Raw genomic sequence first — 103,611 nt, 5'->3', positions numbered from 1 at the left:
TTATTGTATGCTCTGAATATTCGATCTATGTTAACATGGCTACCAATCATGTGAATTATTAAACCATTTCTTTACTATATTGTACAATAACATTATCTTGATAAAATGTACCAAATCCCCAAAAATGTCAATTGAAAAAAAAGGTCATAAACCAAAATGATTTTACAGTATAATTTGCCCCTTTCTATATAGGCTTACTTTCCAAGAAACATGGAAATTCAGCAAACTATTCTCAAAATTAATAACAAAACACCTCGTCTCCTTCAGACTGGTCTTCACCCACCCCCTCTCATACACACTTAAAAAGGGGGTAGGCCTATACATACATCATACATTTTCCTTTCGAAGATTCACTTTGGACCTCGAAGATAAGACATTTCGGAGGCGCAGAGGTCATAAAGATGATCCGATTAGACCGTTGGTCAAAACATTTCTTTGTATGGCTATGGAATATAAGAATGAAGACACACCGGTGAAAGGAAAGAGACGCCGCAGCATAAAAGACACACAAGTAAATGGAAGAATAGAAGCGATAAAAGAAAGTCACTGAAGGGGGACTAAGATCGGGAATGTGTTGAGCTAGAATCGAGATGAAAGCCCTATTTAGACGTCCATAGAAGGCTTCTATTTGGGTTTAAGGGATGAGTGCCTTTTTTCCAACCATCATCCTATTGTGAAAGGGCCTACAACAGATCAATAAAGGATGAGCGGGAAAGAGAAAGATATTTTGACCGTTCGACACCGCCCCGTTCATAACTTAAAACAGGCCTAGATCATCGGGTGTGATCGGGTTTAAACCGAGATAAACCGTGTTTCCGGCGTGTTTTTAAAATCGTGTACAAAAACGTAAAAATGATCATCTGATATTGTAATTTTTTCACTGGGTCAGCCCCCGCCCAACTTTACATAATATTATGTAGTCCTTATTTTGGGGTTAACATGATGAAAGTAATTATAATGAGCACCTGCAAAAAAGTGTTTATATATCAATATCTTGGTAAGAAGACCTTTTCATAGAAAATTAGTTGAGTCTTGATATTAAGTGGGATGGCGGCAACATTTTAGATCCTGTATATTATATTTATTCCAACAATGAAGATGGCATGTTTATACCTTCTTGTGCTGAGATTATAGCAAAATAATGTGTGACTTATTTTCGCCAGAAGGATTCAATACCGGGTTGTCATTCCAATTGTCTTATAAAGAAGTGAAAGAAAATGCAACGCAATGATTTGGCTATGGGGGGGGGGGGTGGACCCATGGATTTCCTGCAAGAAGACACTTTGGGGAATGTTTACATTTATTATTATTATATTATGCCTTTTTTATTTCGTTGCTACGTGGGTTTTATCTGAAATTTCAAATCAATTGTTGCATCATTGGATAGCCTACGATGTATTTTTTCAATATTTGAAAATTATAAAAAAAATAAATAATAGTAAATGTTTATACCTCTCGCTGGAAGTCGACTGGTTGATTTTTTACATCTGATCGGGGCAATGACTACTGGACATTCTGCTTTTAATATACGAGGAAAACCAAACTAAGTAGAGATGCGGCACAGACAATAGATATCTATTATTGTGGTGCTTTATTGTCATCGATGTCCACACACGCAATGGATATGCTTTTCAACAGGTTTGCGTTGCAAATCCATAAAATGCGTCCCAACCGCCCCAGGCTGTATTATGATGAATTCAAACAGGTCGAAATCGAAACTTCTCATGTTCCGGCCAACATGTGGCCGACATAACTTCCGCAAATGATGGCTAGAAGACGTGGAAGAGAAAGAGCGCAAGTAACTTTAAAACCTAATTTCCCATTCGATGAATCTGTCTTCATGTTAATATCAACTTTACTCCGATATAAGGTAGGCAAAATTATAATCATTGACAGTGAAAAAAGTTAAGCTCATGGTAACTTAGGGCGCGCTAAAACTAAAGCATGCAATATGCCTACAGTAACATGCTACTGGATGATTTGTTGGCAGATTTTTTAAAACTTATTTTTATTCATTATGAAATGGTGGTCGAAATGTATTTGAAATACATTGGATCCCGGCATTGGATATTCAAAAGATGATTGAAAATTAGGAAAACGTGATGGGGCGAGGGGGGCTCTCTCTCTCTCTCTTTGATTCATTCAGTCAACATGGTCAAGTGAAGATGGACCACTGAGTTGTGCATTTAGAAACGAAACTTTGTTGAACAAAGTGATGATACCAGTGAAATGTTACTCTTTTCATGTGAAAGACTTTATGAAATAAAAAGCACTTCTTGAACAAGACAGTATATAATCAAGTGGTGTGAGCATCATTCGCAAAGTAAGTGTTGACGAGATGTCACTTCCCACATGCTTGTGATAAATAGATTGTGCTGCACTCAACCCAGGTGAGGTGAATGGGTACCTGGCATAAATTTATTCCTTGAAATGCACTGAGCGCTGGAAGGCTGCTTGATGAGCTACAGCCGGGGTAATAATATCCAAGGCTTTTGGAAGCGCATATAGACGTTATAACGTGATATGCGCTATACAAGAACTGTCTACTATTATTATAGATATTTCGTTGATACAATAGGTGGAAAATAAATATAATTCATCTAAACCCTGTATTCGTGTTATGTAGATAAATATTATATTGTACATGGATCTCGTTTATCCGTGTTGTTTCATAGTAATATGCAGTTAAAACGAATAATGTCGTTCCTCTACATTCATATAATTTTTTTTTTCATGGTAAGTTCAACCAGGATCAATCGGTCAGTTGAAACTCTAAATAGATAGTAAATTATAAATATCAAATCAAATATATGATTTAATCAAAATTACATAAACATGATTAATGAATTAATTAATTTATGGATGAAGAAACAAATGAATAAGTGATTCAGCTAATAAATATTTTTTTAATTTATTACAATTATTAATGCATTGCTGGCTGCATAAATGTTATTTTAAGATTTTATTAATATTATCAATAAAAAATCTGATGACTGGCAATATGCAGCGAAAAAACAGTTTGCTTTATAAATTGGCAAACTTTGTAATCTATCATATTAGAGTGTATGAGCCGATACCAGTCATATGAATATTACACAAAGAAATTTAGGTATAAGTCATAATCCACATAAAAAAATATCGAATATAAGAACCAAAAAGCATAGTCATGATTAAATAACATCTTGAATAATCTAGAGTGCCGTTCTAATGAAAGCAACAACTTGAGATGCAAAAAAAAAGATGCAGTATAAAAAAACAATTCTTAAAATCTGACCTGAAAGGAGTTGGGGAGGTCTGGAGTCAGCGACGTGCGGGTTATGGTTATTGAGTTAGCTTTATCCATTATTATACTCAGGCAGCCTCTCCAACTCTCGTCCAAGTCTTATCAATTTGACTGTAATTGTTAATGTTATTATAAATACTAATAACATTTCATTTCATGGCACTTCAGTTAAGTAAAGTAGTAGTAGTAGTAGTAGTAGTAGTAGTAGTAGTAGTAGTAGTAGTAGTACTAGTAGTAGTAGTAGTAGTAGTAGTAGTACTATTACTACTACTACTACTACTACTACTACTACTACTACTACTACTACTGCTACTACTACTACTAGTACTACTACTACTACTACTACTACTACTACTACTACTACTACTACTACTACTACTACTACTACTACTACTAGTACTACTACTACTACTACTACTACTATATATTACTACAACTATACTACTACTCCTATTACTTCTAGTACTACTAATGATACTGATGATGATGATAATAATGATAATAACAATAATAATAATAATAGTGATAATAACAATAATGATAACAATAACAATAATAACAATAATAATACTAATATTAATACTTAAATGTTGAATTTAATCTTCCCGAACTTAGTCCCATTTCAAGTAGCTACACAAATTTTTCTAAAAAAACATAATTTTGACGCTTAATCATGTCAATATCTGAAACAAACATATTCTCATGTTTGTCAGGTCCCGGATGTCTAACATAACCACCTCTTCTTTAAGATATTTATAACTCTGTAAATGAACCTTAAAAATCATTTCAACTAGAAATATATACGACAATAGTACAATACCAATTCGCTATCCGAATACTTTCATGGTTTATGCGGCAAGATACGACATGTACGAGTTCTTTATAATCAAGCTTTTTAGTAACAGTCTTTCCGATATTCATCAATATTATCTAAGCAAGAGACGATCTACTTCTCTTAATCCAATTTTAAGTCAAAACATTCACTTCAGATCAGACCACGCAAGTAATTTAAGTAAAAGTGATAAAAACAATGGATAATCTTAATTCCAAATTGAGTGAAGAGCCACGCCCATCTATATGCGACTGGGTCACGTCGCCGTATACGCTTATACATGTATAGCAGCATTAATGGTTGGTCTGTATACTTGGCGCCGCTCGGCATTATTGACCCATTTCACTTGTCCTTATCCGCATCCTGCACGAGACTCGCTAAATTGATCTGTGCATCCCGATTCATTCCTTTAAAACAAGTTTAAAGTATTATTGAATAAAGAACATGAGATGTTAACCAGATCGTAACAGGTTTGAAATAATGGATGAATGAGATATTAATATCGATATTGGTTCATGTCTCCAATCTGCAGTCGGGAAAGAAAGTCGAATTCTTGTCATGCGTATTTATTTGGATTTACATACTTGAGGTCACATTGAAATAATGATTAAAAGCAGATGCTCACATTTACAACTATGAATACTCTTGAAACAAAAATCGTTCACCTTTCTTCTCAGAAAACCCATGCAGAGGTCAGTACCTATAAATACATATACACTCTAAAAATATTGGGTAAACGTGCTCCATGAGGGTAATTATGTGCCAAACCAACATTGGGTATTTCTTTTGGGCATTTTCATTTATCCAGTGTGATGAAAATTCTGCCCATTCTAAAGTAATTACTGCTTATTTTTTAACCTGACCGGGCAATATGCTTCCCGCACTGGGTAAAATACTGCCCAAAATTGGTTGGATACATAATTACTCTCGTGGTCATGGTGGTGGTACAATTTTTACCCAATATTTTTACAGTGTATATTCGCTATTGATAATTTAATCTTACGAGTGATATTCATTCATATTACCTATCAGCATATCGAATGTCACTGTATGAGAAATAAATGGAAACAACAAAACAAACATGACAGATAAAAACATTAACAACAGACAGCAGAATTAGTATAGATTCAGATGTATATAAGCATATGCCACATGGGCAAAATCACAGAGCTCATACATGTAATTGCGTCTGTATTCATTCAACTCTGTTCAGATTATTTTAGATTAAAAAAGCCCGGTGCTTCCTAAAATTTTAACATATTCTATCGGAAGAATGCATTTTATCATAATTCGATAATCGTTTATAAGATAAACGGTTTTTTATCAGTCGTACCTATTTCCAGATAAATAACTTTATCTTATTTGTTTTGATTATAGAGAATTATGAAATATTTTCTCTCGCGGTCACGAAGATCATCATCGGATTTCCAAAACAAATAGTCATCTTATTCTCAGTACACTGTAAAAAATGAAGTGCTAAGTTAATTAGCACTTACAGTGCTTGTATAGTGACTGCACTACGAGACGAGTTCTGAATTTTTAGTTCAAATTTAAACTAAAAAATAAGCACTCGTATAGTGCAGTCACTATACAAGCACTTAAGCGCTAAATTAGCACTTAATTTTTTACAGTGTATAGAAGCATTTAAGAACTGCACGAAAACTTATGTCTAATAAAATCATTTAAGGGAATTATTTGATTTGATTTGACTTGATTTAATGTTCTCTTCTGCACACATTAATAATTCGTATTAAACATAACAAACATAAATTTATTTACTCTTTCTGGCATGAATCATAGAATAAATGTAGGTCCTACTAAAAATATTATTGAATACACACAAAAATGATCCACTACCAACAAACAACAACTATTAACAGGAGAAATATTGTCATTGTCATCATACGCAGACTGCCAGAAAAAAAATGACAACACCAGATTCAAACTCATTATTATGATTATGGAAGCTGGATAAAAAAAGATATGTGACCCACAATGATAAATATTTACTGTATACATATCCTGAACCATGATTATGTAATATTGGAAGGGGATAATTCATTTATGACAAGCCAGGTAATCCATATTTTTAATTATAGATCCACCTTTTAAAGAATGTTATTAATTCAATAAAGAATGATAATAAATGTATTTTAAATGATGCAAGTCAAGATGAAGAAAGAAACATCGAATTGCGATGAACAAATAAACCTCAATCGTTAAACCGAAAACTGACCCATAGCACCAACTTGTTTTTCTATATCATTGCATCAAAACATATACTTAACTATACCATCAAGCGCCACAATCCAAACAAAACAGATTTAAAGAGATATATCACCAAATCCTATAGAAATAAATTGCTCTATAATCCACGCCGGCGCAGAAAACACTTTTCTTTGGTTTTCTAAGAGTAAAAGGGGGTGTCTCCCTTTAAAGAAAGAGAAACAAAGAAGAAATGGAGAAGCCAGAAGTTTATTACCCGTTTTAGTTGGTTAATTAGCCCCTAAATGTTTTCAATGGGGACCAAGAAGGCCCGCCCGCACTGATTCTCCCCTAAGCCATACCGAATTAGATAGTTTTATAAAAGACACGCAACGCGCTGATGGGCAAAGAACGATCAGCGACGCCTTCTTTTCATAGGCTTCTGATTTAGGCTTTAAGGAGGGCGACATAAAAGGATTAGTGAATTTGTTTTCCCCCTGTATTTTTCGAAACCACCGCCCATCACATTTGGGGAAGGGGAAGATTTCTTTAAATGGGCGGGTTGGTCGGAGAGGAATTCATTTACCCTTTGGGATTCCAGGAGGGATGCAACTAAGATGCAGAGACGCCATCGGAAGGGGCACCGATTATAAAATGTTCTAGCATGATTGTGTACCATGTGGCCTGAACATAACAATCATGCGGCAATTGTGGGATGTTTTTACCTTTTTATTTCAAAGTTGAATCGTTTATCATCGAGAGATGAGCTCCTGTCAACAGAAGCGAGCTACAACAGATGAACTTGCAGTGCCAAAGGTAAGACATTTCTATTTTTCTTTTTTAGATTTTCTGCTACCTCTTTTTTTATAATTCTTATAACATATTTTATTTTAAATTCATCAACGATCACTGTTGGGCCTTGAAAAAAAAAAGATATACTGGAGCATCCATAACCGTCAACATTTTATTTAAATATTTATTTCATATTATTTGTTTTTTTTATCATTATCATTATTATCTTTTTTTTTTTTTTTTTTTTTTGGGGGGGGAGAATACGATGACTATTTTACAAATGATAATATGTTTCTTTGCATTTTAAAGTTAAATAAAAAGGAAATGAGTCCCGTTTCATAAAACCTGTTATAATAACAAGTTAGCCATAACAGTTTTAAGCTACTGAAATCATACGATTTGATTGGCTGATAGTAAACGTTTTGTCATTATAATAAGTTTTTATGAAACGGGGCCCTGGACTTTACACATTCAGTGAAAATTTGCAATAAACATTATACAACTGTTTTTGTAATTTGTTTCGCACAAAATATTGTGTCTAATCCGGCTGGGTCCGCGCCTAATATCATATGCAAATCATTAAGTTCTTAAAATTTGTATTCGAAAGGGGCAAATACCATTTATACTTTGAATATGTTGCATGGATAGGATATGGCAACAGAAATAGAGACAGAATGTTGAATATCAAATTAAAGAAAATATGCAAACTCTCATTCAATAATTAGGCCTATACAAATCACCTAGAAGTGAAGTGAAACAATTTTCATTGAATTCATGGCTCCTGAAATGGTAATTGTTCAACCTGGATAGATCCGCAACTGATATGCACTTTATTAAATATTTTTTTTTAGAATTCTTTTTTATAAAGAATTCATGTATATATTTCAGAATGGCATTCACTGATATGGAATTCGATTTTCTTCAACGACATATATTAATATTAAATACCATACTCAAGAAAAGCTAATTCACTTTTTTTTAAGTGATCTACATTTCAAAATAATATTCCTCATGAAACATGATCTATACTATCTTATCAGATAGTAATCTTATCTACTAAGGCAAGCATATTGACGATGATGCATAATAACAATAAACACGCGTAATAACGATAAAAGTAATAACTATTGTGTAAAAAAAAATCAGTAATTCGCTTGATCACATTTTTACTTGTTACACGATTTATCTATTTTGACTGCAGAATATAAGAATTTATTATAAGATTAATCGCAATCGAGATCTTTGCTATGATATGTTATTCTATTCTCTATTCTATCTTGTATCTTGTTCTATGCTATATGTCCTGCATCGGCAGTAATAATCCAGGATCTGGACTACGTTTACTTTCTCTGTTAATTATGTTTGTAAATTACTATGTAGATGTTTATTATATATGTCCTCTGATCTTTTATGAATATTTGAATAAAGTGATACAAAATCAAAATATTCAAATCAAGATTCCTGCTAGAAACATGCCTATTCTAGGGGTTAATGGGACCGTAAATTATCATTCATTCCTATAGAGGTATAGAGACAAAATATTTGAAGGGATTGGTACTTAATCGAATTCCAATGTCTTTGAATTGAAGAAGGGCGGTCATTAATCCACTCGAGTAGTTTTTATATCTCTCATCGTCCTTTAAGGAGAAAACAAACAAATAAAAAAGTGTCCAATGCTCGAGTAATTACCCACAAATCCATTTGTATGAGTGTATTCCTCCAAGTCGGGTGATTGTCACGATGTGGATTATTTCTATTTTGCTGGAGGCTTATATAAATCCTGCCTGAGACATACTGAGAAAAATCATTGCTGAGTAAAAGAGTTAAATATTTTATTTTTGTTATTTCAACCCTTTCACTCCGCGTATCTGTTTGTAGATCTGCCCACTATAATTTTCTTGAAACGTCTCTTCGTCTTTTCTTTTTTTAATCCCCACCTCCTTCCCGTTTCCTCTTTTTATTCCGTTCACCCATCCCAGAATATTTTCTAGAAAATGAAATGGTCGGTTGCATCCCAATGGCTTGCTAGGAAAAACTGATTGACCTATTGAGCCGTCCATTTTATATTATATAAGCATTGTATGTAATTATGCCTATACATTTTTCTTATCCCCATGCTTCTATTGGTACCTAGCCACGCCCCTTCTTGATGCTGTTAAGTACAAACTATACCCATTGAACTAAGTGGTATTCGTGGGAAGATGTTATCGGGTAGGTTAATTAATAATCTGCCAAATTTTAAAAGGCCCTATTCCAATTAACTCAATCTATTTTTAAATGTGATTAACTATATTTTTTCGTGGGAACTATACCTGGCAAGATATTCCAACAACTCTCGTGTATTAAGACTCTTATACTTGGCAGCAAAATTGCAACAACAACAACAAAGATAGTTGCTATGTCGGTCAAGTAAAACAGGCTCTGCAGCTGTCAAGGACATCTTATGTTACAATGCATTCATTAAATTTGAATGTTAGTATAAAGGTTCTAATGTTCCCTCTTTAATGCACCAAAATACCGAAATACACAAACTCCATAGAATTTAAAGATTTTTTTTTGTCTTTGGGATCGTAGGTGACAAGGTAATTTATCCTTGTTAAAAAAAACCCTTCAATGGCTGTATCTGAACAGGCTACTGCCTGCATTCCTTAGGTTGTGCTATTGTACTCAATTCTCATTGTGCTATATATAAGAGCTCAAATACTTTGAAACGAAAGTTGATTTCAGTCATGGATGGCTTAACATCTCTAAAGCTTTCATGTTGACAAGAACAACTTTTGTTCGAAATATGCATGAAATTTGAATACTAAAGTTAGAACAAAGTTCTTTGAAATTGTATCAGTCCAAAGCTTTTGTGACACCCATAATAATAAGCCTGTGCGCAAACTTAAGCAAGCTTCGTGAAATAGCCTACATGTCTAATAACAGCTAATTTAGTGGTGTCTTGTTGGGTCTGCCAACATTAACAAATAACTGTAAATGAAATGAGTTATGTAAACTGTTGCCTCGACGTCGGGACACTCGCCGCGCCGGGGTCAATAAGCGTCATGGAAAACACACTGCAATCGTCGATTTTGCGGCGCCACCACCACCACCACCGCCAACTCAACTCGCCACCACCACGACATCGCTCTTTATTTGCGAGTGTTATCCGTTGATTGTCCGAACGCAATTCTTGTTGACTTTTCATTCACAATCAAGAACTGTGTGCGGACATCAGTGGTTGATACCGCTTACACCATGAGTAGCAGGTCCAAGGTTCGATTCCGTTGCTGGAATGTGTTGCGTCATGCTGAGCCACTGGAAGCCAAGGTGACATCAGCGTTACAGTAAGGAGATTAAAAGGTCAGTATAGTTGGTGCACAGTACACTGCAAGTACCCGTCCCCTCCTATAGTTAGATTTTCTTTGAAGATTTACTTTAAATAGCTCGACCACATCCTATATTACCTAGACCATTCAAATCATTGAACAATAGGCTAACTTAACTCTGTATTACATGGAATTTCTCTAGATTGAATAATTTTGCTACTAATCATAAACATATTTTCTTCCTAGACTTCCGAATATTTTAAGCACATAGGCCTTCCCATGGATAATGATAAATTTCTTCAATTTTCTCAGGAAATTCATTTTCTTGCAAGATTTTTGCTTACAAAATACAGTGTAATTCATACTTTTGAGGCAATTTTTCATTTCCTCCAAAGAGTTTTGGAATAATTTACATTTAATATTTCATCAAACCCATCCATATTATTAACATAATATACCATACTTTTCTTAATTTTATTTTGTTATTTTTAAATGTCAAATATGTAAATACTGTAATTGCAGATACAATGTACATTTAATTCCAATTCCAATTCTAACTACCAATGTATAAAACACTACAGAAAAGTGGAATTGATTATTTTTGTCTTCAAATTGTGCATATTTAGTTTACCTTTCTTGTTTAATTAGAAGTTTTACTTCAAAATCGTCTGCAAAAAGCAGACATGGATGACTTGTCCAAATCCAGAATTATTTACTAGAATTTTTAGAGATGAAAGTAATTCAGTTGTCAATTGGAAGGACAAACATGCATTGTCCAACCTATCAACACATGTCTGCAAATTATTGAAAAACAGGTTTTGAAATATAAGCTATGATAATGCTACTTATAAATTTGCTAATTTTGAACTGAATGATGATTCTAAGCACTGTTTGAAGACATTGAAATTTGTGAGACATTTCCTATTTCTGAGCAAGTGTCATTAGCGCCCAGCTGAGGCGGATACCGGTGCTATATAAGAACCCATCATTATGGTCATAATGTATAAATCTATATTAAAACCTTTCTAAAGCCCAAGAGGTGATCTTAAAGACCCAGGGCAAATTAAAAGTTGAATAAAATATGACTTCAAATGTAATTTTTTGATAAATTGAAATGTTGTTTTTTAGATCAATCAAATTAGATTATGTTGAGACAAGAATAAACATACAACACAATTTAAATGATGTTTATAGTACAGTACATGTACCACATGTCTTTGTAGCTTTTAATAAAATCAACAATAAATAATTCCATCTATACAAATAATTTGGAATAATGGATAAATAACATTTAGATTTCATAGACGAAAATCAGGATCACAATTTCATATTCCAAAAGTTAAAACAATTTTTGTAAAATACCAAACTCGTTATCATAGATAAATTGGAGCATTTGCTGAACTTTGAAACAAATTGGCCTACATTGGAATAAGTAGAAGAAAAAATGTAAAAAGCTATTAAAAGAAATACATAAATAGAAATAAATTTGAAAGTGACAAAACATTTTCACAAATCGGAAACAAAATATTGGTAAAGCTAAAATGAGAATAGCTCTTCCAAAGTAACACAGCTGCAGACCATAATTTGATGAGTGGCAATGGCCAGTTGACATAACTAAATCTATAAGAAATCATTATGGATCGGAAAGGGTAAAAAATGTGAGAGAGAAAGAGACAGAGGGGTGGGGGGGAGGAAGGGAGTGTTGGGGCAGGGAACTCGGAAATTAATTTCTAAAAATGACCCGCCTTCTATAACATACTTTACATATGGATTGCTTGATAATTGTGAGAAGAAACAAATATATACTTCATGAAATTAAAACTAAAAGTAGCATTTATCACACTTTTGTTCACACTGTACATATCGGCAGTCCTAAAGAGTGCAGAGTGACACATACATTATGCAAAACATTAAATATGGCACATTAATTGAATGGTAAGACACACAGAGGCCTCACAACTTAAATCAAGAAATCATCGATGTGCTATCATTGTCACATTCATGAAAGAACATAGCCCCTTTCACACTTGGTTTTTAGAGCTTTTTGTGACTTTTCTGTTATGTTACTAACTCACAGTACACACTACAGAACATAGTCGAATGACCATATGTGGATGACCCACACCCATAAACTTTGAGAATGTGTACAGGTCAATGTACAGCTAACAAGGTATAAGTCACAAATATATATATACACTTTTGTTACAAAATAACAAATGTTTGATAAACAAGTATATCAACAAATCACATATAGGAACTAAGTTGCAAGCAACTAAATAAATTTCTTTTCAAAGCTTTGAAGGGTGCTTTGAGTTTTTATTCATAAAAAATCTTTTAAAATCTAGACTAGCTCTAAGAATATATATATAAATTTCATCAGAGTATTATATGTTTGAATACAAGATTATGGATTCTCATATTCTGGGAGTGTTTCATGAAAAGTTTAGTCAGTGATTTTCACTGACTAATTTGCTCTCAGCCAATCAGATGCAAGGATTTCAGTAGCTTATAAAAATAGTCAGCAAAAATCACTGACCATTTGTTTCATGAACTTTCCCCTGAATTCACTTGTGATAAATTCATATAAAGCAAAAATTATTCAAGTACATGTAGGATGGGGTGGGGTGTCTGGACACTTTAAAATTTTGAAGCCTTCTATTTGTCTTTGGAATACACAAAAAAAAAATGAATTCAATAGTTGTAATCTTCTTCAATTTTATTCTCTATAATAGTGCCTAACGTTTTGCACAAAAAAATGATGAGACTTTGCTTGTTAACTTTTCCAAATGGCTGTTTAAAACAATTGTCTGGTCACACAGCAAATGAGAATACTATATTATATATTCTTGTATCATTACAAACTCATTTACTTAACACAGCATACACCATGCTCTGGATAGATTTCTCTCTTTGACATAAATAATCAAAATGCATGAAATTGAGTCTAGAATGAAACAGAATGATGGAAAAAAGTCCATTATTGACAAAATAATCATCTTAAATGATATTATATTAGAATTGTTTACTTACATATTTCATGCATACATGTACTTTAATTAGCCTGCCAGAGGCTTGTCAGAGTCAGACATAGCAATAACTGATGCATGCACACTGGACTCCAGGTATATGAAATGAATTATACCTCATCACTAGCTTACCAGGATAGAAACTTGCATAAATTCGAATCACTTAATAAATAGGCCAATTGCCATACGATCAGAAACAGGGTTTACCACCGAGTCTGCAAACTTTTGATTTGCATGTTGGTCTACATGTATGTAAACAATTTGCACATCCTGTTTCATTTATCACAAGTACCTGTTTGAAATCTTTAACAGTAATACTAATGGAAAAAAATAAAAAGATCTCATCAACAACAACAATCAATTGCTACAATCAATGTGAAAAGTCAATGGCCAATGATAGTCACAACTGACCAATAACCAATAAGAATTATTCTCTCCAAACTTACAATTTACTAGTATTCCAAACCTTTATGATAGAGGGCCCCGAAGAGGAATATAAGGCAAGAATATTTTTATTATAACCTTCATCATTGCATTAAAGAAGCAGATTCAATCAGTGAGGACATTGTTCAGAGAGTGATGATCTTTTGTGCGATTCCCCCACTAGAATAGCGCGATGTTCAGGTATCTACTTTACCGGCAAAAACACATCTATTATGCTTTAGCAATCTCTGCAGCTTGACGACCACTATTAGCACTGCTTGAATGAAAGCATACATATAGTTCACAGGTATTATATAAAAAATAATCTTGTAAAGAATTCAGCTGGTTTACACAAATGTTGCTCTTTACATTTAGCACGTTGTGGTCTAGTGGTTCTGACTCGCACCTTTCAAACAGAGGGTCATGGGTTCGAATCCTAGCCATGGCGTGTTTTCCGTCAGCAAGAAATTTATCCTCACTGTGCGGCACTAGACCCAGGTGAGGTGAATGGGTACCCGACAGGATTAATTCCTTGAATGCACTGAGCGCTGGCAATGGTAGCTCAAGCTAAAGCCGGGGTAATAATGGCAGTGCTTTGTATCCTCAGGCAAAAAGTGCTATACAAATTACAGCAATTATTATTATTTATTAGCAATCTAGCAAAATGATTTAGGACACTTCTTAGCGGCCAATGTTACCAGTAAGTAACCATCTTCCAAAGTATAGAGAGATATCCAGGAATGATTGCCATTTTCCACTAAAAAGACAAGAGATGAATGTTTCTCTCAACGTTGGCAGTCGATCCTGGGTGGTCCTTCTCAGGGGTCACTGCTACCAGTACATATAGCCCATTCCCACGTGTTTATCCAAGAACTATTGACACCTTTAATTCAAAATGAAGTCATTGAGCAAAGATTAAAACAAAATGTAGCTCACTAAATCAAACGTCAGACAGTCAAGCGTGGTGCTTCAGGACATTTCTTCTCTGGGGCTGCTGCTACCTGTAGCTGCCCCTTCCTCACCCCTACCCCCGACTCCCGTAGAGGGGTGTTCTGCGATTGCAGGAGGGTTGGGTCTTAGGACCACCTCGGGGCCACCATCATAGATTCCATGAAGATATTCCCACATGGCCTCCGAAATCTGACCTGAATCAGCTCCTGTGAAAAAAAAAGTCAAACTGAAGATTTGATATTAAGTCCCTAGTTTCCTACCTTTCATCATGCAGACTTTGTGTTATTTGGTGTTCTTCTGTGGCATACATTATAAAATATGAAAATGCAAGTGTAAATAGTGAAAATATAATTAAAAAAAACCCCATAAGTTTCCATTATATATACCAACTGTAAAAGCAAATGAAGCTTGATGAACACAGTGCAAATACATGTAGGTACGACTAGCAGATTTTCCTTTAGTGCGAATTTTATTAACCAGGTTTTTAATATTCATGATTTTTATAGCCTATCATATAAATTTAATTTTGGGGGCCTGAAATCTTCTTTTCTATGAATTTCCATTTCTTCTCAAATTCTGTGAATTTTTTTCATATCAAGGAAAACTTACTCTGACTCTAGGCTAACTGCCCAGAGTTGAGTAAAATATATGAAACTCCACTCAAAAAGAACTATCAGCAAGATTTTTTTTTTCTTTGATGAAGCGATTTGACAATGGCTTGTGTCATATATATGTCAGATTATCTAATTGTATTGCATGGCGTTTCGACAGACTTAAAATCAGACAAAATGGGCATACCCTAATTGGATAATTTACAAATTTGGGAATGAGCTCAGAGGCAATAAATGAAGCATATTAAAAAAGAAAAATACCCAAAACAGTGCAATCCCTCTGTATTGCAAATATCTCAATGACATTATATTCTCTGGATGTACAAACAACTTTACTTTAACTTACACCAACATTCATGAAAACTGAAATTACACTCATTTGAATATGACCACATTAGATGAGACCATTCGAGTGTGATTAAAACACCCGGGCCCTGTCATACAAAAACAGTTAAGATTGATCCCATCAACCTCAGCTATTTGGAAATCCATCAACATCATAATTTATACTACAGGAAATTTGCACAATGTCCTTTGTAAGTAAAGAGAAGCACACTGAATCTTCAAGAAAAAAATGTATAAATATACATCATATCAAAAATATTTTGAACAAACATGCATTTTAGATATTGACATTGCTGATTTTCCATAGTGGTTGATTGAATCAATCAATCGCAACTCTTTGTAAGACAGGGCCCTGGACATGGAGTCTGTTTATATTCCAGCAGACGTGTGATTAACCTACCTTGTTTGAGAGTTGTGTAGCCACCCTTTGTCACTGCGATAAGTTTATTGTCGATCGGGCCAGGAGGTTCTAAATGAAATGAGACAAATATGATTGGAATTAAGACTATGGTTGTAGAAAGTAAGAGACAGTGGGTCAAAATAAAATGGTTAGGCAAAATAATCCCCCCAACACAATGAAATGGCCATTGTTTACATAAATTTATCATTTTTATGTCCTGGAAATAACTGCAGGACATGATTTCTGGTTTTGTGACTAATAATTGGCATTCCTAGAGACATTTTTCAATGTCCTTGAGAATAACTTTGAGAATGACATTGAGAAAGTCATCCTGAATATAACAGTGTGCCTACAAACAAAGATGCCAAACCAGCATTATGCATGAAACTTTTGGAAAAGCCCTTGAGAATGATATTGAAGATAACCTTGAGAATAACATTGAAGATGACCTTGAGAATGTCATGCTAAATTTTATTGTGTTTGACCGTGAGGACTCACCAGCTTGCTTGGCTTTGACGAATGCTTCCCATTGCTTGAACCAGGCCAGGCTGATGCAGTAGACGGAGGTGTTGGTGGACTCATCCTGTTGAAACTCTTCATTCATCTGAGGTTGGATGGGTAGAGAAATGGATATTTACAGGCTGAATCAACCTCAAATGGGCAATTTCATAATATATGAAGTTTCACTCCCTACATTTGGGAACCTCCTGAAATGATTAATGGTTTTCTTATTCATAAAACATATGAAGTGCTTTCAATTATCATGGCATGAGTGTTTGTGAATGACATCCAAAATGTTTGAGTATTGCAAGGCATTGCGGTAAGACAACTTGTCCAATGTCTGCACCCATCCTTTAGAAGAAATCCACGATAAAGATACTTTGCCTCTTTTCATAGCTGCTTTCTTGTATTCTCAATGATATTGTCTCTGATGAAGTGTGAGGACTGGTAATAAATGGCCACTTGCCGGAAACCTCAGGGAATGATGCGGCTTTGACTTTTGAAAAGGTGCCTAACGTTCCATTTCATCTACATCGTGGTCTAGTGGTTCTGACACTTGCCTTTCAAACAGAGGGTCATGGCTTCGAGTCCTAGCCATGGCGAGTTTTCCTTCAGCAAGAAATTTATCCACACTGTGCTGCACTCGACCCAGGTGAGGTGAATGGGTACCCAGCAAGATTCATTCCTTGTATGCACTAAGCGCCGGGGATGGTAGCTCAAGCTAAGGCCGGGGCAATATTATAGCAGCGCTTTGTATCCTCAGGCAAAAAGCACTTTATAAATCCAGCTATTATTATTATTATTATTACATAACACTCACACCTTATGAAAAGTGTGAGTGGAACTACAATTTCTACTTGGTAACTTGGCAACATATTTTAAATAAATTATCTCACTCTTAAGTAGCGTCAATCAATTTCTACTTGGTAATTGTATGAAGATTTCAATACTTATCTTCATTCACATGTTGACTATTTAATGGCAATTCTTTGTAGAGTCAGGGATGTTACTTACAACTGATAAAAAGGTAGGACAAGCATCTAAATTTGCCTTTTCTTAAATAAAAGATTTTAAAAACAGTCCATTGCCTGTTTTAGTTGACATACTCAACAAAATATGAGTATGTCGACTAAGAAAGGCAATGGACAATGGTCACCCCCCCCCACCATACAGTCACATTTGTCATTGAAATAAAGTGCCAGTCTCCTCTCTTTTTAAGTCAGCCATTATCATTCATTCATTGCCTTCTTTCATTCATTATGCTTTACCTGAGATTGCATTAGCTTTTTAAATGTTTAGCCTTTCTTAATGCACTTTGCTATGTTTTTTTACTATTGTGCCAACACAAACTTGTAAACATGAATTTTCCAGCTCCGACTGTTTTTTTTTTCATGTGCGATTGTTATTAACATGTTTGATCATCAATAGAGACCTGGGGAGCGTTTCATGAAAGGACTTGTCGGACGTTTTATCCGACAAGTCCCATTTTATCCGACAGTTACCATAGTAACAGTACCTCTCAGCCAATCAACATCAGAGAAAGATGTCAGATCTGACAACTTGTCGGATGAAAACGTTGATGAAACACTCCCCGTTCTAATAGAATTGTATTGAATTTCTATGCCTAAGGCAAAAAATTTGTTCAAATGTAGGAATTCCTGTTATTGTCTGATAAGTGGTATCCTTGAATGGTAGACTTACTGTGATGAATGTATCCATTTCTTCCTTCCGCCTTCTCTCTAATAGCTCCATCTCAGTTTGGCAGACAGAGCATGGAGACAAACGATTGACAGCCGGCCCTCCACCAAACCTGCAACATCATACCACAGAAAATTACAAACTTGAAAAGAACATCTTGAGAGCATTCTCATAAAAAACAAAATAATACAAGATAATTATGCTATGAAATATTCATATGGACACTTGAAATAAATGTTTCTAAGCACTGGGGATATGATTATCCATGCTTTCGCATTTCTACCATTATAAAGAAAAAATTATTGAAATAATTTCAAGTCACTCAATCAATCAAAGTGGAAACATTTTCATTTATTCTTTGCATTTCAGTTTTTAGGATACTATATCTTGATAGGGGATGATGAAAAACATCCACTGCCCATCTTTGGTACAATAATAATATTAAATCATAAATTGGAATTATTAAATCATTATTAAACACTATTTGAAAGACTACAACCATCACCACCACTACTACTGCCACCACCACCACTACTACTGACACCACCACCACCACCACTACTTCTGCCACCACCACCACCATTACTACTACCACCACCACCACCATCACCACTACTACCACCACCACTACTACCATCACCACCACCACCACCACTACTTCTGTCACCACCATTACTACTACCACCACCACCACTACTACCACCACCACCATCACCACTACTACCACCACCACTACCACCATCAACACCACTAATACCACCACCACTTCAGCCACCACCGCCACCACCACTACCACCACCACCACTACCACCACTACTACTACCACCACCACCAATACTTCTGCCACCACCACCACCACTAGCACCACCACCACAACTACTACTACCACCACCATCACCACTACTTCTGTCACCACCATTACTACTACCACCTCCACCATCACCACTACTACCACCACCACTACCACCATCACCACCACCACCACTAGCACCACCACCACCACTACTACCACCACCACCACTACTACTACCACCACCACCACCAATACTTCTGCCACCACCACCATTACTACTACCACCACCATTACTACTACCACCACCACCACCACTACTACTACCACCACCACCACCATCACCACTACTACCACCATCACCACCACCACCACCACTACCACCATCACCACCACTACTACTACTATCTCAATCACCACTACCAAGATGCCACCCTGTGCTTACGTTCGATAGAGATGATCCCACACTGGCTGTGGTATCTTCAGAACTAATTTGTCCACGTAGCTTGCCTTGGTGGGTTGTACTCCTGTAAAATACAAACCAAAATTCATTGTCAAATGGAACAGGATGGTGCCTACACAAAGCATATAGGAATAGGTGTTTGTAGTAATCAACAGGTTAATACCTGCCAAACAATGTTTCTCAAGAATCTGCATTACAATAAAGAACCATTTCATCTTTTATAATAATTCATAGGGGAGGGTTAAAGACCCTCATCAAGTTTATTTTGAAAAGCTTATTCCTTTTAATGTCAGTAACATGTACAGTAAGTCTTGTTTAGCTTAAGTTTGACATACTTTATGTTTGTTCATTTCAGGAAAATGGGGGCTTTAAAGTGTAAAGTAGAAATATAATTTATTTTCTTCAATTCTATAATTCTGTCTTCAGATAGCACTTCATACATCAGACAAGAACTCAAATGGCTTCACATATCTTATGGATCAATATGAATACCAAAGATAAACTTGCCAATTTACCTGGAGAATCTTGAGTTAGGGATTAATAATGAAATGTCCATTGATTGATATTTGTGCTTATTCCCAAATTAACACAAGATGTGTAGAGTATCCACTACTCCTTCTACACTTGAATCACTTATGATTTTCTTTTAGAGCTTTTTATCAAAACACATAGGACCAAATCACAGAATGTTCCCAATCTGCCCCAAAAAGGGTTAGGAATCAGATTTAAAATCAAATGTGGTAAGATTACCTCCATGTTTACATAGGAAGTCGTGATTGGTGATCGGCCCAGGTTCAGCAAAATTGTTCAGTTTGTTCAGCCATTGGAGAGATACATAGAAGTGAAGAAAGCTTGGCTTTATGAAAGAAGAAAATAAAACAAGCATGATAAAATGTTTAATTCAGAGTACATGAAAATGAAAATATTCATATCTTTATCATATCTATCAGTATTTTATAAGGAACCATAAGTCACACATGATCAAAAAAATAACTTTTTTCTCTCTTTTTCATTTCATTTTTTTTTTTTTTAGTCTGATAATATGCAAACAACATTAGGGAATAGCATACTTCAAACTAAAAATTTAAAGTGCTTTTTGTAGCTAAACTGACAGAGAAAATTAAATCAGGGTTTCTTGGTAAGAAAAAGCAAACAATATAGGGAATACAGACTATTTCAAAAACATATGCACAAAAAGTGTCTCAAAGGCTTCCTGCTTGAACATACAAAGGAACTTTATGGGTATAATTCAAAATATTAAATTAACACAAAATATAAAAAAGTAAAAAAAAAAAAAAAACCTAACACTGAAAGAGAATGCAACCTGACCACTGGAAGGATCGATTACTGGTATCATTGGATATCATTTATAAACAAGTGGAATGCCTCTGGCGGTCTCACCTGCATCACGCAATTCAATATAGCAGCAGTGCTGACTTTGAAAACTACTATAACTCGCACAAGATGTTCAGTGATACTTGGTTACTCTTATTTCCACGTTTTATGAACTAGACCAATACACTTACAGCTAGATATGATGGTAATTCAACAAATACCCCCAACGTGGCCAAAGTTCTTTGACCTTACATGACCTTTGACCTAGGTAATGTGACCTGAAACTCGCACAGGATGTTCAGTGATACATGATTACTCTTATGTCCAAGATTCATGAGTGATCCAAAAACTTTCAAAGTTATGATGGTAATTCAACAGATACCCCCATTATGGCCAAAGTTCATTGACCTTTGACCTTGGTCATGTGACCTAAAATGCGCACAGGATGTTCAGTGATACTTGATTACTCTTATGTCCAAGTTTTATGAACTAGACCAACATACTTTCAAAGTTATGATGGTAATTCAACAAATACCCCAATTTGGCCAAAGTTCATTGACCCTAAATGACCTTTGACCTTGATCATGTGACCTGAAACTTGCACAGGATGTTCAGTAATACTTGATTACTATTATGTCCAAGTTTCATGAATCAGATCCATAAACTTTTAAAGTTATGATGGTAATTCAACAAATACCCCCAATTTGGCCAAAGTTCATTGACCCTAAATGACCTTTGACCTTGGTCATGTGACGTGAAACTCATGCAGGATGTTCAGTGATACTTGATTGATTAACCTTATGTCCAAGTTTCATTAACTAGGTCCATATATTTTCTAAGTTATGACATTTCAAAAACTTAACCTTAGGTTAAGATTTTGATGTTGATTCCCCCAACATGGTCTAAGTTCATTGACCCTAAATGACCTTTGACCTTGGTCATGTGACATGAAACTCAGGCAGGATATTCAATAATACTTGATTAACCTTATAGCCAAGTTTTGTGAACTAGGTCCATATACTTTCTAAGTTATGCCGTCATTTCAAAAACTTAACCTTAGGTTAAGATTTGGTGTTGACGCCGCCGCCGCCGTCGGAAAAGCGGCGCCTATAGTCTCACTCTGCTATGCAGGTGAGACAAAAACGATTCATGCGTAGTGCCTATCATTTTCAAAATACCATTCATTTGTTCACACCGTTTTCATGCATCAGAATAAAAATTTCTTTTTTTTAAATCTAAAAATATCACTCAATATTAAACTGTGCTGTAAATGTTTAGTACTTGGCTATAAATAGATGTAAGAATGTAGAAAATGGGGGAAAACCAACCTCTTCTTGTTCGAATAAGTCAATTACTTTCTGTCTTTCTCTTATGGCTTCCTCAGATGTCTTTCTGGAATGATAAACAACAAAAAATTGATGTCAAAAGATGGACAGAATGGTGGATAGATTGATGATCAAATGGATAATTGGATTGCTAGATACTAGATGAAGAGAAAGATACTAAACTAAGTGACATGTACTGCATAAAATCCAATGTTCAACATGACAAACTGATCCTACTGGAATTTAGAAAGAAATCAATATTGATGATGATCACTTGATGGTCACAATATATTTTTAACAGAACATAACAAAATGACCATTGAAGTGTTTGTATGTACAAATAGACATTATTGTATATTGATTATCAAGCCGAGGTTTAACCCTAGTCTAAACTAGTATTCCAACCCACACTTCTATGGAATGCTTGGCTTCATAATATTTCTTCCATATTGATGGCAATTGAAATGTATCAATTTATTTGTCAAAATTCATAGTAATTTTGTTATTTTCCTATTCTTCCTATTTCATGACTCAATGTTTTTGACAACTTTTTGCAGCAGGATAAGAATAACTTGAAATTGGTGAATAAGTTGACAAGTGGCACTTTATAAAAGTGTGGTCTAAGTTGACCAAGGTTTAACTAAACCATGGCTATTAGAATACCATCCTTTGTGTTAAAAACAAGTATTTTCTCAATGAATACGTAAATAAGCATGGCATTCTGCCAGTAGATGGGTCTTCTTCTGAGATATAATCAACAGGGCTTAACTCTTTGAAGGCTGTGGTCTTGAAAGCCCTCTTGAATGGCCTCAAACCCCTCTCACAAGCATTGAATATGTTATGTGCCATTTTTAGTATTTCTATTTGTGCTCTAATAGAGAAATGGGCCCTACACATAAACAGCCTTGCCCTTAAATATCAAACTTTAACAGCTGAATAAATAAATCAATGGAGATACAGTCTTACTTGTAGAAAAGTACATAGGCTTCACAGTTAGCGACCTGGAGCGGGCTGACCTCGGTGACGTAAATATCATCATACTCGTACCACTGACCATTGAGCCAATTGACAGCGTAGCTTGTATAGTGACCACCTAAACAATAAACAAATAAGCAGGCCAAACACCAATGATCTCAACAAATTTATACAGGTGATATTGCATTAATAATGAAATCAAAGAGAGACAATGGGGGATCCAGTGGGTAATTTGAAATTCAGTGTTAACAATTTGGTGTTAGTGTTGGGCTAATGTTTTTACGTAAGCACAGCACCAAACTTAAAATGAAGCTGGTGCTGGGATGAATCTCAAGAGTGAGATGTGAATTATCCTTTGAAAACTCACTTTAGGTGTTAGAGCTAGAGAATACAATGTGATATTTGCTTTGAACACCAATTCATACACTGAGCCCTAAATCACCTCGTGAATGAATGAAAGCAACAAGACGGTTCCACTTCAATTCTGGATATGATACTATACCCTATCCTAAACCCAACCCTAAAACTAACATGAAACCCTATTGCAACCCTAACCCTATATCTTAGATGAAATAAAGCCTGGAGTAATTGTCACAGGAGCAAATGTTTTGTCACCAACAAGGCAGATGGAGAGGAAAAGACAGACGGCGGGGAGAAAGAAAGAAATAACAATAACACACACAAGATGACCTCTACAAGATGGATAGGACATCACATGGGAAAATATCATATACAAGCAGAATACTATCACAATTATTTCTAAAAGCCATGAACTAATTCTTAGCAAGGAAGTACAAAATAGACTGTCATTGCTTGGTACATGTATGTATAACTTAAAAAAAATTATTTGAAGATTTAATCACGTGGAATGTATTCATAACATAAGAAATGCATAATCATGAATCACTTTTGTGATTTTGGGGCTGAAAAATCAATTGAACATACCCTACTAGATTCAAAAGGAAAAAAATAAATAAATCTCCTACCTCCCGCTGTACCATGATGGCATATAACAGCACTCAGATCATAGGTAGCGCACTTATTCTTGCAATCTGTGATAAATAAAACAGAAGAGTCTCTATTTATTCATGAAGTTTTTTAAATACAAATATAACTGTTTCCGCTCTCCTATAATGAAAAATATCAAAAGCTATTGGAAGTATTTTCACACTTTGATTACTGGTTGGTATTTCATAACGTGACATGGCTGATAAAACCCTGTAACTCAAAATTTAAATATTTTGCTGACAGCTCAGAATAAGCAAGATTTTAGAGTTATAACATGGGCAGCAACTTTCTTTTGCCTCAAAAGAGTTCTTCACAGGTATCAGGAGACTGTTTTCAGACAATATGAGATTGCCACCATTGCTATATTTTTTCAAATACAGCATTTCTACGCTGCCCTCAAAATTTTTAAACTTTGCGATACAAGGTTTTATCAGCCACGATATTAAAGCTCTTGTACAGTAAAGCATAACTTGACTGGAAGTGTTCTTAGGATCAAGGTCAGTTACATGTACGGTACATCACGATATACAGTGGTGCTAAAAAGTTAGTAAACACCACCAGAAAATGAACATATTCAAAAGCGTTCATGTTCTGCCATGTTATAGATATTCAATTGTGAAAACAGGTGATGAATATTACATTCAATAAAGTTTGTTTCTCCTTCAAAATGATTAGTAGATAATAGATACCTGCATTGCAGAGCTAACTTGTTCCTTTGCATAGTCTACATGGCTTTCAGTATTCACTTGTCAATTGGTTCAAATGGTATATCTGTGATCTCATGAAGCAATGTGCTGGCAGGATCAAACTTGGATTTCAAGTAACGACCTCATACCCCCACCATCGTTCTTCTTTGTGAAGAGAGTTTTTTTTTTATAGTCAAAGAAAAGCACATAACTTCAAGTTTATGCAGGAATTCCATTTGATTTTCAATATGGGTGGATAGAAGGAAAAATATGCTAAGCAGAATTCTTAGGGCTACTGACAGACTCCACTTTTCCTCCTAGGAAGTAAGGTACTATCAGTCACAAACACAGCAATAAATCAATAGGAGAACAATATCTGGGTCTAATCTTCCACAGAGATGTGATTGTTCCGATCAATCTCAACTATATGGAAATCCATCACTGTCATAATTTTTCCTACCAGAAATTTGCACAATATCCTTTGTGACCAAAGGGAGCACACTGAATTGTAAAGACAATGTTTATTGTATGAGTATACATGTACATCTAGAAAACATCTTGAAAAAACATATATATGCATTTTAGATGTTAGCATTGCTGGCTTTCCATAGTTATGCTTGATCTGTTCAATCGCAACTCTTACCTTTTGCAAGGTATGGCGTCATATCCAGGCTGTCCAGCGGGAAGGAGACATAGCTGTTTATCTTGGAGGAGTAGGAAGTAAAGGATTCATGACGGAACCGCTTCAGATGGACGCATAGGACTTCCGGGAGTTCCAGGACTTGCACATACTTTACCCCATTTCTTAATCTAAGCAGGAGTGAGAGTAGAAATAATACTTCATAATCCACTTCATCTACTTTTAGGAAACTTGGAATAAGACCTAGTATTCTTCAAATTGACTTATTGATAATTAGAAATTGGATAATTCTCTGCCAATAAGCTTGTTCACGGTTGTAAACTGCGCACAAGCAGAAAAAGGTCATTGGAGACAACCATGAAGGTGGCTTTCAAATTCACTGACATAGGCTTTTGTGATTTGATGATTATTCATGTATTCCTTTCAAAATACTTATCACATCCAAGCTGAAGAGTAATAAATAGAGCCTTCATAATCACTGGTATTTGACAGTAGCCTAAACAATAGTCAAATGTGCCAAAGGCAGACAATAACACAGATTTCCAAACTTTATCCCTGATGTACTATTCTAGTCACCTGGTCTATACAATGCCTTTTGTTCTTAGAATTTGAATACTCTATTGGTAAAGCTTACGCAACATCTACATTTGAAAATGATAGTGCTTATCCTAATGAAAAATCACAATGGTCATTTGAGAAAAGTTGATCATGAGCTAATCGTGAACTGGCTTATTTAAGTCATTATCAAGTAAGAATGTAAACCGTACAGAAGGCTTTATCATAATCCCTTTTCTCCTGAATAATCACTGCTTTCTTCCAGATTTATTTATTCAAAATTTTGGTTTCGTGAAATTTTCTCAAGATCTCAAATTTAAGTGAGTTTTTTTTTTAAGCTTACTTTTTACATTTTTCACAGCTGTACATGTTGTCACCTGTGCACAAAACAAATAGAAGAAATAAGGTTAAAGAACGTTAAAATCATTAAAAAATATCAACTCACTTCAGGTACATAAACTCGATACTGATGTTTTTTGTATAAAATTTCTCGATGGAATAATTCTGGATAAAAGTAGAACAAAAACTGCTTCTTCGTGAATGAGAGGTATAATGTATCTTCTTCAAGAGTATAACCATTAATCAACAATATCTTTTAAAAGGCAATTCGTTGATTATCTAAAAAGAAAAAATTTAGGTAAGAGATTTGCCATACACCAAGCATGAGAAGGCAAGCAAACAACATATGGAGACTATGCATTTACCGGGGGGGGGGGGGGGGGGGCGGGGAAGGGGGGATGGACGAAACTGCTCTGCTGAACTTTCTCACAATCTTTACACTACACAGTATTTCACAACTTTTTCACAGTTTCTGATAACAAATTGAAACCTCCCGGCACCATTGCCAAGGTAGCAACATAAACTTGGATATTGGACCAATGTCACCCCCTCCATTAGTTCAAATAATCTGATTCTATTTGGGTTGAGATTTTAATTTTTTTTTCTCTTGTAATGTAAAACATTTGAGTGCTCCAAACACATATGGAATCCCAAATAGTGAATACCATTATAAATTTTGAATCATTTCAGAGACCTTTTTTTATCAAATGTTATAAATCTGAAGTATTTGATATTTAATATAATAAAATTCAAAATAAATAATGATTGTTAAACGCCATCTCCCTTAAATGTATATCATACATGATGAGCATATTACTGCTATGTGAAATTTAGCTAAACTACAAAATCTGACAACTTCCGTATTTTACATCCAATTTCTGATGAAATGTTCAGTGTCATGCTTGTTGAGTTTTCTCTATTGATTAAAATCTTCTTTCATTCTAGAGTTGACATAAAGACAAATGAAAGCAGTTACAGTAAACAATGATTTCAATAGAAAGTCTGTAAAAAATCCCATGGTCAATTGCAACTATATCATTGAGGATCTAGATCTACTACAATACATAAACTGAAATCTGTTAAATTCTGAAATCTATGCTGAAAAACGGTCACACTGTAAATCGCAGACACAGAAAAGCAAAAGTGGGACTGTGTATTTTTTTGCTTAATACAAAAACAAACACAATTCGCTTTAATCCCATGCTTCTTCTGCTGATTTCTCAGTAATCACACTATTTCTTCCAGAATCCTTTGGCACATATCTTATTCATACAAACAGACACGCTTTGGTGATAATTTTTTGGGGATTCTGTATGAACTCATTTTGAAATAAACACCACAAATGCCATTTGTAAAAGAAGTCATTACCTTTGAGTTCATCTGCAGAGAAGAATGCAGCCAAACAATTATCAAGGGTGATATTAGGACCCCATAACCAGCTCCTGAAAAAACAACAGTAAGAACAACAATATCAACGTTTATAAATCCACAATGCTAGTATTTAAAACACCAAAATGCCATCACTAGAAACTTGCAATAAATTGCAAGGCTGATTGTAGGTCCTAAACTCAATCATAAGTCTTCTAAATTAAAAGACTAAAGACTACAATTCCAGCATTCAAATCTTACAATAGGGTACTAATAGTATTATCCGCTGATTCTTTGATAAATATGATTTTGACAGTTTGGTACTGTTTCTGTATGATGGTATTTGAGCAGATCGTACAGATTTAATTATGGTACATGCATGTTCATAAATGATATACAAAGATCGTATCCTGAATATCTGTACAATCCAATGCTTGAGAAGTGGTTTGATATAAAAATAAATCTGATCCAAAAGCAAATGATTGGCGACATCACTTTTGACATGGAAATTTTAAAAGTTAAATAATATCATCGTGAGAACTGAGGATTTCTCCTTCTTTCAACATTTTCCCTGGATTTCCTAGCCCTCCTCTGTTCTCCTCCCTCCCTCCATCTCTACTCACACTGGTAAGAAGCTATAGAACCATGCCATCCATCCTGCATTCCGATGAGTGTCAGCACACGACACCGTTGACTTGTTAGGCATCCCCTGGATCCGGGCCAGGTCCTCCTTCCCTGGGATGGGCAGGGACAGATCCTGGAACGTCTCCTTCTGACAAGACACCTAAAATCATCATAATAACAATGGAAAGCAACATCAGTCTAATGATTACCATAATCACAGCAATAAATTTAACATAAAATATACTTCTTCAGGCCATCAGACATCACAATAGAAAGTATCATTAATGAGTCTTAGGAGGCAACATAGCTCAGTTGGTAGAGCTGAGGTCTTGCAGTCCGGTGACCTGAATTTAAAACCAAGTCGATGCGCTGATGCCTATTGGTATAAAGGTATTCATCCTTATCACTGATCTCCTGGATCTCTAGTTGCTAGAAGCACACATTACATGCCTTCATGTGAATATCTCATGAAGAAACATGTTTCTGGCTCAAACGCCTTTCGGGATTGGACAGTTTCGCGACTGAAAATTCAATTTCAATTCAATTCAGCATTTATTTCCAATTCATTAAAAATACAAGTTGATATCATGATCATGTACAAACAAACAGACAATAAAAATTAAAACATATCATTGAAACATAAATAAATACAGACGAAAGTGATAATCGAAATTGCCAAAAAATAGTTCTTAAACCCCATAACCAAAATATGTTTGCATTTATCACCTGCCAGACATTTGCAACCTTAATTCTACCCAAGAAAAGGATGATTCATGTACATACATGTACATGACTTGTGATACGAAACAAGGTCATAATCAAAACTTACATTTTCACAAGTGAGACATTGCACTGAGCTTAAGATCTTGCCGTCAAAGACATCAGATATGATGCTCCGATATTTCGGGGACTGTTTCTTCTTCTTAACTGCAGATATGAAGTTTAAAAAATGAAGGATTTAGGAAGTCAATTTAAATGGAGACAATATGTCACTCTACATTATGGCATTGCAATAGCTTCACAAACATGCTAAACAAATGTGTTAAACACAGCAAAACATTGTTTTTATCAAGAATTTTTATTGATGCACAACTGTGTAAAATTACATTTTGCATTTTTTATAAAACAATTTTTGCTGCATTTCAAAACCATGGACCACCTTAACTGCAATACAACTTAAGTCTTTACTTTTCGGTACGAGTACAGTATGGGCATGATTTGCTTTGGAAAAAGAAAAAAAGTAACCTTGTAAAAACAAGAGGTAGGCGTCAAGAAATGAAAGATATATCAGCATGAATAAAAATATCAAGGAATAGAGACCGGGATATTCAAAACAAACAAGCGGAACGCCTCTGGCAGTCTCGCCTGCATTACGCAATTTAATATAGCAGCAGTGCTAACTTTGAAAACTACTATAAAATAATCATTCACAAAAACATCATTCATATAATGACATAATACCACGTTCATTGACCATAAATGACATTTGAACGGAGACTTAACCCTAAATAGACTGGGCTATTTCGATGCCTAAGAAGACTGGGGGGGGGGCTGATTCAGCCCCCCCCCCCCTATGATCTCGGCCGTCGACCGCGCGATCGCGACGAAAATTGGCACGTGCATTACCCATGGCATAATCTCCAAGACTGTAGGATCAAATTTTCCGAAAAATCTCATAATTCATTAATTATGCTAATTTATGCGTAAAATCAAAGATTTGCTCTAATTAACTAAATAAGGCCTCTAAACTGCTAATTTTTTATTCACAGACTCTTTGAAGGATTCTGATCAAATGTACTTTTAAAAAATTCAATATCACAATTCTTTTCTTATGTATTTTATTGTTTTTAAAATTTCTTATGTATTTCTTTGTTTTTCGACTTTTTGTTTTTTATTGTTTTTTCAATGGAAATCGTCCGCTACTTTATTTTGACCCTAAACAAGATGAAATTAATTGAGTTTGATTAGTAAAATTGAAAATAATGATACATTTAGGAATTTTGGCTAAAAACACAATTTGCATTGGATTTGTACACAAATTCACGCTTTTGAGCAATTTCGGGTCGACATGCACTTACAAATTGTTGCGTAATTTCGGAACCACGTACCCGCGCGTCGCAAATTTGGTCTCAAAAGTTGCGCAAGACTTGAAAGAAAAAAGTCATAGAACGGCGCGGCGCCAGCTTTTCGCGTTAAAGATTTATCGCGAAAAATGTTGAGGGGGGGGCTGAATCAGCCCCCCCAGTCTTTTTAGGGTTAAGACTGTCAACTACACCCATGTCCACATTTCATTCACTCTATCCATAAACTTTCAAAGTTATGATGGCACTTCAACAATTACCCCAACATGGCCTAAGTTTATTGACCTTAACTGACCTTTGACTTGGTTTTGTGACCTGAAACTCACAGTGGATGTTCAGTGATGCTTGATTACTCTTATATCCCAAGTCTTATGAACTAGATCCATAAACTTTCAGAGTTAGGATGGTAATTCAACAAATAACCCCAACACGTCCAAAGTTAATTGACCTTTAATGACCTTTGACCATGGTCATGTGACCTGAAACTCGTACAGGATGTTCAGTGATACTTGATTACTCTTATGTCCAAGTTTTATGAACTAGATCCATAAACTTTCAGAGTTAGGATGGTAATTTAACATATACCCCCAACACGGCCAAAGTTCATTGACCTTAAATGACCATTGACCATGGTCATGTGACCTGAAACTCGCACAGGATATTCAGTGGTACTTGATTAACCTAATGTCCAAGTTTCATGAACTAAATCCATAAATTTTCAAAGTTATGATGGTAATTCAACAAATACCCCCAACTTGGCCAAAGTTCATTGACCCTAAATGACCTTTGACCTTGGTCATGTGACCTGAAAATCAGGCAGGATGTTAACTAATACTTGATTAACCTTATGTCCAAGTTTCATGGACTAGATCCATAAATTTTCAAAGTTATGATAGTAATTCAACAAATACCCCCAACTTGACCAAAGTTCATTGACCCTAAATGACCTTTGACTTTGGTCACGTGACCTGAAACTCAAGCAGGATGTTCACTAATACTTGATTAACCATATGCCCATGTTTCATGAACTAGGTCCATATACTTTCTAAGTTATGATGTCATTTCAAAAACTTAACCTTCGGTTAAGATTTTGAAAATAATTTTCCCAACATGGTCTAAGTTCATTGACCCTAAATGACCTTTGTCATGTGACCTGAAACTCAGGCAGGATGTTCAGTAATACTTGATTAACCTTATGTCCAAGTTTCATGAACTAGGTCCATATACTTTCTAAGTTATGATGTCATTTCAAAAACTTAACCTTAGGTTAAGATTTGATGTTGACGCCGCCGCCGCCGCCGCCGTCGGAAAAGCGGCGCCTATAGTCTCGCTCTGCTATGCAGGCGAGACAAAAACCACTCAGTCAGACCGCAGCTCGCGCGATAATGAGCATATTCACGGAAATTTATTCAGCGGCCCTCTAGCGGTCTCCGAAGGAAAACGTGCGATCAAGTTGGCTTGATTTTCCCACTGAATTGGAGGGGCTGAAGTTATAGCTCTGTACTGGTCGCTAACTTCAGTTTACGTCGAAACGAATTGTGGTAAGTTATTCTCAAGACCTTCATCTACAGTTTGGTATATAATTTTCCATATTTCGACATTTTCAACCTACCATTTTTACCTCTTTAATTGATGCTCATTTTAGTAATATTTTAACTGTGATTTTGTAGTCGGAATTTCACTTTTGGTTCCTGACTTTGCTACATAACCAAATTGTTTCGATCAGGATTTTTTAGAAAGAAGAAAAGTCACTGTTCAAAATATGTCAGAACCAACTTGACGCAAACTCACCTTATATTTTTATTTTAGAGAAAATGATACCCTAAAAATCGAGAAATTTACGTTTTACCCGGAAGTAACCTTCTCGTTCACTCCTCGATGGCGCGAAATAATGCCAAAATTACGTTCGTCGCGGGTTGGTAGAATTTCGCCTTTGGTCCCATACGTTGAAACTTCTGTAATGATGGCAGATGGCTTGCATTATATGTGTCTGTGGACGGTGGACTTGTTTTTTTTTAATTAAGACTTAATATAAACGAAGCTTAATAAGTAGATCCCTTCTAAAGTTTTATTCAATGATTATCAGGTTTCCGAATTCCATCAAGTTTTTATTATAGATTGAGATATTTCTTGATTTATGTTGAAAATTGTTAACCTTTTTTCTTAATTAGTCGAAGTTGAGCCCCATGATGATTTTTGCCCCAGCCCAGCCCAGGCTGCGGTTAAGAATTAAATGATGATTAGCTCAGACAGTCTACTCTAGAGACTATAAACAGTTTAAAGTCAAACTAAAAAGTCTGGTACTACCGTATTTATAAACCATTTTGTTCAAATAAAAAAATTGTGGCTGTCACAGACAGTACTTAGACTTAACTTAGTTAGTCTCTTAATTGATGTACATGTAACATAATTCATACTTTGAATGGTTATTTAGTAATTTAGACTATTTCTCTCTTTTTTGTCTCTTCTACACACAGATCTGCATACTTGCTGACTCTGGTCTCTGCTTGCTACTTCATTCTGGGAGAGTCCATCATGTACTATAATGGTCAGACCATGATTTCGACAAAGCCCTTATTTCGTTTGCAAATTTTGGACTGATACAACAGAAAATTTATCTTTATCGATATTGGAAACAAAAAAATTAGAGCACAGTTTTGGGGAGGACTAAGAATACTGACTTGGACAGGAATACAGCTTGACAAAAATAAAAATTCACAATTCAAAACCAAAGAACATTTTTAATGTTACTAATAGTGCATTGCAAGAAACTTTCTACTCAATCACACATTCCAAAATTAAGGGTAAGTCCTTTGATCAAACACAAACATGTAGTTGATTTGCAATTGAAATTGAACATAAGTTTCTTGCAATGCCCCATAATCATATTTTGTTCTCAAGCAACTCTGTTAAATGTTATCTAATGTGCTGAAGGTTAAGTGCCATGTATGTTCACAATTTTTTTTTTCGAAGGTATAATATATTTGTCCTTTTAACGGTATTTGAATGTGGTTACGCCTTGTTTTTGTTTTCCACAGTAATTATTGCATATATGAACAGAAGTGAAATATTTGTTGTGAAGCACTGTATGAATGTTGTGTGATCATGGAGCTATGGTGTGATGGTATTATAATTAATTCATCATTTTTGTTATAAGACTGTAAACCTGGTGGATGTGAGGGAGTGGCCTGGATGAAAGGAAAGTGAGCATGTGTCCAATTACGGATTTGCATATGTTTAGACAATTTTGTTCGTGGATGAATATTAATGTGCATTCCCTATTCCAAGCAAAGAGTAAAGGAGAAGTCCACCCCACCAAAAAATTAATTTGAATTTAAAGAAAAATAAAGTATTGCAGAAAATTTCATAAAAACTATGATTCAAAATTTAAAAAATTACTATTTTGACATTGAGAAATTTGCCTAATTTTATAAAACAATTATATGCTCATCTTGGTCAATGTGCAAATTACAGAACCGATTATGTCACAAGCACTCTAATTTCTTGTGTATTTTTTTGTTTGATACATGTACATGACATGTATATTTTATTTTAATTTTCATTAACAAATTTTGAGAGGGATTTTAATTCCTCCATTAACATTTGTAGTTTCCATAAATGTAACCTATTGTGATTCGAGGAAGATTTTTTAGATCAAATTTGCTAAAATTTATGTAATAAAAATGCAACAAAAATTTAAAAAGTAATGTGATGTAAGTGACATAATCAACTCTATTTGCATACCATTGTTTTGTGTATATAACTGTTTTGTGTTAAAAAAGGGAAATTTCTGGATTTATTCAAATAATTTTTTGTTGATGTGCACTTGACCTTTAACTCACTTCCCTTCCCACCCCTGCCCAAATAAGTGTAATCAAGAACTTGAAAATCAAAAGCGGTGATTAAGAAGAAGTAAGAATTAATCATAGAGCTATTAATAGCTCCATGATTTAATAAATACAGGCCTAAATAGAACTTCACATGAAAGTAAAGAGAGAATAAAGCTGGGTAGGAACGATGAAGGAATATGATTTAAAGAAAAAGCATAAACATATCCCCATCACCCCCCCCCCCCAAAAAAAAAAAAAAAAAAAACAGTCCGGCGGGTTCGAACCAGGGTCCTTGCACACGCCAAAACAACGCGCTTACGCAATTCGCCATCGATCTCTTCCATAATACTTCCGGGTTTTTTAAGCTATATGAAATGTTGCAAGTCTGTGCGCCGCTGTTGACCAATCAGAACGCGTCGGCAATTCTACTGCAATTCCAATCATTTTGCGATGGACATTGCCGTGGTTTTTTGTGGTTCCTGACTTTGCTACATCATGAAATTTTATAATTCTTTTTCAGTCGTAAAGAAGAATGTCTACGCTTTATATTGATTATAATATCAATTTGACGCAAGTGTAATTTCGGTGCAAAAATGCGCTCTGTTTATTCACATATATTTCTTGAAAAAAATCATTTTTTCTAAGCTAAATATCGGTCTTCAAAATACATTAAATGTGCATTTTATTCAGCTGATCAGAAATTTCAAAGTTTTATCTATAAAATAAGACCAATTTTGTGAGGAATAAACGATTCTAAGAGCAAAAAACACCGATCGGAAAGTTCGTCTTCACAGCTCATTACGTATGCATAACCACGGACGGCTATGCATACCGCTGAATAAAATAGAGCACTTTTGGACGGGCTGCGGACTGACTGCACTTCCTGTCTCAAAGCAGAGGTGAAATGAAAAATGTGCCATTCGAAACAAGAGGGGAAACCATTTTTAAAAGTGAGACAAAATTCAAATAAAAAGACGCCAAATTTTACCATGCTCTCTGCTTGTGTTCATTCCTTGGTCCCCTGAGGCCATCTCATCAATATCCTTCTCGCTATCGTACATCTCACGATCATACTTGACGCTCGATGATGACGTGGTGCGTGTTCGGCTATTAACTGTCAAAATGAGAAGGGAAAAAATCAAACATGTAGGTAGTCTGTCATCACGAATCCTGCAGATGAGACTAGATCCAAAGCGAGCCATGTCAAAGATAAAGGTTCAATAAGAGGCAACTCTATGTTAAACCTTATAAGGACTGTGCTATTTGGGAAATATCGTGCAAAACATTGAGGGGGCCATCATGCCCCCCCCCAGTCTTTTGAGGGTTAAATTACCTGGGCCCCCATTGCATTAAAGTTACTAAAATAGTAACTTTGCTATCCAATGGTATACAAATAGCGAATAGGCATGAGTGCGATGGTGCGAGATTTTGCATGAGGTGAAAGAAAGATGCTCTTTTTCAACAAGGCGTTAGCCGAGTTGAATAGAGCGTCTCTTTCTTTCACCAAATGCAAAATCTTGCGCCATTGCACGAATAAGAATATTCGCTATTTGTGTTGCACAACGCCTCGGAGTTTAGCAAAAATATGAAAAAACAAGAGTTTTTCCCTGCACTAATCAATGAAAAGGGAGCAAAAAATTGAAAGCGAAAACAAAATCCCACAAGCGCACATGACCTTGGGCAGCATTGCGCATTTAGCCAGCAGGCTTACACGGGTATTACCATTATTTTTCTGAGCGCAATGAATTCAATCGTATTGTGACGTCACCTCCTAAAGCTGTGCAAGGGTACATTTTGGATGGTACGTCTTGTGTGCAACAGTACGAATTTTTGACATTCAGCCTCCCATTTGCTTGCGTACAACAAGCTAAGTAGGCGTTGTACAATAACTACCATGGTAACAATGCACAGCAGCCAATCATAATCAAGGATTTCATGAAAGATACGACTGGAAGGCAAAGTTACTATAATAGTAACTTTTATGCAACAGGGCTGTGGAATGTACTTTTCACAGAAAGCATATTTACTTATGACAAGTGATGACTGGAACAGTTATTTTGTCTCAGTTTTAGTAAAATCACCCACATGGAGTATAATCTAAAGAGCTCGGTGTTCAAATTGTTACCTTGCACTGGTAATGTTACTAAGTACATCTCTCATGTGAATTTATTTACCTCTTGGTACAGGGTTAGGATGAAGTGGCTCTGTCTCCGAGAAGGAATCCGTTGTCCTCTTCCTATGCGGATGGTTCTTATCAACCCCATGGATCCTGGGTTCCTCGCCTCCTGCCAAAGCACCATGATGGAGCGATGTCCTCTCATCCGCATCCTCCTGCATCTGGGCATTGTACTGGTCATTATCTGGCAAGCTCCCAGTCTCCATCTCCTCTGAGATGCTCAAGGATTCATTGGAACGGGTGCGGTGGTAGGGGGTGTCCAGGGATGGGGAACCGGCGCGGTTGCGGCGTCTCGCCGACTGCTGTTCCTTCTCTATGCTGTCCTGGACGTCTTCATCGGTGTCGTCCTCCGGTTCCGGGTACATCGGCTCCTTCAGCTCCTCATGGAGACGATCCATGATGCATCGAAGGAACTCTTGTGAATCCTGCCATGCATGAAATCAATAAATCTTCTATCATTTCATTTAGGATAAATACTTTATGCCTTATCTGATTAGTGTTTATCTTTCAATTGGCATTATTAACAGTGTCATATTTTCATATGCATTATTTTCATTAGCTAGATTCATGTTCAAGCTATGCACATATGGTAAATGTAAAGGGAAAAAGAAAGAGTGACAGAGACAAAACGAGACAGATAGACAGACTGATAAACAGAGTGACAGACAGATGGAAAGTAATTTTTATTATTCTAATCTATACTTTTTGAAAAATGGTGGCAATTAGAATGACAAAGTACAAGATATGAAAATAGAATGAGAGAGAAGGGGGAGGGAAAGAATAAGTGAATGAAGGATACAGGTAGTTTAGGAAATAATTCCTGTTTTAGGGTCTATTTTTCAACACATCGGGGCAATTGCTGAATGGGGGGGGGGGGGGCTATTTCTGTCATTTCTGCTCATTTTGTGCAATGAGAAATTATGAAGTAAGTACGAATATAATTATTATGAAGTCAGAGATGCCAACCTAAAGGGATGGTTGTCAGGAATATTTACCATATTTGTCAGGAACAAATGGGAGTTTCTCAGGAACATCCCGCGAAGTAGCATCGTTTATACGCTCAACCACCCAATCGCCGTTGACATTGTGCATGCATGAACCGCGGCTTGCACTCCGCACTTCGCTGTGTATTCAGCAGCAGCGCGCGGAGGCGCTTGCAATAGAAATCTCAGTAGAGAAACTCCCGTTGGTTTACCGTTGGCCACACACACGCTGCATGCACGATACATGTATACACAATACACGCATATACATGCACAATACACAATACACGCATATATACACATGCACAGCAAAGCAATACACAATACACATGTATTGTAGTTGTTTTTTCCGTAACCTTTTTATTGTTGCCGTAACACCGTAATTGGAGGAATAAAATCGGAACAAATACGGCGAATCCGTAACGGTTGGCATCTCTGTGAAGTATGTAGAATAACGATTTTATACATATTCTTGAATATTGTTTCTGGCAGATCTTGGGGCAATACTTAAAAAGAGGGTAGCCCCAAAGCATCCAATTTGGTAAATTTTTAAGGGGGCTATTTGGGCTATCATGAGGGTGAAATCACCAGTGGCCCTCATTTATTTCCTACGCTGGATACAGGAATGAACAAAGGGGGGGGATGATCAAAGAGAATAGAATGCTTACCTGCTGTGTAAATCCCTTGAACATAGGGAAGACTGCCTTCACACTGTTGACTAAACTCGATGGGGTTAGGTAACTAGGTCTGGATAGGAAAACAATCATGGCTTATTATATCAAGTTTGGGAAACAATTATTAGACCACTTTCCTTCCCAAGCTATCATTATATTGAAATAACCACGGGGAGTTAATGGGAAACATTCTAATTCATCTTCAAATGGTCCTTTCCCCAATGACTTTTCTGAGTGCATTGAAGGTCAAGCTTTTAAGCATGCCCAGTACAACAAGAAAATTAATCTTGTTGAAATCTAGTAATAATCAAACTTCCCCTTTTCAGTTCTAATCAATTTGCTCATTTAATATTCAAGCAAATATTTCTTATTAGAATATGCTATAAAATCATTTACATAAATTGCAATGACAACTATTCATCATCATTTTTCTCTAAACAAAATATGAACGATAATTGAGAATTGGAAATTGCAAATTTCAAGATAATGAAGATATTCAGAAAAGTTTCAACATACTGTATTAGGACAGTATATCTTAAAAATAATAGTGACTTTGGCCACACTTTGCTGCTTCTGTGTCATATTGCTGGCATTCAAGATAAAAATAAACTGGAAAAGTGCTACTAAAATAAAGGGGAATGCTAGGAGCATTTCATGAAAACAAATAGTAATTTCCATTGTCTATGTGTTATAAGCCACTGAAATCCTTGGACGTGATTGGCAGAGAGCAAATTTATCAGTGAAAATCATTGACAAGATGTTTCGTGAAACACTCCCACCCTCTATTGTTGGAAAGCTTTCGGTAAGTAGCATCACATCTAGACTAACCTTCGGCGTCCCCATATGTCTTCCATGAGCCTCTGGTACGCAGCTGCAAGGTATGGCTTCTTCTCCGTCTTCACAAAGCCACCACACTCCAAGAAGAAGTGGGCAAACGCCGGGCTAGAAGGTTCATGAAAAACAATAAATGCATACGTAATATCAGTTCTTGCCTTAAAACCCAACATTAAAGGAGAATGAAACTCTTGGAGCAAGTTAGCTTTTGTGAAAGCAGAAAAATCAAAGAATAAGATCAACAAAACTTTGAGTAAAATAGGACTAGCAATAAAAGAGTTATGAGCATTTGAATGTCGAGATCACTAATGCTATGGAGATCCTCCCATTGGTAATGCGACCAAGATCTGTGATGTCACACACGTACAACTCTCCCATTTGGACACTGAAAATATACCCCAAAACATCTCTTTTTGCTCATTCTAATCATATGACAAACGATTCATCAATGATATAATGTTGTGAAACCTCTGTACTTGTCATCTCATAAAGAGAACACCTCACCTTGTGATAGACTCTATAAAAGTGAGAATATAAGTGAAATAAGTACTAAAGTAATGAGGGAGTTGTACGTGTGTGATATCACAGATCTTGGTCGCATTGCCATTGGGAGGATCTACATGGCACTAGTGATCTCAATATTCGAATGCTCATAACTTTCTTATTATTAATTCAATCTTCCTCAAACTTTCAACAATATGTTTCTTTGATTTTTCTCTTTGATATGGATTCAGCTGGTTTCAAGGGTTTCATTCTCCTTTAAGCTTTTCTTGAAATACATCTTGAAAATGCTTCATAATCAGAGAATATTTGTTAAAGTTGAATTAAGAAGACGATTCCAAATATTGAGATATTTACATTAATAGCAACCTTACAACCCCCCAAACACTAATAGGTGATTCGACCCCCCATTTTCTTTTTTCAAAATAGTGAATTTGAACGATTTATCCGTACCCATTTTCCCTGAGTTCGCTCCTGCAATGCCTACCGAGACGGGTGTTCTTTGAGTGTGACGTCACCGGGGGGTATTCGGTCCCGGTTTAGTAAACAAGGCAGTGCCGTTTTGTGTACTATGCACGTACTCCTTCATATGGAATAACTGCAGTTGAAGTTGTATCTGCGATAATCTGCGAGCCATAGAACTTGCAAAGAGGAAATGATTAAAATATTTGTGGCCGTACTATTATTCCAAATATGTGAATTCCCTCAGAATGATACCATAGACCCTAAAGGAATAATTTCAAGGTGAATAATATGAAATTTGATCGAGATCTTCTCACCAGTCGATAACGTAGCAGACGTGTTATTATGACATATTTATCCGCGTGTGACGCGGCTCTTGCAAAAAAACACAGTTGGTTGCGGAATTGCTTTGTGCCGACCGGCCGCCCGCTCCGGCGCAGCTAGCTGTCGAGCTACCGTACCGTTCTTGTTGTCTTCAACCATAGAGATGTATACTAATTACTATATATCTTTCTGTCTTCAACTCACTTCCGAATTGCGTTTGTATGTGTGACGGTGACCCCTAGCGTAATTAAATATAGAAAACAACTCAGAAGGCCGAGAAAGAATACTATACGTTTGGTTCAAGATTGTTCTGTGGAATGTGCTATGAGTGGAAATGATCCAGAGGATATAAAAGTGGAGTCAAAGACAAAAGAAAAGAAGAAAAAAACGCCAGGGGATCGCTGCACGGCCATGAACTAAGTCGACATACCAGACCATAACAGTACACTCAATGCCTGGGTGTTGTGTGTACTTATTATGCGTTCAGCGCGCGCTGAGCTAGCCGCCGGAATTACTTTCCAGCTACTCACTTGATTGAACATCGTGATAAAATAAATGAGAAATAGTGAAAATATCATTCAATAACTCACTGTTTGCTATCTTACATCATGATTGAAGAGTTCATGGTGGTTATTCATACTGTTTTTTATACAGGGAAAGTAAAGATTTGTACATATCAGTCCTATTTGTTTGATTTGAGTTGCTTTGAAAAAAAATTGTAAAATATCTTTCTCTCTCTGCATAGCATTTCTGTATGACATTCAAGCACCTCTTATACTAAATTCCCCCCGGTGACGTCACACTCCGAGTGACTTTTCTGTACACTCGTCTCTCGGGCTCTGACAGGTGGCTAATTTCATAGACTTTCAAAGCAAAATATCGAGAAGGCAGAGGATTATTGTGACATGCTATGTGTTTGAACAACTTATATATACTATATATTGTATGTAGAACCTATATTTATGGAAACTCACCCCCTTCTTAATTCAACTTTAAGCATTGAAATGGAATCACTAATGACATACTAACATAATAATACTTTTTTTACCCAGCTTCTGTACCCATCTCGATCCAAATGAAAATGCAACATCTAACAAGGGGACAAGCTAGCAGGGCATGAGGTACATCCTTCCCCCTACGACTCACAATATATTTGGCAAATTTAAAGAAAAGGAGACAGGAAAGACATGGACACATACAAATGGTGAAACCTGGCTGAGTATAGCTGCCTTGCTCGCTGTGCATTATCAGATATCTAAATCAATGCTGGCTAAAATTGTTGGTTTAATGTAAGATTTCATTTGTACTCATGCAAAGTAGGCTGTAACGAATAAAAAAAGCCAGATGACTTTAACAAAATGATTTTTGATAATTTTGAGTCCGAGATGCATTTACGTGAACATAGTGTTTCATAATTTTGTAACGCTTCTACCTGGGCGTCACCTTTTTGGCCTCAAAAGTTACCCCCCCTTTGTACTCATGCAAAGTACGCTGCAAGGAATAAAAAAAGCCAGATGACTTTTACAAAATAATTTTTCCTAATTTTGGGTCCGAGATACATTTACATGAACACAATGAACAAGTGTTTCATAATTTTGTAGCCCTTGTACCCAGGCATCGCCTTTTTGGCCTCATAAGTTCTGAGACTTAAAAGAATAAAGCCATAAAACGATGCAGCACATTCTTCAAATATTGCAGATATTTACCCCCAAAAATGTGAAGGGGGGCATTATACCCCCCTCCAGTATTAGAATTATGGGACCCAGACTTAACAGTTTGAACAGAGCCAATATTCAGGTGGTTAAACTCCCAATGGCCAATCAGATCTATTCAAATCATTGTGTCATGTGATCCAGACTTACCAATTTGAAAGAGCCTGTATACCGGCGTTCAAGTAGCAAGTGTTTCCAAGATTTCTCAGTCCAGTCAAGCCTAGATAATAAAGACAAAATATGTCACATAACTTACTGATTACTTACTATAAACATGCAACTTACTCGATAACTGTAACTTAAAACTTAATTTATGAGTTACTTATTACTCTACATTATATAAAACAGGAATATGCATGCATAACCCACCTCTTTCATTATCTATTCTGTAACTAACTATACAGTGCGTATCAAAAAAAAGTTTACACTTTGAAAAAGCCCTGGGAATTAAAAAATATACAACATGTGGGTAATCTTTTCACATATAATCTTGGGTTTGGGTCTCATCTATCCATTGAAAGTAAAAGTTTTGACAGAATGTTACACTTGAGTGAGCACTGTCCATTTTTGTAAAGCTCGCAGAAATCTGTTTGTGCAGAAATGCTCGTTTTCACGCTGTGTCAAGGGGAAAGGGCGAAAACAAACTTACCTTCGAAACATTTCTCATACATTTCCCTTGCACTTTTAGTCAATTGAAATAAAACGGATACATTCAAGCCATTTTGCAAGGATTTTGCCACCCAAATTGAAATTTCAACACTTAGTAAGCACAACCTTTACCCTTTTTGTGCCAGCTTGATCTGAGGACAACTGAATCTGAACAAAAGTTTATATCAGACATCTCCAGCATTTTTTCACTAAGTTTTTATCATTTAAAGTGGGTTTACATTTCATTTTTCATTTAATACTTGTTTCTCCACACTTTTTCCAAGCTTGACAATGATTAACAAAATGAAAATCAAGCCTAAGCCATTTCATGTAAATCACAGCTCAGTGTAAAGCAAATAACGTCACGATGGCCTCAGTGTGTGGGGGAGTGGGGGGTGGGGCATAATGCACTCTTCGAAGTGTTTTGGGCAAGGAAACAAGTTAAAAAAGGTAAAATATATCTTCAAATAAATTTTACTAGCTAAATTCCATGTGTTCTTCATGATTAAGATCTACTTTTATTCGCATAACTATTTCAAAGTTCTGCGCAAATCATTTTTCACAAACTTTTCAAAAGTAAATGGTGCTCACTCAAGCGGAAATATTTTTCGACAGTTATATCGCCATTTGCTTAAATGGATCTGTACCAATATTAAAATGTGGAAAAATCTTCAGGATATTACAAATGTATAATTTTACAGGATTTTTTCTAAGTGTAAACTTTTTTTGATACGCACTGTATAACCTAATTTATATTTATTACTTACTCTATAATTTACTCATTAGGTCTATTCATAAACAGGCAAATAACTACACTGCAACACATCATTTTTTCTAGAACTTTCTCTAGAACTTACTCTTTAACTACACTTTACTCATATAACTTATTCCATAATACACCATTAATAACTCAAACTAGAGATTACAGGCAAAACTGTATCAATTAACTTACTCATGAGGTACTGAAACAAGCAAATGTCATGTAATTTTCCAAAGGTTGATGGAATTAAAAATATGCATGAAGCATGGGGATCATGAATACCATGATGAAGAAAAAAACTTATCTGAAAGGGGTATCATGAAGCAGGGAGCTGTTTTAAATCACATTAAATACTAGGCAAATGCATGTTATCATCTCATGTCCCACAGAATTTGCCTTGAGAAAGGGAACCGTTGTAATGGTTGTTTGTCGGAAAAGTTCTTAACAAGCTTTAGTTCAAATTAACTTGTTGCCAGCAGGAATCTGGTAGTTCCTGAACAAAGTTATGAGAATTACGTATTTCAGTTGTCAATGGGTTAACACTCCATGAAGAAAACATCATCCTACCTCTTGGTTTGGTTTCATCTCGTGCTATTTCATCCAGGGCCTGTGTGACTGGAGTATTCACTGTACGGAAACTGGGGATTCTGGCAAGCAAAATGGAAAATGATCATCCAGAATTTGAATCATTTTCATTCTGGTTTGCGAGGCTACACCAGAGAAGAGCTGCCTTTAGTCTAAAGTGGGCAATATAGTGCTTAATCATGGATGTTTTTCATAACAAATTAAATGATTTCATTTTTCAAAATGTGTCTTAGTTGATAACACCCCCATTACATTCTGCCATAAGAGTACACCTACTGTTTCAAGGGCACATCATAAATTTTTCAAATATTATACTAAATTAACAATTGATCACCATTAACAAGTTTATGTAGAATATTACATTTCAAATCTTTTCCCCAATGATTTTAAACATATTTTGATTTTTTAATCTTCCGCTGATCTGAAAATTGATTTTGAAATCAATTTTAGTTGACCAAACGACCCCATTTTTATTCTTCTTACTGAGGGTAGTATTCTGGTGCTGCAGCTGCTCCTGAATGCTCCATCTCCTCCTCCTCCTCAGTGTTGCCATGGTGATGATGATGCTGGTGAGGATGGGTGATGCGTTCCGGTCCCGGGATGCTGATCTGCTTCCTCCTTGGATGATCTGCACCCATGCTGGCCTTCGTCTTGATGAGGACATCGGGAAAGACCTCGCAATCGCAGTCGTAGCACCAGGTACGTTGAGATTGAAGATTTATGGTCAGTTTGTGGTCAGCACTCTGCATGCACAAAACAATGTTCAAGGGAGTTTTTCAAGAAGCAAACAGTCAGTGACTTTCTCAGATTCCTTCGATGTGAACATATTGTTTAAAAGGTTCTTACAAAAATTCATGTCTCTGTATAATACAAATGTACCAGTTGTAAAGCAAAGTAGAAGAAATCGTAAAAATGTTCCTATTATGCCATGGGTTAGTGCTTCTTTGTTGAGATCCATTAACAAGAAAAACAAGCTGTATTATTCGTATAAAGTGCGTGGTACCGAATCTTCACGTGAACGTTATGTAAATTATAAAAATACGCTTACTTCAGTCCTTCGTACTGCAAAGAAATCATATTATCGCACCCAATTTCAAGCAACAAGAAACGATATCAAGGGAACTTGGAAAGTGTTTAAGAAAGTATTCAAGTCAAAGGAAAAGATATATCATGTAAAGAGTATTGAAATTAACGGTCATGTGGTGGAAGAAAGGAATATTATAGCAGACAACTTTAACGATTACTTTTGCAGCATTGGTCCAAAACTTTCACGGGCAGTGCCACTTTCTCAGCAGACTTACAGAGATTTTATGAAAAAGCAAAATAGTAAAAGTTTATTTTTCTTACCAGTAGTTCGGGAAGAACTGCTTACCATTGTGAAATCTCTTAAAAACGGGAAAAGTCCTGGTTATGATGGGGTTACTAACAACTTAATTAAAGAAATTATCTTAGGAATTATTCAACCTCTACTTCATGTCTTCAATCTATCAATGTCATGTGGGAAAGTTCCTACTGACATGAAAATTGCGAAGGTCGTACCCATTTTTAAGAAAGGAGACCCGCAATGCCTGAATAATTACAGACCTATTTCTCTATTGACTGCATTCTCAAAGATTCTTGAGAAAGTGATCTATGTTAGAACTTTGAAATTTTTCAACAAGAGTAATATATTTTCTAAATTTCAGTTTGGCTTTCGCGAGAAACATACCACCACCCATGCCTTGCTACATTTTATTGATAAAGTATCACAATCCATAGACAAAAAGATGCATACAATTGGTATATTTCTTGATTATTCGAAAGCTTTTGACACAGTAGATCATGATATTTTGATTGGCAAGTTATCACATTATGGTATCAGGGGTACAGCATTGGACTGGTTCAAGAGTTACTTAGCTGACAGGAAACAATTTGTCTCGATAAAGGATGCTGAGTCAGGTTTACAGAATGTCCCTTGTGGTGTTCCCCAGGGATCCCTCCTTGGTCCGTTATTATTTATTGTGTATATTAATGATTTTCACTATTCCTCTGATATTTTATCGTTCATTTTATTTGCAGATGATTCAAGTTTGTATTATTCCCACAGAAATCCTGAGACCCTTTTAAAAACAGTTAATAGTGAACTGAGGAAAGTCACTTTGTGGATTCAAGCAAATAAATTATCTCTAAATTTGCAGAAAACAAATGATATGCTCTTTAGCAACACCATTAGAGAAGTTCCAGGTGATGTTATATTTAATGATGTGTTAATAGATAGAGTAAAGACGACCAAATTTCTGGGGTTGCATATAGATGAAAAACTGATTTGGAAAACCCATATAAATCATCTTTGTAAGACGTTATCAAAAAATAGTGGTGTAATATACAAATTGAAATCCTTTTTCTCTAATGATATTCTTTGTATCATGTATTCAACACTAATTCTCCCGTATCTCAATTACAGTGTTCTTGCATGGGGTAATTCTCTTAAAACCAATCTAGAAAGGGTGTACTTGATTCAGAAAAGAGTTTTAAGAATTGTTTGTAATGTTAACTAATGCTCGCATACTACCCCACTTTTTTATGAGCATAGAATTCTAAAATTACAAGATATCTATGATTTTCAACTTGGTACTCTAATGTATGCATACAATGCAGGCATCATGCCACCAGCTCTGGTCACAATGTTAATGAAAAATAGTGACATACATAACTATTATACACGAAATGCTTCTGCTTTCCACTTACCCAAGTTACATACAAGTTTTGCTTTTAGGACAGTTGTAAATACAGGACCCAGGTTCTGGAACTCTCTCAATTCACAAAAAATCGGTAAGCATTTATACTTTTCAGCATGTACTTAAAGGTTATCTTCTTAATTGTTATTTGTGAGTTGCTCTAGGTTAAGATATGCCTTTATATACTATGTTATTTTTTAATTTTGGAGCCTATAAAAAACTGTATATAAGACTGGAGAATGTTATGATATATCAATATATATTTATCTTGTATCTTGTCTAACTGATTTCTTCTGCAGAGCGTCAGCCCATGTTTTTTTTTTTTCCTTTTGTATTCTTTTCTTGTGTTTCTTTTACCTTTGTCATGTTTTGTTTTTTTACTTTACTATTATTATTATACATACGATCTTCCCCTTTTTTCATGCCATGTTATCCATACTTATTTCTTCTTCCATCATATATCACTTAATTATATCATATTGTTGTTAGTTTATTAGACTTCATAATTGTACATTCAAGCAATGTATTCTATTCTTTTTAGTGTGTGCTTTTTGTCATTGATTAGATTTAGTTTGTCTTTTTTGTTTTATTGTTGTTGCATTTTTTAAGTTGTTTTGTTTCTTTTGTATTTCTAAAGATATTACATGTACACACTGGAAAACTATTCAGTCATGTACTTGAAACAAAGGAGACCCTAGCCTTACAAGCCTTGCTTTTTCAGGGGTTCTCCTTGTCTTTCTCTCAATACGTAATTAGTTATTTGCTGTGTTTCTTTTTTTCTACTGTAAGAACGATTTATGGTTAATTGATTTTCATTGGTAGAATGTGAAATCACACTTGTAAGATCAAGTGTATGTGCAGAAAGAAAGACGAATAAATATCTTATCTTATCTTATCTTTCTTCTCAGCCAATCAGATGCAAGGATTTCAGTAGAAAGTCACTGACAATTTGTTTCATGAAATGCTGCTCTCACAGTAAACTTTATTCTTTTTAGACATGATAACACTGAGTGATCAATCAATGATACAAACTTGAATATGCTCATCTTACACGACAACAAACACAATAAAAATATATACAAAAACAATTATTTAATCTTTAATACTCCAAAGATTGTTATCTTGGAATCTGTTTGTGATTGTGTTTTGCTTTGCATTCACTGGTAATGATAGGGGTCTCAAATAATTTCACTTTGTGAATTTTCACAACATATACCACAGTATATTATCAAAATATAAGTACATGTATAACTTGTCCATAATTACTCCTAATGAAATTTTTGGTGGCTCCTTTAAGCAGAGTACTTTCAAGGTGGTTCAAGATGAAACAAATAAACAAGTGGAATGCCTCTGGCGGTCTCACCTGCATCACGCGATTCAATATAGCAGCAGTGCTGACTTTGAAAACTACTATAACTTGCACAAGATGTTCAGTGATACTTGGTTACTCTTATTTCCACGTTTTATGAACTAGACCAATACACTTACAGAGATATGATGGTAATTCAACAAATACCCCCAACATGGCCAAAGTTCATTGACCTTACATGACCTTTGACCTTGATCATGTGACCTGAAACTCACACAGGATGTTCAGTGATACTTGATTACTCTTATGTCCAAGTTTCACGAGTCAGATCCATAAACTTTCAAAGTTATGATGGTAATTCAACAGATACCCCCCATTTTGACCAAAGTTCATTGACCTTTGACCTTGGTCATGTGACCTTAAATGCGCACAGGATGTTCAGTGATACTTGATTACTTTTATGTCCAAGTTTTATGAACTAGACCAACATACTTTCAAAGTTATGATGGTAATTCAACAAATACCCCCAATTTGGCCAAAGTTCATTGACCTTAAATGATCTTTGACCTTGATCATGTGACCTGAAACTTGCACAGGATGTTCAGTAATACTTGATTACTATTATGTCCAAGTTTCATGAATCAGATCCATAAACTTTTAAAGTTATGATGGTAATTCAACAGATACCCCCAATTCGGCCAAAGTTCATTGACCCTAAATGACCTTTGACCTTGGTCATGTGACGTGAAACCCATGCAGGATGTTCAGTGATACTTGATTAACCTTATGTCCAAGTTTCATGAACTAGGTCCATATATTTTCTAAGTTATGATGACATTTCAAAAACTTAACCTTAGGTCAAGATTTTGATGTTGATTCCCCCAACATGGTCTAAGTTCACTGACCCTAAATGACCTTTGACCTTGGTCATGTGACCTGAAACTCAGGCAAGATGTTTAGTCATACTTGATTAACCATATGGCCAAGTTTTATGAACTAGGTCCATATACTTTCTAAGTTATGCTGTCATTTCAAAAACTTAACCTTAGGTTAAGATTTGGTGTTGACGCCGCCGCCGCCGTCGTCGACAAAGCGGCGCCTATTGTCTCACTCTGCTATGCAGGTGAGACAAAAATCAACAACTCATATTTCAACTTGATAAGTCATGAAAGTTAAAATGCTAATGTAAAGTCACTTCTCACAACTCATTCCACATATTTCAAGACTTTTCAACATGATAAAGGACTTACTTTTGAGTGCTCAGAACTGTGATCTTTGGCTGATTCTCCACACCCAACATAACGACATCCAACCTGATCAACCCAGATGAGAGAAAATAAATGGTCATCAACCATGCAAATTTTGATATTCTGTAAACATCTAACATAGTTAAGTCTCTCCCGAGACAATACATATTTCAAAAGGACAAAGAATACCGTTTCTGTGACCACGATTACAGAGATTTAAAAAAATAATTGCATTCATATCTGGCAGTACATAAAGAAAGATGAAGAATTATTGAAAAGTTAGTATTCTATAATTCATAATACCCTGAACTGACAATTCCTCTTCTTTTTTCACTATCTTGCTGCTGCCTTCTTCTGATGTAACATATTTCATTAAATTAATCTCTTTGCAATGAATGTCTGATATTATGTCCACCAGGAAACACACATTATATGACAATTTCCTGGAATTATTACCATAATACTAACCTCTAAGCACAACCACAGGTTAGGTCCTTTGGCACTGCAGTCTCGGCAACGTCCCTTAATAAAATGAAATAAAAATACTTGATTACTTGCATTGTCAGAAGAACAACTTAAACTTATGATTAAAATAGAGTAAAGGCACAAGAATCATGCAACACACTTGCCAGTCAATAATACTAGGTCCCCAAATTAATGCTTAGTTTTAAGACTCAAGTTTTTGATTTTATATTCATTACTGGTCTGCTTCCTGCATATAGATCCATCAATTGAAAATGGGCAATTGGTATACAGGTTTCCTTAAAAAATGTCTAAAGATAAAAGTCAGTTGGAAAAAACAAATATGTGTAACCCTCATTAAACACTCTCCCACAGGCTACACACATAGATGTTAATTGGTTTGGGGATACTTCGAAAGCTATCTGTACAAGGAGAAATTTGGTGTCAGAAGATACTCCATGACTGTTTTAAATTTGGTTTCGATAACACTTTCAGTGACACATGCATGTTTGATTTTCTCCATGAATTCAAATCATATCATTTCTCCTTCCTGGAGTGCCCTTATAAGGGGATAAAGGAAAAGAGACAGGAATCATAGTACTAACCTGTTTAAAGCCCTGAAGATGCTCTTGCGAGAATCTCTCTACGGTGGTAGAATGAGGGCACTGCTTTCCTGGCTTACCCATGATTCAGTAGATCCCTCTAATTCTGAAATACAAATTCTACATTGAATTAGTAGATCATTCAGGGTAAAAAACCACATATCAATAAAAATTCACTTTAAACTATCTATGCAATCCTGTCGACTATCTATATGCTTATAGATCTACAGGAGTGAAAAATATGGTCATGTATCATGACAAAGCAACAACAAAAAAAAGGAAAGGAAAGAGAGAAAGGTGAAATATGATATAAATTTTCCAAGGAAAGGCCCATGTACATGTACATCAATTCAGTGGCTACTAGGCACAGAAATGAAGGCTCCAAGTCAAATTCAAGTGGCAGGAAAAGGGTAATCAAACTCAAACTCTTAATCAAGACGGTACAACGAAAGAGAATCTTTCAGATAAAGCCGAAGAGGAATTTATATTCATAATCGAACGCATACTTAAGCAAAAAACTGCATTACGCAATCTTTTGTCATACACTGTATGCATTCTCGTTATTTTCGAGACTTGAGCTTACATGCCCATTCTCGGTTATGCAGTCAGAGCTCTATTCTTGAGAGCCAGTACTGCTCCCGTTACCAAACTGTTCTCCAATATCCTGTTTCAAATTTGTCTTTTATGTTGTATTAAGGTAGAAATAGAATGTAAATTAACTTCCTGACAGAAAGTAAGTGGAGAAAGAAAGAAGAAATGTCTACAAGGAAGGAGACTTTATTAGCAGGAATGAAGCAACAACCAGGGGGATATGCTTCGGATAACGTGGAATCAATCACTCCATCCATTACTCAGCTTGGAGATAAGGTGTTAAGGAATAGTGCTGCCACCACCATGACCGACAGGTGCTCCACAAAATACAGCAGTTGACGCAAAAATCTTAAGAAGCTCAACAGAAAACTCAGCAAGTTTAGATGTGGGATGCATCCACTTGATTCCTTGGCCAAGATAGTCCCTTACAAAGTTGGACAATGCTTGCACTGCTCCTACCCAGATCTTTATGCCATTTCAATGGCAAGGAGAGAGCAATGCCCAGGCCCTCTTAAGGGCAGCTGGCAAGCTCTTCAATAATGCTGCATGAGGGGATATGGCAGGTCTTAAGACATACCTAAAGGATAATAGAATCGGAGAGGAGAAAGCATTGTCCAGGCCCTCTTACAGGCAGCTGACAAGCTCTTTACTAATGTGGCAAATGGGAATATGGTAATACTAAAAGACATACAGTACATGTGTACCTAAAGGAAAATAGATTCCTCAATTCCCTCCCACGTTGGGTGGGCAACTACTTTTTTTTAAAGCAATTTTCGTGATCACGTATGACCTAGGCCTACAGTATCAATAGTCATATTGATGTAGAACTTAGTTACAAGATAGTTAGGTCATGTAGGTCTAGATCTAGACCGAAAAATCAGTCTATTTCTGTCAGGGATATGCTCCGCTGAGACTACGTTTGGCTCCGTGTCATCCCCTCCGTCAATAGACCGAAATCTCCGAATAGACTCATAGTGCTGGTGCTTCACACAATGCTTAACTACATCGTTTATGGAGAAAAGGATGAGCTACAGCACCCTCCTTGATTACTTCTTGATTCCCCTTTTGGTTGGAGGAAACAGAGTGCAATAAAGCAAAGTTGTTAATGAAGATCGTAATCAGCTTTCCAGCTTCGTGAAATGTGTGATTTAATATCCAAAATTATTATTCGAAAGAGCCGGTGTGAGTTTCCAACAATCGATTGCTGTCATGTTTCTTTTGAAGCTTCAGCCAATGAATGCGCCAGCCAATCGTGTTAGCAATTTCTGTTCATCAACTGAAAATGCTAACCAGAACGTGATTGGCTGGCACATTTGTTGGCTCAAGCTGCAAAAGAAACATGACGATCCTTTGTTGGAAACTGACACCGGCTCTTTCGAATCGAAATTTCATAGGGCCTATTTCACAAAGTTGGTAAGCTGATTTCATTCTTCATTAAAAATATTTGCTTTATTGCACTCTGTTCCCCCAAAAAAAAAACAAAGGGGGAATTAAGCAGTAGGGCTAATCGAGGAGGGTGCGGCAGCTCGCCCTTTTCTCCAGAGTCATAGACATAGTTGCTGTGGTGAAGCGTTGTGCAAAGCACCAGCACAAGTCCTACGGGAGAACTTCCGTCTGTGCAGCAAGAGGACTAACATAGTAACAAATTTAGAGTGAGAAAGTGTTCTTACGTTAAGACTAAAAAAATATAACTCTTGCCAAACAAAGTTGATTTCAGTCTGCTATCTAACGTTAAACTTAATTTGACTCTGACTCTGAGCACTCTAGGCGACACCCCAATACTTACCCGTGCTAATAAAGTGGGACTCCGCTCACGCGCGTTTGGGCCTCCCTAGCTTAGAACTAAGCAATATTATCTAGAAATCGTTACATTGTAGTAATTAAATATGTTCTATTAAATAAATTGATAATGTTTAATCGGTACTCACCGGTTCTTTTGTTGCATTTTCAGACCATTTCTCACAATTCTTCGTAAATATTTGCGGCAAATTTTGTCGCCATAGACAGCTTAGCATCCATCTTTATTGATAAATGGAGCGCCCTTTACGATAGTTGTTAATGCCGCGGAGAAATCGTTAGGCATTTTGGCCTGTGTTCAAGGCGTTCTTTCTGTTTTATTTTTAAATAGATTGTGCATTTGTTGAATAGCGCCGTCTACGTCAGGTATGAGATCGAGTGTATAAATACACTCTTCCAAAATAATTATGATTCCGACCTGGCGCTGTTTAACTTCAATCTCTTTCACCTAAATTAGCGATGAATGCTAGCATTATAAAATATATATTATTAACGTCTGACGAAAAGAATAACCAACCGATCAGCTGACGAGAACGCGAATCACGTGATCTTCATATCAGCTTCGATCGCGAGTCAGAAGAGAAGAGCAGTTGCCCAGAAAATCAGGAAAAAGCCGTGAAAATGTAAGTTCCCCTTCATTTCTTTCAATTTTTTTTATTGCTAACAATGTATTCAATTAGTGAGATCGAAATGTAATGATTAGACAGTACGATAGCTTGTAGTTTTGATAAAATACAAAAATAATCATCTTCACAAAGATTTCTGACACAAAATACTACTGATGTCGCCTATGAGGTCCATACATGTAATGTTGGACCTCATTGGATGATTGGTACTAGAGTGACTCTGAGTTCTAACGTTATATTTTTAGGCCTAGGCCTAGGCCTTTTCTAAACTATTGTTTTCCTACTCTTGTCTTAATTTTGATAATCTCCATTACTTTAATACTTATAAATTATTTTTAAAAAGTTATGTCGGTAGATGATCTAACAGTTAGATCTAAAATCATCAAACCAACGTTACAATTATTAGAAATATCAGGATTGGAGACGCAAAAGATTACGAGTGGGACCGAGGATACTTTAACTGAGCTAGCAATTAAATTGTCTTGATTTACCACCAATCAACAAGCTAATTAACTTTAAATGGTATGAAATTATACATTCTGGAGCCTACATTCTATTGCATCATAAAAAAGCAATTTAAAATCAAGTGCCGATTCTCACCAGTTCGCCATTTCATCTGAAAATTCTAGGAAAATCGGACTTCAGTCTTCTTTTTGATGAAGGAGTAAAAAATTACTGACGAGTTCTACAGCAACAGATGGCGCTCTCGTAGAATCGCTTCAGGGGGGTGAAACTCCGCTTCTGCATCCGGTCAGAATTGAAGAAAATTTCGGAGGGTCAAAAGTGCACACTGCTCCCATTTTTCGTATACAAGCCTATGGACACCGCCACTGTTTTGGTACACCAGCGAAATGAAGGCGTGGTCACGGAACGTCCTTCGCGCATAGCGTAAAAATATGTAAATTAGTATTTTGTCACTAATTAGCATAATGCGCGACCTGATTAATATCGTTTATGGTGTCTGTCAGTGATTACATCATGTCAGATCATTCGTTTTTTTCCTCCTCAGAGTTTTATTATTCATCTATTTTAATGATCTATTTGTTATTGCTTGTTACGATTATTACTGTATCTTTGCTTTGTTTTAGCTGCAAATGGCCAGGATCTTTGCTAAAAAATATTACAGAGGAGGTTCCCAAAGAAAATGTTGCCATATACGATGACATCTCTTTAAGTTTCTGGAACCCTTTTTTCTTTTTATTGCAGAAAACGAAATGAACCTCTTTTCATAATATAAACAAAGATAATAACAAATCAAATTCTTTTCCATAATTGTAGTCTCCAATATAAGTCCTATTATGAATAGCAGTCCTCGGAGCACTTAATTTTAAATGGCGACTTCTATGTCAAACATCAATAATCATGACCTAGGTATATACCATATTTTAGGGGGGAGGGGGTTCTCAAAATTAAATAGGCAAGAGAGCAAACCGATCGTAGGCTATTTCTTTTTTTATTTTCAACTGAAAATGAATCTGGTGTAATTTTCATTTGGAAAGAAAAAATGAATTTTATATGCAGGTTTAAAAAATTTGGAGAAATAATTAGCCCCCCCCCCCCGTTATGAACAGTAAGGTCTTATAATTGCTTCTTTCAAAACAAACTGAACTTTCACCCCCCCCCCCCCAATCTCTCTCTCTTTCTGTCTGTCTCTCTCTCTCTCAGAAACTGACATAACTATATGCATACAAGCAAATAATTCTCCTGTCATTTACTTTCTTTCCCATTCTTATCCTTATTTTTCTTGAATAATATTTTAATTGACTGCTGTTTGATCTCATGTAACAGTGGCATCATCACATTTCAGTACAGTGCAACATCTTGTGCCATTTGTGCATAACAGCTCAGAAGCAATACATCATCACAATTAATTGATAAATGAAAATTACCAAGATAAAAAAATTCAATTCAAAATTAACATGTTTATTAAGGAATCCATTTTCTAAAACATTGACATTAACATAAAAATAATAATTAGCATCTACCAAGCATTAAATTGCATTTTAAAAAGTGAAGGCAATGCATAGCTAAAAATGGCTGTTACTGGGTAAGGGTAGTATGGGGTGGGTATATAAATGTACAAAAATAGGATTAAGTACATTTTTCTACATTGCACAATGTTTGTTAAAATTTAATTCAAAGGATCTCGATGAGCCTATAGTTAATATTCCATAAAAGAGCATAAAAACCTTTGATATTCGTTTATTTTCTTCCACAAAAGTTTGCCACTCAAAAAAATTGGTAAATTCCTTTCAAATTTGCTGACAAGAAATAGTCTACTGATGTGAGAGCACTCCTCATAAGGGGGGGGGGGGGTGGGACACAATGCCAGAATCCTAAAGAGTGCCTTCCCCAATCAATACATTAGCGAATCATTAACAAAATTTGATTTGTCTACTGTCACTGTGGTTAGAATTCAATCTATTTTTGAAATATAGTCTATTTATATATTATTGCAGTGGTAACCCATTTCACATTTTTTTTAAATGAAGATAACAATAAATGCAACTTAATAACCCTACATAATTTATGAAGACTTGCAGTGGCGTACCGTGGGTCACGGCATCGAGGGGGGCACCAGCAAAAATTTTGAGACCGTTTCATATCTCTTCTTGGCACTTATGTTGTGATACCAGTACTTAAACAGCTTAGGAAGTGGGAAACCTGCATGGTAAAAAAGAGAAAAGAACATAATAAGCTGTAAATTATTTTTACTCATCTAGTCCAGTTTAGTAAAAAAAAAGATGTAAACTCTATTTTATATCTTCAGTGATAAAACAAGTTTAGCACATGCAGTCACTTTCGTCCCACATCCAGATAAATTCATATATCAATATAACTATCTACAGTATGTTTCGAAAATAAAGAGTGCAAATTAATTCAAATATTTATCAGAATTTTGTGATAACTGTTAATATCTTGGGTTTTTTATGCAAATGCATGTATAGACAGGAGATATGGATAATTAGTATGCAGTGTTAGAAATGGAAATACTGGTGAATCTGAATTCAAACATATATTAACTCACAATGGAACTTTAACATTACATGATATCGCATCATGTTTCAGCACAATTGGCCATAGCCCACCCCCTCCCAAAAAAGGGGAAATATTCATTTATTTGGTTTTATTTTTTTTTTTTTTTTTTTTTTTTGGGGGGGGGTGATGAGCTTAGATACAGCCTGTATATTATCAAAACAGTAAGCATACCTTGCAATTTTTCCATTCAGATATCCTGTTCCTCATTAGATTGTAACTAACACTTGCTGATCGGCATGGTTCTCAATTTTGTACTTCTGACTAGGTGTGAGCTGCTAAGAACTTGGTCCCATTGGATCTGCAATTGACAATTTAGATTTGAGAGTTTTAGAGATAAATAAAATTACTCTTCTTAAACAATATTTTTAAAAATTTCTAGCTGCCCATATCCCAGGTCTATGAATGAATATTCCAAACTAGAACAAAAAAGTTATCTGGACCCGAAACTTCATTCTCTATCACATAGAGGCATAGGCTTACCTCACTCTGTTTATAAAAGTAAAATGATTCCAACCACATATTTCTACAGCTGTATATAGCTGAATCTGGTCTATGCTGGGCCTGTATAACTTAAGAATCACATCACATTTGAATGAAGTAAACACTAAGAACGTTTTCAAATTACCACCCCAGGCCGGGCCCAGGGTATCCTGTTCAAATAGACTTGATTTAGGTCTAGGGTAGGCTACGCCATTTCATTCAAATCTAAGACTAAGTCTAGACAAGTAACACTTAACATAACAGACATAATGCTAAGTCAATCGTATTTCAACACTGATTATTCTGAAGTAAAGCGTTCCTGAATAAAAGAAACTGCTGAGAATTATACTTATTCATATGAAGATGAAATAGAGGGGACGGACTAGGCCTAAACTTCAACTTTCAAGCTTGAAGTTTGGGCCTAGTCCGTCCCCGCTATTTTCATACCCCATGACTACATCGACAATCTCGCTAGCCGGCTAGCACCGGCGATATCAAAGGCCGGATCCCGCTCTGACCATATCCCTACATTGACCTAAATTTGAATAGGCCTAAAATCGACAGTTTGTCGTTACTAAAAAACAGGAGGTCGGAAACAAGTCCACATCTACCCCTGATAATTGTCTAATCACAATAAAACTGAAATAAAGGTTTACTTTGGACCTACATGAAGCATTCCGATGAATGTCTAGATCTACGACAAACTATAGTCTATAGACCCCTAGTCCTAGATATAGTATTTTTGAGAAACTCAATGATCACACGTACACTTATTTGGAAGTCAGGCAAAAGAAATATTGAAATTGAGGTTTACATAGTGCGTAATACAGGATGAGCCCCGAACCCCGGCAAACACATTACAATTTGCAAGTGAGATCAAAACATGAAAATGAGCGTAACTTACTTTTATTCCTATGGAATGTCATTAGAATAGTATTGATGTTCCCTCCAAGATTTTCCGCTCCAATGAAGTTCACTCAGAAACCATGATTTCGAACATCAATTCTATAAACAGATAATTAGTCTAGCTATTTCGTTTCAGAAACTTCAAATTCGCAGAGTCCAAAAGAACGACACTTCGCACAGATATCGTAGGGAATTGTGGGACGGAAAAAAATGTTTAATGCATGAGAACATGAATAAAACATTAGCGTTTAATCCAATCATACAAGTGCATTATGCGTATTTTGACGTCATTCTCATGAATAAAACATTGACCCTCCAAAATCATCCTTCAAATTGTCCGCCGGCAGCCATGTTGGCTATGTACAAAACCTATGGGAAATAAAAACGCGCGGAAAGAGTTCCCTCTCTAGCTCCCTTCGGGAGCTTATACGTAAGATCGTATCTCTGTGAATCGCTTTTATTCCCGCTTTGACTCCTCACGTCGGCCTTTAGGTTGCCCATTGCTTTATAATTAACTTTTCATTTGACAAATAACAAATAAGTGAAAAATATTATTATTTGACTAAATGACTTAAGACAGGGATGTCACTACAGGGGGTAGAGTAGCTCCTTCCCTTGTGATTTTTTTTCAAGGAGTGAAAATCAAAGGTCAAGTTCACCCAAGAAAAAAATACGATTTGAATCAATAAAGAATATAGGCCTAATCAAACAAGCATAACGCTGAAAATTTCATCAAATCAGATGTTCAATAAGAAAATTTATGACATTTTCAAGTTTCGCTTATTAAATCAGGGGCATGCAAATGAGAGCGTCGATGATGTCCCTCACTCTTTGTTTTTAATTGTTTTAATTATACAATATTTCAATTTTTATAGATTCGACAACAATTAGGACAAACTTGACTGAAACATAATGATAAAACCAAAATGGTAATTTCCCATGTTTAGGATGGAATAAAACTTTGATTCACATGACAATGAGGAGAAAATTAGAATATTTCCTATTTCATATAATAAAATACAAAAGAAATAGCGAGTGGGTGACGTCACACCGACAAGGATGTGCATATTAATAATTGTATTGTGAAATGAAGCGAAACTTCAAAAAGGCCTTATTTTTTTCCATCCGATTTTGATGAAATTTTCAATGTTATTCTTGTTTAATTTAATCTTTTTATTTGGGTTGACTTGGCATTTAATTTAAGGAGAAATCAATAAGCAAGGTTTTAACAAATCCTTACCAGTATGAGATTCTGAATACCAGCTTTTAAAATTTACATTTAGTTGTTTTTATTTTTGGGTTTTTGCAATGGTAGCAAATCAAGTGCCGTTAGGAAAATATGAAAAATTGCGATCAAGTTTTAGAAACTTGTGGAAACAATGATTAAAATTTTGATCCGTTTCTGGTAAATCTTCTATTGCATGGCCCTGGGAAGCGAGGGTGCTGAGGGTGAGCTGGTCGGGAGCTGGTGAGCACCCCAAGATCTTCCTTGACAGTGCTGGTAGGTATACTAAATGACCGAAATGTATTTATTTATATTATTTTTGTAGCGGGAAACCTTTCATGGTTTTTTTGTCAAATGTGAACCGGCACCCCCTTAACATTTTTTTTGCTGTTGTATATAAATGAAATAGAAATAAATTAGGAATTTGGTTTGGACTATGCATTATTGCCTCAAGAAAACACGAAAGGGAAATAGTTTAGAAAGAATTCAGAACTACATGTATAATCGTTTACAATCCTATATTCATCACTGCCATATCGCCACCATGGTCACCAAAGTATTAAGAATCACTATCAACATCATCTTCGGCATTTAAATCACCAACACCACACTGTTAAAAATTGCCGTAATTTTACGGACAAATTTTAACAGAAATCGTCCGTAAACGATAAAATACGGAATAAAATTGTAAATTTACGGATTTCTACAGAAAACCCGTAAAAATTACATAATAATTAGGTAAATGATAAATTTTACGGACGTTTTCTGTAATTGTACAGAAGATCATTATTGAAAGGAGGCGTTTACGATACATCTTGTAAATTTACTGTCAGTAGATGTAAGTTTACGGATAAGACTTAACAGATTAATTTGTAACATGTGTAAAGTGCATTTTCTACGGAAAATTTTGTAAAATTTACAGAAAAATCAGGTTAATGATACATTTTCTGACGTTGTCCGTAATTGTAGTGAAGATCTTTCTTGAAAGGAGACGTTTATAGTGGTTTACGGTACAAATCTTTGTAAATTTACTAGAAAGTAGCTGTAAGTTTACGGACAAGATTTAACAGATCAATTTGTACTATACAAACTACGGAAAATTTGTAAAAATTACATAAAAATCAGGTAAATGATCAATTTTACAAACGTTTTGATCCGTAATTGTACAGAAGATCATTATTGAAAGGAGACGTTTACGGTACATCTTGTAAATTTACTGTAAAGTAGATGTAAGTTTACGGACAACGTCAGAAAATTTATCATATAACCTGATTTTTCTGTAAAGTTTACAAATTTTCCGTAGAAATTCCACTTTACATATATATATTAAAAATTAATCTCAGAAATGAGACGTTTAGTGGTTTACGGTACAAATCTTTGTAAATTTACTAGAAAGGTAGCTGTAAATTTACGGACAAGATTTAACAGAAATGGCAATTTCTACGGAAACTTTGTAGAATTTACAGAAAAATCAGGTTAATGATAAATTTACTGACATTGTCCGTAATTGTAGTGAAGATCATTATTGAAAGGAGACGTTTACGATACACCTTGTAAATTTACTGTAAAGTAGATGTAAGTTTATGGACAAGATTTAACAGATTAATTTGTAATATGTGTAAAGTGCAATTTCTTCGGAAAATTTGTAAAATTTACAGAAAAATCAGGTTAATGGTAAATTTACTGACGTAAGGAGACGTTTACGATACATCTTTGTAAATTTACTGTAAAGTAGATGTAAGTTTACAGACACGATTTAACAGATTAATTCGTAATATGTGGAAAGTGCAATTTCTACGGAAACTTTGTAAAATTCACAGAAAAATCAAGTTAATGATAAGTTTTCTTTTTCGAGCATGCGCACTTGAGAAGTTTGTGAAAAGCCCGCGAAGCAAAGAGAATTTTCCTTGCGGTCTTGGATGTGTCAAGTGATCTTCTTGATCAGAAATTCGTAAGTATTTTGCTTTGAATTCGTAAAAGAAATTTCTGCTGTGCCTCTCTGGAATATATTGATACGTTTTATGCAGTTATATGAAATTAATAGTGTTGGTTTTCATGATTACGAACAAGGTTTTGGCATTGACGAGTCCAGACGATGCAATGTATCGTCGCGTACGCGCTGCTACAGTCCCATGCATTGGTGCATTTGAGTGTTGGTTATTTTGACACTGTGTTTGAACGAATTGAATCGAAGGTGCGAAGCCGTGGGCCAAGCTTGTTTTATGAGCTTCACAAGGATATTTTATATTATGATGCCATTTATATATTCATTTGTATCTTCATTTGTAAATGTCAAGATGAAAATATAAACCTCAAAATATTAAATTTGTGCAATTAAACTTATTTAAACTTGGGGTAGGCCCTAGGCCTAGATTAGATTAGGGCCTAGCCGGTAGCCTAGATCTAATTCTAAATCAAATCAATGACAATGTCAATGACAATGGCATTGAATGGGTGATTTCAACTCAAGTATGGTGTTGAAATCTGGTGTTGGTGTTGTGACAACACCAGCCACAACACCGTACTTGAAATCAGACTGGTGTTAATTGGGATGGGATTGACCTCGGAAAATATCACTCTGGGGCTACACCGCTATTCCAACGCGTGTTGGAAAAGTCGACGCCAGACGGGTACGTTTTGGCCTTGAATTTCCAGCAAATTAATCAAAATTACGGCCTAAATTTAGGTCTATGTTATCAATTATATACTAATTTCATAATTATAATGTAAAACGGGTACTCACGGGTTCTTTTCTTTCCAAATTTTGTGTTTTCATCGCCTCTTCTGGCCAACTCTTGCGATGGATTTTGTCGCCATAGGATCCTGTACGTGCAAATCCAGGGCGAGTTGTCACATGACGCTCGCGAGTCTCTAGGGGTAATGGCCTTTAATCAAGGCGTTCTTTTTGCTATAATTTTATAATGACGCTTAAATATCGAAATCAATGTAGACGAGTCTGTGCAGGGGCATAACAGGGGTATATAAGAGGGGGCATAGTACATGTCGCATGTGGAAGATACAAGTTACGTAATGTAAGTCCCGAGCACTAGCGTACCTAGGGGGGGGGGGCAGTCTGCCCCCCCCCCCCCCCGATGAGTCACAAACCCATGCAAATTACATATCTCTGCCCCCCGGCCCCCCTGACGAGCTTGAAAACCTATTTTGCCCCCCCCCCCCCCCGACGAGCTTGAATACCTATTTTGCCCCCCCTGGCGAGCTTGAAGACTTTTTTTTTGCTTGTCAAATTTTTTCTGGTACGATTGAAGACCTTTTTCATTGAAGAGCCTTTTTTTCCTTTTTTTTTGGCGGCCGATTTTGCCCCCCTGTGGAAAATCCTAGGTACGCCATGCACTGCCCGCGCTACATGTATGTTGGTAGCCCTGGGACCTCTGGATATTAACTTATCCAATTTAATTACAGATGGCAGATTTTTTTATTATCTGAGTAGCCCCCCCCCCCGGATTATTTGTTCTCACATTACTTTCCTTTTTAAATTTCCTTTCGTTCTTTCTTTCATTTTTCTTTCTTTCTTCCTTCCGTTGCTCCTATGTTTTTTTTTCAGGTGAAATCCACTCGGGGGATGGCCAGCCATGCCCCCATCTGTTTATGCCTCTGAGATGTAGGCTATACTCATGATCTTAATCTTCGATTTTCCAAAGTAGGGGGGGTGCAATTTCTCAAGTAAAATTTGACAACCCCCCCAAAAAGGTTATCACAGAAAAATTGTCATTTTGTCTCGCGTAAGATTTGACAAGTAAAAAGAAAAGATGGTTACTAAAAATAAAAGACTCATTTTGTCTGTGTAATATTTGGCAAGCCTCCCCCCCCCCCCCCCCCAAGTTTAACATATCGGAGGCGCGATGGCTCAGTCGGTAGAGCAGGGGTTTCGGATTCCGGTGACCCGGGTTCGATTCCCAAGTGGTGCGCTAGTGCCCTTAAGGCTTATCCTCATTACCAGGTCCCTCGGAGAGGACCTTAAGCCGTTGGTCCCCTGGTTGCTTGCTCACAGGCATTCGTGCTTTTTTAGCAGTCAGGTAAAAAATCTCGATATAACATAACATTAAAAAAAAGTGAAGGTCATTTTGTCCTGCGTGAAATTTTAAAAGTAATAAAAAGATGGTCACTAAAATTGAAGTTCATTTTGTTTGTGAAATATTTGGCAAGCCCCCCTCCCAAAAAAAGGTTTTAACTAAAAATGATTGAAGGCCATTTTGTTCCTCTTAAAATTTGTCAAGTATAAAAAAAAAAATCACTAAAAAATGAAGGTCATTTGTCCCACGTAAAATTTGACAAGCCCCCCCCCCTAAAAAAAAATGAAAGGTAGCTGATAATGATTGAAGATCATTTTTTCTTGCATAACATTTTACAAAAAAAAGTGTGTCACTATTTGGCGAGCCCCCTACCCTCCAAAAAAAAGGTTTAATTAATAATGATCGAAGGTCATTTTGTCTCTCGTAAAATTTGACAAATAAAAAAAAAGTTGTCACTAAAAAAAGAAGGTCATCTTGTCGCGCGTTATATTTGGCAAGCCCCCACCCCCCTAAAAAAGTTTGTCATTAAATATAGAAAGTCATATGTTCAAAGTAAAATAAATTTGGGAAGCAAAAAAGAAAAGGACAAAAAAGAGCAAAGAATATGAACAAAATATCCCCATTACAAATATTGCTGTGATTCTCATAAGGAGGTGGGGGGGGGGGGAATTAACTTTGTACGAACGACATTTTTTTTTTACATCCAAAATATTGACTATGAATCTCAAAAGGTGGAACGGGCCAGAAATGCTCAACCCCCCCCCCCCCCCCCCCGATCTGCCATTGATTCCAATCGATAATGACTTTTCCCTGCAATACTGATGCTTGAAATCAAGATACTGAAGATTGATATATTGTAATATAAATTATGAACGTCTGACAAAAAGATAACCAACCGATCACCTGACCGATCAGCTGACCAGTACGTGAATCACATCGTAGTTGATCAGTCCCCACAGCGTTTGGAACGCTCACCAAGAATTCAAGAAAAAAGACTGAAAATGTAAGTTTAACCTCAATCCATTAAATTTCAAATGTCGTAGAAGTTTCCTTATCATGTTTAAAACTAATTAATACCTAAATTGTTACCATCCACTATGTATTAAGGCGTACATTTGCCAAAGTTCTTGGGTGCAAATAGAAACGGCAATGTCTAACCGGTTTTATCACTGATGTCGCCTATGAGGTCCATACATGTAATGTTTGGACCTCATTGGTACTAGGAGTGGAAAATATGACGTATTTCCGGCAGTTCGTGTTGAATGTCGTCTGCAGCTGAACCCAGCACTGCGGCTGGTGTTGACGATCTACGTGCAATTTCCCCATTCACCAACACCAACCCCCAGGGATTGGGAAAATCATGGTTTCAAGTTCGGTGTTGGTGTTGGCAATCTCAAGCTCGTGAACAGGCGGCAAACACGATGAAACATCCCCGTAAAATTAGCTTTTACAGTTAAGATGAGCTAGTACTAGTAGTAGAACAAATCATTTGAGCTGTAATATTTTGATAAAGAATAATGTTCACTCTTTCGAATTCTTGAATTAATTAAAACATTGGTACATGTATTCTGTACGATGAGAATTTAATGCATTTCTTTCCGATTTCATTTTCGTCGTCGAGACTTCTCGCGTGAAGTTGAGATGATTTAGCAGCTCAGCGTAGAGGCGTGACGTCATGTGCTATCGATAACGCAATTGGTATCATTCCTCTGAACCCAGTCCCAGCTCGGTGTTGGAGCTCGGTTCAGCGGCCTTTTTACGCTCTCAACACCAACACCGAACTTGAAATCACCCAATGTCAACTACAGTTAGTTAGATCTAGTATACCTCAAGCGAAGTTCGTGCAGGCTCCACTCCACTTCACTACCGCTACACTACACTCCACCTACCCAAACTTCGGGACGGTGAACTCGATCGGATATTCCGAGTGACAAAGGTGGGGTGGCCGATGGAAATGTCATTTATTGTAAAAATCATAACAAAAAATATAAAGAGAAAGAAAAATAGCTTAATTTCTTACTCTTCACCCGTATTTCACTCCGTGTCCATCCTCTGGTTATCCTCTAAATTGTTGATTTTGAGCCAGTATCTATTTCCTCACACGTCACTATTCATGGCCGATTTAAAAACATCCCATGCGATCGGTCGCAGGTCAAACAGCATAAATATTTATATTATTATTGGATGGTTCAGAAAATACCAAAAATATTCTACGAGTATGGGAAAAAAAAAAATTTCCTCGTTTTATTTTTTTCTATAATTTTTACAATAAATATCATTTCCATCCCACCTTTGTCACTAGCGGTAGCGAAGTGGAGTGGAGCCTGCACGAACTTCGCTCGAGGTAGATCTAGTAATGACTTAGTGCTGGCTAGCGACCGACGGGTTTCCATTCTCAGCCATTCACTGATAATTCAGTTAAGACAGTGTGTTCCATGTGTGTATGTGTGATGCGAAGCTACCTCAGCTCAAGCGATGTAGACGACCTTGTTGGAGCGTACAGTGTAGCGGTAGTGAAGTGGAGTGGAGCCTGCACGAACATTGCTTTAGGTAATGCGAAGCGTGCTGTACATGTGTCCTCTGGACGTGTGGGCATGGGTTTAGTGACAGTGTGCATGTGATTGTGAAGGGTTGATCGAAGCCCGGGTTGAAGTTTCTTACAGCTCTGTGGGTTTATCTATAATTAAATGATTCTCTTTTCAAGCTTAAATTTTTATAATGATGATTGCTACATTCCAATTATTTGATTAAATTGTTTGTTTTAGAACAGGTCTTTTATTTTGTCCTCAGTCTATTTCTCCCATTACATATCAATTAAAGAGAGTCTTCACTTGTGTTTCATTAAATTATTATACAATGTCCACTGTAATGAAAATGGAAACATGCCGGTCAAATGAAAGTGCAATATAAGTGGAAACATGCTGGTCTATTGACTATATGTTGACCATATAGTAGAAAGCAAAATTTGTTCTCAGCTGTAATTATTCTTCTATGGGAACTTGCTTCTCATAGATAAAATAAAATTTCCGAAGACCCCATATAATTTTGTACTATTTGGTGCATTTAAAGAGGAGAAAGAAATGCTTTTTTTTTTCAATTTGCCTAAATTGCATTAAAAAATATACCTTTCTTTTGCTTTCAGCACAGGCCAATTTTTAGAGGCTGAAATATTAAAGAGTTGATTACTTAAATTTCGTTCTAAAATCTTTTTCATATCACTTGCAAATAGAGAAAATATAGCGCCCCCCCCAAAAAAAAACTTTAATTTTTAAAGGCATCTCGCACAAATGATTACAATGTTTTTGTTTTATTTATCATTCACTATGAGATCTGTATAAAGTGATAAACCAATGAATTATTTTTATATGTATATGTTTCCAATTATTTGCCTACCGGTATTTATTAAAAAATAATGTTTGTGTTGTTATTTGACAATTGTTTCACAGAATTACGTCGTCGGTTGACATCTACCTATACCCATGGATTATCTCCATCACCTTCACAACCTTGAATTGCTAAGAGAGGTATGATTGATAAATTTGGTTTACATTGTTTTAATTTGTTTAAAAGTATTATTGAAATGATTTGATGAGATAACAAAAATGAAAACTTGAAATAACATTTTGAATGTAATTTTTGTTAATCTTGGGAAGACAATTAAGATTGCAGTTATTATGTTGGTAGATGTGTAATCAAATCTACATGCACATGTTCACTGTTTGGAACGTTTATAAAGATCACAAAATAAAAGAATTAAAAATAATATTCAACTCTTCTGCATACATGTACAGCTACCTTTGCCAAGACCACGCCGTGGGCTACGGGATGCTAGAAATCCATCGGAATCGTATGAGGATGGGCCATTTCGAGATCGGTATCGACTGTCAAAAGAAACCGTCATTTACATCATCAACATGCTGGAAGCCGAATTGAAGAGGGACACACAGAGGAATGATCCACTTCCCGTTTATTTGCAGGTGTTGACGGCTCTCCGTTTTCATGCAGTGGGTGAGTAATTGAATTAAACGATTATTGAATGTTTCTGGGCACTGTTAAATCTATTTGACTGAGGTTGTTTCTATTAATTTTAGGACTCCAGACAAAGTTGATGATGATGACAATATCTAGAAATCAGAGAGGGATCACATAAGTAAGAGTATCATTTAAGCAAACAGTCAAGTACCTATGAATTGCATGCTTAAAAATTCCAAAACTACCACAGCAGGAGTGAAGCTCTGCTGTTTCTGCTGTTAGAACTGTTATGTCAGGTTAGAGTTATAAATTCGTCATTAACCCTAAATTGGCAGATCACCCCCACCCCCCCCCCCGAAACTTGGCTGTGTTGCGATGAAAAGCTATGAAATTTGGCACATAGATAACAACTCGAGATGAACATACACACAAAAAACTAGAGCTGCAATCGTATCAGAACAATGTGCATGCATTGACGCCTGTGATTTTATGGAGGGCAAGAAACAGAAGGAGATAAAGAGAAAACTCCTGAAGATATACATTTTCAAAATATTAAGAGGGCGCTATTTTTATAGGCAATGGTCACTGATGCGTAAAAAAAACATTTTGCATATGAGGGATGATGCCATTAGCAAACCCTAAAAAAGTGATACCAAGATAAATGGAAACAAGGAAGTGATGGCCATTTTACTGTTTTCCAACTTTTTAATAGAGAGCGCTATTTCTTAAAGGTAATGGTCACTGATGTGCGTAAAAAAACATGGATTATGAGGGATGATGCCATAAGCATACCCTGAAAATATGAGACCGAAATAAATGAAAACAAGGAACTTATCGTCATGGCCATTATAATATTTCTTTAGTTTGCAATAGAGGGCGCTATTTTTGAAGATAATGGTCATATATGTGTAAAATGGAAAAAAAAAACAATTGAATTTGGACTATCATAAGTCAACCCTGAAAATATGAAACTGAAATAAATGAAAACAAGTAAGTGATGGCCATTTTACTATTTTTCCACTTTGCAATAGAGGGCGCTATTTCTAAAGGTAATGGTCACTGATGCGTAAAAACAGATGAATAAGGAAGCATGTTCCCAAATCAGACCAAAATGAATAAAAACAAGGAAGTTACGGCCATTTTATGATTTTCCTACTTTACATTTCAATAAATATGAATTTTTTTAATGTAGACTATTTCGGATTTGAATTTAGGGCATGAACACGGCATTTTCAAGGGCAAGTCATATTTTCATATGAAGAGCAACTCTTAAACAATCTACAGCAATTTGTTAGAAGTGTGTAGCATGCAGGATAAGAGAGTAAGGATGGGATTAGGAATAGTATGCAAATGGACTAGAAATTTACAAAATGGCGCCTGGATGGTCATGCATTGCCCCTGTCTTTCCGCCCCCCCCCCACTTGGTTTCCACGCAATAAGTAAAAAAATATTTAATGGATAAAAAAAAATTGGTGTGTAGGTATATAGAACACCAAAATACAGGCTCAGTTCGAATTCGGAGTCCGCAGGTCAAAGGTCACAGCTCATTAGATATGCGAGTTGGTTTCCACATGATTATCATAAGTTCCAAATGAAAATTTAGAAATGTTTTTTTATTTGAATTATAATCATGTGAATTATCACACATAGACATCTACTATGTATGGGAAATACCATGTATGTTGCGCGCCATGTTATATAGTGGTACACTTTGGGGGTACTGACCAATTTTTTCGAACTTTTATCAATAGATGTGCAAAAACATCAAGGTAAAAAGTCAAAAGCAAGGGGCAGAAAATAAACATTATTCAATAGCTGTTTTTTAAGTCAGTACTGCTGCTATATCGAATCGCGTATGATGGCGACACTGCAAGAGGCCTTCCACTTGTTAAAATGAATTGCAGAAAATTGTCTGATATTTGTAAAAGATGAATATTCTAATGAAATATGTGCTTAATTTTTTTTGTCATCAGAAGTATCATCTGTATGTGCTTCAATGAAATGTTTTAAAATTACCTCGAAACAATGACCTATCAACCATATGGTTTGTTTGATTTTACAGGATCATTTCAAAAGATGCATGGTGATGAGGCAGCAATATCACAGTCATCAATGTGTCGAATCATCAAAGATGTGTCAGAAGCTATAGCAAGAAGGAAGTGGCAATACATGAAGTTTCCTTCGACAAGAGAAGAAGTTGAAGCAACTCAGCGACAGTTCTTCCAGTACTGCAGATTTCCAGGAGTGATAGGTGCAATTGATGGGACACATGTCTACATCAGGAGCCCTGGTGGGGATCAGGCAATATACTTCCTCAACAGGAAGAATAGATACTCGATCAATGTACAGGTTAGATTAATTATACCCTTTCTTAGGCCCTTTTCACAATTAGTGCTGAGACTGCTTGCAACCTTTGTGATTGTGTGCGACATATATTGTGATCAAATGATTGCAATTGCTAATACAAGCAGATGTGAAAGCCACTTAAATTACTATAACTAGAACAATGTACTATTTTGTATAAAGTTTGGCAAAAAAAAAGAATGTGACATTAATTTTCTTTCCTAGGATTTCCTATCACTTCAGTTTCATTTATAGTAATTATTCGATTCGTATTTGATTGGGCAATTTTTAAAATGAGTAGTTAATTCTGTAGCATATTTTTTTTTGTTTTTTTTTGCAAGTACTGAGCAATGGAAGCAGTGGATGGGTGGGGTGATTGTTGGATAAATCAACCTAACATGGAAAGCACACCAATAATTTTTATGTGCATGCATGTTAAAATTGCATTCCAAATATGTGATAAACTTGCAAAACTCAATTGTTGTGTGCTCCCATTGGATGTCCCAAAGAAAATTGAAAATTAAGTGCCCAGAACGATATAGAGACAGTTATGAATGTAAGATTTGATATTCCTCTTTTGTCTTCTGCTAGGTTGTTTGTGATCAGGCTGGGAAAATAACAAGCATCGTTGCCAGATGGCCTGGCAGCACACCTAACTCCGCAACCGTAAGTCACTTTTCAAAACTTGGATGGTAGATGTACTTAGGCGACCTGCATGTTATGCTGCAGTCGGAGGTCACATGGTAAGGTCAAAGTGTTCCACAATGGACATAAGTTTTTGTAGAAATGTACCAAACCCGACGGTGCTCTCACTCCATGATGTGTCACTGCATCGTAGCAATCCAGTCGGATTTGAAATGGTCTACACATGTTGAATATATGGTCAAGCACGCAAATAGTCGTTTATATGTTCTTCGCACTTTGAAATATCATAGTCTGTAATTTCAGGACCTTATAGTTGTATATACTAGTTTCGTGAGACCAGTTGTTGAATATGCTGTACCTGTATGGTCAGGAGCACTAACAAAACAACAAGTACAAGTCATCGAACGTCTTCAGAATCGTGCCCTTAGAATCATTTTTGGAGCAGCATATTCTTCATATGAGCATGCTTTACTCCAGTCAGAACTGATGTCTCTTGAAGATAGATGGATCAAACTCTTGTCTTGCGTTTGCGAAGTCTATGCAAATCCCCACGTCTAAACTGTATCACCTTCTACCTCAAAATAGGACTTGTCAATATCAGACTAGAAGCTTGGCCGGAACAGTAGAGATGCGATGTCGAACTTCACGATATAGAAATAGCTCCTTGCCCTCGTTGATTCGGCACCTTAAAGAGAAATTCCAGTAGTTGCAGTAAACACTGATTTCATGAGAAAGTCTGTAAAACAAGGCTTAATTGTCAGTATATCATCGAGGATCTAGATCTGGTACAGTTACATAAACTGAACTTTGTGAAATCTTGAAATCTACGCTGAAAAAATGTTCAGGCTGAAGATCCCCAACAGAGATAAGCGCACGTGGGACATTGTATAATTATTGCTTAGAATGTCGGGCCCGACGCTCTACCCGAATCCTGTGCTTATTTGCTGATTTCTCAGCAATTACACAATTTCTTCCAGAATCCTTTGGCACATATGTTTTATTTATACAAACAGACACTTTGGTGGTCATTTCATTGGATTCTGTACGAACTCATTTTGATATCGTTACCAAAACTAGCATTTACCTTTAACTCTAAAAGAATTGATTACAAGGAGTAGTTTTTTTTTTTATATATCTTCCCCTATCGTTACTTGTATAATAATATCAAACTACGAATGGCTGAGAATTAAAGAACTCATCATTCATTGGACTCTTAAAATGTGATATCATTAAAAGATTGTTTTTTATAAAATGCAGATTACATACTAATTCTAATGTTGAGTTCTCTTTATGTTGGCGAACTCAAGTTTCATTTCATTTCATTTCATTTTACTTTGTTAATCAAAATATTTTTCTTTCATATGAGCAATTATTCACTGATATCTAGTTGTAAACTTAATATTTGAATTGAAGTCACAAAAATTGCCAAAATATGTATTATTGCAGCATGTATGAAAAAATGTGACCTAATTGCTTCTTCGCCCTTTTCTCTCTGTTTCCCTTCCACCATCAATTTCTTCTCTTCTCTCTCTCTGCCTCTCTTCTCTCTTCCACTATTTCTATTCCTTTCTGCTTTCCAATTCATTTCCTCTATCCACTCATATTTACATGTATTTAGAATGTTTTTCAATTTTTTTTATTGATCAGTGAGTATCGATTTAAATTTATTTATGATATACTTTGTTACATATGTCTATATTGAAATTTGTTCGTAGTACTATAAGTTTTTTTACCTTGTTATTGATGATTTTGTTTGAAATGTAAATTTTCGCAATTCGGCTTTTGCCGCAAAGAAAGGATTTTTAATAAACCATTTTGAATTGAATTGAATTTACAGGTCAACATTAAAGTGTATGTGCAAGGCTCTTATGACAAGTGTTATTCCATCCCAGTCATTTCACAATGAAGTTTCAATACAATTATGTTGTGTGCCCTCGCAAATCACGATATTTCTGGTTATTTTCATGAGTGGGCGAGACACAATCACTGTTGCCATGTTTTATTCTAGAAATAGTAAGCTAAGTATGAAAAAAATTATTGAAAAAAGCTGGCCCGATTTGTCCAGGTCAGAAAAGGGCAACACAATTTTTGTTCAGGCCTTAAGTGAATGCATTCATAAAATCTACCATGTGTTTGGGAGTACATGTTTAAATAGCAAATCAGCGTTCCTATTGTAAGGTATCTACTGATTAAAAAATATCTGTAAAAAATTTAAGAATTCTGTAAACTTGTTTTTTTACGGAAATGTGTAAATTTACATGGGAATTTTGTAAAAGTACGGTAATTTTACGGAAAAGGAATCCGTAAAATTACGGATTAAAAAAAAAAATTCCGGCAGCAAAATTTCCGGACAAATTTTTTTTTTCCGTTAATTATTTATACGGAATCATGTTAATTCACGTAAATTTTCTGTAAAATTTCCGTAAATAATATCCGTATTTTACATGGGAATTTGTAAAAGTACGGTAATTTTACGGAAAAGGAATCCGTAAAATTACGGACAAAAAAAAAAAATTCCGGCAGCAAAATTTCCGGACAAATTTTTTTTTTCCGTTAATTATTTATACGGAATCATGTTAATTCACGTAAATTTTCTGTAAAATTTCCGTAAATAAAATCCGTATTTTACATGGGAATTTTGTAAAAGTACGGTAATTTAACGGAAAAGGAATCCGTAAAATTACGGACAAAAAAAAAAAATTCCGGCAGCAAAATTTCCGGACAAATTTTTTTTTTCCGTTAATTATTTATACGGAATCATGTTAATTTATGTAAATTTTCTGTAAAGTTTCCGTAAATAAAGTCCGTATTTTCAAGAATTGTAATTTACGGAATCTTGTATATTTTACAGAACTTTTCCATAAATTACCACTTTCTGTAAATTTACGGAAAAAAAAAAAAAGTCCGGAAATTTTGCTGCCGGACTTTTTCCGTTAAAAAACGGAAATTTTTCTAACAGTGCATGCAGTATAACACCCGCAATTAACACCATCAACATCACTAGGCCCTTCTGCTTCCGACACTACCACAATAATCATCACGATCTCCTAGCTCCACCAAGTAGTCCTCACCAAAGCAGCAACAATTACATCACCATCATCATAATTGTCATCACTTGCAACATTATCATCATCATCATCAACAACATCATCATCATTAGCATCATCATCGTCGTCATCACAATCATCATCATCATCGTCATTATCGTCATCATCATTACCATCATCATCACTATCATCATCATCACTATCATCATCATCATCAATATCAGCATCATCAACAACATCATCGTCATCATCACCACCACCATCATCATTCTCATTTCAGTTATCATCTTTATCCTGATCACCGTTGTTGTCTCGTCAGCATTACACAATCACATACTCGGCATCGAAATCCCATCCGTTTTATTATCGACACCAACAATAAAAGTAATCAATCAAACAGAAATAATTTAAAAAAAATGCTTCATTATGTAATTTTTTCATCAAAATATCTTGAGCCAATTTGCAGAAAGAGTTGTATTTAAACGCAACTGAAAAGAAAAAAAATCATAATCGAAGTTATAAAAAATGGCGCTTTAGATTACTTGAAAATCCAATTGCGTATGATTTTAGGAGATGTGTTTGATTGCAATAACTTTCAAAAACGGGAATCTGCTTATGGAGTGTATCATGAATTATATTAATGAGTTGGTACACAGTAGCTGCGTTATCAAGCAGGTGGAAATTTAAGTCTATTGCGTGTTTTTTTTTCTAAATCGAGAGACCCGTTTACTTCAAATACACACTCAAAATGTAAATCATTGAGAAATCATTGGCAAAAAAATTCACGATTTATTGATTGTAAATCTAAATCTTATTTTTGCAAAATGGCGAAGATGAATACAGTATCTTCTTAATGTCAATGCATAAATAATTGTTTTTTGCAGAGCCAATGGCAATTAAAAAATGAAGCATGTCCATTATTGGTGTATAGCTTTTTATCTCAGACAGCGACATACAGCTATAGCGACACGTGGACGGTACCCGAGATGTATGACGCCGCACAAACATGAATGATCATCCTTTCCTCATCGACGCTGTCATCGTGGTCGAATTGGTGTTGCATCAAAGTCGGACCTGGACGAAAACAAAAAAGAATCACACAGTTGGGAGATATTGAAAGGGATATGGATTGAGAGGGACAGAGAAAAGGGAGAAGGCGATGATGTGGATAAGGTTAGATTTTAAAAAAAATGAGCAAGGACGAGACGGGAATGGGGAAACAGAGAGAGGGGGAGAGTGAGTGAGAGATATGTGGGTGTGCGAGGTTGTGTGTGTGAGAGTGAGAGTGAGAGAGAGAGGGGGGGAGAAAGGTAAAGAGGGGAGGTGTACTGGGAGACAGTGAAAGAAAATAAATAGAGTGAGAGAGAGATATAGACATAGAATTAAAAATGTACAATATAATTTATACGCCGTACTCGATATCAACCGAAAAATCAAAATGCTTAAGCCCTCGTCTTGAACTTATTTTAACAGAATTTTTGAACATTTAGTAAGGGATGGACTCCGACCCATGTCCTCGTGTAAACTCACTCATATCTTTCTCCCCTCAGCGTAGGGGTTAAGTAAGCATTGTCGACGTCGTCGTCGGCCAAGATATCGATGTAATCATTCTCCACTTTTTCCTGTGCCCTTTTTCGCGTAGGTCTTACGTTGCCATCAACGTCTGAGTCCTGGTACTGATTCACCGGTTTCTTACTGTGAATAATGGACGAAATAAAAAGCGAATTGTGAGCTTTGAAGGTTTGCATGGTAGTAAGACTGAGTAGCGAGTTTATAGAGAATTAATAATCAACCAATCAGCAATCAGCATCCACCAATTAGTAACCAACCAATCAGCAGTCACCTCAGAGAGTATTAGTACTCAACATTTGGCTCAAGTCTTCACTCCTGACGAAGAGCAAAGCATATCTGCTCGAACGTCGAGAAAACAGTTCTTCTCAGAACTATAACCAGAAAGATAAACAAACAGTCCTTTTCAGGAACTAACCTACATGGTGTAACCGCAAAACTCTATTCAAAAAGCGAATTACTTGAGAATGAAGGAAGGAAAATTATCTAAAATCATTTTGTTACGTCTATCCAAATGAAATCGTTTGTTTTTAATGTTTTTTTTTTAACTGTAGGCTATATGAGTCTTGTCTAATTATCTATGACAGAAAGTGCATTAGCCCTTAAAGTATTCTGGGGAGCGTTTCATGAAAGGACTTGACGGACATTTTATCTGACAAGACCTGTTTTATCTGACAGTTACCATAGTAACAGTGCCTCTCAGCCAATGAAAATCAGGGAAAGATGTCAGACAGGATGTCGGATGAAAATGTTGATAAAATGCTCCCCTGAATTCCTTTATTTTGAATTAAACCATGATCCAAATCCGTTACAATCAAAATGTGACACATTTCAACAGATGGTATTTACTTCATCAGCACATTTTATTCTCAGACTATATTATTGTCTGACAATGACAATATTGAGGGTTGTTCTCTGGCATTCCCCACTTTTCGCTGTGCAACGCAGACGGACTTTATGACGGTATATTGATTGATTTTGGAAGAGACTTTTGGCCCGTCGTCATGGTCGTAAAACACTGTCCTGCAATGCAAGTTGTGTGACATGAGGGTTAACCATGTTTTTTTTTCGTTTCGCATCTGCAACGGATACATTCAATCTGCGTTTCGTGTGCAAAATTCTGGTAGCTACTATGGTAACAGCGATATATCCGATTTAGGACGACTTTCCAGAGCCACATTTCTCCCAGAGCTCGAGAGGCCACCCGGGGGCCCCACTTCCATTGGCGAGTGGATATACCAGGCGCGACCACGCGTAAAAGGGGAAAGAGAGGGCAAGTACGTTACGTATAGGCCTATGTAACGTTATAAGGGTGTAAAAAAGGATGTTTAAAATACTGGAAAAAAAAGGGATATATTTCCAATACTTGTAGGGTTTCACAAGCCAAATATTGTTTCCCTTGTTCGCGCCTGGTATCCACTCGTCAATGGAAGTGGCCCCCCCCCGGAATTTTGAATCTAATCCCCCATTTCGGGGGAAAGTAAAACATAATACCCATTACATTGTGTACTAGAGGCATATCGTTTGTGTAGGAGGAGCAAGCAAAATAAAAAACCCCGCAAATTCGGATGGATTTCAGACGGATAGGCCTATTGCATATGCTGTGTACATATCAACGCATGCGAAATGGTTTAGCTGGAGAGGTGATCAGACCCATGGAATCAATTGCCAGTGATCCACCAATAATCCACATTAGATGCAACATCGATTCGATGGACTGTAATGATTTATATCTAAGTCTAAATTTAGTAAGTTTTTCCTCACTCAATAATTTTCGATTTGTTTGAAAAACCACTTTCTTATCCATGTCATAATCTACGTTTCGCATGTCTCCAGCCAGCTGCCATAGTCATGATAGTACAGCCCTGCCCCGAGCTCAGGCGAGCATATGCTATGATGACCAGTCGTACATGCATGAAAGCGGGATTTTAACAATTTGGAATGGCATGCTGGTGTCGCATGAAAGAATTTTGCACACGAAAAGCAGATCTATAGGGCCTGTAACACAAAGCTTGGCAAAGATTGTAGAACAGTTTTCTACGTTCGATTCTATTGAATATAATGTACAATCAAACTTAAAAATTGAGTCTATGGTTAATCGTTAACTTTTGTGTTACCGGACCCTAATGTCGCGTCCCCGAGGTTTGCGAAAACTCGCTGACACATCAACACGGAATGCAGTAAACATGAAATACACAGCGCAAAAAAATGTGTTTTCCATTATTTTACCACATTTTATAGGCCTTCCGGAATTCCTTGCGAGTTTAGCCTACATGTAAGGGTAAACTCTATCTGATGAATGACCGCCCCATCATTTTAAACAGTTTTGGGTGGATAAATGTACTAAAATACCAGCAATCTCTAAAAAATCACCTTTAGATTAGGCCTACATAACATTGTGTCTTGCTAGAGCTATGACCAAAAAGGGTACAGGCCTATCAGGATCCAGGATTTTACAAAGGGGGGGGGGGCACATTCCGAGGAAAAACTTGACAAGCAAAAAAAAAAAGTCTTCACTTTCAAAGGGGGCACACTTTTGTTTTAATGGCATTTTTATATTACAAATTTAAATTTGCTTCTCAGGGGGGGGGGGGCACGGGCCGGCTGTGCCCCCCCCCCCCTCTGGATCCGCCAGAGAAGGCCTATCACTGCATGCCAAAGTCAAAATGAAATAGTCGTGCATCCCGCCAAAAAAACTTATAATGATTATGAGTCATTGGCAACAGGTCAGAGATCTAAGGGTCCCTAAAAACTTACGTGAATTTGACATATTTATCCTTTTCTCTTTGTTTCTTGCGAGGACTGCCTTTATAAATTTGATCTATTTCAGCATATTCAGGTTCATCGTAGTATGGCCTTCTCTTGGTGCTTTCTCGGGGCCTGTATGTGCAAAAAGTAAAAACATGAGAAGAGAACACAATGTCTTGCACTCAATTTACGTATCGAAGTATAATAGAAGAAATAGGTTTCAGGTTTATCTTTTTTTTTCGTCACCAGATCCTATAAGTCATAGACGTAAACCTCATACCATGATTCATAATTATTTTGTTTCATAAAAGTATAGGACTCCCATCCCATACTTTAGGTTTGTCTCTTTAGCCATTGAAAATACGTGTAAATATTATTTTAATCGTTTATTCAGCCAAATAGAACTTTTGATGGTGAGTTTGTTGTTATATTGATCGTTTATTGGTAGAAGGCACATGGTATACTGTCAAACAAACACGGCCGGAGTTGGGGGGGGGGGGGGTGGGCAAGAATACCGGCCGGAACAGAAGTACACAGAACATGTGCTGTTATTATTGATCGCTTTCCTGTTTTCTTTCCTAACAGACGGGGGACACCATCATAATGATCTTAACCCACATACACCCTATATCCACCAAGCCATTTGATCTTGTTTCTTACAATGGTGCTGGGGGTCTTTTATAGGGCATTTTTCCTCCTGGCCCTGGCCCGGGTGGTCCCAAGTTGTGTTGGAGTTGATATGCATTGTTCATCATTAGTTGCTTGTGGTAGTACAACCGGTCCTGCTGTGCATAAGGGTCGCAACAAGGTTGACACCAGCAACAAGGACACGGTCCACCGCAACCCGCACAACATCCAGTATAGGGATCGCAACAGTTTTTCCCACAGTTTGTGCAACTCTCGCCGCAGCCGGCGCAACAATTGGTGCATGAATTGGGACATAGGTCACTCAACTTCCTGCAAAAGACAAGATAAAACATCGGAAAGTAATTGACAAAAAAAATTAATGATTAATAAGTACTGTTGTATTCGAACCATGATAAGTCATTTATTCATTTTTCATCTATCTGTCTATTGGCTATTTCTAATAATATATATTAGATTGCTTTATTCATTCCTCCATTGCCTATCATTTCAATTGTCTACTTATTTCTCTATTACTCTGTTTCTCATATTTTCTTCACTTAACCATTCATCAATTTATTTGATTACTTGAATCATCTTATTGTTTAGTTCTTCATTTCTTTGGCACATTTTTAAAGGGGCCCTTAGCTGGCTTTATCGGTGATTGAAAATTGAAACTTGAACAGTCATTGTTTATCTATTCCCTAAAATATTAAATGATTGAACTGATTTCAAAGGACTAAAATTTAAGCTTAATTGTTTATTCATTCATTTACTTAATAAGGTAAAAACCAATTTAAGCCTATATATACAGAAGCAATTTTGTTGTATCATAAATACGACAACAGGACAAGGAGAGGAATTATTTATTTCTACGATCATTATATTGTTTTACTTTAGTATGCCAGCTTCACCATTAGAACACATCTTTTTCGAAATACTTGCGGCTTTCTAAATTACATTTCAACAACATAAAAACATGAACAGATAATTCAAAGGGTTAGTTGATTGGACAGTGTGAATTCAGATGAACATATTTACTCCAGTTAATTTTCAGGATGATAAGATGTTAAGATGATAACTTGCTTCGTTTTTAATGTATGTTTTTTAAGTATTTATCCTTATAAGTAATATAATATTTTGTTATAGCAATTAAAAATAATAATCATCATGATTTTCTAAATTTCATTATTAGCTCGGGGATTAGCTCCCTTGGATGAATTCAAATTCAATTTAATCAAATCGATTAGCTCAACTAAAGCTAATAGAGCTCGATTATCTCTAGCATGGAATAAGTTAATCATCATTTTTTTTCTCAAGAAATAAACTTGAGTTTTTATTTTGCGTGACTAAAACCTCTGTGCCTCTTTCCAATCTTAAATGTTTAAAACCCAGCTTGTATTAGACCCATACACTCAAGTACTCAACCATTTGACTTATTAAAAAAAAAAAAAAAAAAAAAAAATGTAGAAGAGGGTGGCAACATGTAGGGGCGACCATCTCCTATTTTGAAAAAAAAAAGACAGAGAGAGGGAGGGGAGAAAAGAGGAATGTTAAAAAGAGAGGTCCTCGTCCATAGGTTTGTTATTCAATTGAGAAAACAAAATGATGACGTCACCTTTATGTCGTACCTACCCTCGCAAAGAAAATTTGGAAGGACAAACAACATGCTTCCGCTTTTTGTTGCTGAATTGAGAAGGCCTACTTACTGTAGACAATACGTTTTTATATCTATTGTAGAATTTTACCATGCTGAGTGTTTGCATTGAACATGGCAGTACGGTGGCCGAGTGGTTAAGGCGTTGGACTTAAGTTCCAATGGACGCAATGTCCGCATGGGTTCGAACCCCATCCGTACTAAGAAGTCTGTTTTTTCATAAAATATTCCCTTTCCTTCCTTCTTTCCTTCCTTCTTTCCTTCCTTCCTTCCTTCTTTCTCTTTCTTTCTTCTTTCTTTTTTCTTTCTTTCTTTCTTTCTCTCATTCTTCCTTTCATTCTTTCTTTCTTTTTTCCTTCTTTCTTTTTTTTTTCTTCTTTACTTCTTTCTTATTTTCCTTAATTCTTTCTCTTTTTCTTTCTTTAGTTTTCTTTAATTCTTTCTCTCTTTCCTTCTCTGTTATTTTTTTCTTCCTTTCTACACACGGCATACACTAGTCACTCTCACACACACCCCACCCTCACGCATACGCGACATCCGGGGCAGATAACATAGACACCGTTCTCACTATCTTCCTAAAACTAGTTTACTGGAAACTAGTTTAGTGAAAACTAGTTTAGTGGAAACTAGTTTAGTGAAAACTAGTTTAGTGGAAACTAGTTTAGTGAAAACTAGTTTAGTGGAAACTAGTTTAACGTGCAGTGAGAAGGGTCGAAGCGATCTTCCGAACCGGTTCAGAAAGCCACATCGCGATGTAGTTTACAAGATCGCTTGGCCTCGTTAAACTGGTTTTATTGAGGACACAACATTATATACATTTTAAGGTGTTCTTGGCTTCATCGTTTTCTTTTTAACGAGGGGTTATGGTATTTGTGAAGTCCATCGAAAAAACTTACAATTGGTCTGCGACCAAATTCGAAATAAAACGTCCTAACATTTGTGCGGAATCTGTAGATATGGAAGACCTTACTCTGTTAAGTTTAAATCATCACTGTCATGTACACTTATCTTCAAATTAGTGACAATAGTAGTAGAATAAAAGGGAATATCTAATCGCAATGACGTACAGCAATCGTAGGCTACGATTTGAAACAAAATTCGCCTTTACTCCAAAATAAAGGTTTGTGATTATCCAAAATATTCTTATTCTTAATTCTGAACCTCCAATCCTCTATACGCGGTCTTTCAGAAAATGCGATTTTTCAAAAATATGATTGCAGACTATAGTCGCATTGTCGCATGGTGTGCTGTGGCCATAAGAGGGGGGAGGGGGTGTCAAGGGGACAAAAAGCGGATTTCATTTTCTTTTCTCATGGAAAAATGGGGGTATTGTAGCCCATAGTTAGACGACCAAGCACCCGTTCCTGTATATGACAACTCAATCCTTTGACGACACCCTTTCCTCTCAACGACTCCGGCCCTCTTCTCACGTTATGATCCTAGCCCCCCCCCCCCCTATATCAAAGCCATGGGCAGTTCCAGGATAAAGGGTACTATAAAACGACTTAAAGGCGACTTCATTTGTTTTGTTCGGTGACTCAATCCTGCTTTGAGAGTATATAATCTAGTTCTTTTTTATTATTTTAATCCCCTTTAAAAAAATCCTTCTCATCCTTCTCTTTTAATTCATTCCGAGAAGTATATTAAAGGTATACCCCTGCGCATCATGGTACCACCCCCCCCCCCCCTGATCACAACTCATACCCTATTATATCTGCAAAGAGATTACGTCAGGAGCCATTGTGGCATAATTATGAACCGATCTTTAGCTATCATCTTGGCCTTACCATTCGGAAGGCTTTTGACACCACGTGTAGCAGAAGCTCACAACTGCAGATATTGTCACAGACCCTAAGCCTCCAATCAACACCCCTAGCAAAAGATTCATCATCAACTGATCTGTTTCATAGAAAAATCATCAACAATAAAATATCAATTTACATGATCTATTACAATGATGTTTAGTTAGCTTACTAAATACACAATCTTAAAACCGAAGCGCTAAATCATGCAGTTTTATCAATGATTTTCAAAGTAAGTTAATTCCATCTAGGTTAATGCACTTGAGCTTTAATCTTCAAGCAGGTACCATGAAACAACTGAGGAGTGTTCCTTCAATATTCTATCAATGATTTTCACCAACAGATTTTAAGAGCTACTGGAATTCCTTGTATCTGATTGGCTGAGAGCAAAGTCGCCAGTGAAAAACTCTGACAAAATTAAAACTATTCATGAAATGCTTCCAGGGTAATTAAAAAAAATATTGATAGACATTTTACATTTATGAAAACAAACTCCGATACCTTTGCATCCTCCTCCTAGTTCTTGAATGGTCTTCTGATCACACTCCATGCCCAGACATCGTCTCCACTCTGTTTGTCGGCCCGTCATCCGATTACAAACACCCTTCGAATCGTCTCTACATCGCCTCCATCTCGATTGCTTGCCGACGCCACACGAGACATTGCAGTGTCGCCAGTCAGACCAAGGGGGGCCAATCTCGGTTTTTATGTCCGCGACGTCATTGGCGTAATCATCGTTGGCCGCTCCATTGTTCTGAAAACTTTGCTCCGCGTCGCCGAATCCCAAACCAGCATAATTATCATCGCCGTTATCTTTATCAACTTCGACCAGCTGTTTATGATTAAGCCCCTCAGCGAGAGCATTAAGCTCGTTTTCGATATTGTGATCGTCCATTCGATTTAGGTCATCGTCTGTCAGCGTTGGATCATGTAGAGATCTTAAATCGGACTCTTCCACCCGCCGGAAACTAGCACTAACCACTTTGATCCGGCTCTTACCGGCTTCATCTGCGTCTTCATCGTCTCTATCATTGTCTGAATTGATGCGTGGTCGTCTAGACTCGCTGTCATACGAGTTAATCTGATCTCCTGGTGATTCGTCATAAGTTTTGTTGCTATCGTCTTCACTGGCCACTCTTTCGTCAACGTTTTGACGCCAGCGACTACCGGGTCTAATGCGAATCCTTCTTCGTCCTACATATCCTTCATTGCCTGTGCCAACAGGATCTGGACATTTCAAAGAAAAGGAAAACCTCTTTAAGCTGGGCCTACATCGGCATACGTAGACCTAAAATTAGACTCTATATTCATAGGCCTAGATCTATATGACATATTATACCCAGTGGTTGTGTGTCCGGACGGGTTGGGTGTCCGGACACATGACTTTTACTCTCAATTTTGAAAAGTTTACAAGCAATGTCTTTGATTCTTTTTAGCACAGAATATAAGAAAATATTATAAAGAACAAATATTGATGGTGAAAAAAAAACTATTCAACCTATATTTTTGGTTTATTCCTGAGATAAAAACAAGGCTTCATTTCTGTTACGTGTCCGGACACCCAACCTCCCACCCTACTATTATAGCTTTATAATAAGGTAGAAAGATCATCAAACACTGGAGGAGACTAATGTTAGGACTACCATGACTACATACACTCCAGTATACAGATGATGATTCCTTTCATATGTGATTTAGGGCCTATACTTCCTTCCAGGATAGATCTACTGGCCAACTCCCCTTAAAAAAGGGTCAAACGGGCAATATGATGATGAGGAGGATGGGCCGCGGAACCGGGGGTGGGTTGGTGGACCCCCTCCCAAGCTGTTTGTTTTTCTAACCAGTGTCCAAAGTTTTATTCATTTATCTTTTCAAATTAAGTTAAATCGAACATTCTAATTGTAATTCATTGCATGGTCAGCCCCCCGCCCGAAAGCGAGAGAGAAAGAGGCAAGGGGGGGGGGGGTTGTTAATCAAGGCCTACCTGATGCTTTACGACCAGATGCAGCTAACGTTAGAAGACACGTTGCCAAGAGAATCATCCATGATAGTTGCATATTGATTCTACACTCGTCATCATCATTGTTTTCGCTAGAAGTAAAACGTGGTCATTTAGCCTTAGGCTAGCTACATTCTGAAATTTTCGCGATGATCCAGTAATTTTCATAAAGTTGTCCTGCAAAAGAAAATCATTGCAGTAAGTAGCGCGCGTGCTGGGTGAGTCCTTCGTGGTCCTTCGGCGCACTGTGAGCGCATGAGTGCCGTAGTGTTTGATTCAAAGACCTTATAATATATTACTAGACCGAAAGCTGCGTGCGCGTTCAGCACAAAACAAATGAGATTAGGCTCCGCCTACCGCGATCATTTGAAGACAAAAATAAGCCCTCATTGACATTCATGAGCATGAAGATATTCATAATCCGGCCTTTTCATTGGCTAAGAGCGTCATTACTACGCGATTTCCCCGATTCTTTGTCATCGATACTAGTGGTATCGTGTTACAGAATTAATTATTCATTTGACCTCATTACGTCATCTAATTTATTCATTCTGAAACTTTTCTTTCCACACACAAAATGGACCTACAAACACTCCGGTGAGTACGTATTAATTGATATAACCACATGAATTCAGTGGACTATTTACACATTTCACACTGTATTTTGTGATCTTAGGTTATTTCTTTAACAAATTAGAGAATTTGCTATCATTCTTCTGTTAAAGGAAAGCAGAATTTGGTCTTTGAAATTGAAGTTAGATTGTCATCGTCGCCCAGTGCAGCCTGTATGTTGCTTGCAGTGTATTTTGTACGGGTTCCTAGCCGGCTGGGAATCGAGAGATAATCGGGCTGGTTGGTTCACCTCCAACAAGGACCAACCCACGATTGATTAAAACAAGAAGAATGAGGCTTCTTTTTGTACACTGTAACGTTAGATCTAGAGGGAGATCTGGATCTATCTTCAGTAGATCGAGACTCAGTCAGGAATAAACTGTGAAGCGGAGTGTGCATGAAGATACGCCTGTCATTGTGTCAATCCTCAGACTCAGTCCTCACTTTGTCTTTGTTTCAGATATCAAATTTATTTTGCATAACTTCAGGCTTCTGCATTTAGCCCCCACCCATTTTAACTCTTATTGTTATTTATAAATATAGTTAGATTCGGTCTTAGAAATAACATGCTGCTCTGCATGTTTGTCTTATTATCAATAGATCTAGGACCTAGATCTCTTAATCCTAGGCCCTATACTTAGATCTAGGCTACTTTACTTTTATTTATTCATCGATGCTATCAAGAGCTAGGCCTACCTAATTAAAATCTATTCTAACTTATACTTTCCCAAATCTTCGACACTTACCCCCAGGGCTTATGATCTAGGTCTGTAATTTAGGCCTAGATCTAGGTCTGGGCTTAGACGACTCCATTTACATGTACGAGTATGATGACTGTCAGTGGACCAAGGACTAGATCTAGATCTACTCTCGGTCAATAATGGCAATGAAGTCTTAGCCAGGAATAAAAGTCAGAGTCAGACATCAAAAATTTCTAAACCGATATAGGGTCTAAATCTCGGTTTAGAACCGAAGCTTTACTTTCTAGGTCTAGATAGATCGAGAGTCCATAGTTGGTCTAGATCTAGACCTAATTTAGATACATGAATGCTGTCGCACAGCACTGAGTCTCGTTGGACTAGATCTATACTTTCTTACAAATAGAGACTAGACCTAGTGCATGAGATTATGAAATTGTGTTAAAATCAAATGAAATAAGATTCGGAATTAAAAAGATCCAGGTTTTTTTTTTTTTTTTTTTTTTTGGGGGGGGAATGTGAAAAAATTTAGAGAAACCTAAAATTCAGAAAGCGAGGGCCAGAAGCGACCAATATTACCTAGCCCTAGGGCCGTTTTGTGCATTTTCTAAAGTAAAATTGAAGGATGTCATGCAATTCTCTTTTTGATGAAGGTTTCACATTTCAGCTCTTACCCAAACCCCTCCTCCTAAACATACGGCCATGAAAAAGATCACTTCTTATTATTCTCTCTTTTCTTTCACAAACAGGTTGAGTTTGAAGAACAAGAAAAACAGTAGAGGTCTACCTATATGGTTCAAGATGATGATCATAAGTGCATGCATCATTTTGCAGATTCTCATCCAGGTATAAAACTTAAACTAACCCATACAAAATTACAGATACATTACATGCATTGAATGTTTACCATGTTTACATTAAATAAAAATAGTCCGAGCCACAAAGAGGTAGGATCTGTAATGAATATACACTTCTTAAATATACAGGCTCTCGAGTCTAAAATAGAACCAATGCCAAAAGTTATGTACCTTGGGCAAATTTATAAAATACCGGTTAGGTCATGTCCTTGATCTACTAGTAATTAAATGGCCTTTTTATTTCCTATTTGTTTATAAACAAAGCAACATTTATTTTTCATATTTTACAAAATTCATTTTATTCATTCTTCAGTGTGATATTCATATTTCATATTTGTAGATTTACGATTATTTAAAAATCTTGTTATTTTACATTTTGTCCAGTAGGATGATGCAGTTTTACAATTTCCATGGAGGTGATTGATGATGACAAATAATTGGTGAAGTAGGCCTAATAGAACAGCGACTAGACCACAAAGAGAAATACAACCTACAGCAGTTATATGAGTGAGTTAATTAGTGAATATTTTTGATAATGGAGGTTGTTCACATTTTTTTTGGCAACAAATAGACCTGCCTTTGAAAAACCCATTTCAATTTTGTTTTTAGATTATAGTTAGTGTCGTTTTTAATCACAGATCAAAATATTCTGTGCAAAAAAACATATCAACTTTCATTCTGACTATTTATATAATTTACATATATGTTGATTCATATATTCATATTTATGAGAAATCTCTGTCATTTTTTCATAGAGTACATGTAGTTATAATGGAGAGTGGTATGTAAACTGCATAGAGCAGGTTTAAGTGATATGCTTTATAGAAGTACAAGTTTATAATTAGTAGAAGTAAGATTCTCACTTTTCTTAAAACATTTATGTTTTTAAAATCACAATTTTAATTTAAATTCATTGATTTTTTTTTCTCTATTTTTTCAATCTGCAGGACTGGTGTAACAGATGTTTTCATTCAAGAAATCCAACAATTCAAGAGTCTGACTTAGGAACCACTTGATGAAGATGGAAAAGGTTTTTTTTCCAAGTCCAATTTTTCTCAAAAAAAACAAAATTATTATCACAACCCCAAATTCATGACGTATGAAATTTCTTGTTGATTTTCATTAAAACTGGTTGCAAAAGGAGAAGCTATAAACATACAAATAGGAGCGGCGGAGTGAAGTTAAAAGTGGGGGTGGGGGGCATAGGGAAAATGCTGTATTACGTGAAATTTTTAAGAAGTTGCGAGCGAGCAAAATTTTGACATTTAAAAAAAAAAAATCTAAAATATTCAGAATGATATATTTCACCCTTTTCTTTCCTTTTCTCTTTTTTTTTCTTGGTCGTGATTTTTTTTTTTTTTTTTTTTTTTTTTTTTGGGGGGGGGGGGGCAATAGTCCATCAACCCCCCCCCTCCATCTGTACGAAACTGCTTATATACCCCAACTCATGAATTATTAAACTTAATGCACAAAGGATTTCCTTCATAAGTACCGGTATATTATCGAAATGAGAATATTGTTTTCTTGTTTCTAGGGCAATCGTCATGGTGACCATAAAACGGGTCCTCAGGTGAAAGGGGCACAGAACAAGTTCTTTAGGAGCACTTTTCTTGGGTAAAAGGGGGCAGTGATTCGAGAAAGGGCACTTACAAGAAGGCGAGGGGGCACTCTTTAACACTTGAAACGGGCCCTCAGATGAAAGGGCACAGAACACGTTCCGGGGGGGGGGGGGCATTTTGGGGTTAAAAAATTGCATACAAGGAAGAGCACTTGGTAACACCTAAAACAGGTTCTCGTCAGGTGAAAGGGACACAGTACACGTTCGTGAGTGGGCATTTTTCTTGCATAAAAAGGCACTTTTCAGTGATTCAAGAAGTAGGGGGAACTGTGCCCCCCCCCCCCCCCTCCCCAGGATCGCTGCCCCAGCATACAAAAAAAAAAATATTTTGGTTCAAAGTATTAACATACGCTTAAGAAAAAGGTAAAGCTTTATCCTCTGATAATGTGATATTTTGTTATGGCTAATTAATAAAATTCACAACTAACCAGATAATTCCTTTATGTCTTTCATTTGGGTTCATATAGTATTTGTACAGAGCTAAAATGAAAGGGATTTGGAATTGGCAAAATTCAAAATGAGATGAAGATCGAGAGAGGGAAAGAGTGATGAGAAGTGGGTTGAAAAGAGATGAGAAAGAAATGGAGGGGCACATATGAAGAGATAATTTAGAGGGGGTGGTAAGAGAGCTAGAATGTGGGAAGTAGGAACAAAAGGGGTGGAAGAGAAATAAGACGAGATTTATGGAAACCAGGAGACAGATAACAAGTGGGAAAAGAAGAATAAAATATATGAAGAGTTTAGTTGCAAAAGGGGTTAGGGCCACTTTGGACCATTCCGAGAAAAACTGTTTTTATTCTCACTTATTGCAATATTCTTATGAGAAACTAAATTGTCATGATGTACTACTCTATCATGTGAACATAAAATTTGGTATAAAAGAAATCTACCTGTCTTCAATTTTTTTCTATATACTTTAAAAAAGATATCATTGTGTATACCTAACCCCTTTTGCAAGTAAATTGAAGTGAATCCAATCTCTTTTGATTAAAAAAGTGATTTTTTTTTGCCACTTGCATTCACGTTTTTATTTCAATTTCAAATTTTCTTTGGTATCATCAGAGTGACTGAAAATTTAGAGGTTTAGAAACAGAAAACAATAAAATATATAAAAAATGGACCTAGCCCCTTTTGACAAATGAGTTCTTCAGAAGAGTTTAGTTGCAAAAGGGGTTAGGTCCACTCCAAGAAAATAATTCTTTTTTATTTCTCCCATATTGCAATATTCTTATGCAAAACTGAATTTTCATGATAGCCTACCATGAGAACATAAAATTGGGTTTAAAAGATATTTACTTGTCTTTATATTTTTAAAGATATTATTTTCCAAAAAAAGTCTGTGTGGACCTAACCCCTTTTGCAACTAAACTGAAATGGACCTAACCCCTTTTGAAAAAAAATGTGATTTTTCTCAAGTTTGCCATATTAGTTCACTTTTTAATAGGAATTTCAACTTTTCTATGGTATCATCTTATATAGCTACTGAAAATCTATACATTAAGACATAAAAATCAAGTTTGATGAAAAATGGATCTAACCCCTTTTGAAAATGAGCTCTACTTATGTAGGAGAAAGGCGGCACAAAAGAATTTTGAGTGGGAAAATGATTAAATGAAAAAAAAAACAGAGTAAGAAATGCTGGAGAATAAAGGGGACAGGAAACGTATTAAACATGATAAATTGGGGCCCGTTTCATCATGAGTTACAAGTATGGTAACTACGATCTAGGGATGGCAAAAAGCACTAGAGACATCTTTACCTAATCACGACTTGATCTACTCTTTTCATCTTCCCGTTTGGAATTAGCAAATGCCTATAAGACGCAATACAAACAATGCTTTGTTTTTAAGTGATATCGCTTGTGATATCGATACTTTATAGAGCGCAACCTATCGTCTCAGATTTGCGCTTGCTTGATTCGCTGAATCCTTCGCGTCTCGAGCGCGTAACAAAATGAATACATGAATGAATTTGCCAAGTTGACCTTTGTCATTGCGCTGATGTGCGTATTGTCTAATACACGTACAAAACCACAGTTGACGAGGGAGCATCGTACGAAATTAATATTAATGAGGGCTTATTTTAGCTTCTAATGGATTAAACAAAATGGCGGTAGCTTCGGGGGCTTGGTTTGATTGCGCAAAACAAATATTTTACTGCGCGCATGACGCATGTGCAATGGTTTTGGCGCGAAAATCATTCAATGACATTATATTGGAGCACGTTGCTTATCTTCTTCTTCTTCTGTATCCTTCCTCCGCTGTATCGGAGATCCGTAGTTTAATACTGCATCATTAGCGTTAAATATATCACGAGAAATATATCACAGGGTAATTCAGCTTAAGGTATAGACTTCAGAAACGATGGCCGAAGCAGCTCCTGAATCTGGTAAGATTTTTTTTTTCTTCAGATTTTCCATACCCGGTAGGCCTACTCCCATGTTTTTTCTGTTATCAATTCGTTTTTAATTTTGATCAGGGTCCCGTAACACAAAGGTTAACGATTAATCCCTAATTTGAAAAAACAATTCTGCTTGGTTCCTAGTCAGTCTACTGAGCAAAATGCTTGATAGGCCATTTCATTCAGCAATTCATCGATCACCTTTGTGTTACGGGGCCCAGATTTAATTAAAGTAGCCTAAGTCTCGATTTCATTTAGATCTAGGCCTAGATCTAAATAAAGTAAGATTCTCATGTAAAATACATATTAGGAAAGGCCTAAAGATCTTCTCCTTCACCGAATTCATTTTTTCTTCAGTCAATCTGTGCCCTATACTATTTAGGGATGCAATCCATTATGATCAGGAAAGGTTTTCTCTTCCCTCATTCTTTCTCGACAGCTGATCAGGAATCGTCAGATCAGTGTCACCAGGAATGTCAATCGCAAAGGAATCCATTCAGCATCCCTGCCGAAAGTCATCGGCACTGTCCCATGACTGCAGCATGTAGGACAGGACCCTGTGATCATCAACATGACCTTCATCCATGTGTCCATCGTATTGGGAACGATCGACTGGCATTTCCAGACGTTACCCAATCGAGTGAGATGCTATGTCAGGCGATCGAAGCTGGGGATCTTGAATTCTGCAGATACTATCTTTCCGTAAGTTAAACATGTTTAACTAGGCCTGGATGCGTGGCTTATTTTATTTGTCCCTCTTCACCCTTCCAACCCATCTCAAGACTATGGACCAAACTTGATTGGATTATTTATCCAAATACCTTTTTAGGTATTTGATACTCTTGATACTGTTCATAGCCTTTTTGGGAAATATATTTTACCAATGCTGTTGAAACATATAAGTAAATCGAATATTTCTATAATGTAAAAGGGGGCGGGGAAATGTCATCGCCTTTTCGATTGGTTTATCCAAAGTTAACAGAGGGTCATCAATAAAAAGTGAACTGTTGATTTAAAGATCTTAGCCTACTATATCTCTTCATGATTTTTTCAGCAAAATATCACTTGGAGTGAAATCCTAGCTCCCGACAGCAGGGGCAAATACACCTCTAACCAGCTACCCCTTCACACGATGTTCCTGTCAAGAAATGTATCGCTTAACAGTCCCGTTCTGCAGATGCTGCTCTGTTCAGGTCTGGACCTTAATCTCAAAGACACCTTTGGTCGGACCGCCATGCACTGCTTGATGAGTAGGATACATTCTAATGTCTCGCACTCGACTCCTTGTGCGAGTCGACCCCGCGACTTCAACATGACTGTTAGTTGCGTGGAGACGTTAGTGAGAGGTGGCGCGGATATCAACTGCTTGGATGGGTCTAGACAGTCAGCGCTGCACCTGGTGGCCTTCTACAACATTCCATCCTATGTGTCAATTTTGGTTCGGTTTGGCGCGGAAACGGATGCAAAGGACATCAACGGGAATTCCCCGCTTCACGTCTGTGCCATGTTCTGCCATGCGGAGACCCTGGCGGCGCTTCTCGATCATGGTGGGAACCCGATGCTAGGAAATGCCAGAGGGGAAACACCCTTGCATATCGCATCCAGGAACTATGCTCATTCGGGTCTCGGCTGCATTAAGCTCCTTCTTCCAGTCGTGTACGACGTCAACCAACCTGATAACGACATGAATACCGCGCTTCACCTAGCCGTCAGTATCTGTACCCAGACTGACATAATCGCTCGTCTCTTAGCTCGAGGGGCTGATCCGGATCGGAGAAACGCACAAGGCCAATCGGCGTTGTTCATGTACCTCAACAGCAAGGTTGTCGAACAGCAACATCATTCTCTCCTTAGACCTTCTCGCTTCCCTAGCATCAGACTTCCAGAACTGGGAAAGAAAATTCGTCATTCGGCTTTGTTCTGTTTACTCATGGATCATACAACTTACGTCAGGATAACAGACAATGATAACAGACTTCCAAGAATGTTGACTCTACCTGAAGCATTCGATTTGAGTTGTTGGTTACATCGTCTCGCGAGGACGACACCGTCACTTACGTTCTTGTGTCGCCAAGCTGTGAGAAAGGCTCTCAGGCCATATCGCCTCAGCGGGGACGTCTGCAATGCTCTAGAACTTCCCAGTCAACTCAGAGAGTATATCATCATGCCAGTATACAAGAAAGACTGTTTTGCCCCTTGGGCCCACAGTTCTCAAGACTCTTTAATATGATTGATTTTAACCCATCATCGTATAGCATGTTCATTTTTAATATATATGTGCTCAGCCTCAGCCCTCAGACAAGGAAACCTCATTTGTTCTTTCCGGTATACAACGTTGTTAGAATGAGTAATTTGTAAATCACTTCGATCTGTGAGCAATAAAACATTCATTTTACCGAAGTCTACTGGGTTTTGTTTTTCGATACAACAGTTTTGGATTTATTTGCGAAATCACTATGGACTTGGATTATCGAATAACAACAGGGTCCGATAATAAATAACACAAATACATGTAATCACTGGCAAACAAAATTGGTCAGTGAATAACGCCATTGTGGAATATCTCGTTCAAAATAATGATTCACTAGTTATCTCGACTCTTAACCGAATTTTGCCTAAGTGGAACAAATTTCTCTGGTCGAAAGAGATTCAGAGGCGCAATATAACACAGGTTACCAGCAAATTACCTTGTCATGAGAATGGAACATGTACTTATCTCACACATTTTTATTTAGATCGTATCATCAATACTCCCGTCAATACTATGAATATGCTGGGAAACAAAGATTTTTCACTTCCGGTGTGGACAGAATTTGCATCCGAAACCCTTCCTAAATACCTCGCAGGAGTGGACGCCCATCCTTGCTAAAACTACCGAACAATCACGTTTTCAACTTAAAAATAATTGTAAACTGGTCGTTAGGCGACTGCACGATCATTGTCTGAGTTGTGTGCATATGTAGTTTAATTCATATCTAAAAAACTTGCATCCTCCTTTTGGTCAGATTACTCATCTTGTTGTCGTCTTCGACCAAACGTTACCTGGTAATCTTTCGATAGTCATCATTTTTGCTGCCCTTCTCTGCTGCCGAGCCTCGATCTTAAGATGCCAAGTTTTCGCATCATAATAGGACTACTGGTTTCTTTTACTTCTGCCATTCATTTGTCAGGTATATAATTTCTAGACCTTTGTATATTCTTGGTCTTGTCAAAGTCCAATAATGTGCAACATTTAATATAGCGCGTAATACAATATTTCTGAGCGCTGACCCTGGTGTAATAGAAGAGCTACCCTGATCAGGCGCTCAAGCATTCAAGGAATACCTTCCTACCGGGTACCCATTTACTACACCTGGGTTCAGAGCGGCAAATGTAGATAAAACACCTTGCTAAAGGACAAAAAAATGCAGAATATAAATATAAATCATCTCGCGCTAGACTCGCATTATTTGATTAGCGAGGTATGTATCCCATTCCTGAATTCCAAGATAGAGTTTTTTAAAAATCATAACTTAGAAAATATATGGGCCTAGTTCATGAAACTGAGACATAAAGATAATCAAGTATTATTAGATATCCTGCCTGAGTTTCGGGTCACATGACCAAGGTCAAAGGTCATTTAGGGTCAATGAACTTAGACCATGTTGGGGGAATCAATATCGAAAACTTAACCAAGGTTAAGTTTTTGAAATGTTGTCATAACTTCGAAAGTATATCGACCTAGTTCATAAAAGGTAGACATAATATAGTGTATCACTGAAGATCCTGCCTGAGTTTCAGGTCACATTATTAAGGTCAAAGGTCACTTACGGTCAACGAACTTTGGCCATGTTAGGGTTATTTGAGTAGTTGTCATCATAACTTTAAAAGTTTATGGATCTAGTTCATGAAACTTGGACATAAGAGTAACCTTGAATATCATGTGCGAGTTTCAGGTCACATGACCAAGGACAATGGTCACTTAGGGTCAACGAACTTTGGCCATGTTAGGGTTATTTGAAGAATAGTCATCATAACTTTGAACTTTTATGGATCTAGTTCATAAAGCGTAGACATAAGAGCAATCAAGTATCCTTGAACATCCTGTGCGAGTTTCAGGTCACATGACCAAGGTCAAAGGTAATTTAGGGTCAACAAACTTTGGTAATGCTGGGGTATTTGTGGAATTGTCATCATAACTTTAAAAGTCTATGGATCTACATGTAGTTCATGAAACTTGGACATAAGAGCAGCAGTGTATCCCTGAATACCCTGTATGCATTTCAGGAACATGGCCAAGATCAAAGGTCATTTAAAGGTCAATGAACTCTGGCCATGTTTGGAGTATGTGTTGAATTGGCATCATAACTAAGGAAGCTCATGAAACATCGACATAAGGATAATCAAGTATGAATGATTGTTCTGCACATGTCTTAGGTCACATGATCATGGTCAAAGGTCATTTTGGGTCAATGGGCATAATATTTCATTATCATATTAGTGTTTTCTTCTGTGAATAATATTCATTAGCTGTTTTCAAAGGAAGCACTGCTGCTATATCGCATTGCGTAATGCAGGCGAGACTGCCACAGGTGTTCCACTTGTTTCATATTCCACTTCGTGTGAAAATGAATAAAACAAATGAAAATGGTAAGATATTGTACGAAATGAAAGCGTATGACGTCATCCTTTTTTCAGCAAAAAATAAAGGCCACCGCACACCTTACGACTGTTGGCGATCCGATTTTGGAACAAATCGCATTTTGCTCATTTTCTGAAAATGTGAATGGGACATATCATTTTATTTGAGGTTAAAATTAATTGAAAGAATACTAATATAACCATTTTGAAAAATTGCAAGCCTTTATTTTGGAGTAAAGGCCAAATAAGTTTCAAATCGTAGCCAATCGTACGACTGCTATGACGTCATTTCGACTAGATATTAATTTCGCTTTTATTCAAAGAAGGATGATAGCATTTCACATATTTGAACATAGGTATTCGTACGATGATTTAGAACATTACACAGTAAGATATTCCAAGTCTCATTATTAGCATCAAATTCTACTACATTTTATTCTGAAATCGGGTCGCAGACCAATCGTAAGGTGTGCGGTCGCATTAAGAAATAAATCATGATTAGTGAAGCAATGCGAGTACGGCTCAATTATCACAGTAAGGTATGAAAATATGCATTATTCATTCATGAATCCGTCCATTCGTTCATTTATTTCCATTTAAAAAATACATTTGTACAGGTAAAAATGGAAATATCAAACTGATCAAATATGAAATATAAATATAGGCCTACATAACATACACATAATGATTTACGAAATAAAATTAAAACAAAAATGAAAAAGGGTGCATCCGTAAAAGCCAATAAAGCTTGATAAATTTGATGCACTGAAACGCAAAGCAATCAATATTATACCGGTTTCGCGATGAGACGAACGCCCGGAAATAAAGTCTCCATCCACCTTACGGGAGCCAATACACACTTACCATGTCAAACATTGATTGCCCGACATAGCAACAGCCAAAACACGCGATCCACACATCCCCGTCAAAGTTATGCAGTCACTCCAAGAGGAGATTCAGCGGCGCTTATAGGCGCCACACAATGGTCAGAGAACTCGAATTCATTCCACGGCGAAACCGGTTGTACTCCCTGCAATGTTGATGAGATGTAAACTGAACAAAAAGAAGGGGGTGGGGTAATTGGCAGAGGCGTCGATCCTGGGGGGGGGGGCGATCGCCCCACCAATGAAAATATTGGGGGAAGGGGGGCAAACATATCGTTTAACCCCCCCCCCAATAATTCTGGATGTGCAAAAATAAAATAAGATCGTAATGATACACAGAAATCGGACAGCGAGATTGAGATACACAACTCGTACTTTATTCAAAATCGTGCTCAAAATGACAATTTTGCAGAGTGGAATATAAAAATTTTCATCCCGCGCTTCGCGCTCGCATCATTTCTTTAGCAAAAAACCCATACTTTTCATGATTAAATAGGTGTCTGAATAGAATGTCCCGTTTTCAGGTCTAAACCTCAAAAGAACTCCCGCTTCCATTTGCAATAATCTTTTGTTGGATATATATATTGATCTTTAGTAAAAACGTCCATTAAACTGTAAAAAAAATTTCAGATCGAAATAACAGAATTTTCAGCTCGCGCGCTTCGCGTTCGCATCTATTCTTTTAGATACCCATCTTAATCATTGTTACCAAAAATGCTTAGAATATCAAGCTTTCAGGTCAGAATATAAAGAATTTTCAGCTCGCTCTCGGCACTCGCATTATCTGTGTAGTGAGATATGTATCGTCATGTGTTACTACAGTCCTAAACTGGTACATTTTTCCTGTTTTCAGGTCAGTATACTAAAAAAATTCAGCTCGCGCTTCGCGCTCGCATTATAATTTGTTGGTGAGATATGTGTCTCTTTCATGATTCATATATACACACACACAAACACACACACATCCAGCGCCTTTGGAACGTTGATTCATGTTTTTACCCCCCCCCCCATCTTAAAAATGGATCGACGCCCCTGGTAATTGGGTAATTAACAATTAAATGGTTTTACAATTAGGCACCATAAAAAGAAATGTCTTTTATAGAGCCTATGAAATGCATTATTGAAACGTACACACTGTAAAGAAGAAGGTAAAGTATTCCATATTTTGGACCAACATAACGGAGAGAACAGTGTAACAAAATAATGTTAGGAATTTATCCACTGATGAACGTATTAGAACTTCGTGTTTCCCCCTTTTGGAAAATCCTGGATCCGCCCCTGGATGAAAGCATTGTACAACCTGAATAAAATACGATGAGTAAGAATATAATTTTAGATGATTAATTATACCAACACACTGAAAATCTATTTTGTGACACAACATATGGGAATCCAACGACGGGTTGTCGTCTAAGTTAATACCAAGGTAATCAAAAAGTGTACATTGTTCTATATTCCTGTGTGTTTTTTTATAGAAATAGAAACATCGCTATACACGTAGGAGTTGATTTTCTACTACTTTTGATTACACTCAATTTGGTTTTCTGTATGTTAAAAGAAAGTTTGTTACAGACCAACCATTCATAAACGTATTTCAGACTCAAATTCATTTTTGCCGTCAACATTTCAAAATTCTTATCTGACATGTCTGAGACAAGTGTAGTTGTATCATCTGCAAAAAATGTAAATTTACAGAAAGATGAGCAGTTACCAAAGTCATTTATGTAAAGGAGAAACAACAAAAGGCCCCAAGATAGAACCTTGTGGCACAGCATAAAGTATAGGTTTATTAGAAGAATTGTAAAAATGTATGGATGTATACTGTTTTCTATTAGAAAGATAACTATGAAACCAGGCAAGAGGCAGACATCTGACGCCGTAAAAACGTAATTTAGCCAACAATATATCATGCGGTATGGTATTAAAGGCTTTCGAAAGATCAATAAAAACACGTATAGTGCCTTATCATTGAGATCAACATAATGTAGAAATCTTATCATACAAATCAAGAATCTTTGAATGTAATTTTGAGATCGGACGAGAATTTTCAACGTTATCCGTGTTACCCTTCTTCAGCGATTTTGAAACAGATGGAAAAACATCAGTATGTGTAGTGACAAATTAAAAATATGAGTTAATGGAACAAAAAGATTTGATTACTGACTTTAAAAGACGTATGCTAATATCATTACATCCAGAATTAGTTCTCATTGTGCATTTTGTTGACAATAATCAAGATTTCATTCACAGTGACTGGTTTAAAATAGAAACGTTGGATGAATCCCCCCTCCCCCAAAAATAAAAAAGGAAGAAAATTACAAATCAGAATCCGGGATCGAATCAACAAGATTAGCGCCAACATTTACAAATGGTTATTGAAAACATTAGCAATCTTATTTGGATCATTAATACAGCAACCATTATAACTAATTGATTGAATTAAGAAATATTTGTTCTTATTCAAAATGTTGTTAACAACGCTCCATGTTTAGCACAAATCGGATTTAACAGCTCTGAATTTATCAAAAAATAGTATCACACTTAATGAATTCAATCAAGCATACCTGATTTTATTTTGCAAATAGGTGAAAACGAAGGCTCTTCTTTCATAATGATTTAGAATTCATGGGATTTTTTAAAACCCATGTTAGGACTTTTTTACTTCAAGCGTAGTTCATCCATTCATTTTACAGTGTTGTTAATCACAGCTACACTCTAAAACAGTTTATCCAATATTGGGTAAATTAGGAACATGCATGTTTGCTGGACAAAATTAAACCTAATATTGTGTAAAATCTATCCAATGTTTCGTCATGCTCGTTGAAATTTATCCATAAAACATGCATTTTGCTGCAATACGGCACAACATCTTACCCAACAAACATGCATGTTCCCTTTTACCCAATATTTGGTAAATTTTTACTCAATTTTTTTAGTGTATGGGAACCATGATAAATCCATGAAGCAAAAAAAATACAGAAACTCAACTCAACTCTCAGTCAAAAACTTATTTGGATCTAAAGCAACTGAACCCGAATTAAATCTATGATTGGAATAGAAGAGAAATTATATCTCAATCTCACCTGTGTTTGGAAGAGAAGTTATAATCAAGAAAAGTAGAGAAGGACTAAAGGTACGCAGTCATCTCTTGATGACGACAACAACGTGTAACTCTTTAAAGGTCAAGTCCACCACAGGAAAATGTTGATTTGAATAAATAGAGAAAAATCAAACTAGCATAACACTGAAAATTTCATCAAAATCGGATGTAAAATAAGAGATAAATGACATTTTAAACTTTCGCTTATTTTTTCAAAAACAGTCATACGCACAACTCAGTGACATGCAAATGAGACAGTCGATGATGTCCCTCACTCGCTATATCTTTTGTTTTTTATTGTTTGAATTATACAATATTTCATTTTTTACAAATTTGACAATAATTATGGACCAACTTGACTGAATGCTAATTCCATATGTTCAGGGAGGGATTATTGCTGTTTCACTTGACAATGAGGAGAAAATTAGAACATTTCATATTTCATATAATAAAATACGAAAGAAATAGTGAGTGGACGATGTCATCAGTCTCCTCATTTGCATACCGACCAGGATGTGCATATAACTGTTTTATGAAATTGAGCGAAAGTTTAAAATGTCATAACTTTCTTATTTTACATCCGATTTTGATGAAATTATGTTTGTTGGATTTTTCTCTTTTTATTAAAAAAAACTTATAATTGGGGTTATTGTAACACGAGTTGCCTTTTTTTGGGGGAGGGGGGATTTCAGAATAACTCATTTTTTTTGAAAATATGCCTGGACAATCAATCCTTTAGACACTATCTGTTCACTATATTCACGTTTCCTCTTCTTCGCAGGCTGGTGGTTTAGTCTTGATCCATTCGTGAACATACCTTCTTATCGACATTATATTATTACAAAGTACCGAAGAATCTGTGTATTGTACCAACCCACATTGGGCATGGTGCACACTTCCTGCTCAGATGCCACGGAGACTCTGGTGACACTTTGCGAACATGGCGAAGGTGAACATGCCTGTTGTACTCCATTAATGATTAAATGAACATGTACACTGTTGGTCATAAAGGTGGAATAACATATTTTTGAATAAAAATCGACAGTTTTGTTGGTATTTGAAAGGCTAAGCGTAGACAAAATGGTAAATGAGATATTACATAATGTTTCCCCATTACACAGGTGACATTATAACATGAGAAATTTTGATTACGTAATAAATTCTTTTGTTGTAGACTACAAAAGCCTATGCATATGATATTCTGTCCCTTTCCCTGATTTAGCACTGTGTATAAGAAGGTTGCTTTTTTTCGAGTTCCTTGTACCATTTGAAATAAAAATCGGTAGAGACGTTCCCTGGACTATGCCTGGTCCAACGGCAACAGCAATACGCGAGAGAGTGGTAGCACTGCGACAGGAGGGCTACAAGCAGACTGATATCGCAGGAGTCCTAGGGATATCACAGAGTGCAGTCTCTAAGATCCTGAAACGTCAACGTGAGGCGGGGAATGTGCGGCCACGGAAATCTCCAGGACGTCCCAGATTGACCACAAGAAGAGATGATCGCCAACTGTTGAATTTCAGCCGCAGAAACCGGAAATTGCCCACGAGCCGTCTTCGTCGCTTGTGGAGGAGATATAATGGGATCAACGTTTCCCGGTCAACCGTTAATCGCAGATTGCTCCAACATGGTTACCGAGCAAGACGGTTGACCAAATGTCCACGCCTGTCTGTTCGCCACAGAGTAGCTCGTCTTCTTTGGGCTAGGGAGCACAGAAGGCTTCATCCAGGACATTGGCAACATGTGGTCTTCACGGACGAGAGCCGGTTCATCCTTGACCGAAAGGATGGGAGACAACGAGTTCGTCGATTAGCCGGGGAAAACCTTCGCGATGAATGTATCCACGAGACGACTCAAGGCGGAGGCGGCTCAGTGATGATATGGGCCGGCATCCATTATGGAGGGAAAACGCCACTGGTGGTTCCGGACGGAAACGTCAACGCCGCCGCCTACAGGGATATCTTGGAGTTCCACTGTCTTCCATATGCAAGACGAGTGTATGGGCACAATTTCCGACTGCAGGATGACAACGCTAGACCGCACAGGGCCGCTGCAGTAAGGGAATTCCTGGAGGCAGAGGGCGTCGTACAGTTGCCATGGCCAGCTTGTTCGCCGGATATGAACCCCATAGAGCATGCATGGGATGCCCTAGGCCGAGCAATCAACGACAGAGAGGTCATTCCTCAGAATCTGCAGGAGTTGGCAGATGCTCTGAGGGAAGAATGGGACGCTATGCCTGTTGACGTCATCAACAAGCTAGTGGACAGCATGCCACGACGTCTGCATGCGCTGGTTCGTGCCAGGGGTGGACATACCCGATACTAGTGACTGAGTATAAGAACAATGACTCAAGTTTGATGCAAATTTGTCCATGAAATCACAAAAAAGAAGTCATCAGGAAAACTGAGAGATGGAAAATAAATATCTCATGATCCTTTAATTTACTGTATATTGTCGTCATTGTTGTTCTATGCTCATGACATCCATCGCTTAGGACATAAACTTGTAAAATATCACTGTCAAACGTGTGTAAAAGGCAGAATAATAAAGTAAAGTGGTTATCATGCACCATAAATGCCATATTCAAATCATGTTGTAATAATTACGCTGTGAAAATTTGGTGAAAAAAAATATTCCACATTTATGACCAACAGTGTACTTTGCACAGCTCATTTATTTATACCTCGGTCACATTTGCTCTACGGCGGCCGTACGGCGAGTCGAAAACAGCCGCTTTAACATTTTTGTACCAGCTATACATAGGTGGTTTGAATAAAAGTGAATAAAACTGCTGTTTTCGACTCGCCGTACGGCCGCCGTATAGCAAATGTGACCCAGGTATTAGCAAACGAGTTGTGAAGACAACATATGGAATTGAATGTAATAAAAGAATGGATATTTATACCATTCAGATATAATGGCCAATTGAACGAAAATAAACGTGTGCGTCCCGAATTGAAATGGCGGCCCCCATTTTGGTGATACAAATATTCCGAATGCTATGCCTCGGAATGTCAGATCTCAATATTGTAAGGATGCAAAATATGTGACAATAATATAATTGTTTTGTTTGATTTCCACATTTCAATAACAAAAAAACAGGCACGAATAATCATTTTTAACATAACATTACAATAAGTAAACATTACATAGAGTTATTCTAATTCAAATATAAGTTATACGGTTTTGAATGTTGTATATTATCATCAAAAGATTTTGGGAAAACCGCCATCTTAAGGTAGGAACTTTTAATATGATGACGGCCTCGATAGGAAATGGGAGAGGAAACCAAACCAGTGCAATGAAAAATACATATCTTTTATATAGGAAAATAACAAAAGGAAAGTAAAGAGGGAAAGAACAAAGCCAAGTAAGACAGTTATTATGAAAGTGAAAGTATGTATAAAGTGTGTTGTTATATAATATTATGTTATTATCTTTGTTTAAATTGGTTGGATTTTGTTTTCAATGAAACTGGATCAGATATACGTATATATGGTTTACCAATTTAGTGTATCAATCACTTCTTAATTTTTCATTCAATTGTTTTATATTCATGTTAATATCCTTTCCTTTTTGTTCTACACAGTATGCTGTTTCAAATTTTCAAACAACGCACTGTTAATTAATTTGTTCTTATTATTCTTATTTTACCACTGCCTCAATATCAAATGTTTATTTATTTTCATTGCCTAAGTAATATTGCCTTATTAACTACAAACATATTTCTTATCTTAGTATTTACAAATGTTGCTGTTTTTTATGTTTGAAATATGAGTCTATTAATATTGTCAGTTCTCCAAAAAAAAACCGAAGAGCTAATTTTAGCTCTTAAAGAGCGAGTATAGTGACTGCACTTCGGAGTGCTGATTTTTCTCGTTCAAATTTGCACTAAACAAATCAGCACTCCGAAGTGCAGTCATATACACGCTCTTTAAGAGCTAAATTAGCGCTTCGTTTTTTAGAGTGTATATACATTGGATTTTTTAGAAATAGTTTTCAAACATTTACAAAATGAATGTTATTGTAGGTGCTTTGATTAATTTCAATTGTACGGGGGTTTCTCGTGAAGCAGCAAGCGTACTAAAGGAACTACCCTGGGTATAAACAATATACAAATAATGATAATATATTATTTCTATAAACAGTATTGAATAATAACCTATTACAGGTTCTACATCGAAAATTTCTAATAAATTACTCCGAGAAGTAATTACCAATATACATGCATAGATGCACAATAAGTGTTCATTTTTTAAATTAAAATTCACAGCTGGCCCTCTCCCGATTCCCCCAATTCGCATACAACCAAGGATCTTCACTCCATCTTTTGACAACAAGGGACGTGCTCTGATTGGCTACTGCCGTAATGACCCTGGCGATCAAGTGATCAACCCTTCGTCAGGACTGGAGCCACGATGCGCTAAAGTTTGCAATAATATTAGAAAGATTCGAAACAAGTTCATAAATAATGAAGGATAAATTAAATGAATAAATTAAGAAGGCATACCCGTAAGACAGACAATATTTATTAGGACTCATGGTACTCGGGCAATAACACAAGTGGAACTAATGAGATAATGTTAAAAATTTGATTTTATTTAGTTCAATTAAGAATACATAAAGAAATAGCAAAGGCGGTTTGGAGACTGATACACATTGTGTGCAATATGCAAAGCAAAAAAATAATAATAACAATATCACATTACAAATCGTGCATTATGGCAATCAATTGGAATCTAAAAACATTATAGATTCGTTTACCCCCCCCCCCAAAAAAAAAAATAAATAAATAAATAAATAAAAATAAATAAATGAATAAAATAAAAATAAATAGATAAGTCAATGCTATGAATCATTTGTTGGGGAAGAAAATGTTCGATTTTATTATGTATAAATAAAGAGGCACGAAGGGGCTCGAAAAAAGCCCCAAAATATATAAACATATATATCAGTATGCCTTTTAAACACCTACCATGCCTACTGACATGTTATTTGTATCGACACGGTGAATAATTATTGTGCAATAGTAATTCTATCATCATGATCATGTCAATCCCCGGCGTCATTCCAACTATATGAATTAATAAAAAGTAACTCTAACCGGATCGGTCAAACTCTCTAAAACGATCTCTCTACTCATGCCGGGTGCATATAGTAAACGACGCGCAATACTTTGTGTCAATCGACCAATAAAAGATGTTTCGGCCCTGGTGGGTGTTTCTTACGCGCTAAATAATCATAAATGAATATTTATCGGTTGATATCATTTACCACAAGAAATGATCACCAGTCGCTCTTAAAGTCACTCTTAATTACGAATAGTTT

At 36.4% G+C, this 103,611-nt stretch overlaps 4 protein-coding genes, 2 long non-coding RNA genes and 1 other non-coding gene across 8 annotated transcripts; 4 read left to right on the top strand and 3 right to left on the bottom strand.

Annotated features, from left to right (window-relative positions):
- Positions 1 to 11,607: 11,607 nt before the first annotated feature.
- Positions 11,608 to 54,212, bottom strand: LOC129277930 (ubiquitin carboxyl-terminal hydrolase 20-like). 2 transcript variants are annotated; one of them, XM_064110801.1, is made up of 25 exons: positions 54,008 to 54,212; positions 50,397 to 50,499; positions 49,798 to 49,851; positions 49,333 to 49,395; positions 44,540 to 44,799; positions 44,039 to 44,118; positions 42,214 to 42,283; positions 39,059 to 39,172; positions 38,225 to 38,303; positions 36,572 to 36,998; positions 35,386 to 35,511; positions 29,316 to 29,413; positions 28,486 to 28,646; positions 27,863 to 27,936; positions 26,499 to 26,532; positions 25,604 to 25,770; positions 24,253 to 24,318; positions 23,258 to 23,384; positions 22,295 to 22,358; positions 20,382 to 20,487; positions 19,614 to 19,695; positions 18,382 to 18,490; positions 16,678 to 16,783; positions 16,180 to 16,248; positions 11,608 to 15,029 (listed from the first exon to the last, which is right to left on the bottom strand). In XM_064110801.1, exons 2-25 carry the CDS (start codon positions 50,475 to 50,477, stop codon positions 14,842 to 14,844), a joined length of 2,805 nt encoding a protein of 934 aa, XP_063966871.1. In that variant the 5' UTR covers positions 50,478 to 50,499; positions 54,008 to 54,212; the 3' UTR covers positions 11,608 to 14,841. The 2 variants fall into 2 exon arrangements, with proteins under 2 accessions (XP_063966871.1, XP_063966873.1); XM_064110803.1 differs by having other exon boundaries at positions 50,397 to 50,513; positions 54,008 to 54,096.
- A 1,097-nt stretch (positions 54,213 to 55,309) lies between these two features.
- On the bottom strand, positions 55,310 to 56,744 carry LOC135156915 (uncharacterized). Its single transcript, XR_010295970.1, has 2 exons — positions 56,618 to 56,744; positions 55,310 to 56,071 (listed from the first exon to the last, which is right to left on the bottom strand). It is a non-coding gene; the product is annotated as an uncharacterized LOC135156915 (long non-coding RNA).
- Positions 56,745 to 60,932: 4,188 nt separating this feature from the next.
- Positions 60,933 to 72,252, top strand: LOC129259967 (putative nuclease HARBI1). The gene is made up of 5 exons (XM_064110498.1): positions 60,933 to 61,008; positions 66,535 to 66,612; positions 66,880 to 67,096; positions 69,123 to 69,409; positions 69,995 to 72,252. Exons 2-5 carry the CDS (start codon positions 66,568 to 66,570, stop codon positions 70,097 to 70,099), a joined length of 654 nt encoding a protein of 217 aa, XP_063966568.1. The 5' UTR covers positions 60,933 to 61,008; positions 66,535 to 66,567; the 3' UTR covers positions 70,100 to 72,252.
- Positions 72,253 to 73,601: 1,349 nt separating this feature from the next.
- Positions 73,602 to 83,714, bottom strand: LOC135156868 (uncharacterized). The gene is made up of 7 exons (XM_064110623.1): positions 83,480 to 83,714; positions 81,997 to 82,722; positions 81,481 to 81,592; positions 78,073 to 78,369; positions 77,422 to 77,544; positions 74,626 to 74,790; positions 73,602 to 74,169 (listed from the first exon to the last, which is right to left on the bottom strand). Exons 1-7 carry the CDS (start codon positions 83,550 to 83,552, stop codon positions 74,133 to 74,135), a joined length of 1,533 nt encoding a protein of 510 aa, XP_063966693.1. The 5' UTR covers positions 83,553 to 83,714; the 3' UTR covers positions 73,602 to 74,132.
- On the top strand, positions 79,813 to 79,896 carry TRNAL-UAA (transfer RNA leucine (anticodon UAA)). Its single transcript has one exon. It is a non-coding gene; the product is annotated as a tRNA-Leu (tRNA).
- A 1,825-nt stretch (positions 83,715 to 85,539) lies between the features above and the next one.
- LOC129259953 (uncharacterized) lies at positions 85,540 to 86,873 on the top strand. Its single transcript, XR_010295808.1, has 3 exons — positions 85,540 to 85,650; positions 86,049 to 86,168; positions 86,609 to 86,873. It is a non-coding gene; the product is annotated as an uncharacterized LOC129259953 (long non-coding RNA).
- A 2,769-nt stretch (positions 86,874 to 89,642) lies between these two features.
- LOC135156771 (ankyrin repeat and SOCS box protein 8-like) lies at positions 89,643 to 91,909 on the top strand. The gene is made up of 3 exons (XM_064110042.1): positions 89,643 to 89,667; positions 90,119 to 90,381; positions 90,734 to 91,909. The coding sequence occupies exons 1-3, from the start codon at positions 89,643 to 89,645 to the stop codon at positions 91,907 to 91,909; spliced, it is 1,464 nt and encodes a 487-aa protein (XP_063966112.1).
- The last annotated feature ends 11,702 nt before the right edge of the window (positions 91,910 to 103,611 follow it).

This window comes from Lytechinus pictus, chromosome 15 (assembly GCF_037042905.1).
Source record: "Lytechinus pictus isolate F3 Inbred chromosome 15, Lp3.0, whole genome shotgun sequence".
NCBI lineage: Eukaryota > Metazoa > Echinodermata > Echinoidea > Temnopleuroida > Toxopneustidae > Lytechinus > Lytechinus pictus.
The sequence above is the reverse complement of the archived record's forward strand: the minus strand, read 5'-3'. Positions and strand labels throughout refer to the sequence as shown.

Excerpts from the sequence above, each read along its gene's own strand:
- LOC129277930 (XM_064110801.1), bottom strand. The coding sequence starts at position 50,477 with ATGGGTAAGCCAGGAAAGCAGTGCCCTCATTCTACCACCGTAGAGAGA. Across the intron at positions 28,647-29,315 it reads AATGTCTCACTTGTGAAAAT|GTGTCTTGTCAGAAGGAGAC; the intron begins GTAAGTTTTGAT and ends TGATGATTTTAG. Across the intron at positions 20,488-22,294 it reads ACTTATTCGAACAAGAAGAG|CCAAGCTTTCTTCACTTCTA; the intron begins GTTGGTTTTCCC and ends TCTTTCATAAAG.
- LOC129259967 (XM_064110498.1), top strand. The coding sequence starts at position 66,568 with ATGGATTATCTCCATCACCTTCACAACCTTGAATTGCTAAGAGAG. Across the intron at positions 66,613-66,879 it reads ACCTTGAATTGCTAAGAGAG|CTACCTTTGCCAAGACCACG; the intron begins GTATGATTGATA and ends ATACATGTACAG. Across the intron at positions 67,097-69,122 it reads TCTCCGTTTTCATGCAGTGG|GATCATTTCAAAAGATGCAT; the intron begins GTGAGTAATTGA and ends TTGATTTTACAG.
- LOC135156868 (XM_064110623.1), bottom strand. The coding sequence starts at position 83,552 with ATGCAACTATCATGGATGATTCTCTTGGCAACGTGTCTTCTAACGTTA. Across the intron at positions 82,723-83,479 it reads ATCTGGTCGTAAAGCATCAG|ATCCTGTTGGCACAGGCAAT; the intron begins GTAGGCCTTGAT and ends TGAAATGTCCAG. Across the intron at positions 78,370-81,480 it reads TGTCAAAAGCCTTCCGAATG|GAAGTTGAGTGACCTATGTC; the intron begins GTAAGGCCAAGA and ends TGTCTTTTGCAG.
- LOC135156771 (XM_064110042.1), top strand. The coding sequence starts at position 89,643 with ATGGCCGAAGCAGCTCCTGAATCTG. Across the intron at positions 89,668-90,118 it reads CGAAGCAGCTCCTGAATCTG|CTGATCAGGAATCGTCAGAT; the intron begins GTAAGATTTTTT and ends CTTTCTCGACAG. Across the intron at positions 90,382-90,733 it reads TCTGCAGATACTATCTTTCC|CAAAATATCACTTGGAGTGA; the intron begins GTAAGTTAAACA and ends TGATTTTTTCAG.